Source organism: Cheilinus undulatus, linkage group 14, assembly GCF_018320785.1.
Source record: "Cheilinus undulatus linkage group 14, ASM1832078v1, whole genome shotgun sequence".
Taxonomy (NCBI): domain Eukaryota; kingdom Metazoa; phylum Chordata; class Actinopteri; order Labriformes; family Labridae; genus Cheilinus; species Cheilinus undulatus.
This window is the reverse complement of record NC_054878.1, coordinates 25,128,453-25,272,631: the sequence shown is the minus strand read 5'-3', so window position 1 is coordinate 25,272,631 and position 144,179 is coordinate 25,128,453. Positions and strand designations below refer to the sequence as shown.

At 38.5% G+C, this 144,179-nt stretch overlaps 2 protein-coding genes and 1 long non-coding RNA gene across 6 annotated transcripts; 2 read left to right on the top strand and 1 right to left on the bottom strand.

Moving 5' to 3' along the window:
• The first annotated feature begins 24,928 nt into the window (after positions 1–24,928).
• ptk2bb (protein tyrosine kinase 2 beta, b) lies at positions 24,929–56,031 on the top strand. Of its 4 annotated transcripts, XM_041805658.1 has the most exons (31): positions 24,932–25,168; positions 34,883–35,118; positions 35,428–35,606; positions 35,716–35,803; positions 36,787–36,866; positions 37,147–37,209; positions 37,385–37,439; positions 37,544–37,684; positions 37,781–37,855; positions 40,542–40,643; positions 40,801–40,918; positions 41,061–41,100; positions 41,318–41,349; positions 42,301–42,345; positions 42,425–42,522; positions 42,864–42,945; positions 43,034–43,134; positions 43,266–43,381; positions 45,864–45,964; positions 46,047–46,136; positions 47,380–47,584; positions 50,637–50,745; positions 50,833–50,892; positions 50,994–51,116; positions 51,206–51,358; positions 51,599–51,634; positions 53,796–53,820; positions 53,928–53,962; positions 54,214–54,348; positions 54,496–54,576; positions 55,119–56,031. In XM_041805658.1, the coding sequence occupies exons 2-31, from the start codon at positions 34,921–34,923 to the stop codon at positions 55,332–55,334; spliced, it is 2,982 nt and encodes a 993-aa protein (XP_041661592.1). In that variant the 5' UTR covers positions 24,932–25,168; positions 34,883–34,920; the 3' UTR covers positions 55,335–56,031. The 4 variants fall into 4 exon arrangements, with proteins under 4 accessions (XP_041661590.1, XP_041661592.1, XP_041661591.1 ...); XM_041805656.1 differs by having other exon boundaries at positions 24,929–25,168; positions 51,206–51,634; XM_041805657.1 differs by lacking the exon at positions 24,932–25,168 and adding an exon at positions 31,872–32,011 and having other exon boundaries at positions 51,206–51,634.
• Positions 56,032–59,692: 3,661 nt separating this feature from the next.
• On the bottom strand, positions 59,693–72,152 carry chrna2b (cholinergic receptor, nicotinic, alpha 2b (neuronal)). The gene is made up of 6 exons (XM_041805437.1): positions 71,915–72,152; positions 66,870–67,021; positions 64,289–64,333; positions 64,001–64,110; positions 60,814–61,975; positions 59,693–59,995 (listed from the first exon to the last, which is right to left on the bottom strand). Exons 1-6 carry the CDS (start codon positions 71,979–71,981, stop codon positions 59,870–59,872), a joined length of 1,662 nt encoding a protein of 553 aa, XP_041661371.1. The 5' UTR covers positions 71,982–72,152; the 3' UTR covers positions 59,693–59,869.
• On the top strand, positions 71,662–78,456 carry LOC121521440. The gene is made up of 3 exons (XR_005992852.1): positions 71,662–71,697; positions 75,386–75,519; positions 78,328–78,456. It is a non-coding gene; the product is annotated as an uncharacterized LOC121521440 (long non-coding RNA).
• Positions 78,457–144,179: the final 65,723 nt, after the last annotated feature.

The window sequence follows — 144,179 nt, the reverse complement described above, 5'->3', positions numbered from 1 at the left end:
GGTTTTAGAGCAACATATGCTTGCATCCAGACATCATCTCTTTCAGGGAAGGCCTTGCATTTTTCAGCAAGACAATATTAAACCAAATACCACATCCATCACAACAGCATGGCGTCACAGTAGATGAGTCCAGGTGCTGAACTGGCAGTCACCAATAAACAAAAAATCCAGCAAAGAAAACCTAGAACTGTTGAGCAGCTAAACCCTACATCAGACAAAAATGGGACAACATTCCTCTCCCTAAACTTGTGCAACTGGTCTCCTCCCTCCCCAGATATTAACATACTGTTGTTAAAAGAAGGGATGCTAGACATTGGTAAACATGACCCTGTCCTAACTTTCTAAAGATGTGTTTCTGCCTTCAATTTTAAAATGAGCAAATATTTTTCATGGAATAGTAAAATATCTTAGTTTCAAACATCGCCCCAGTTTTTGGAATTGGGCTTTTATCACCTGGTACTTTTGAGTAAAGCTGTAACTCTCCTGGAGCCTTAAAGAAAATACTGACTCCCTTCTGGGTATGACAGCTGGCTTCACTGATGTTACGCAGCAGGTCCTGTCAGTATGATCACCACACTGAGATTGATTGATACATGTACTCAAAATCAGTAATGAGCTTTGATGTCAACTGCATTAGTGATGTTCTTCTATTGGTTAAATCGCAACAGCTTTGACAACGTCATTGATTGACATACATGCAGACTAATATAAACAACGTGTTGCAGACATGGTGCATTGTTTTGCTGTATCAATTGGCTTAAACTGGGACAGGAGTTGTTCAAAATTGGAAAATATTAGTGTGTTATAGATTGTTGTGAGGACACAGAGCATGAAAGCAGGACTGTTCTGGTCAAACCGGGGTGTATGATGCCCTAGTTTGATTATACCATACTTATTTTAATTAATCACTTATCGTTAAGTCTATATAGAAACAGAGTTTTGGTCCTGTTTTCTAGTTTGCACACAACTTTATCGACATTGATGACCTTCTTAAATCAAACAGACACTGCAGGGGAGACAAGCGTAACCAAACCCACAATGATGTCATGTAATCGGTAGTAGGTGAAGTAGTGAAGGGCTTCAGCGGAGGAGGTGACCTCATTTCCTGTGTGGTCACCATTGAAACAACTGAGTTTTAGGGACTTTCTCCTTGGCTTCAAAGATGTCATTAAGTAAAAATTTACACACGATGCATGTTGACATCACTGAGAAATTGTGTATAAGATACAGAAATCACAATTTTCCTTTTGCTTATATTTAAACTGTTGAATAGGGATTCTATTCATGCTATAGAGTGCTGCGTGTTCCTGTAAGGCATACAAAGATAAGTCTATGCAAAATGGCATTCATGCACATGTCAGAGCTGTAGCCTACAGAGCAGAACATCAATACATGAAGTGTCATGAACACATTTTATGCACGTCGTGAATAATAACCGCCATGAGACGTCTTGCAAGCTATGGTTGTTTTTAAGTCATTATCCACATCTAACCATTTATGCCACACATGGTCATGACTTCATGGCTCATTTTGCATGCTGTCCCTTGAATGATTTCATTCATTGTTTGTCTGCTGAGCGTCTCTGAAAAAGGATGAGCCCCGCCCCTCCCTACAAGCTGCACTGCCACGTCTGGAAGCACAACTGGTGTGGGATCAAAAGAAGTCTTGTAAACAAGCCATGAAAAGGGTTATGTTACGGATGACACCATCACTTAATTACAGTGTCTTTTACACAAAGATGAGCCCTGCTGTGGATGGGTATACGGCCTTGGATGCAGATGATGCATGCTGTTAGTGGGCTGTGTTATTTCCATGGTTTGGGTGGTTAATCAAGACAATGACTGCAGCAGGAAGCTCATCAGACAACTTCTGATAATAGGAGCCCGTCTACTGTTTAGCCGCTTTGATGCTCATAAGCCCATAAGTCACAAGTTTGGTTTAAATAATGGAGGAGGATTAGGAGCCCTGAGGTCGTATGTATAATGCCACCTTTGACCTTGTTTATTTGACTGTGACTCAGTGGCACAACATGACATCAGAGGGTTTGAAAAAGCAGACAAATTAAATTCCGTCCTACAAAGCTGTGGGTATTCAGATATGTCATTTCTGTTTAGCAGACTGCTGTGATGATGAATGGAAAGGATGCAGCTCTGACTCAAGGTCACAAGACTACATCTTTTAAGACATTTTCAAACGTGGGCTGATCAGAATTTCAAGAAATTTCTGATGGCTTGACGATGACTTTTTTCTCACATATTTTCCTCAAAGTGTGACTTTTCCCTGCATGACCAGGAAGGGGGCCTTGAGTGGCAAGCGTGATGTTAAAAGGACGTGCAAAAATTAACCAAACAAAAGGATAGAAAAGGATTCAACAAAAACCACTCTGCATAAGTTGAATTTACTAAACGGTAAATCAACGATCTGGTCTCATGTGTAACATTTTCAAATGATAAGGGGAAAAGCTGTTAATAGTGGCCTTCCTCGTTAATGCAACCTGAGCTACTTGCAAAGCATTTTATGGATCAATAGCTGAGTGAACCAGAAAGGGCAATTAACCTACTGCTGTGCAGCGGATCTGGTCTCTACCTAGCCTGGAATTGCCTAGTGGAGCCACAAAGTTATAGAGGGATGGGGGGGATGGAGTTCTACATTACAGTGGTGAGCTTGGGCAACTGAGCTCTCAACAGATGGCAGAATTATCATGGTCCATCACAAGTCAGCAGCACAGAACATGAAAGAGATACAGAACAGAACGGCTGTCAGTACAAGTCCCCTCTTCATTATGAAGCAGACTTCAACACAACATCCAGTGTTTCCACAGCAATCCTAACCAAGTCATGTCTGTCACGTTGGCTCAGTCATGACAGCTACTGCAATAAGACATTAAAACTGGAACTGAAACCAAGGAGGGGGGATACAGGGGGGAGCTTTCTGGGGCCCAGCCTCAAATTGGGGGCCCATAGGGGTCAGCAAAATCATAATGCATTGTAAAGTGACAAAGACATTTTATTTTTAACCTGAATAATAACCACTCTAATCAAAGCAATAAAAATGTAGTACAATATAGCCTTTTTAGAAATATAGACTTCTTTCTTAAAACAGAATTATCTTTTTATTGGTGATGTTGACAATGTGGACAAGCACACTGAAAAAAATGATCAGGAAAGTCATGCAAGACTTCATAGCAAGGCCATAATGTACTCAAACGCCAGGAAAAAAAACCAAACAGAAAACCTAAAAGACTTAATTGGAAAACAACAGCATAATTGTGAAACATGCAAAAAATAGGTTAAAGTGGCAAAAAGAAGTGGCACGGGCAGAAAGTGGCAAAAATGGTCAGAAAGCTCCAAAAACTGGTTAAAAAGTGGTAATTAGGGGAGCAGGTGGCCTAGTGGTTAAAGGCGCTCCCCATGTGCGCGGGTGGCCCGGGTACGGGTCCGGCCTGGGGCCCTTTGCCACATGTCTCTCCCCCGCTCTTGACCCTGTTTCCGGCTCTGTCCACTGTCCTCCTCTGTCTAATAGAGGCACAAAAATGCCCCAAAATAAATCTTTAAAAAAATAATAATAAGAAGAAGTGGTAATTATGGATGGAGAGTGGCAAAAATGTGAAAAAGAGTGCCAAAAAGAAAGCGGCAAAAATAGGCAAAAAATGACAAAATAGTAGCAAAAATTTGTGAAAAATTTGTGAAAATCGCAAATATGGGCTAAAATTGCCACAAAAAAAAAAAAAAAAGAAATGGGCAAAATTATCGTAGAGTGAAAAAATGTATAAGATGGCCAAAATTAGTTAAAAGTGGCAAAAAGAAGTAACGATAGGTGGAAAAAATGGTGAAAAGGGGTTAAAAAGTAGCACATATAAACAAAATCAGAGCCCAGTAATAGTTTGCTACACTTTTTATGTCCAAAATGATGTAACTGTTAGCCAGGATGCTAGCAGCAATGCTACTGATGAATCACACATACACTGACATCATCAATAAATCACAGCTGGGTGGGGTCCTTTCTCTGGATTTATTGGGGTCCAGGCAATTCTGTGGGCAACCCTGACTGTATCCATAGAAATTAAGAATTTCTATTTTTTTAAACATTTTTGGAAATATTCTATGTAATGTAAGAACTCAACAAATCATATATGTCCAAAACATAGGAGTAGTCCTTTTAGATTAATATAGACGTTTTAGTGCAAAAATTCTACGTATTGTTTCTCTGATACAAACATCATCACCCCAGTTACTCATCAGTTTTCTTGAGTACTGACATCATCTAGTCCTTGACTTCTTGATTTTACCAAGGGCTGACAGCAGAAAGTTAAGTAGAGCTTGAGTCAAAAAGGTCATGGCTTCATCTGTTCATTTTATATTGCTGAAAAAAACAACCAAATTTCTCTTTCTCACAACTGTATTTATTTTAGTTTCTTGTCAACAACTTAGTTTTCTTTTTCCCGATATTACATTTACCACATCATGACATCATATTTACATTTGTTTACACCGGTTAATTACATGGAAAATCAATGTAAAGAAGTGAGTAGGTGCAAATTTGACCTGTGCAACATGGACGCCCTGTATATGTGGCGCAAATCACACAAATTGAACGCTGTGATCAACGCACCCTTATTCCCAAAAGTTGAAAAATCAAACCAACAGTCAAAGGTACATACTGTTGTGAAGACAGAGGAGAGAGATGGGGATGTCTCCTGTCCTGAAAAGTTTTCTTCATGTTCTTTGAATGATAAATGAAACTTAGTAGGAGAAGATTTATCATGATTATCATGACAGTCACCATTTCATCCCTAATAACTAGTCTGGGTGAGAAAAGTCCTTCTGTCTATTTTTATTTGTTAACACCTGCTTGCTTAAGAACTATGCAACAATTCTTATTCATATTGATTTAGTAAAATGAAACCAGAAGGCATCATTTTAAATATTTTTGACAAATTACCATCAACAGACAGCATGAAAGAGAAGTGACTGTCCTTTCATTTACAACACACACTGTTATGAGGCCGAAGAAAAAGTTTAAGCTGCTTTTAACCTTCAGAGGTTATTACAGTCCATGCCAAGAACATTTCATCCAAAGCTGTGTATGACATTAAATATTTTTTCTTAACTTGTAAACCCCACTGTCATTGAAGAATAACACTTCACCATCTCAAAGTAAAAAGCTGTCTCTGTTGGTCTCTGATTAATAATCCTTTGGATTTTCATGCCTTTGGTTTGATTATACAGTGACCTTGTTGGGTTAATTTTAGCATCAGTTCCATGTTTTTGGTCTTGGAGCTCTTACAGGGCAGCTACATTCTCAGAAGTGAGTCTCATCTGACCAGACTGGACATGAAAGGCAGCCACAACATCCAAAATGCTGACTTCTTTTTCCCTGAAAATCCCTCCAGGTCGTCTCACAGGGAAATTTTACAGAAATGTCTTTGAAGTCTTCCCCCAGATTTAGAAGAGGAAGTAAATGTTTGCACAAGAGAAAATCGAGGGAGAGGTATGCGGGTGGACAAAAATAGCAGCAGCAACTTTCACTGCTCTTTCAGGTGGGTGGACCGGACTTTGGGGTCAGAGACGGAGGCAAACAATGACATCAGGATCCCATCCCACGCACATTTCAGCACACTGACCCCACTCCTGTGGAGACTGAGGCGTTTACACATCAAGATTAAATGATGTCATCCCCTAAGCAGCTCTTCTGTGGTCTCCCTCTGGGACCCCCGTGACTCTCGCAGGAGCCACCTGCAGTTCATAAACATGAGCAGTGTGCACGTATCGGGGGGGTTCAAAGGAAAGGCCACAGCCCAGATGGCCGACAAACAGTGTCAAAGGCCCTGAGCAGAGCATCACAGCGTTCCTGTGACATGTTGTCAGAGTGGTCAGGGGAAATCCACCTCAGGAATGTCAGACACTTTGTTGCTGTGGTGCCTAACACCATGTAGGTCACTGAGAGCGAGCCCTTTGATTAAGATTATGGCCTGTTAGCTTTACTGCTTTGCTATTTTATATTCTTCATTTGATTAAAAAATATTTAACACATTTTACTGTTAGTTCAGTTTCAAATGACTACAAACACACTCATTTCTCACTAACCAGAGCACAACATGTACTATAACTGAAGGTGAAAGTTTATTCTCTTAGTTGGTGAAGTGGACAGAAGCTTGAAATTATAGCAGACTTTAAATTGCTAAAGTAAATATGAGCCATGTTACCGGTATTGTATTGCACCACTTTGTACTGCACCATATTGTATCTTAAACCATACTGTATACTCCCAAATCATATAGTACTGTGTTGTTTTACAGTTTGTCATATTTAATCAAATCTAGGGCTGTAATGGACTTTATATTTGTCCCAAAAAGTCATGGTTAGGGTAAGGGTAAGGGTTAGGGTCTGAATGGACAAAAAAGTGAAGCACACATAGCCACACCACACAGTATCCACTCCCTAATCCAGGGGACAGCACTCCCAACAACTACTACACAATAAATGAAGAGGAAGCAGGCACAACTGAGACAAGCAAAGGAGAAATGTTGAATGCAGTAGCAACTAGCAAGAAGGCACGGTAGAGCTACCTGTCAGTTTCTTATCCCTCTTCTCATACTCTTTTGAATTCCCAGGATGCCCCTTGTGCACAATTCTGAGTGGAGCAAATGCTTCACCTTTCATTAAAATAATTGTTTCAATCCACTGTGAATATCCCGATGTCCACATTTAGCATTTCCAGCCTCCATCTGCCTTGTTTTTCAAGAGCACAGTTGTGTGCATACCCAAAGTCCTGGACGATGCTTGCTCCCTAATAACTTGTGTCTGAGAAAGTTTCAGATCTTATCCGTTCCCACCATAGATGTTGATCACATCTCTTAATACACTTGCTCATGTGTGAAAAAAAATTATCTGTCTGTCTGTTCCTGCCTTCTGATGATGACCAGACTACCTGTGAAACTTGAAGTGCGGCCAACCTGCTGTGCGGTCCCACACGCTTGACCATTTGAGCATAAATTATCTTAAAGTAGTATGCCGCCGAGCTCCTGATAAGAACTTTTATGACCGTGGGGCCCTGATAAGACCCTGCTTCTTATTGTGAGTCCAGCAGCTATACTTTTATGTCTAAAACTGCTCTCCCTTTATTTCATGTCATTTTGTTAATATCTTTATTAAACAAGTGCCACAATTAACTTATAGAAATTACATTATGAGGTATTTATCTTGCTCTTGCAGTAGCTTTTTATAAATGCTGGTATATGTAAGCCTGCAGTTTGATAAATGAGCTGAATCTTGACCTCTGTTAAAGCTGCAGTGTATTTTAAACCTATCTATTTAATAACATGTTTTATATTTACGCTGAGAAACTCATAGTCCGTGGTAATGATGCTGTCACTTTCTCAGAAGCCATAAAGTCTGCATTTTATAATATTCATAAGTCACTGAATAAGGTCAGAGCTCTCTCACTTCATAATAAGCTATGAAGAGGAGGAGATGATATACCACTTAAAAGGGTCTCCCTTAACCTCAATCTTTTATGAATCACTGCAGATCTAAAGAACATTATTTATTGAGTTTATGACTTAAAGTCAAAGGTCAGCACTTGAAAAAAATAAACCGTATCAGAGGGGTTTCCAGTAAGCTCAGCAGTTAAAGCTTAAACTCTTTGCCTTTTGCTCTATGCCATGCATACTTTTTCCATTTTCCCCTTTTTTAAAAAACTTTTATTTCAGTCCTTTCTGATAAAAGCGAAGGCAAAAAACAAAACTTTCGAAATTGAAGAGAAAAAAAGCAGTTTTTTTCTGCATTCACTGACTTGAATCGATCAGTTATAAAGCCTGGTTTGGACCTCCACCATAGTGACCTACAATACACTGTCATAAGCAGCATGGACTTATGTGTTGTTATATCAGAGCAGCTCAGCAATTCTCTGCCTAAATTGTAGTCAGTATTGTGATTTCTGTGCTTGAACTCTTCTTCTTTCTGAAGTACACCATGATAACTGAAACCAAGCAAGTTTGAGTTGGAGCAGATAAATATTGAGCCTCATTTTATCATACAGCAGTTATAGCAAAGATGACAGTAACTTTATTTACTTTAAAGAAAGTGCTTGAGAGTGTTATTGAGCACTCACACTAAAGTCAAACAAACTGGACAAAAGGACTCAAGAGCGCTACAGTGTGATACAGGTCTCAGTATGGTGCTCTCATCTCGAGCTGCTCAGGGCTGTGTTACAGAAACGAAAAGTTACAGACAGAGTAGGTGGAATTTCAGATCAGAGACTTGCAGTGTTTCAGTCCTAACCCTTAGATTCACAAATGAGTAGACCCTACACTCTTCCATAAGTGGGTCAAAAATGGCCCGTGTTAGAATCAATGCATTTTTATGCCACTTTTGTCAATTTTGGTGGAGAATAATCATTTGTTTTATTTTGGTCCACACATGAATCATTTCATGTGCGAAATCTTGTTATTTTTCACTTTTTAACATTTTAACATGATAAAAAAAATTGGAAATTAGACAAGAAAATCACACAACAGCAACAGAACAATGTCAACATCCATTTTGTGTGTGTGTGCGTGCGTGCATGTGTGTTTGAGAGACTATAGGCTTTTGCACACTGAGCCCATTTTTTTTTGTCAGAATTATTTTATGCACATTTTGGCATCAGTCCAAGCCATGTGATGAGTGATTCAGATCAGCGCCTGATATTTCCTTCTCACTTGCTCTCTCCCTCTCCCTCTTTCACACCAAAACCTCACTTTAAACACTGTAGTTTGCCTGTCTATAATGTGGAGAAGAACCATGGAAATATGACAGATAAAGGCATAAGTTTGTTCCTACAGCCACCTAACAGAGACTGAATTAAGTTGCTCTGCATCTCTCCAACTTGGCTCAGCTGTGACGTAAGAGCTGGTGCCATATGAAGCTCTGTTGGATGGATGGATCTAGTGTGTTTTTTTTTTAAAGGAATAACAGAGCCATAGACTCATCCTCTCTGCTTATTTTCATCATAGTACAAAACAATTTGCCACATTTCACTAATTTCCACAGGGGGAACAAATAAAATGCAACGGACTGTTGCGTAAAAGAGTTTGTGTATCTTATCATTTATCATCAAATTTGTCTATTTTGAAGTTTGCAAAACTAGCTAGCTTACATTAGGGTCAGTGTTTCCCAACCAGTTTTCCTTAGAGCCCGCCCAACATGTACCTAAGAAAAGCTGAGCCCCCCCAGGACCCGAGAGAGAAGAAAAAATGACACACTGCCATTAAAAATCAAAATAGATTTTAATTGTTACATTGATAAAACCTTAAAAAATGCCTATGCTTGTATAGACTATTCAACACCTGCTGTATCGTGGTTTTAGTCAATATTTACAAATCTTATTCTGGCAACCTCAGAGCAGACAAAGCCCCACCGCCGCCCTAAGATCTTTGGGGCCCCACGCGGGGTCCTGGAGCCCAGGTTGGGAACCAATACATTAGATAGATAGATGTACTCTACTGTATGTATTGTGCATGTGTTTGTGTCCATGAGCACACACACATGCACAAAGTCACACAGCACATCCAGTAAACTAGTGTTTATTTGTTAATACATGATAATAAGACGTACTCTTTTACTCACTAGTCATGCTGCACACACATTTCTCAGGAAGAAAATGAAGATAACAGTTACATGTATCAGATCTTGCTGTGTAAAATAATCTTCTTAAGGAGTGACATTTATGATATAGCCTGTGTGGTCCACAAAATATATATTCCTGACTGTCACATTTGATAAGAATCAAAGGTTTTCATGTAATTCCACAGGAATTGACCCACTTATGAAAGAGTGGGGTAGTAATATAAAAACTAGAATTTCATAAACTCTATAAAAGGTAAATTAAAACTCTAAATGGTATGATATCAATAACATGTTTTTTGAGGAATAGCTGAAATATGAAATGATAACTTTTCATTATTGCAAGAAAACAACCCCCCAGGTCATTTTAGACCCACTTCTGCATCTAAGGGTTAATGAGGACCTGAGCACAGGAATGTAAGCATTTAGTGTTTAGGTAGCAGAGCAACACCTCAGATAGCAGAATATCTCTACATCTTAATTAGTGTTTCTTTAATGCATCCAGTGTCAAAAACAGCCCAGGGGTGATAGAAACAGGCCGTCTCCTGCACTGACACTAATGCGTGTCTAATGAGTCCATCAGCTTGACAGCATGGCGTCCTGCGGGAGCCTCCATCATGATTACCAGTGTATCACAGACAAATGTTCCTGGATTGAGAATGCCATCTGTCACTACATCTGATTGTGCGTTAACTTAACAAGTGTGCAAGGTAAATCATGTGCACCTGTTTGTTGTTTCTGCAAATTATAACAGCTTCCCATTACACGACACGTCGCTCTCATTTCCTCCATGCTCTCAATAAGTCAGATGACTGTAACAGTTAAGGTCAGAGCCCATGAAATTGAAGTCTCTATACATCAAAAGCCACCGAGATATGAATGATTTACCGCAGCCATACCTCGAGAGCACATTTCAATAATTGATGCCACATCCCGTTTGCCACCAACACAATTTTCTTACATCAGGTGAAGCAATCAAACTGAAAATGATGTATATCAACTTAACTTTGCATCTCAGGACTGAAAAAGGCTCCCCAGGGAGGCGCAATGAAGTGGAATCACTCTCATAACATAAAAAGGCTGCTGCACGCCACCAATCTCCAACCTCTCCAGCTCTCATAGCACTTCACGCTGAATGGTTTTAACTCTCAGATTCTGTCAACACTTTGCAAGAAAAAGCTATTTCCTTTCACTCTGGTACAGTAAATATTTTGCCTGAGACTGTTTTCCTTTGTGTTATGAATCCTCAGCATGAAGACGGGAGGCTTTTTCATCAGTCTAGCATGTAAACATCCCATTACATGTCATCATTCAGAGATTTACTTTGATCTTGCTCAATGTACAGGTGCAGTGATCTCTACAGGGGTGAAAAAAATTCTAAAAACCAGGTCAAATTAGATGAAAACAACAGTGGATGTGTGGGAGTGGGGGTGTTTGAGTTGCCAGAAATTATTTAAGCCTTCAACCCAAACACAAAGGCATAAAAAGCAAAGAAAGCTTTTTCATAGTTTGCTATTTCACATCTTAAAACTCAATTACACTGTATTTTGTTAATATCACATTGAACTTTGTATTACAAGTGTTATTTTAAAAGTAGTTCTGCAGCTGTTAACCTCCTGAGACCTGAGCTTTTGGTTGGAAAATATTTTTAGTTTCTCCCACTTTTGCAATAAATAAGGTTTGATCAGTCAAAACATCAGTATTGTCTTGCTAGAAATGTTCTTTTCCAAAATCCAAACAAATTCCTCAATTTCAAATAAATGACCTAAAATTTCTGTGAAAACAGAAATTAAACATCTTACAACTATAATTGGCGGCCTGTCTGTCTGTCTGGATTGGTTTCAATTGTCCTTGATACCTCTCAGAAGATTTTGGTGCCATAACAGAATCATAAATATGTACAGATTTTCACTAAAATCCAAACTTGTTTTGCCTTTTGCTTCAGTTTTCCCCCAAAATCCAGTCAAATACCTGATAATTTTCAAGCAGATCCCCCCTAAAATTTCTCAGCAAATTCTGAATATTTTTTTGCAAATATTCTCCAAAATTCCATGAAAACGACATAATTTTCCAAATAAATTCTGTAAAAAATGCCCATGAAAATAACTGCAAATTTTAAAGGACAACCCCTACCACCAAGATTCCCAATCCAGTTCCCAACAAATTACAAATAAATCTCCCAAACTTCCATGAAGACACCCCCCCCAATAAAAGTCAAAGCAATTTACCCCTATTTTCCAATAAAACTCTCCAAAATATATAAATATATCCCCTAAATTTCAATGAAAGAATTCACCAAAATACTAACACCATTTCAGGTGAATTATTTCAAACTTTGATGGCCATTTTGGACAATTATCTAAAAAAATCTTATTGTGGAAATTATTACTATGTTGTAGGAAAGCCAACAGGTAACATCCTCGTAATGTTTTTCGGTAGCACTGCACTGTTGTGACCAGGACTCATGTGCCGCCACTGCTTCTTTCTATCCTCTCATTTACCGATATTTTATTTGTTTAATTTTCCTTTATTTTTTTATTTTTCCTCATGGTGACTTATATTATTGCTTTTTAAAAATATTTAAATCCTATCTTGTGCAACATGGGTATGTGCAATATAAGTGGGCTGGGCTATGCGTTCTTACTTAACGTATCTAACTGTATCGTAATCGTATCATATCATATCGTATCGTATCATATTGCACCATGTCATGTGGTATCCCACCGTATAGTTTCATATTGTTTCGTATCATATCGTATTGTATCATACTGGATTGTACCCTATCGTTTCCTATCATATCGTTTCATACCGTCATATCATATCATATCCCATTGTATCGTATGCACATGCAGGGACTTAGGAGGTTAATTCATGCTTACATTCATGTATACACAGATATTTTAATGAAAATCCAATGTTTACCTTACTATAACAGGCAATGGCAGACAACATGAAGTTGCTGATGTCATTTTCCATTTAAAACGGCCCAAACCACGATTTATGACTGCAGCATTAACATTCAAACATTATATATTCAGCATTTTCACAGCTGCAGTGTGTGAAATTTAAGAAATGAATAATCTTCCTCTGCTGTGTTACACTTCCACTGCTGCCATGCTGCCTTGTTTTTGCTCATGTTCTTATCCCTGCACACATTGGTGGACAGTTGTTCTTTCTTCAGCTGCAACATGTGCTCTGGTTTCTGCTCGACTTCCTCTAGGTGTGAAGGGAAGCCTTCTGTGCTTGAACCCGTGATTCAAGTGTGTGACACACTAGAGGAAAAAAAAAAAGTAATCATATGATAAGGCAGATGCTTATGGTTTACGAAAGCTCTTTTTGCCCAGATACAGCCTGAGTGAGGTTGTGTGTGTGGTGGTGTGGGTGGGGGGTGGGAACTTGTTTACAGCTCACACATGCTGCTTTGAGTCCTCTCGACAGGGGAAGAAAGACAGCGTATAGCAGAACTTGGCAGAGTGAAAGTGCAGCGGTGAGTTTTAAGGGATAAAAATACTGCCGGTGAGCAGCCTGGAGCTCAGCGGAGAGACTAGAGGTACAACAGCCTTTAAGCTTTGAAGCACACACTATCTGTGGCAATCAGCCCAGTGTGCTCAAGTAGGTTAAACCAAATCTCCATAATATGCAAATGCTTAGGATTAAACTTTCTGGAAAGTCAAGTTGCAGGTTAAAACCATACATTAGTGTTTAGGTGCTTTTCTTTGCACATGTTTTTGTCTTTGATTGAGCAATTTTACTACCAGAATAAAGCTGTAGAAATGGGGAAAAAAGTACTGCTTAAGACTTCACACATTATATAATAAATTTCTGGAAAGAATCAAGGTTTGTGTGAAGTCAGGAAAACCTTAAATGAGCAGATCCTTAGGGCAAGGAGCTCAGCAAGGGACTCAGTGCCAAGCAGCCCTGCAGCCTGCAGCTCTATGCTTGATTGGTCTCAGTGGGAAACCAGGACGCGGGGCAGAAATCCCATCTACACATGCACACAGCAAAGATATGCATGACATACACATGCTGGTACATGAGCTCGTATATTGTGGCGTAAACAAATGCTTTAACAACACAAAACACAAGCTGACAACCTTAAATAATGCCAGTTAAAATGCACATACTCCCACATATTACAGCACATTACACCCACATTCAAACACATGACACCCACACACATTAAGAGTCTCACACAGCACAGGAGGGGGAGGACGGGGGGGCTCGGTTCACACTGCAAGCTATTCTAAAGCTAATTCTTCTGCACAGATCCTGGCCAGCCACCTGCACTGATGATGAAGAGGGGAGGGGGGAAAGAAAGGGAGGAGGTAGCAGTGGAAGAATGACATCACCTTCCCTGAAATGTCACCATTATCTCAAGCCTCAGCTTAGCCGTCTACAGAGGTGACATCATCCTCTCTTTGCCCCTCCCCCCTCTGTTTTCTGTGAGAGGCTGTGTGCATTCAGAGGGAGGATGTTTGTTTGAGCGCGTGTGCATGCAGGCGTGTATGTGTTAGTGTTTGTGTGTGTGCAGGAGAGCGTTTTCAAAGGAAGCATGAGTGGATGTTTGTCTGCGCTGCCTCTTCAACGCCTTTAAACTGACAGGATAGCAGTGTTGCTGAATGACACTTAAATGCTATTTGGCTCATTTAGCACCGACACCACTACGATCAGAGTTTACCGCAGACAAAAATGTGATTCAGGATTAAGAACATGTTGCTTTGCATGCTAGTTTGCACACATTTCATTTATCTCCACTGTGAAAAGCATGTAAATAATATATGAAGTCACACTATGAAGTAATTTAACCAAATTTTTAAGTCACTTCATTCAAATTATGGAAAACATCTTTCCATCATACCTCAAGTTGTTTGTTTCCTTCTGGAAAATACTTCCAAATAACCCCAAACATTTTGAACACATCAAGGTTTTTCAGTTTTGCAGTTGAATTGAACCTGTTGACTAAATGCAACTAAAAACTGCCAAAAAGATGTAAGAACATGCCAAAAAAGTAGGGCTCATATTAAGGGGAAAAAAATCCAATCAAACAAATATCAAACAGGTTGAACAAAGTGGAGTGAATAAGAGTGGATATGAGGTTATCAATAGCGACCTTTCTCAAACCTCAGTATGTTGCAGACCAGTTTGAGACCTTAAAATCTTCTGGGGCCCACCAAAAACATTGTAAAACCATCACACGAGACTCACATATTTACTTTCATGTTTTTATCTAATAAAAAGAGAATTTCAATGTGAATGCTAGACTATCAGAGACATTATCATTACTCAGAATGTTTGTGGTTTCATATACAGTAGAACGATTAAAGTCCCCGTCAAGTGATTTTAAAAAATCTGTGTTTTACGTTTGTTGTATGTCAGGCCACCGTGTTATGAACCACCACACCAAATTTGAGAAATAAAAAACATCTCTAAGTTTATAAAATCAAGCTTTAAAACCATGAAAAAAAGAGGCAGGAATATCGGCTCTAGGATGGTGTGGGTATGTCCACTGAATGAGCTGAAGCCGCACCCACTCATGAGAAATACAATCCTCTCAGATTTTGAAAATACTTCAGATCAAAGTACAGCTACCTGGCTCTGTGCCAGGGCAGAGAGACAAAGGTTGATGATTAAATTTACTGTTTTCTGGTACAAATCTCTCCATTATGATACTTTTAATGATCCGTAGGCCACCATGGCTGATAGATTTGGGAAATTTCCTTCACAATGAAGAAAAACACAGCATGTAACTGGCTGTTAATTTCCAACAAAGGTAGCGACATGGCTAACAACAGACAACAGTATTGAGATGAACTGCTCTGTGATTTTACTGTATATTGTTGTAGTGTTAGGGGGACGGGGTAATTCTCTAATGCTCTGATGTCAGAGCTAATTGCCCTGCTAAAATAAAACCAAACCATGAAATGAAACCTTTCTAATGGTCCAAATAAAAAAAATAGACACAGGTAGATCTCAGTGTTTTCACATGTTTACAGCAACCTTATTCCAGCATATCTAGTGTTAAGACACAAGTTTGTATTTTACTTTACAGGGACTTTAATGGGCCACTGCAACTCATTTTGTTTGCTCAGGCACCTGCAAAGCCACTTCTAATCTCTTTTGTGATATTTGTCCCAATAAATATACTTTGTGGCCCTGAAAACTCTAACAGTAGCATTGATGTCGCTAAAGACACTTACAAATTCTTAAAATTGGCAAGTTAGTGACAGGGTAGAATGTTTAATGGAGTGTCACCAGTTCATTCAACACCAGTTAAATCGTAATACTTGTTACAGTCATCAGACAAAATAAATAATAAAAAGGTTACATGAGTTAAAAACTGTTGCTTTGTTTTGTTACTTCTGAGAATTAAAATAATAACATGTAATTAACTTTGCACTGACACTGGGTAAAAACTACCCACATATGTGCGAAATGTATCCCTGCAAAAGTCTTCACAGACTCTGGTCACTGCCCTACCTGCCATGGCTGAAATCCACCTGCGTTAATGGCAAGCCCTAGTATACAATCAGACAGGACCAGACAAGACATTCTGCACATGCTCCACAGTCTCTGTGCTGAGCTTTGACCCAGTCTAGGTACCAGATATGCTTATGTGTAAGATCTCCTCTGGGTCCTAGCGATTTAAGATCTTAAAATACATAAACTGTACTGTTTAACTGTTAGTAGGGGCAAAATCTAATGGCCAATTACCATCTACATAATGAACTAAATAAACTGTATGACCACAGCGCAAACCACACTAATACACTACAAGAGCCCTGCATTGGACCCTTTCCTTAATTTTACTCCTGGTGGATTTCTGACCATTACTGCCTGCTCCCACTGCCCGTGCACACAGTCCACCTTCTGTGTGATGCTGGATACGCAGAGACAGACCCATATGTAAACATTTTTTTATGCAGCGCCAGCAGCTACAGCTGACAAGATGGTAATGAAACCATGACACCTCAGTGAATGATTCTAACAGCAATGTGTGTCACATCTCTTGTGTTATCTTGTTTAATATTTTTATTGAGAAGTGCTTTAAAGGGGACATACTTTGCAAAAATAAACTTTTTCAGGCTTTTATAACAAAAATATGTGCCACTGGCCTGTCCACAATCCCCTTAAATAACCAGAAAAATCCATTCCCTTCCACCCTCTCTTTCTCCACCTTTCAGAAAATGAGTGCTGAAACAAGCCGTTGTCAGATTTTACCCTCATGATGTCACATGGAGAGTAGGCACCCACCCCCAGGTCTGATTGGCCCTCCCTGCTTGGAAGAAAGTTCCACACTTCTCTCCTGATCTTTCCCTCAATAGCCAGCTGAGATGCTGGATAGTTCAGTGGGTTACCCTGCTGACTTTTGTCTGTAAAATTGATGGTTTGAATCCCAGTCAGGTCCTTAACTTTGGATAAAGTTTCTGTAACACTGTAACATCGGGAGTGCCACATCCATTTCCTGAGAGGGGTGTGGTCAGGGGCAGAGTCAAACAGCTAATTACCATTTAAAGTCAGACATAGAAACGGGTTATTCTGAGAAGAGCTGAAACAGAGGGGTTTTTAGACATGCACAAATATAATACTGGAGTGTTTTTTCAGCAACAAACTTCATAGGCAGGTTTTGGGGACCTCTAAGACCAATATAAACTTGTCTTAAAAGGGTAAAATATGTCCCTTTTGATCTGGGATCACAGAACAGGTGTATTATCTCATCCAAATAAGTTTCTTTGTGGGTGTATTTCAACAAAGTCCAGTTGTTTTCTGGCTCGGTAACTTTCTCTTACAAGCTCGTAGCAAATGGAATGCATTCAACTCAGACATCCGACTTCTGATGTTAATAGAACACACCTGAAGTCCTTGAATGAAGATCTGTACATGTTCGTTTTTTCATGGCACCAGTTTTGAACCAATACACCCAAGAAGTCTTCTGAGAGGTATCAAGGACAATTGGAGTAACAGTGTGGCGTGTAAATTGATACAGAGATGCCGCCAAAAATTCTATTAAGAGGTTTTGCAAACTGCTTTTGTAAATTTTCCAACCAACAACCAATCACAGAGTGCCAGGTCATCACACCAACATACAGCCAATCTTACTGTGTAACATCACTAGTAGATGCTGGACCTTGTGCAGATCTGATACTCAGGCACTGCTGTTACTGACACAGAAAATTAAACAACACAAATGCTAAGAGTAGAAGGAGTTGCCTTGTTGTCTGCCTTTTGAATATCACCATAGGTACAACGTTCAGGCACCAATTTTCATGAGTTGATCAATGGTCAATCTTGGACTGGACCAGTAACAATCTAGCCCCCAGCAAAAGTCCATCGTTCCTCTCCTTGTTATCTGAAATTTACTTACTGCTGGCCAGATCACATTTTCCCCAAAGTTCATTTTACTTTAACAAGTAAACACTGTTGTACATACCTACAGTATAATAACATTATTTTTAATTCTTGTACACAGATGCACATAAACCAGTGATCAAATTAACCCATTCATCCTTCCCATGTTTCTGTCCTCATCTTATGTCTCAGCAGAGCACAGTGAGGACTGACCTCTGTCATGTCATTACACTATCTGATGTCCTGAGCAGCTGACATCCAGTGAAGCATGCCAGGCGTGCCATCACTGCCATCTGAACGTGTCCCAACACTCCCCTGAATACACCCACACTGATGACAGCCCTCGAATGCCTCGTTAAGATCCAGTCAGAGGACAGTGACAGGGAAATGTGTCATCCCTGCTTAACACATTGTGTCTAATTGGAAATAAAAAAGGTTATGAGTTTATTTTGCAGAACATGCTTTCTAATATCACAATGAATGGATGCCCAGTGTTCTGGTTTAGTTATTTCACAGCTCATAAACCTGCATCGCTTTAAATAAATCTTGAAGAAACCTAAGCGCTTGACGCATGGGGGTGGCTAATTTGTTTAACCATAGATTTCAAACTTACTACACCAAAGATATCTTCATATATATGTGTTTATAACAGGTATGTGGCCTGAAATTTAAACCTCATTACAGTGCGAGTCAGCCCACAAATATTACACAGGTCAAAAAATTAAAAAAACTATTTGGGTCATGGGAATTTAGTAATGGTTTACACCCTGTATCTCACTGTTATTTAAACTAATACTTCTACTCACCACTGTTCAACACTGTGCATTTTATATCCGTATTTGTATATTGCTTATATCGTCCATTCCCTGTGCTGTCTTTATAGCTTATACACTCTATGCTTTGGTGCTTATCTCTACTCTGTTTATATTTCTACTTAACTAAATAGTCTATATATATATATATATATATATATATATATATATATATATATATACATATATATATATATATTTCTATATACTGTGTACAACTGTAACAAGTAAATTTCTCCCAGGACTACTAAAGCCTTTCTGATTCTGACTCTGATACAGACTAGATTTCTGGTAAAACCACTTTTAAAATGTAGATAAAAAAAAAAAAAAAAACTCCATGAGAACATTTTTTGTACAGAAGTAAAATAGTTCAGTGATAAGGGGGTTTTAGCTTCAATCTAGTTACCTTTTTAAACCGTTTTGTCCTGCAACATACTTGCGTTTAAGTGACTTGTCCAGCCTGATCCAGCTTGTGGCAGAGACTATAGCTCATATGGAGCATTTTTGCTTTTGAGAGCCCTTGGTAACACAGCTGATTTGTGTTTACATGTGTTAATGATAAATGTAACATTTTATACTTCATGCACAGAGGTGGACTTTACCATCAGGCAATGGTAGGTAACCATTTATTATTAGAATTTATGATTATATTGCAGTTATTCACAAATAATGTTTGAGTAGTCAGAATAATCGCAAAGCCTCTTTCAGCAGCTAGAAAACCTAAGAGTCTAAGTGTTAATCATAGTTGAAGATTTTTTTTCCTCCTAAGAAATAACCTGTACTTCTCTTCTTTTTTTGTGTGAAACCTGCAACAGTAAGACACCATTTCCAATACAATTAGCCAATTAAAGTCATTAGGTTTACCTGTTAACCTACAATTTCCACAGCATTTGCGAGTCAGTGTGAACATTTAAGAATCTCTTTGTGATGGTATCTAAGCTGTGCTGTTTACAGGTCAAACCTGTCTTTAATGACCTGCTGTTTAATGACCACCACCGTGACCTTTCTACTCCTTCCTGCAGGAGGTTTAATTGTATATCATTTCAAACAGCAGGTCTCTATTCTCAGCCCCTCTTTATGGACACACATGGGATACTTTGTGCAGTTTGTCTTGTTTGCTGAGCTCTAATGCCGGCCCCCTTGCTGCTTCACACCTCTATTGTAATGCAGACCAGGTTTATAATCCTCTCCTGGCCCGGGCCACTTCACACCTCAGTGAGCACTGTGGCCCCCCGCTGAGTCTGGATCCACTGACCACCATTTTTTATGGGACACACTCCCACGCACCCTCACAAATAAACACAAGAGATGTACACACCTGCTGCCCTGACCAAATAAGTCCTCCGTTTCTCCTCCGGCGCTCTCTTCTCCCTTCCCTTTGTCTTGCAGGTGTCCATTCTGCGAGTCAAAAGGTGAACAAATAGAGAAACCATTACTCACAGGAGTGATGTCAACAGCGTTTTAACCTCAGAGGTCACTCCTGCAAGAATGTGGACTTAATGACCATCAAGGGAAAGATAAATATTCCTGAGTCTATTAAACAGGCAGAAGGTGGGGCACAGATTTCTATAAACAGTTAGAAGGCAGGTGGGGGTGCAGACCTTTAAGTTCAAAGCATACCATGTGGACTATTTGCACAGCAAGCATTCAGGGTGGGGTCTGTGGTCCTTAGGGTGGGATACTTGGACAGGAGTAGGAGACACAAGAGGTTTTATCCCTCATAAAAGAGAAGAATCTAAAATTAGGTATAGAGTCAAGAAGGTTAAACCAAAAAATGTATGGGCGGTTAAAAAGCAATATTTGCCAATGAGGAGGTCAACGCTTTTCCATGTTTGGAGAAAAGGTGTCATTTTGTTAAAACAAGACAATCAGTAATGTTTAAACATTAAAACCATGCTTTATGAGTAACTGGTCATCTGTGTTATACATCCCCTTGTGGATAGGGAAAGAAACATCACTGCATAACACAAGGTCACATAAGTTCTTTATATTTAAGATGTGACAACAAGTTTTGATAGATTAACACTTTAGGAGATGTGAACATGCTTGGATACCCAGTTCTTTAGCTAATTCAAGTGTTTGATCAAAAAACATTGTCTCAAAGATGAAGGTATCACATTAAAGTTACAATAAGGAGTGATTATACAAATGAACGAAATTGCCTCTGTATGACCAACTAAAGCAGTCATTTCTGAACAATTTTCAACCAATCCCAGCTCCAACATCTGAATTCAGAGAGAAATGGAACGCAGCGGAAGACCCTAATGATGACTCCACGCAACATCTTGGGATTTTATAGGAAATCTGTACATATTTATAATTATTTCATGGTTCCAGATTCAAACCAGTACACCCAAGAAGTCTTCTGAGAGGTGTCAAAGACAACTGGGGCCTTTGTCACCATCTTTCATAGCAAAATGCCGAGCAAAACTATGAGCTGTTATAGAAGGTAATTGTATGCTGAAAGACAGGATGAAGTCATAATGAACAATGAAATAAGAGATTTTCTTTGTCCACAGGGGGGCACCAAAACTGTCACAAAGTTCACCACAGGAGCTTTAATCAGATGGCTAAAGTGAGTGGTTGCTTTATAGATTAAACTTTCAATTACAAGTTTTATATTTTCTTATTGAATAGGATGTTTTGTGCAGTCCACGACTGAACCGTTTCAATAAGTTCCATCTAAGTTAGTAATGACACTGAAAAGCTGCTTTGATATTTATAAATCAGTGATATGCATTGGACTCAAATCTAGTCAACCAAATCCCTTTAAGCCCCCTGATCTATAGGAACTATTAAAACATAGCATTAATTTGATTTTCGACCACACAAAAGCTGCTGATACTGCAGCAGTAATTGGATAAAATCAGAGACTAGCAGTAATTTACGTCTGTAGACTAACATCCCTCTGAACCGTTTAATAGTGAGTTCACTGTATTATTTATTCTTAAATAATCTCTCTCTGAGTCAGGCTGTGGCATTTCTGTTTGGCTCTGGTATTTGAAATATGTGAATTTTTGATTTATACCAAATTAAAACTGAATGTGATTTAATATCAATTTGATCTTTTACTCACATTTCTTTGATTTTGGTGATTTTACCTTTGTACTCTCAACTAGTCAAGTTTTAATTGCCTTTTAACATTCAATCAAATATATATCTTTTTCATCTACTAAAGGAAATGATACGAACAATACTACGACATAATTTGGTTCAGTAACCCAAATAGTGCTGTGAGTTTTATAATTTGTTGTCATTTCTTACTTTAACTCCATTAGATTTCAGAATTAATTAGTTTCATTTTAACCCTGGAAATTATTTATCTGCTAGAAATACAAGTTTATTTAAAACTATTTTTTTTGTACTGAGAAATGATCCATTTCAGAGAATATGATTTATTCTTGTAGAGTAATTTGTATTTTATATTCAGCATCTGACTATCCCTCTGGCAAGGACTGGTGTGCGATGGCAGCAGGTTAAGCAAGGGATGTATAATTCCTCCAGTGAGTTCTGGGTCTACTTTGGGGTCTCTTCACAGTTGGACATGCCCAGAAGACCTCCAAAAGGAGGTGAAGTATTCTTAATAGACCCTTATCAGATAGAGCTCCAGAGCAACCTCTGCAGCATCTAAGTGGTACCTATGTTATCACAACAAAAGCACTCTGACTAAACTTTTTCCAACAATTTAAGTTGTAAAATTCTTATCTTATCATCTTTTATATAACTTCTACATTAGCGTGTTATAAATCAATTATATAATATCAGTCACTTCTAACTATGCAGTCTGATAATGTTTGAACATCCCTGGTCCTAATGACCAGCAATGCTGGAAAGACAACACTCAGACTAAATCATGTCATTAGCACCAAGCTGCCATAACAGATTTTATACACATCCTTCAACACCTCAGACTCCGTGAAGAAGAAAAGACAGATTCTGCATGAGCATGCCACTCAGCCACCTGTGTGCATAGAGTTTCTCTTTCTCTTTCCAGGGAGGGGGCACCCGTGGGCTCAGATGAAGGAGGTGGGGGATGTAATGGAGATGATTCAGTATTTTCAAGGCAGGAGGGGTCTTAAAAGTCTGTGTTAATGGTCACATAAAACCGGGTGAACAGTAAACCATTGTAACTTCTTAAACTCACCATCTGCAAAGTCCGTTTCTGCTACCGTCTGAATGCTTACGAACCCGAGCTGGACGGCACCTGTTGTGGATTCTTGCCCTTGACACCGTTCTGGTCTGCTGGGTGTGGTTTGGTCTAGTTCTGACCCAGACTTGAACTCCCTCACAGCTGTCACTGCTCCACACTGCTAGCTATGCCAAACCCTCTGGCACAGACAGCAGACCTGAATGATACAAGAGGAAGAGAGGAGCGAATGAATAAAATACATAATTTACACAAATAGTTGTTTTTGAAGAGATTTTCCTCTGAAGAGTTTTTCCTCCTTTATGCTGTCTAAGGCACAAAAGAGCTGCATAGTTATCAACAATGGGCTGTGTTACAGATACAAATAACATGTTTATCTTGTTATATCAGCCTTTTCAAGCTGAATATCTTTTATTGAGAACTTGTTTGTTAGTTCTTTTTTCTCTTTAAGGACAGTTAAGTATTGACAAATTTATCTGTACGGAAATATCGAACTTCTACTGTTCTAAAAAGTAGGCAGATTAAATATTAAGTCAGAAAACACATTATCAGTCATTATACTATAATGCATTGCTAAATTCAATCTCCAAGCACAAATCAAATAAGTGAAATATGCTTCACCTCAATCAGTTACATTAAATTGCTGTTTATAGATTGCATACACATGTATTAAAATTTCATAGTGTTAAAAACAACATGCCATTGTGCTATAGTAATATAATAAATGTACATTATGTTGATGTTTTTGTTGCAAGGGTGCAAAGAAAGATGGGCAAAAAGAGGAAAGAACCGTTGCAGAATAGAAGTATTTGAGAGTCCCTGTGTGATTGAAGTTTCCATCATGCCAATGGGCAGACTGTTTAGATGTGTTTAGATGCGTTTACCGGTAGTTGTGTTTAAATGCTGTTCATTGATCCCTGCTGGGGTTCTGTAGGTCACGTTTTTGGTGGATTGTTGTTGAACACATTTGCAACATGAGCAAAGTTATCCACTGAGCTGGTGTTCCTGTTGCTGGTTTAGGTGATCCTAATGGACACAGAGTGTATTAATATGCATTGCCTTACTATGAGATTGACTCTCTGCTTTGTTCTTGCCAGAGGAGACCTACCTTGCCAGATTTTAAGTGTTACTGCAGCTCTGTCATATTGTGAAATTTTTAACACTTTCAAATGTGTAGTTTAACTATGTAAACACTTTTAAAGTGTTAATTCGAACTCTCTGTCAGTTTGATTTACTGTCAATTTTGCTGTGTGTTTTACTTTATCATAGAGGTGACTTTACCTGAACAATCTGGTTGGAGCTCTATTCTGTTTGTTCTTGTCAGTAAGGAAAGAGCAGATTTTACAGTACTCGGTAGTTAAAGTAAACTTTAAATTAAATACCTTTTACTTCCACTTGATAGGGTTAATAGACCAGTAGTTTTACTTCAGTACATTTTAACCATAGTAACTTTCCTTTTACTTGAGTAGAAAAGGTGTGAACTTTTTCCATCTTTGTCAGACTCAGGAGATAACATTGAAAATGCTCTGGCAGAAAGACTGCCAATGAGAGGAAAAATTAGGCCAAAACATTTCACTGTTTTGCTTTTTGTGCCAACTGTTATTTTTGAATATGATAAAATACTCGTCAGTTATTATGATTATTTCTCTTCCATTACTGCAGTTACTCCGAAACAAAACTACACTTTACAAGTAAAACGCAATTTTGCATTTCCAGTCACTTTACCAGCACTGCTTCTCTTTATCTTGTTGCGCCATCTGCTGGTGCAACGACGTAATTACAGCCTTAAAATGTCACTGACAAGATAAAAGTGAAGACGAAGGACAACCGAGGTTACAAAGTACAGCAACAATTTGTCAAGCACTCCTATAAAGCTCCATAAATCTCTGTGTTTCGTATATGCTGAGGAAAATAGCATATACGAGTCCCGTTAACATAATCAACCTGCTCATCTTAACCAAAGGTACAGCTTACATCACGTTATGCTAATAGCAACGTTTCCACACTTCTTAATGCGTCAGCGTCTAAAAGACACTGAAAGCGAGATATTTGCACAGAAAAAGTAATAGACAACACCCGCCATGTTCCTTGAAGATAGGAAGAGGTGTGCTCACCTTAGCTTACGGCAGGGTTGCTCACAGGTGAGGGAGTGGTCTCCTGCCACCTCTTGCTCCTCTTAACAGTCTGTCAGGCCTGAAATCTCCGTCAGGACTAACGCTCTTTGCCTGTTTTTCTCCGAGGAATTCAAACAGAATCAGGTAAGACACAAGATTTAAATGTTATTGTGTTAACTTTAGCTTAAACGTATCCGTAATTCTTTAAATAATTCACAAAGTTCCTGAAATGAGTCAGCAATTATAGAGATTAACGCAATTTACACCCAGACCCATAGTTGAACTATTTCATAAGTGGTCATTCTTTCTGCTCTAATCGTTGTAAACACGATCTGGCTCTCCTTTATATGTGATCTTTTTTTGAGCGAGAACATGCATAATATAAAACTAAATTTAACAACTGCATTTCACAGTACAAACCTTATTATAGTGTCTTAATGGGGAGTGTAGGTGCCGTTTTCTCTGACAGACAGAGAGAGAGAGGGGGGGAACTTTGTTCATTATCAGAGCATGTCTGTGCAGGTGGAGGATCAGCCTCCACATTCCAGTGCCTGGGGTCATGACGGTGCAGTGAGCAGACCCTCAACAGCACAACACTTTCACAGAGCAGGCATGTGTGTGTGTGTGTGTGTGATGCCTGCCTGTATTGACAAGTAACTACCCTACCTAGCAGCCATAAATTTTGAACTTTGATAGTTTGCTCAAACAGTTTAATTTGCAGACATGTCAACCCTGATGTTAATCCTAGATCATAAAGAAGCTGCTCAGATATTTAGTTTTATAAAACACCTGTCCTTTTCTTAAATTACCTCTAAAAAAGGAAATGTAATCTGATAAAAGAAAGCTTTTATAGTTGGCCAGATCTCTCTTAATTAAGGTTATGTAATTTTTTCTTCTTAAAGAGAACAATCTGATGACACTTCTACATGTCATAAACGGCTGCAGTCAGGAGTGCATGTTATGACAGATTCTGACAAAGGCAGCCTGTCCTTCATTGCACCACAATGCAGTTATTTTCTACAGACAGCACAGAAAAGGTGCAGAAGCCTGAGAAGAATCCTATACATCTATACTCAAATTTGAGAGTTCAGTGACTATATTTAAGCATGCCACTCTTTTATTTTTAGGAGTCACAAATAACATAAACAAGAACCTTAACCTTTAGGGTCATACAGATTTTTCATTTTGAAATAGTCTTAATTGGATTCATTCAAAGCATAGCACATTTAAAATAATGAGCTCATAACTGTTTTATCTACCTTAACACTGCTTGCTGTCACTACAACTGCAGACATGTTCTGACCTTCACTTAAAACTGCATTTAATCTAATAACAATTACCACATATGAATTGTTTATTTTAAAGATGTTCATTATTAAACCATTCTTTTGTATGGCAAACATCCCAAAAACTGTTATAAAATAATACAGATGAGAAAATGCAGTAAATCCTCACATAACTGGGGGAATGGAGGTGTGCCACACATCTGACTCAGGATACAATACTATACATATCCCAGTATAATAAAAAAGGGTTAATTTTCCAGTTTTTATCAAGATGTGCAGTTAGGTCAGTTCATGAATAAATACTATTCTGTCATTTAAATATGATGACAGTAAAAATGCAAAATCTCTTACTTGATTTTCTTCTCAAATAGAAGTAAAAAGAAATATAAGTATTACTGAATTTGAGCTTGTTTGTTAAAACAGCAAGAAAAAGGATATATTTTCTCTTGTAAACAGCACTGATAAAGCATGGCTTATTATGGTTGTCAGTTCCTTGCTTGATCTACATTGTTGAATTGTGGGGTCCGATATTAAGGGATTACTGATGATCTCTACATTCAGCATTTATCCTTTCAGTAGGATACAGGTATCTTGTGTATCTTGTGCAGTACTGTAGGTTTGTGTAGCCCTGAGTCTATGTGGAGGCTAACGCCTGTTATGCATCTCCTCAAGAGTGTTAACACTGAACAGAAGCAGACCAGCCCTGGGATTGGTCCCCTGGGTAGTATAGAGTGGTTTACAAAGTTGTTTGACAACAAGCAAGGCATGAATAGAACAAATCAAAGAACACAACAAGACATACAAAACCCCACTGCTAAAAAGAACCCATGATAAATTCATCCATTATTAACCCAAACATTGTGAGAACCGAGGAGGAACAATATAAGACCCCAAAAAAGTATCATGTGAATTAAGAAACACATCATAAAAACCCAGAACCCAGAGGCATATGTCTCCTTGATGTCTGATAGATAGTTGAGAAACCAATTTCTTCAAACATTTCAGAAATGTATTCCCCCTTTTTTAATCTCTCAGTGGCAAAAAAGGCATCGAAAATCCCCCCGTCTTCCATGTCAGCATCCACACAGTCCATCTTCTCTGATGTCTTCCGTCTTTTCTCTTTTGCAATAACTACAGTTTAATCAACTGCTCTGCTTGATATTTAACAGCTTAAAAAGAAGCATAAGGGCCTGTGTTGACAGCTGACAGGGCTTATTTTTAATTCAGAATCATTGTAGTCCAGCGTTCTGAGCGCTCAGCACCCTAGACAAAAACAACCCACCCTGTTTATGTCACCACGTTTAAACCGTGAAAACTATTCCACTTTTGGAACAGTGCTGCGCTCGTCATTGTCACTTCCTCCTCACTCGCCAATCAGGATCAAGAATGAGTGGGACTTCTGCACTAGTGAAAAATCAATCAATCTGACTTATTTTTCAAGGATAAAGTTTTCAGGTTTTCAGCTGCTGCTCATGTCAGGACAGGATTCCTTTTCATTATCTTCATGTTTTCTGTGTGACATTTCTTTGAATTACACAAATATGAAGCTGTTGGCTATTTTCAAACATTACAGATTCTACAAGAGAAAGTGGACACATTTTTTTTGTAAAAGTGCTCTGAAAATTAGGTTATAGGCACTGCCAGTGCTTAAAAAACCCCAGCTGTGGACACAGGCCTTAATACGCTTGGTTTCATTTGCAATGGTTTCCTGTAGACAAACAAGCAGAGGATATGACAGGAGCAGAAACTAGCATTACAACTAGCATAGAAACCACACTACAGACTACTGTTTAGGCTGAGTGTTGCAGACGCAGACATACCAACACACAAGTATGTAGTACTCATGATGGCGAAGGCCACTATGGCGTATATACAGCTAGACTTAACGTGGTAGTATAAACCAGGCTTAAGTACTGCTGCCTCAGCTTCATCAAACAAGAGAAGCAGATAGCATGCTTTGCTTGTCAATTAAGGGTATTGCACTACATTTTCAATATTTTACAGTTGATTTTTAGTTGTACTTTGAGGTTCTCTACTCGAAAATATATGTAAAAGTCCTGCTTGGATCTACCTGAACTATTGGTCACTTATGAATAAGAATATTTCATTAAATTACTGTTAAAGATTAGCAGCATAGCCATTTAGCTAGATAGCCTGAAATAAAGCACATGAATATCTTTATAATTATCCTTTCTTTGCATTTTTTTGTTACAGATACAAATCATACTGTAGCATGATTATTAACAGTATAAAACATATAATTGCACACCTTTAAAGGCTTAAAGCCCTGGTCTTCTCCTTCTCTCAGTGTAGCTCTTCTAAAATTTGCTGCTGCTGCTGTGGATTTTTATTCTCATCCGTCACAATCTGTCCCCATAAATCAGCCCCTGCCAGTCACTTCCTGACATCTCACCAGGAGAAACTGAAGGATATTAACAAAGCATGACAGTTCAGAAACGGAAGAAATGCAGCAGCGATGAGGAGAGGTAACTGCTAATGTGGACAAATGTTTGGTTGCTGAATATTCAGACATTGTCCTGCAGTGTTTGTTGTGGCTGAGCATTGAAGGAGCGAGAGGCCTCCTTTTTTGGATAAAAATCCTACTTTGGAACGGTTGTGACTGTTCGCCATAACAACTCAAGTAAAAGCATAACAGTGAGAATGAAGCAACGCCAGTGGGAGCTCAGAAACTAGTTTCACTTTTGTTCACTGTGACAGAAACATAGAAAGAGGCATTTTGCAGCTGTAAATGCTTTCTAGATTTTTCGCAGTTACATTGATAGTATTTCTGTTAAATATTTACATGGACATGCCTCACTGATAATGTCTTTTTTGTAAGCCATTGGTCTACCACAGCCCTATAAAGTAGAAATAAAATACAATATACACATCAGATCTGTATGTTTGATTTTAACTAAGTATGAGTTCATTGAAACAATGATCATCTAAAGCACAGTAGAGTCAGTGCAATTTTGTATATAAGCAGTTGCATTTATACTTTTATTAAAACTCTTGTGAATTTTAAAAAAAAATCTGGTAATTAAAGAGGCTGTGAAGGTGCAAAGGGGGGAAGTGCTCCATATTGCATGTGTGCATGTCTGACTGTTGTATGTGGAAGTCTTGCTATCCCATAATGTCAGACCATCATGGTGTCAGTATGAATGGCTCAAGACACTAGAGCTCAGTCTTGCTTTTGCAGAAGTGCAATGTGGAAACACCTATTATCTGTTTCTCTGTTGATCTAAAGTTAGTTTGATACAGCAATTTTGATAGGATAACTGCCATGTATCGTTTAAGAAGCCCCTTACATTAACAAATGGCAGACGACACTCAGGCTTTGTCCAATATTTTCTACAGTCTATGGTTCTTGCATAACTATATACAATATTAGAGAGGTTAAGTATAATTTACAATTTTATTTTACAAAATAATTTTAACTGATATGGATATTAATACCAATTCTGATCTAAAGCATATGTCTTTAAATCACACTTTATAATTTGAGGATGGACATAGAAACAAACTTCAGCTGATGTACATTAGGTTTTAGGTCCTGCCTGAAGCTCATCAAAATTATTTTGAAGCCAAGACAGGCCAATGTTTAAAGCAGATAACTGTTATTTACGACTGATACTGGCTGATATTAACAGTGGATACAGGATGATATTTACAGCGGATAATGGCGGATATTTAAAACAGATACTGGCTGATATTTCCAGTGGAAAATGGCGGAAATTAAAAGCAGTAAAGACAGATATTTACATCCCATAAAGGACCATATTTTCAGACTGTTATTTACAGTCAATACAAGCCAATATTCGAAGCATACACAGACCTATATTTGCAACAGATACAGGCTGATATTTACAACAGATACAGGTCTATATTTACAGCATATACACGCCTATATTTGCAGCTGATACAGGCTGATGAATTAAGCTGATACAGGCCTATATTTGCAGCTCATAAAGTCCAATATTTACAGCCGGTATACGCTGATATTCACAGCCCATACAGGTCGATATTAACAGCTGGTATTGGCTGATATTTACTGCTGGTATTAGCCAATATTTACAGCTTGGCTGATATTTGCAGCCTATACAGGTGGATGTGTATAGCAAATACTGGCCAATATTTCCAGCCAATGTGGCTGATTTTTGTAGCAAATAAACTGATATTTTCAGTCGACACGAGTCAGTTATGACAGATAATACAGGCCGATGATACTGAGTATCCCTTTGACTTTATATATCAGTTTTGATGTACTTCTATGTGCATCTAAATACACATAGAAGAAAAAAAAAAGCTTTTTAGCAGGTCTCCACCTTTGATTAAATTGTTACCGTATTAATTTCTAAGTAAGTGATGCCAAGCAATTTGTTTGAGAACATTTAAAAATGTTCATAAACATTTATGAGATCTTAACATGATCAGCTAAGATTGCTTGTTTGGTAAATCATCAGTTCATAAAACACAGATACTCCGTTCTAGGAATTATGGCAGATAGAAAAACACTTTATCTAGTAGACTCTTTATCTGACAAAATCCCGGGTGTAAAAACTGAAATCAGTAATGGCTGGGTTCCTTTAAATTGGGGGAGTTAAATGGTTTGATAATGAGCTTGCCAAACTTTAAAGGTGAGCTGGGATGCCAGTTTAGCGCAGTTGGTAGAGCAGGTGTCTGTCTACAGAGGCAAAGTCCTATGCACTGGTCGCAGGATAGATTCCTGGTCTCAGCATTTCCTGTCTCTGTTCCGCTGTCATATAAAAATGAACGTAAAAGCCCAAGAAGTAACAGTGAAAAAAAAAGATGTGTTAAATGGAATGTTTGCACTTTTGTGTGTCTCTTCTCATCTGCCTTTCCCTTAAGTCAACATATATTTGCCATTTTAAAGCTTTTTTGCCATTTGTTTCTAAGCTGGACTAGAAGAAGTCCAGATCCTCTGTATCTTTGCTACATTGTGCTAGTTTTAGTGTTTAAGTGTGAAAGACCTAAACTACACGACACAAGTCTCTCACTGCTGTTAAAACCTAAACTACAGAAGTCAAAGAGGGAATGAACTGTGACAAAAAGACTTTTATTTTTCCACCTGATTTTTTCTTTTATCAAGATAATTTAGCTAAAATCATGAAATATTTATCTGTACATTTACATTTTTCTTGACAACTCCGTCTGTCGTCCATGATTTTTCATAGACTCAAACAAGCAACATATTTTGGCAGTAAAGATTTCACAACTCTGTCTGAGCATGTGTAGCAATCTGTAATGTATATATGTCACCAGGTTGCCTTATTATGTCTTACACATAAATGCTGGAATGTATTTGTGTATCTACAGCCCATCATCGTGTAATTCATGGAAATTATCTGACACCCCCTCCTCTTCCTTCTTCTTTCTCTCTCTGTCCGGCCTCCCACACCCAGGTGATGGTGCAACATGCAGGCCACGCTACACACTCATCCTCTCTCTCTTTTCCCTTTCTCTCTCTCTCTCACTACACACTCACATACTTAAACACAAACACACCCACACAGCCCTGCTGGGGAATTCATGGCCTCAGGCTAACAAAACACAACCTCGTCCAACAGCAGAAACTAGCCCGGCTCCCGCACAGCAGACTAACAGCATGGACGTTCATTTATGAGAAAAAAAAAAAAGTAGCGAAGGCCAGAGGGCACTTTTCTGACGGCACTGTTGCGAGGTGGGTAATCTCTGATCACAGCTAGGTGTGTTGTCAAGGTTGGTTACAGGTATTTAGCTCAATCTTCCTGTGTTTGCTGAGTCAACATGCCCTCAGATTTTTGATTGACAGGACTTTAATGTTAATGTAAGGAGTGGAGTAAATGTATTTTTAAGATTTTGATCAATCTATTCAATGCAAAAGAAGTTTGCTGCCCTTTAGAGAGTTAAATCTTACCTGAAAGTTTAATCAAAGTGCATGCAGTCTTTTAATCCAGTGGAAAGCTTTCATTTCTCTGTTTTCTTGTGCGTAGCTGTGGTTGTGGCTGTGGCGCTGTGCTGAAGTTTTTACTATCTTCAGTAAATGTCTCTATGTTTGTTCAAAGCTAAGTGGTTGGAGAAGAATCTCCTGTGGCTCGGATGTATTCCTTTTGAGGTATTCTTGTCATAAAGGAATAGTTTGACATTTTAGGAAATACTTGAATTTCCTTTCCACAAAGATTTTTTCCTGTGTGGTAAATATAAAGCCATATCATCCATATTTACTCAGTCTCATGTTCCCTACCTTTAAAGAGATTAGTAAGACTTTTCTTTGCAGTTTGCATTATAAAAAATTAAAGGAAAATAGATATTTAAAATGCATCTTGAATTATGAATCTGTCCAGCAACTTCTGAAAAAGTCATGTTAAAAACCAAGAAACACCTTTATTTTCAAATGTAAGGAGTATAACAAAATTGTTATAACTTTAAGAAAAAAAGATGAAGTCTTAATCATTTTCAAGAAGCAGATACATTAAAACAAAGGGAAAATAGAAATGTCATTCTCAAAAGGCTCCAGCTACGCTCATGAGCAGCGCTGTGCTTTATTAGAAAATCTGTGAGAAATTAAAGTCTATAGGAGCTGAATTTGTCTGTGGAAAATGAATTATTCTCAGCGGATATTTACGTTATAACAAGACTGATCTTGCAATGTTTTTTTTGTTTGGTGATAGCCGCTGGAGTAGGATGGTGATGACAGTCATTATGATGATGATCGATAAAAAAGGTAAAATGTCATTTTTCCTGTTTGCACGGAGACGGGGGCATTTTGAAAAACGTTCACTCTAAAGCCCGTTTCCAAACTGTTCAGTGTTCAGGCACTTTCAGGGAAGTATAAGTCAGGGCATGGATACAAAAAAGATTTCCAAGGCACTGAACATCCCTCAGACTTCAGTTAAATCCGTCATCCAGAAATGGAAGGAATATGGCACAAGTACAAATTTGCCTAGATCACACTGTTCTCAAACTGAGTGACTGTGCAAGAAGGAGACTGGTGAGAGAGGTTACACAAGACTCTTCTATCTTCACCAGTCGAAGCTTTATGGGAGAGTGTCAAAGAAAACTCATTAAGTCAAGAAGAGGGAGATACAGAAAGAGAGAAGAGGGAGATACAGGAAGAGAAGAGGATGAAGCAGAAAGAAGAGGGAGATGCAAAACAGAAGAGGAGGAAGAAGAGAAAGAGAAGGGCTAGATACAGGAGGAGATAAGAGGGGCTGGCAGATAGAAAGAAAACATGTATAGAAACAACAGTAAATAAGATAAATGTATTTATGTTCTGGCCATAAATCCATCTTAAGCTTATAATGACAGCAGTATGTGAAGAATTGGCCTAAACCCCTATATATGGGTGCATGTTTTAATTGAAACAAAGGTTATAAAGTGATAAACTTTAGAGATACTGCGAGTTGTCTAGCCCTTTATTGTAATTTTAAACAAACTGGTAAGAAGAGATAATATTTTGTTTATATAAATGAAGGCAAAAAAAGATGTCAGCATTTTGCCTCTTGAAGCACAGAGGAGTTGCCTGCTTGTAAGTTTTCACCTTGGATCTTTCAGGCATGATTAATGAGCACAGGTTGCATAATGACTCAGAGTAAAGAAGCTTCTCCATGTTAGTCATCTCTCTGTTACTCAATGCGCGGTTTCAGATAGACCATTGAATTGTTTCACTTTACAACATTTTGTTGTTTCTGACAGCCTGTTGACAGACTACATTACCAACAGGAAAGAAAACTAATTAAAATGTGGTTTGATTAACTTTTAAGGAAAAGAAATTTTCAAGAATCTTCCTATGTTATTTTAGCCAGTACATGTCTCTACACTGTCACAGTTCTGCTTGATGAATCACACAGGCCCTCACTTGAAATCCTGGTCAGAGAGGAATGTAATCAGCGGATCTCAGAGTGAATTGTTGTGAGTCATAGACCTGCATGGCACAACATCACAACGTCGAGGTGAAGTCGTGTAACTGTAGCACTATGACGAAGGAGATGCAGAGCAGGGCGTAGCATTGTGTTACATGTCAATGACTTTCCCTCAATAGATGAAGTTAAACTTGTGAAAAATGTGGAGACTAGCATTTCATCTTCTGATATAACTGTCTAATATGATGAGTCTGATACTCACCTGTCACAGATAGATTGGTTTGTATTCGTATCAGCATTTATAAACTTTGTCTAGAGAGCATTTTATGCTGAAAACAAGTCGTGAGGTGATTCAGAAGGAGTATTATCATCAGCACATGCCTGGTCTCTGTTATTTTTGTGCCACAGTGCTGGTGATAGTCAAGGTTGAGAGCATTATGTTTTTAAGATGTCTGTCAGCTTGTTCTGTTCTTTTGCACATAATATCTCAAGAAAGCTTTGAGGGATTTTCTTCAAATCTTGCACAGATGTCCATTCTGACAGAAGAATGAGCTGATAAAATTTTGAAGGTCATAGGCCAAAGACCAAGGTCATTAATTCATTGACAATTATAATTTAAAGATTGAAAAACATTAAAGATCATGGCTCCTTCACCTGATATTTGATGATTTGTCTTACGGGTAAAGTTTGATTTCCTTGTCTTTCTACAGGATGTTTCTGGTATGATGGTGCCCATCCAGCCGTGACCATGTATGAGGTGATGTCAGGTGACACCCTGGCCTGGAAGGTGCCCAGTCCAAGAGAGAGCACCACAGCGTCCAGCCTTGAATCACACTTTTCAGGAGATGGAGGGCCAACAAAAATCCTCAAAGTGTGCTTCTGCACCAACAATAACCTTGGAAAGAACTTTAAGCTGGTGAAATGTGACAGTTCCTGGCAAATCAGAGTGAGTGTAATCTAGAAAATGGAGTAAAAGGAGATAATGTGTCAGGTTAAGATTCTGTTTTCTCCTCCTTAACACTGGGGTGATATCAAATCTCATTATCATTAATCTCAATTATCAGTCCAATAACAATGATTATTTCTTCTTTGACCGTTGCAACCATAATAAATAAAAGTTTATCATCTTCTTTCATTTTTCCCTCCCACCTATTCTTAGACCTGATTAATCAGCCACTACATAACTTCAGTGGTGAAGAAGTCCTTTTGAGGACAAAGAAATCCTTGAACTTTATTTGTTTTCTGTTTCTTTCAGGCCATCATTCGTTCGATTTTGATCAGCGGCCGATTGGGGCCTAACATAGAACTTGCAGGATGCTACGGTCTCCTGCTCAAACACTTGAAGTCAGAGGAACTTCACTGGCTGCATCCAGATCTGACAGTCGGGGAGGTGGAACAACGCTACGAGAGCCATCATGTAGAAGCTGAGTGGAGGTAGAGAACCCTCAGTAACTTGAATATTTGAATCAATTTTAATCTTGTAGAGGGAATGGTTAAAACATATTTAATCCACTTAAATGTGCATTTTTTCTTTTGAATGCAGGTATGACCTTCGAATCAGATACATTCCTGTCAATTTCTTGGAAAAATTCAAAGATGACAGATCCACGTTTCTATATTTTTATCAACAGGTAATAAGCTACATTTTTTCCGAGTGATATCATTTTAGCTTTCAAAGTCACTGTTAGTCATGTTTGGAGGAGAACGTCTGTTTTCAAACAGATATCAACTATCTGTAATGCAAAATTCAAAAATTAATCAAAAAATCAAAAAGAAATAAACCACTGGATTTTGCTGAGGGGTTCAAGATTCCAAGATACCCATAAAATGTCTTAGATTTTTGAAAAATCTTATCTGTACTTGTAGGAAGTCTTAATTTAAGATATAAATGCATCTTAGTACTTCTTTGTATTTGCTTCTTCATGTGACAAATTATTGCATTTGCTGCAAATTTTCGGCAGCAAATTCTTCTTGTTTTCACAAACCACAAATATCAGTGAAAGAGAGAAAATAAAGGAAATTTAAGGTGAAAAATAAAACAATTACTACGCTTAAAGGTGTATTGTGTAAAAATTGGAAATAGCAGCAACATCTAATGGTCAATTCTGGATTTTGATGCTCATTTCTGTGGTGGAAACTGTGACAAACAGAAAGAAAAATGTTTATCTGTTCCTTGGTTCCATCTATGGTGCTGTAGAAACATGCAAAATGCAAAAATCAAAGTTGGCGGTCTTGAAGGGGTGGAATTCATTGAGTCCTGCTTGAAAACTGGAAAAGCACCAAAGCCACAGGATACCAAAATGTTAATTTTTATTTATCTGGGCCTAAAGAGGTCTTTAAGGTCTTAAATTTTATTTTTAAAAAGTGAGCAGCAACCCTGAAAACTGCACGATGAAAGTGAACCAATCATGTTGTGCTCTGTCCTTTTTTGCAGACTTTACCTGTTACTGTTTTAGTCTTTCCTTTGTACATTTCTCCTCATGGATCCCTGTCATGCTACCAATGAAAAATACAGATTTGTTTTAAGTATATAAATATGTACTCCATACCTTTCAGAGATGTGGTAGTATTTATACAACACACATTATAAGATCTTACTGTTATTCTACCTCAGGTTCGTAGTGACTACATGCAGTATCATGCCAGTAAGGTCAGTGATGGGATGGCCCTGCAGCTTGGCTGTTTGGAGATTAGGTAAGTCCCTGCATTCCTGTCATTCTTCTGTTCTCTTTGTTCAAACTTTAACCATCATTTGTTTTTCTGAAAGCAGTAAAGAAGGTGACATAATAAACTGGTGAGAGTTACAGTGGCATATGTTGCACAGCATGTACAGCCATCATTTTCATAACACTGCTATAATAGATGATATTCAAATTTTTCATACCTGCTGTGAGTAGGTGATAAATTGATGAAAGGTTGATAGGAGGGAATTCATTTGTTAATTAACTGTTGTATTTTTCCTCTGTTTTCACAGGAGGTTCTATAAAGACATGAATGCAAAAGGTCTAGAAAAGAAGTCCAACTTTGAGCTGCTAGAGTAAGTTTTTATTTATAGTGAGCCCTCTTTTAGTAATGTCATAAATGCTTTGTAGTGGATAAACCCTGTTCCTATTGGAATTTTCCGAGGGAACTTAAAACATATGAAGTTTAACTTTAAATATCAAATAAGACCAACACCCTCTCTTTTTCTGAATGTTGCTGTTTAAATGAAGAAAAGAAGTGGGCCTGGACCTTTTCTTTCCTCCAGAGCTGATTAACAGCATGAAGGTAAACAAACAAGTTTCAATTGCACAGATTTAATAAATGTCCCTATGTGCTAGTGAACCAAAGTAGATGCAATAAAAAACTGATTTGTGTTTGTTTGGATCCAGTCAAGGCAGCTTCGTAAGTTGATCCAGCAAACATTTCAACAGTTCGCGACTCTCAAAGAGGACGACTGTATGGTCAAGTTCTTTGAGACCCTCAGAGAGTTCACCAATTATGATGAAGAGGTTTTCCAGTGTGAACTAGTGGTGAGTGGAAACATTTTTTGTGTTCATCTCAATAACAAAAATCTTCTGGATTTCATGGTTTAAAATCCAAAATGTGGTCTGCTCTCTTGTTCACAGCAAGGTTGGAGTCTGTCGGTGGAGCTGGTCATCGGTGGGAGGGGAATCCGCCAACGCACACAGAAGGATTCAGCGGTAAGTATTATGAATGAATAAGTCTAACTGCTTAGATTTAAGTGACCTAAGTATTAACAGGCATTCATATTTTAATATAAATTAAACTGTGTTGTATTATGTATAATAATGTCAATCTATAAATCAATCTGATTAGTTGCAGGGTTTGTGATGAATTCATCACAGCTACTCACATGTATTGATCATATGAGAATGATTGCATCACTGGAAGATTTAATAACAATAGTTGAAAATGCGTCATAAAGACCGCACTTTTGAAATGCATTGGAAGTTTTTACAAGCTTTTGAAACACCAACATTTATGTATGTAAATGTATAAGTTTGGTTTATATGTGTGAGTCCACTTGTGAATAACACTAGGGGCAGACAGGCACAGGAGGAGAAGAGGCCACATTGTCCACTCATTCATTTAGCTAAAAGCCGCCTCAGATTTAAATTTAGCCATTTTTGCCCGATTGCAATGTCACAGCACATCATCAAATGTTAAGCTCGATTATGTCGGAAACGTCAAACTGTTTTGCAGTGTGACATAATTAACGCCGCATCCAAGACTCCCCACCACCATGATTAAGCAAGGCTAACATGTCTAGTTCAGTGGTTCTCAACTGGTTGAGCCTAAGCACCCACCATCAACTCCTCAAGGAGACACAGTGACCCAAATTTATGGATATTTTTGCAGACAACCAATCATTTAATGAAAAATAGCACAGCCTGAACCTTAGACAGTATGAAAAATGTGACGAAACAAAGAAACAGTGCAAAACAAAAATATTTCTAGAGCATTTCATGGGACATTTGCAATGCACTGAAAAGGGCTTTGCAAATCACTTTTGAGTCCCGACCCCACCAGTTGAAAACCACTGGTTTAGTTTGACACCTTTACTCCAGCAAAGTGAGTCCTGATGCCTACCAATAGGAGAGCATTTGTTCCTTATCTTTGTATCATCATTTAACAGAGGGACATCATACAAGTCCCCACTTTTTCTGCCTCCGGGGATTTATGAGTACACACAGTGATTTCCTTGCTATGTTATCACATTCATACCTCAAGTTCTATTTGGAGGAGAGCCAGTCCATATTGTGTTCCTCTTGATTCATCCTGGAGAGTCACTAATTGCTTCTTGTTTTGTTTGTTTCTTCCTGTCAGAGCAAAAGACCACTTGCATCAAATTGCACCTCTGTAGTAGCTAAGAATCTTTCTCTTTGGTCCACCCTCCTGATGACCTGTAAACTTACAGATTGTTGCAGACACAGTGGTGACGTAAGCGTATGATAACCGTTGGGATCACACTTGTAGTGTGACCAGGCTGTCGGCCAAGATGGGAAAATAGTCTTGCCATGTCGTCTGACATGGTGCAATTGTAAACAACCAACAAAAATTGTGTAGTCTGAACTGGTCTTTACAGGTTGACCTCTTGGATGGATGAAATAATAGAAAAATACTTGGCTTTTGTTTTCATAATATTTACAAAGCTAGCAGACAGTTGTGTTATGGCATTTAAATGTGATTTATCTATCTTTTAAAAGCTTATGTGAATAATTAATGAAAATAAACAACATTGTTGACAGTGCCAGTTAGTTAGCACTGTAGTTAGTTTCAGGATTTTGATTAAGGAAAGTTTGCAGTTTTGGGAAGTGTGAGGCTATGATGAAGAGATGCAACACTTCCTAAGTTTTTTTACCCTACAGTCTATCATCAGCAGCTTAGTTTAACTTGGCATAAAGACTGGACTTATAACATGTAGAAACAAATAGCCTGGCTTTACCCAAATAAATCAAAATCAGCAGAAAAAAACTTCCAAAGCCTTTTTACAAAAAGTGGATTTCCCTCTGTTGATTTTGTCATCTGCCTCTAGCCAAGAGTGAAGCCTATAGTATGTAGTTGCTATGAACCCCAGTACACTATTGCTGCTAGGTGGATTTTATCACATATGAATGAAGCTAGGCTACGTACTTTTCAGTGTTTATGCTCAGCAGCTAAGCTAATGTCTTCCTACTTACCACACTAAAATAAGACTTTTCATGTTACTCCCAAAGAAGATTGTTGAAGCTTATTTCCAAGATGTCATCAAAACACAGGAACAGCATCTTCCCCTGAGCTGACACTTTATCAAATGGTTAACAGTCGCAGAGTGTTAGAAAAATGTAACCATCATCTCACAGGCACCTTAGACCTGGTTTAATGTAAAAATATCCTGCATTGGTTCTTAACTTTACAGTCACATAAATACTGTTGGAAAACTTGCTGTGGTACAACGCGTCACCTCATATGTGTTATCTACCTTATGGTAATCTGCCACATTATTGCACATTTGATACTTTTTGATCATCTCTATTCAGCATCCTTGTACCCTTTGTGCTTCTTGCACCCACACCATTAATCCACATGGGCTTGTATATATTAGTTGAAATGTCTAATCTGAAGAATTATTAAAATGTAACACAACAATTTCTCCAAAGTAATTTCATATCATATGACAAAAACTCTTGTTCTGGCAGTTTTATTATGAAATTTAAGTGTTTGTTGAAATTTTTACCCTGAATACTTAGCATCTTCATATCTCTAAACCACGTGCTAAGTTAACAGCACCATGATGCTGCACCTTTATCTGTCCACAACAGTTTTACAAAGTAATTATTCCCTTCATAATTTCCTGTTTTGTGTTCTTCTTTTTTTGTGCTTCAGGCTGTTTTTCTGGCCGACTTCAAACAGATCAAGAGAATACAATGCTTACCTCAGAGTGATGGCAAAGCTCTTATAAACCTCAACGTAGAGGGGGCCAGACAAGTAAGTAACACCATGAAACAACCCTTCTGTTACCCAGTACCACTTTATAGATTGCTAAGAATCTGAATAACTAAAATTAGCACATACATATATAACAGACGATGTCTGCACAGGAAATTTGACCTGGTACATGGGCCCTTTTATTTCTGTCTGATAGCATCTGTCAATCAATGTGGCCACGGTCCCCATGGCAGAGAACATGATGGACCTTATTGATGGCTACTGCCGCTTGGAACATGACACAGATGATAGTGTTATCTACAGACCAAATAAAGGTGTGTATGACAGCCACTTTCCCAGCTGCTCTCAGCATTATTGTAATTAAATCATTCTGTTTTGTCAAGGATGGGGCATAATGTGTGTGTTGTGTAGGTTTAAGGTGTACTTTTAGCCAGTTATGGTTCATTTTTTCTATAGATGCAAATGCAAGAACTAGCCTACCTGAGCTCCCTACAAGGTGAGTGGACTCTTTTACACCTCTGAGTGATTTGTGACCTCTCTCAGCCTCAGTATAGCTGCACTCATTCCCTCTTTGGTTGTAATACAAGATGAAAAGTTAGAGTTATTGATGAAAGGGGATATTTTATTGAATCATTCTGTCAGAGCTCTGAGGAGCCATAACTTGAGAATTTATGACCGGGCCTTTCTCTCATTTTGTCTTTTCTCCGGAGCAGCCGAGACACCAGCTCCATCAGGCACAGTATGGGTGAGCAGACTGTTCTCATTGTTTAAAGAGTAACTAAATCTCAGAGTTTCAGCTGAAGCGCATCTAATGTAGAAATCTAATAATGGCTTTTAAGACACACCCTCTAACTCCTTAATAATTGCCATGACATTATACAGTCCATGCTGCTTCTGTGGATTTGATTCTTAGCCTTAATGTCATAACCATTCAGTTCGATCACAGGAGGTGTTGGATCCTCAAAACACTTAGTAAATGGGCCCTAAACAGATACTATATCATAATGATAGATTTTATATGCTGATGTTTGACCTGTAGCCTCTTAGGTAATATTCAAGTCCTCAGCCTCACTCCAGTCAGCTTTAAGAGCTTCCTGAAAATAAGCTTGTTGCAGGTCCAGGCATGGCTACACTGCAAATACTGGCCCTATAGTTCAACAGGCCCACCTGTTTCAATTGCCTCGATAGGTTATGATGAGCTGTGAAATAAAACATGGTTATTCTGCTTGGTTTAAGGAAGGACCCTGTCTTTGGTAACCTCCAAGGGCCCCACCACAGCCCTAGAGTGTCACAATGAAGCCTCTGATTAATAGAGCCCTGAAGTTAATCGCGTTTTACAGAGGATTTTTATGGGGAAATTTTCCTATGGAAGTATAGCCTCTGAAAAAGTGGCCGCTCACTGATGAGCTCTGTGGTGACAAAAGCTGGCTTCACTTATACCACTTGTCTGAAAAATTCATTTTAGTCATTTTAACACAGTATGTAGAGTTTTAATATTTTGCACTCTAATGGCAAGATTTGAGCCTGAGGTGATCAGAAGTGGTCTGAGGGTTTAGTTACTCATTAAATAACCTTCATGTAATGCATTACAAAGAGGTCTCGAGACATTATCTTGCAAAACTAAAACAAGGTTGACCGATGAAGCACCGAGGTCATGAAAGATGAAATAAACGTTATCTCTTTCTTATTTTTCCAGGGTCGGATATCTATTGTGAGATTCTCGATGAAAGGCCAAGATCAGGTTTGTTGATTTATTTTTTTCAGAGAGATTTTGAAACGTTGTGTTATGGACCGTCATAAAAACAAATCTTCATCTGTAGTTGTTAAATATGGGATCGACCGAAACGACATTGTTCTTGGACGAATCCTTGGCGAGGGGTTCTTTGGGGAAGTCTACGATGGGGTTTACAAAAAAGCTGTAAGTCTGTCCTCTTATTACAAGTATGCTTAAACAAATTTCTTTTTATTTCCACCTTTTCTTTACTTTCTCTCTTTTTTCTGTGTTGCAGGGAAGGCTTTGTGATACAAGTAGACAATATTTTATGTTACCTGTAGACAAAATACAAAGTCATAAAATTGCCTTTTTTTATCAATAGGCAGTTTAAGAAGTGACCTAAACATTTGCAAGTTAAAATAGCTGCAGTTGATCATTTATTTTGTCATTGATTGATTGATTTAGCTCAAAAGTATGATGTTAACTGCATGCAAAGTTACAGTGTTTACTTAAAAATGTTCTTTTTCCACTTCTTGATTTCACAGGATGGCGATAGAGTCAATGTAGCGGTGAAAACCTGCAAAGACTGCTCACCTGACGTGATGGAGAAGTTCATGAGTGAAGCAGGTAACCAGAAAATGTGTAATAGACTATATCAGGATAACTAACACTGTGACAATGACATAAATAATGCCCAGTGTTGTTTGCTTGGTAGTTATTATGAAGAACCTGGATCATCAGCACATCGTCAAACTGATTGGGATCATAGAGGAGGATCCTGTGTGGATTGTCATGGAGCTTTATCAGTATGGAGAGGTTTGTGTCAATCAAAATATCAGGATGTCTTTATGTTAAAATGTGATCATACTGAACATGGTCTGATTTTTCTTAATTCATGCACCTCAGTATGAGACAGGGACTGTCTAAATTGTTTTATAATCTTGCAGCTCGGTAACTACCTGACTCAGAACCAGCACAAACTGACGAACACAACTCTGGTGCTGTTCAGCCTGCAGATCTGCAAAGCTCTTGTCTACCTGGAAGGGGTCAACATGGTGCACAGGTTAGACTTTGCTTTAATTGGGATTTTGTGATTTTATTTTGTTAATCCTGGTATGATTATAGAAAGAACTGCCAAAGCCTGGAACACATTACGTTTTTTAAAATTAAGATGAATTCACCTACAATTCAGAGTCTCTACTCTCAAATCTCAAAATAACACAGTCAAAATCATATTTAGTGGAAACAAGCTCACTTCACACCACAGGAAAATCTGGCAAGATAATCTTTGGGCAAAATTGGCCTGGTTTTCTTGTGGGCCTTTTCCACTATGACTTTCTGTTGCGCTGATCCAAACCAAGCCATGTCGATTTACATTTCCATCACCAGTTTGGCCATGTCTGGCTACAACATGCACGCCCAGAATGGTCCTGCTGTGGAGCAGGTCCGAAGGTCACCTGGCCTGCCTCCAAGCACCCGCTGTGATGTCACAGCAGTACACACTCAGTCAAGGACGCCTTGCAGACGTGTTTAAGAAGCAACCACTGCACCAAAATTTGAAATACTTGCTACGTTGCTAGTAGTAGAAGAAGAGGCAGAAACTTCGAAGTAGAAACCAAAAAAGTGCTTCTTCTTCTTCTGGCAGAACAAAACAAGGCTTACTGAAGCACAGTAAGCATTGTCAGCGACTCAAAGTGCTGTGTCATGAATTCTATACGCACCCTCAAATGGGTTGCTCAGTTGTGGTGGAAAAGCAAATGTCAGCCATGCTGGGCTGCCATGCTGAGTCAAACCAAGTTGAGCCAAGCCGCTCAATGAAATGGAAAAGCCCCTCTGCAGCGTGTACCTTGCCTATCGTACACCACATTTACTAATAATCTTTAATAGAAATAATGGTTTACTTTCAACGTGTCCCACAAACTGACAGATCTTTTGGCATAATGACAATAACACAATGCAGATCATATGTGAACGTCATTTATTTGATTAAAATATTCGTTTAAAGATCCTTTAATGGAGAGTGTTGTGGAAATTTTTCTCTGCTGCTGGTGAATAATGAAATAGAGACTTCTGCTGGCCGACAAGGTTTTTATTTCTTTGCAACGAATGGTCAGTCTGTACACGAGCGGTGATTGTTAAGAAAGACCCCGAGCTTCTGGCAAGATCTACCTTTGTAGGGTGGATACCATCTCTCAGGTGACACCTACAGGGGTCTTCAAAAGGCCTTTTGATTCAGTGGTGGGCCCCGGGTTTTACACCTAGTCAGGTACTGGCACGGTCACCTTTTTTGCTTCGTATTTACATGTGCAGTAAGGTCAACACCTTTCTAGTCCTATCATTTTCCCATGTCTGTGCATTTCCATACATGTCCTGTGAGAGGGTAGACACCCTGGTAGGTTCCATAGAAATGCAACGGGGGGCAGGAGATGAGACAAAGAAGGTAAAATTCCATTACAATCGTCAGTTCAATTCATATAAACCTTAATATAAACATCAAGCACCACATAGGTTTCTCTTTTTTGTAATAAATCAATAAAAAATATACAGAAAACAGGATTATTAAAGTGAACATTACCTGTGGAGATATTTTTTTACACAGAGGAGAAGTGGCTTCAAATCATCAGATTTTTTTTTGTTGTTTTTCTGTATGCGTGTCTGTACCCTTTGGTTTCTTATTTGTCTCCAAGAAACAAGTGTAATCATGATATTTTTACAAGTATAGCCATAAAACTACTGTTAACATAAATGCCATTGATTAAGCTTGTAAAAAACCTATGCACCATGGACTTTTATGTACATTAACAGTTTTCTCTTTGACAGCACATTAATATCTCTATTACTAACTAACCCTTGATGAGTGTCAGTGTTGTTAGAAGAAAAGGACTTTTCATGAATTAATTCCTTTGTTGCATTAATTCTGCAAGGGTCATAACATTCTGGGTTACAGCATCACAATTTGCTCTCGAATTATTTGACAAGTCTAAGCTCTAATCAGATTTCTTCTGCCACCCTCTCCTGTGTTAATCTTTCTTGTGATGTTTCCTGTGGAATTACAAACCCATGGACACCTAAAAATGAAAAACACACCAATACACCATCTGAATTTAAAGTAGATTGATAATGGGCAGTGACAATAGAAAACTTTTTAATTCAAACTTGAGCTGTTTATACTAGGACTAAATTACAGAAAGTTAAAGTGAGATAAAACAAACAAAAAAACATGTTTCACTCAGTTTCTCTAGCAGAATTTTATCAACAAGTTTCAGACTGCCAAGCTGCCACTCAAGGATTCAATCTCCTGTGAAGGAAAAACACAGACAAAGGAAATGAGTTTCTGCCTGTGTGGAAAATGCAAACATTCCTTTCGTATTGTTTTATGCTGCATTTTAGGAGCACTGCAGCGTTTGAGGAGTAATTCAAAGGTCATTATGAACGCTAAGCTTTGTCAGTACCTGCATTGTCCACATTTTCTGCTTTGATGATCAGCTTTCTATATATCCATATACATAAAAGGGCATTTATTTTATTCTTTTGCTTTTTAACAGAGACATTGCAGTACGTAACGTGTTAGTTGCCAGTCCAGACTGTGTGAAGCTTGGAGACTTTGGTTTGTCCAGATATATCGAGGATGAAGAGTACTACAAAGGTTTGAAAAATAAAAGCTGGCTTAATGCTTTTCACCCATTATAATAGTGTTTTCAAAATACTGATCTCCTGTTGCCTTGCAGCATCCGTCACTCGTTTGCCGATCAAGTGGATGGCTCCAGAATCCATCAACTTCAGACGTTTCACCTCAGCCAGTGATGTGTGGATGTTTGGTGAGTTTGTGATACACTAACACACCACACTGCAGCTCAGTACAAACACATCAGTGGCATTTAGGGCACCTGGCACCCTCTCACCCAGACGCAATAAAGGAAAGGTGGCTGGTTAATATTTAACCTAAGCCGTTACTGCATGATTCTATGATGTGGTAAAAATGATTTAAAGTTACATAGAAACTTGCATTTTACTATACCTGTATTATGTTTCCTTAAGGAGCAAAAATCAATTTAAGTATCATCTTTATTTTCAGTGGTGCTTCTTTTATTTATGACTTGGTATTTCATGGGTATTGAGTCTACTTAAGTTTTCAGCCATCAAAAACTGAAAAACTGGAATAATAATTAAACAAAGTATAAGAAACTCAGATCTACATCCTAATCACATGCCTATTGCCTAAATATACAGACATATAAGCAAGAAATATAAGGTAACAACTAAACACAGTACATTTGGAACATAAACTATCTACAGTGTCTATAAACATAGTCCACTCTCTTGGATGTTTTACACTTTTATCATATATATAAATCAAAGCTTTATGGGAGAGAGGTATAGAGAACGCCACTGGTGAAGAAAAGTCATATTAAATCTCAGCAGAAGTTTTCCAGAAGGAATGTGGGAAACTCCGTGGTCAGGTGTCGGAAGGTTCTTTTGTCTTATGAGACTAAAACTGTGCTTTCTGACCAGTCAGACAAAACACATCATCACATACACACCATTCCCATTGTGAAGCACGGTGGTGGCAGCATCATGCTGTGGGGATGCTTCACAGCAGTCAGCCCTGAAGGCTTGTAAAGGTATAGGGTAAAATGTATGCAGCAAAATATAGGAAAATCCTGAAGGACAATCTTATTCAGTCTTCAAGAGAACTATAGCTTGGGAGGAGATTTATCCTTCAGCAAGAAAATGACCTGAAGCATACAGTGAAAGCTACACTGAAATGGTTTAAAGACAAAAAGATGAATGTCCTGGATTTGCCAAGACCAAGCCCAGACCTCAATCCTATAGAGAGTTTTTAGCTGGACTTGGAAAGAGGCTGTTCATGCCCGATCCCCATGTAACCTGAAAGAGCTTGAGCAGCTTTACAAAGATGAATAAAGTAAAATTGCAGTGTCTGCAAACAAGGATCTATCATTGTTCTTAAACACTCAGTTTATATCCTTATAGTCTTCATGGTCGAGAATTATTAATACAAAGCATGAATTCAAGTGTCTGTTGTTTCTCATTCCTTGATAGCCGTGTGTGTATGGGAGATAATGAGTAGTGGACAGCAGCCGTTCTTCTGGCTGGAGAACAGAGACGTCATAAACCAGCTGGAGCAAGGAATCAGACTGCCCAAACCAGACAACTGCCCTCCTGCCCTGTACTCACTCATGACCCGCTGCTGGTCCTATGACCCCCGAGAAAGACCTAACTTCACTGAGCTGGTGGTCAAGATCAGGTAATGCATTTTGGCTGGAAATCATCAAGTTAATTTTTTTGAAAATGTAGCATGATAATAAACAATTAACTGATGCCCTGATTGTACATACAGTCTAACCCAGCAGGGGGATAGCTCTTGTTTAAACAGGCTTCACATCCTGACTCTGCATTCTCTGTCCTTTTTCTCACATCTTTCTACAAACTCTTTGTTTTTTGTCTTTTCTGTTCTATGGGTGAGCATTATATGTGGTGAGAGTTAGCATGGAAGCTAATCATTGAGTGTTCCTGAGGTGCTATAGGCCCAACTTGACAAAACACTGGTGATGTAATGTTCTGGCTCATGCTGCCCGTGTAGTTTCACGGTTGAGTTGTGGGGTTCATTAGGGGCCATGTGGCCGGGGAGATAACGTCAGCATTGTGAAACCTGGAGCTTGCATGTACAGCCGGAGTCTGTTGAAGTTGGCAAAGCTGTTCGGTTTGTGTTGGCAGCTAAGGACCATGTAATAGGATAGATAGGTATCAGCAGGCCAAAGTATTGGGATGAGGTGGCATTGTGCTCGTGGTGAAAGAGGGTTTCTCACTGAGTGTTCAACCTTCTTATCAAGCCGCAAGTTTTTTGTATTTATTTTAAGCTGTGATGAGCTGGAAGCAAACAAAGGCCCAGGCATTTGTAACTAACACTAACCAAACTGCTGATGTAAACAGTTGGAGCAACTTTTATTTTAGATGCTTACATTATTTTACTTTGCAACAACTAATTTCACAAAAAACAAAGACTACCAGGGTCAAAATTATTAGCCCCCCTGATGCTAATAAACAACTGTGTGTCCTTTTTGCTGGATAATAGCCTGCAGTCATTTGTTGTAGTTTTCAAAAAGTCTCAGACTAGTCTCCTAAAGAATCCCAGCCCATTTTCTGTGGTCAATCTCTTAAGCTTCTCCAGATTTGATGGTCTTCAGTTCACCCTATAGATTTTCAATCGGATTCAAGTCAGTGCTTTGTGCAGTTCAGACAGTAATGTCACTTTGGTCTCCTGAAGGCAGTTCTTCACCAGGAACCACATATGTTTTTGGTCGTTGTAGTGTTAGAAGACAGATGACGATGACCCAGACCCAGTTTTGCTGCTGACTGATTTAGTTATCTTTCAACATCTTTATATATTCTTCTTTCCTCACGATTCCTTCCACCTTTGTGAGATTCCCAGTTCCAGACGCACTGAAGCATCCCCACAGCATAATACTCCCACCACCATGTTTCTCTGTGGGAAAAGTTTTCTTTGGGTTATACGCCTCTCCTTTCTTTCTCCAAATATAAGCAACATCTCTCTGACCAAAGAGTTCTAGTTTATTTTCATCTGACTAAAGGACATACTTGAAGTATGCATAATCTTTGTACAGGTTGTCCTTAGCATACTTCTGTCTAGCTTGAAGGTGTCTCTTCTGTAGAAATTGAGTTTTTCTTGGTCTGCAACCTCTCAGTTCATTCCTGTGCAGGACTCTAGTGATTGTCTTCTTTAAGACTACAACTCCTGACTTGTTCTGGGGTCTTTAGACACACCTCTCACTAGTTTTCTTTCCGGAGACTTTGAAATCTTTCCTTACTTCTGCCAAGCTTGTTCTGGACTGTGTGGCTCTCTCTGAATTTCTTGATGATACTTCTCACTCTAGTTCTTGACACTTGGAAATGCTGTGATAACTTTGTGAATCCTTCTCCTCCTTTGTGAGCATCAAAGTGATTTCTTTCATTTTTACCATGATGCTGTCTCAAGTGGCACAAGCTAACCCTTATTGAAGTTTTTGTGAGGTGTGTAAATGTGGAGATAACCCTCAGTTTTCACTTGATTTTACAAGTTTTGAGCATTACAAAGTTCAAGCACATCTTTGCCCAACAGTGGTTTGTGCTATAGCGCAACAAAAAGGTCAGTTCAAAAAGGGGCTAATATTTTAGACCCTGGTAGGTTTTGCTTTTTGTGGAATAATTTTGTGTCAGTGTGCAAAGTAAATTAATATTAGCATCCAAAATAAAGACAGGATGTTTGGAAAAGCTTTTAAAAACTCTTACTCTGTTTAACAGAACTTGGGAGATACTTTCAACAGAATGAATTTTTCATGGGGGCACTTATAATTTTGTCCTCATCTGTAAACAACTTAGAATACAATCACTACAGAGGCTGATGTATGCTGACAGTGATTTATCACAGTCCAAGAGCTCTTGGAGCTACAGCATGATAGGCACCATTAGACAAAACTAACACAGGGATTGGACAGTAGGTTTTCACACAAAAAATCCATTATTTTTGGGCCAATTAATGATAATACAGCCATTTCATGAAAACATATGAAAAGCATGGCACAGCCACAGTCGTGCAAACAGCCGGTCACTGGGATGTGAAAAGTACTGCTGAAGCACAGTACTAAAGAAGTGTTTTTGCAAAATGCCAGACAGAGCAAAAACAAAGAATGATTCACAGCACAATAGCTCACCTGTTGACGTTGTGATCCATCTTTGTGGCATAACAACTTTAAACCAGTCCCTCTATAGTAGCTACCCTGGCGGCCACAATAGTGGTATGTTTTGTAAGATAAATCCATTATGTTTGCAGATTTCTTACCCTCAGAAAACAGCATTCTTTGTTTTTTCATTTTATTTCACTCTGCCTCTTCCTTTTGCCCTTTAGGTCCTCAATTCATCTTCTCTGTGTCTAGTATTGCTGTTGTAAGATGAGATTTCAGCCCTGCTTTTAAACTACTTTCTTTTCACTCACCATGGTGGTATGATGGGAGAACATTTTTTATGAAAACATAAAGGAACGCCGATGTAAAATGTTTTTGGCTTCACAGATAACATTTGCCAGGTAAAAATATTTATGAAGTACTAGTATTATGAGCATTTTTCTGTATTGTAATGCTTTTTTTAGAGGAATTGTTAACCATTCTGAGTGGCCCTGATTGACCATTGTCAGGCGGCCTCCCTGGTATTAACGTTAACTCCACATGGTCAGTCCATCACTGATTATAAATGAACTACCTTTCTTACTAAAAAATGATTTCATCTTGTCTAAAATCTTTCAGTGATGTCCACAGGATGGAGAAGGAGCAGGAAGCGGAGAGAGAGCGGGACAGGGCGCGCTCTACAAAGTTTTTCGACCCCAAGTTCAACTTCAACGAGCCTCCCCCAAAAGTATGAATTCCTGTCAAGTAATGCATTTATTCTTGTAACATAATAACTTCTACTTGTCTTGATACAACTTTTCAACATGCACTGTAGCCTTCAAGAATGAAACCTGGACGGTTTGGAAACACGCTCAGCATCGGCCTTCACATTCAGGTACAGCAGTAAATTAAAAGAACCTCTCAAGGTGATTATCTCCTCCATAATGGCAAGGTTTACTACAAAAATGTTAAGTTCTTTTTTATGTGTGTGTGCAGCTGAATGAGGCTTTGTGTGCCAGCTCTCCTGACCTAGCCAGCCCATGTGAATATCAGTCACCTGTTGACTCCATGAACACACTTACCCTGCCGGTCAGGTCCCCGAGACGTCGAAGCATGGGGGTAGGAAACACTCTGCTGTGTTTTTCTTAACTTTGTAGTTGTATACACAAATTGATATTTTTAAGTTCTGTTTAACTTCCTGATTTTAGGAGAGCGAGTTTCCTCGGTTAGAAGCAAACAGTCGAGAGGATGCCCAGCGTCTTTGGCAGCGGGAGAAGCAACACATGCAGGACACGCTCCGGCGGCAGAAAGAGCAGATGATGGCGGATGAAAAGTGGCTGGAGAATAAAGAGAGACTCCTGGTGGGAAAGAGAGCATCATTAACTTTTGTGAAACCCCTCTCTGTGTCTCTGTGTCCTCCTGCTCCAAAATTCAATGTGGCCCTGGAGGCAACGCTGAACGAGGCGTCATTAAACACTGTAAAGCCACTGGCTCGCTATCGACGCCCCGCTAGTTTAAATCTGAATGTTCCTCTGATAACAGTTCCAAAGAGGGGGTCCATGTCCATAATCTATAAAATGAACCTGCCTGTTCTTTTGCAGGACCCTATGGGACCAGAGGACACCACCAGCCCGGCGGTAGGTTTCTGCCTGTGCAAACGTTGAATGTTAGATATAAGGAAAAATAAGTTTTGTTTTGTGCAGTATTCAATTCTTACTCCCATTGGACAAGAGCCTCAGGTAGTCAGCATGTTATACTATATGAAACAGAGTAATGGTTGGTTTTTTATGAGAGTAGAAGCAGTGGAAACACTTAGCTAAAGTGCATATGAAAATTATTTACCCCCTTGGATGTTTTATCCTTTTATTGGTTTTATAAATCAATCACGGTCAATATAATTTGGATTTTTGACAAAAAACAAAAGAGTTTCCTTATGTCAAAGTGAAACAGATTTCTACAAAGTAATGTCAATTAAATAAAAAATGTAATGTAAAATAGGTGACTGCATTAATATCCGTCTATCCAACCATTTTCTACACTGCAGGTCAAGTCACAGAAAAGGTTATAGAAAAGTGTAAGTCAGGGGATGGATACAAAAAAAAGGGAGAGATGGGAGCAACTTTGCGTACAACAACTGTTGCCCAGGTTCTTCACCAGTCAAAGCTTTATGGGAGAGTGGCAAAGAGAAAACCACTGTTGAAGAAAACTCAGATTAAATCTCCACTAAAGTTCACCAAAAGGCATGAGGGAGACTCCAGAATCAAATGGAACAAGGTTCTTTGGTCTGATGAGACCAAAATGTTGCTTTTTGGCCATCAGATAGGACGGTATGTTATGTGAACACCAAACACCACCCATCACCACAAACACACCATCCCCACTGTGAGGCACTATGGTGGCAGCATCATGCTGTCGGGATGCTTCTTAGCAGCAAGCCCTGGAAGGCTTGTAAAGGTAGAGGGTAAAATGAATGCGACAAAATATAGGAAAATCCGGGAAGACAATATTATTAAATCTGCAAGAGAACTCTGACTTAAGAGATTATTTATCCTCCAGCAAGACAATGACCTGAAGCATACAGAGAAAGCTACACAGAGATGGTTTAAAGACAACAAGATTAATATTCTGGAGTGGCTTAGTCAAAGTACACAGCTCAACACGATAGAGAATTTGTGGCCGGACTTGAAAAGGGCCATTTATATCTGATCCCCACGCAACCCAACAGAGCTTAAACAGTTTTACAAGGAAGAATGGAGTAAAATTGCAGTATCCAGATGAGCCTGATTGAGATCTATCCACACAGACTGTGCTGTGATTACAGCCAAGGGTGGATCTACTAAATACTGACTTGAAGGGGTATTTATGCCTTCACTTATTTTATATTACATGTTTTTATCTAACTGGCATTACTTTATAGTAATCTTTTTTCACTTTGACATTAAATATGTTATTTTTTTGTTTTAAAAGCCAAATTATATTGACCATGATTAATTTATGAAATAAATAAAATAGCAAAACATACAGGGGAGGTTGAAAACTTTATACAGACACTGTACTTACAGTTTTGCTGCAACAGTAATGTGTCATTTTGACAACAGAAAGGTGGAATTGTAAGTTTAAAATGAAAAAGTTTAAAAGCTGGGGAAAGGGGGGAAACATTCGGAGGATTTCTTAGAGGAAAGCAGTGAATTATGAGAAAATAATTCTTACTAGGTGACATAATAAAGTCATACACTTGAAGACTTTTGAGAAAGTGCCTACACTATCATAAAAGCTTTAGAAGTCAGTAAAAGTGCAACAAGCACATTTGTAATAACTGTTTACAAAAAAGCTATGGATCTGACAAAATATTGCTGTTTTGTATTCCAGGTAGATTATAAAGATATACTTGATAAATACATTCTTAAGATTCATTGTAATTGCTGTATCCAAATAAACCAAAGCATATTAGTATGGTATAGCATTTAATATTGATGTGATTATATTAATTCATTGCAATCACAGCTGTAGTTTAATGCCACTGCTGTCTTGTTATCTTTTTCTTTCTATTAATGGACATATTATGAAATAATGAGGCACAACCAATCAAAATGAAGAGGGTACATGTAGAAAGCTTGAATATTTGGAGACTTGAAATACTGAACAGTTCCCAAATAAGGTGAACTGCCCCTTTGAGCTTTGTTTTCTTGTAGCTCAATCTGAACTAAGAACTGCTGCTTTGTGCTAGGACAGCCTTTAATTGTCTTTGCGTGATCTTTCTGTGTTAACTAACTCAAGAGATTTCTTTTCTTTTTTCAGTCTGCGGAAGCCGACACAGAAAATGGTAGGTGCTAAAAAGAAAGTGACAAATTCACATTCTCACCACTATTATTCCCTTCTGTCTGTCCTTTTGCTTGTCTTTCTTACATTTTTCATCTTTGTGCCTTGCAGCACCCCCAGAGAAGCCCCCACGGGTCTCAGCACAGGTAATTATGTCAATTTATTTTACAATTCTAATATCTTTTCAACCCACTGAAAAGACAATTTAATTGCATCAGCTTTGATTTTAGGATGAAAAAGAATTCATAATGGACTCAGTGATCTAGAAACAAGAAGTACAATTATCTTTCAGTTGAAAGGGCGTTGGTACAACCATGCATTTTAAATTGTGTCTTGTTATTTATGTGTAAAGTATAATGTCTTTAATTATTTAATCATATTATACCTTTACATTTAGCCGGCGCCTACAGCTGAGCTGGACCGCACTGATGACAAAGTGTACCAGTCTGTTATGAACCTCGTCAAGGTCGTTGTCCAACTCAAGAATGACATCACCACGCTACAGCCAGAGCAATACATCACCATCATCCAGGTACACTGAGACTTATCTGTTTTTCACTTTACTCTGATACTTTGTGGCTGCTTTACAGGCAAATTTAAGACGTTTCAATTGTAATTGAAAGACAAAAGCCTTGAGTCTCACAGCTGATAAATTCTCAACATCGATCTCTGCCCCCAGTCTGTGGGGATGACTTTACGAGACCTGATTCTCAACGTGGATGACATACTGCCCACCTTACATGAGTCTGTCAGGACTGAGGTACTGTTTATTGTCTGCAGCTTGTTTGCTGTGTTTTCTCATCTTCTTACCCCCTCTCGTTATCGATTTTTGTGCTCACAAACCGTACTGCTGCTTGTCACTGAAACAAAAAGTGACAGAACTCCCCTTTAAACACAAATAAGTAAAGGGAATGTTAACATTTTATGTCCCCTGTTCTGACTTTGGACACAAAAATCTATAGTTGGAATGTCATAGCAGTTTCTACAAGCCATGTTTGCCCATATATCAAATAGGGTGCAAATAAATGTTCCATTTAACACAGTTCTGAGTTTAAACACGATCAGCCGAGGTCAATAAAGTGCTTTTTGTTCAAAGTAACATTACCTTCTCACAGTGTTATAAAGATAAGTTTAATGTATCCATTCCAGAAACTGTTTTAATATCTCTACTTCACAATATTTCTAAGTTTAAGCTGCCTTTTTATAGCATATGATTTTGACTTTGCATGTGCTTTTCCTTCTACAATGTTCAAAGTGTCTTCAGTTAAATTCACCCCCTGTATTTGCTTGCTCTCCCCTCAGATTGAGGGTACACAGAAGCTGCTGAACAATGACATGGCAGAACTGATCAGCAAAATGCGTCTGGCCCAGCAGAATGCCATCACCTCTCTAAAGGAGGAGTGTAAGAAGCAGATGTTGGCAGCTGCTCACACTTTGGCCATGGACAGTAAGAACATGTTGGACGCTGTAGACCAGGCCAGAGTCAGGGCCAACCTCGCCAAGCCAGCAACCCTCTGAACTGTATACAAGTTTTCTTTCAGGTTACATGTCAAGTGTTTATCAGAGTTTGCCTTGTCTTGTCTTATCTTTCCTTGTGTGTTGGTCAGAAATGACACCTCTGCATGGTTGAGCATTTGTGTTTAAGTGGGCCTGTAGCTGTGTGCTAAAACTCAGTGGATAAAAGCTGATTTATATCTTTACAAAGGTAGAATGTATACTGAATTTATAACTGCCTATCAGTGTAATGGTTAAGAGGACAGACCAACACTTATTTTGACTTTTGAGTAATATTGGTTTAATTATCTGCCCAAGAATTGAACTGTTCTTGTAAATATATAATGATAAATTAAAATAGCTATTACATATTACTATGGAAAAAAAAACAGTTTAACACTTAACTCTTTTAGCAGTAGCTCATGTGAAATGTACAGGTGATAAACAAAAAACATTATCAAACACAACCATTCAAGTTTTTATGTACAAACAGTACTGATCTAAAATTTAAAGTTTCAAATTAGGAGTTTAAAATAAAATGAAATGGCTTGTGGATGATCAGTGTGCGTGAAGTACTTGAAAAAGCAAAGTTTTTTTCATTATGCCTGTCATCATTTAAAATGGTAAAACTAGCATGCAAGTGATGTAACATGAAAATAATGTTCATGATGTACATGACCATACCCTGTATTTTCATTGACCAAATCTCTTGTATTAAAAATGTTTTCTCTCACTGTTTTAAAAGGGGAAATAATTTTGTGTGTTAATTTAAACATATTTGATTTTTTTTAGAGATAATAAACAACCTATTAGGAACACCAGTACAATATTGTAACCTAATGGCAGAGGACAGCACTTTTTGCCCTCAAAATGACATTATTTGTAAGTACTTACTGATAGCTAAGTGAAATTATCCATTCTTTTCCTACAACTGACTGCGTCTTCAGTACAATAGACCATTACTGACTGTAACAGTGACACTGGCCACCAGTGTCAAATTAAAATTTCCATTAGTCAAATTAATCATTTTGTAAGTGCTGACTGAACATACAGAGACGTCTTTTCTTAAGGGAATTTATTACATAGTTTGATCATTCAAAAATAAATGCAATTATGGCAGCATGGCCACAGAAATAAATTTATAAAAACGGAAAGTCCTTCCAAACCAGCAGAAATGGCCTCAGAGTGTGCATTCAATACAGTTATAAAAGATCCAGAGTACAGCATGCCATTGACAAATAACAAACATAATAATGGGATGGAATGGAAATTTGGTAGATCATTGCCCCTGCAAAATTACTTCCTTTGACTGGTGATATTAATATTGAGCCTACAGGCATCATCCACAACATGCTCGCCTTCTACCAGTGTTGGGTAAGTCACTAAAAAAATAAAAGCATAAGCAGCCACATTAAGCTACATTTCTTGAAATTTAAGGTTAAATTTGACAGTACTAGCCGTAGTAAAGCTATCTATACTCAGACAAATGAGTTCAGTGAAAGTCCCAAGAAATAAAAAATTTGCCTGCTTCAAATTGAAAATAATAACAAAACGAGATGTAAACCTGCAGTCATGTGGAGCAGGTTAATTACCTCCGCCAAGGAGGTTATGTGATCGGGTGGGTTTGTTCATTTGTTTGTTCGTTTGTCAAAAAGTTATGGATGGATTTTCATGAAATTTTCATGAAATGGCAGAAATGGCATAAGGAAGAACTGATTAGATTTTGGGACTGATCTGGATCACCGTCTGGATCCAGGAATTTTTTCAAGGATTCTTTACTATTGGGAGGTAGGGCTAATGGTAGAGGTCTGCACTGTTACCATTTTACACCAGGAGATGACGGACATGAGTAACTTCAATCCCAGCAGCATGTTTTTGGTGTGTTTCTATTCAAAGTTTTGGAGTTTATAGAGTTTGAAAGATGCACGCCCAGTCGAGGAGACAAGTCGGAGCTCAACAGAGAGAAAGACAGCGAATTGTAGCGAGAATACTCACAATGCTGGGAGGAATAGAAAAATATTCACTCTGCCATGACTTTTAGTTGTCCGATGAGACCATGGGTGCTTCCGCCATGACAGTCCACACGTAGCAAAGCCAGTGCTTTGCCTCACTAAGTCTCCACCCCACCGGGAAGGGAGTAATCGGCGAATTAGATTTTGGGAGTGATACGGATCACTGTCTGGATCCAGGAATGTTTTTAAAGGATTCTTCGCTATTGGGAGATAGGGCTAATGGCGGGGGTCTGCGCTCTCTGAGGGCTTTTCTAGTTGGAAATTGGATTATGCGACTGAAGAAAGACCATAATGGCTCAATAGGAAAATAACTGAGGTAGACAAAACTGGTTTATTATTTGAATTTTTATTTAATAATACTTTCTTAATTAATTCACATACCATATCTCTCACTTCTCTCTTTTGCTAATCCTCTACACTTGTGGTTACTTGAAAAAGACTAGCCTTATTTGATTTAGAAAGATTAAAAAATAACGTATTCTACCGTTTCTACATTAAACAACCTTCAAAACGTAAAACTCCGAACAACTGAGATGCATGTGAATGCAGCGTAAAACAAATGCGTCACTGGTAGGCACCTGTTCTTACTGTTAACATGCGTTAACACCAAGCGCGGGTAAATTTATTCGCGCGGGTGAATTACATGTAAAACAATGTAAAGATGCAAGTTGACTCCTGTTTGCCTCGGGCGGTGCGAATCAAGCGAATACGCGGCGTGTGACGCATGAGTGAATCGTGCGAATTAAGCAATCGTTCGCTGTTGGTGTGAACGCACGGTTACAGTCTCAAACAACAACATACCAGTGTTTCACATTAGTGCGGGCTGGACCTTAAATACGATTAACTGATATTATTCACCACTGAAGGTAATGCAACAGCATATGCCTCCACACTGCCATTACTGCTTTAAATGCTACAACAGATGCAACTTAATTTAAGCCCTTTACCCAACACTGATACTGACGTAGCGCTTTTTAATCCCAAGTGTGCCTGAGAGAAACTGAAAAGTAGCATGCTAGCATACTTAGACTAGTATGCCAGCATGCTAGTAGTTTAACATTAGTATAACATGCCACATCTTGCACAAGTTAGCATGCTAACAAACAAAAATTGGTTAGCCCAGACATAATTTACACAAAACGCCTCATTAACTGTTCGTCTGCTGCTCCTATACGTCAACGTATCCGCCATATTGCCACAGGCAAGACGGCCTCATAAGCATATAGAAGTATATGAGGGAACTTTGGGTTCACTGAATAAAAGAAACACTAGCGTTTATATAAAGTGGATTTTAATGAGTCGTTTTTGTACTCAGTCGTCCATATTTATTTAACGAGGTCTGTAAAAACACTGCAACAAACAGTAAGCAGTGAATAAATACATTCACCAGCCACTTTGTTAGGTACACCTGGTCAATTGCTTGTTAACACAAATAGCTAATCAGCTAATCATAAGGCAACCACTCAGTGTATTTAGGCATGGAGACACTGTCAAGATGACTTGCTGAAGTTTAAACAGCAACAGAAACCCTAAATGTGACATGGTTGATGGTGCCAGACTGGCTGTTTTTAGTATTTCAGAAACTGCTGATCTACTGGTATTTTCATGTACAACCCTTTCTAGGGCTTAAAGAGATTTGTCCGAAAAAGGGAAAATATCCAGTGAGTGGCAGTTGTGTGGACGACAATGCCTTGTTGATGTCAGAGGAAAATGGGCAGACTGCTTCAAGACAATAGTAAGGTAACTCAAATAAGAAGTCTCTGAATGCACATGTCGAACCTTGAGGCAGATGGGCTACAGCAGCAGACAACGACACCTGGTGCCACTCCTGTCAGCTAAGAACAGGAACCTGAGGCTATAATTTGCACACCAAAATTGGACAATGTAAGATTAGAAAAACGCTGCCTGGTCTGATGAGTCTTGATTTCAGGCCCGTATGTCTTTCGTCTAAGTGGTTTTCATTATAGGTACTGACATGAATATGGATCATCAAGCCTAAAACAATTCTTTAAAATCAATTTAAGGTGATTGTTTATGCTTTTTTATTTTCAAACTCCAATGCTGTCTACTTGTAACATTGCAGACCTGCATCTAGTAATATGGCGGCAATGTTGACATATGGCCAGATAGGCAGTGTGGCATCCACCCATACTATGTCTATGTTAACAAGTATCAACCCCCAGCATATTGATGGGCTAATGTTAGCTGTCTTTTACAGTCTATAGGTCAAACACTACAAGTTACCTTAGAGGGCAGACTGAGAAAGCACACCTGGGACAGACACGGTGTAGCTTAGCACAAACATGACCCAATATGTTCAGACAGTTAAGAGTAAATTATCACAAACTGGCTGCTCTACAGAAAATCAACCTTGTGAATTTCATTTTACAGATGTGGAAAAAAGATTGAGTGATGTATAGATGACTTTATGAAGCATTACACAAACAATCACACATTCCCAGTCTGGAAGTACAGTTTAGCTACATTTTGAATGTCAAAATTCACTAACTAGAGGTGATAATGTCTTTTTTTTTCTCCTAACGATAGCTAGATCATGCCAGCTAGCCAAGGTGGTAGGAAGAGACCAATGGTCCCAAGCAGGCACACTATAATAAACATCCACAGGAAGATGCGGTCAATCACCATGGCGACATACTTCCAGTCCTCTTTCACCTGTGTGGAAGAAGGAGCAACAAAAGAGAGTTAAAGTCCACCTGGAAAATGTAAGATCAAGATTTCATTGTATTCTGTCCTCAAGCAACTCCTAAGGGAAATATTTAGCTTTTAAGCCCTTCACTGGCTATTTTCTAGTCTGCTTTTTGGTGCTGAACAGGTGATGTACACTGTGGTATTAGAACTTTTTAAACAGCAATGACAACTGCTGAAAAAGTTAAACAGCTGAACAGTGAACTAAATCATGTTGTAGAAAGTTTAAAAACAAGGCACTCTTAATGAGGCATATTTTATAATACACTAATTTAATATGTTGGTCGGACAAAACATTGAATTTAGAAGACATAATTTTGATCATTTTTAAGCTATTTCATGAAAATAACTGGAAAAACACAGTGGAGGAGCAGGTTAATGTATGAGGAAATGTAAGAAACTTATTGACAAGTAAAGTAAAGGTTTCTATTTCAGTTAAGGTGAGGCCCTTAGCTCATTAAACCATAAATCCTCCCGTGTTCCTTTAAATTTACAAGCTTGTGTAATGTAGAGGAGCACAGCCACTGGTGAGTCATTACACTGGCATTAAGAGACCAATTAAATCTTGTAATCGACCTAGCAGGAGTGATTGCTATGACTTCATATTTTAGCCAGTGCTGTAAAAAGATGTATTTTTGACACACATCACATTTACATGGTCACATAGATTTAAAGTTAACTAGGTACAATAAATCATTAGCCTTTGATATGTTACACTGATTTAATGAAATGCATCCCCTAACTGATACTGTGATAACAGTATTTAAAGGTGTTGAAATACTCACGCTGAAGTCTGCATCCTCAGCCCTCAGATGGTCTGCTATGTAGTGCACTCCCTCCAGAGCTCGTATCACGCTTGGTGAAAGCATGAAAGTTGAGTCTGATACAGCATTCTCTACTTTAGCTGGCCTCTGAGTAGGGTTGACCCTGGCCCCTGTTATCTGTCTGTTTGCCCCCTCCTGTCGGCTTAGGCTGTTCTGAGGGTTTTTCTGTTGAGGTGGAGGAGTTGACCCCGGAGGCCTGGGCGAAGGAGGTCTGAAGGAGAAATATGACGTCAGTGTTCCCAGCTCTAAATCCTCATAACTGCTTCTCTCAGTGTCCTCTGACATTGTCCCATCTCTTAACCAGTTCGCTGAGGTGCTGAGGCAGTTGCCTGATTTGTACCCAGCTATCCGACTTTGAAGCCGCCTCTCAGCCGCTGCTTCCTGCTGGAGCAGCAACAACCTGCGACGGCGGCCATCTGGCGCGGGCCGCCTCATGAATAGCCAGCGCGGGATCAGGTCCAGGAACACAGAGTGGACCCAGCGGGGCATCTTATGAGTGCTTGGAGAGCGATGGTGCACGTTGAGGACAAAAACAGTGATGACAATGGACAGAGTGACAAAAATCATAGTAAAGAGGAGATACTCGCCAATAAGCGGGATGACGAGGGATGTGGATGGGATGATTTCTGTGATGAGGAGGAGGAAGACAGTGAGGGACAGCAGCACAGAGATGCACAGAGTGATCTTCTCACCGCAGTCGGAGGGGAGATAAAAGACTAAAACAGTAAGGCAGGAGATCAATAAACATGGGATAATGAGGTTGATGGTGTAAAACAAGGGAAGCCTTCTGATGATGAAGAAGTAGGTGATATCTGGGTAGATCTCATGGCAGCAGTCATATTTCTTTGTATTGTACGTTCCCACAGCGTTGATGATAGCCCATTCACCGCTCTCCCAGTAGTTGTTCAGGTCCACAGTGTTCTCAATCCGCTCGAGGTCGATCTTAGCCTTGTCATACGTCCAGGAACCAAATTTCATTTTACAGTTCTGCTGATCGAAGGGGAAGAAGGTGACATCGATGCTGCAGGAGCTCTTGTAGATGGCAGGAGGGACCCAGCGAACTTTTCCAGTGTGGAAAAGATGAGCTTTGGTCATGTGGGTCACAGCAAACTCCCCATCAGCACTGGAAAACAAGCATGGACATCTAAGTGATGTCAAATAAACAATCAAATGCAAACACCTCTGCTTCTTAGTGAAATATTTTTTAACTAACTACACAGTTAGGAGGTATTATGATTTTCCAATAATCTTCTCCAGCCATCTCTCCTCCCTTCATCTCTTTAATGGTGATAATAGCTTCTGCTGAAAACCTAATCATGAATCTTTATCATTTCATCAGTCATCCTTTTTTTTAATCTCACAGATTGTGATAAAACTGGCTCGATGGAGCAGAACTGCATCAACTCCCTCAACCCAACCCTCTCTTGCTTAAGATTAATCTCCATGAGGTAAATTAAGAAGAGGGGAGAGGTGTCATAAAATTCATTACACAATATCTTTTGCCCATAATTAGGCTCAGTCCCATTTCCAAATTTTACCCTTACCCCTGTTTTTGAATGCCCTCTTGCCCTTTGAAACAGACTTCTGAGGGGTAGTGGTGAATCTTCCTCTAGGAAATGGGATGATCCTTCAAGTCCCTGCTTTGTTACCAGCTGTCAGTGACAGCATTTATGTAAACAGGGGTACATTTCTTGTACAAGCGTTGTTTTTGCTTAAAATCAAAAGGACCATAATATGTAGAAAAAAACTTAACATTGTGATATTGGATTGTTGCTGTCTTTTTTAAATTCGGTCAATAATTTGCTTGCTTGTGGGAAATTTCTAGGAGTGCACCTCTGAAAAATATTCTTTTGGGCCATGCAAGTTCAAGGTTCACTTTATTATCCCTGTGAAGGGCAATTGGTTTAACAGCCAGCAGTTAAACATACATCCAGACCAATCATAAGTATAGCATAAAAAACAATAAATAGAAGCTCAAGAGACATATTGCAATGCAACAATAAACATACATTGTAAGAAATAACAGAGCCATGCAAATTATCATCTAAAAAGCCAATGGCAGCATGGACAAATGAGTTTTTTTGCCTTCTTTTGTGCATGCTGAATCTGTGACTGGATGGTAGCAGCTTAAACTCTGAAATTAAAGGATGGCTGTGATCAGCCAGGATCAACTTGGCCTCTTTGAGGGTCCTAACCTTGTACAACTGAGTTAGGTCATAAAGGGTCAAACCTGAAATGTCACCATAGATTCTTAAACTGTTGCAATGCAGCTATAGCACTTCAACCTGCACCTAGAATCAGGACAGCCTACTCCTAGATGTGAATTTTAAAGGGATAGGAGCATTAATAAGGTATGGGGAAGGGGTGTAGTGGGATGGACCATTTGAGTCGCATATAATCAGTATGGGTATTAAGGTTGTCTAAATTCTCAAAAAAGGAACTTTTACAAACATACAGAGATCCACAGATATTGACTAAGCTTTAATTTTAGTTTGATCAAAGTCCAAGCAGCAGCTTTCCTCTGATGTAAAGTGTAGATTTAAATTGGAGCAGAAGTTGCGACCATGTCCACTAGATGGCATCATCTTCATATTGTAAGCCAATCTGTGATAAGCTGTGAGTTATAACCTACTTGTCATAGTCAGAGAGCAGCTGTAGCACTAAGTATTTGTCAAAGTTTGTGAAAAGCATCAATTTCAAACTGTCAATAAAATTTAAAGTAGTGTCAACAAGCTCCTGCAACCTTATAACTGCAGGACAGGTAAACAGTACACTGGACTTAATCATAGCTTCAAAGTGGATGCTCTGTGAGGTATAGCTGATTAGGTTTAAGAATCTGTTTTTTAATAGTACCTATATTCTACACAAGTTCTTCAGATGCCATTTTAACCATTTTCAATGTGAGTCTGCAACAAAAATTGATGTCAATTTTGGGATGAACAGACAGTTTTCCTTACCTGAATGGATAGTTAATAGTTGATAGTTTTGATCAGTTATTTTTTTATGACATTAAAGCATTTAAAGCACAAGGAATCAAATAATCAAAACAAATGTTGAATAAATTGACTTTGATAACACATATCAAAGCAGGCCTAATTTTTATGTTCCTCTGGTAGCTGTATAAATGATAAGTCTAATTTATACTCACTTGTTGTAAAGGACGATGTCTGGTACCCATATGAGCTCTGACGGCACTCTTATAGATGTTACATTGTCATAGTCAGACGGTCTCCAGCTTAGTTTGTAGTCATACCACTCCTTGGAAAAAATCGAAACAGAGAGACTGTCAAGTTTAGATTTATACCTTCACTTACTTGCCACATAAATAATGTAATTATTCATTAGTTTTAGTATTATAAAGGCAGGTTATCACACTACATCAGCAACAGATAGAATATATGAATAATAAATCTTTACCAAAGCAAAAGTGTCTGACCTGTTTAAGCCACACATTGGTTGTCATCATCTGGTTCTTCTCATCCTAGCAGACAGGAAGAGACGGACAGACAGACACTGAGTTCAAGATGTCAACTTTTTCTTCAGAGTGAGGGGGATAAATGCGAGCAGTTTTTGGAGTTTTGTCAAAGCAAACCCAAATATAGGTAGGAGCAACTTTACTCCAGTGCTATGATGAATGTGAAGTGTTCTGGTACTGTGACAGGGCGGAAGGTGCATCATTTCATTTTCCTGAGTTTGTTTTGCTACAGTACAGAAATGCCAAAACATACTTAAGAAAAATAAATTATGGATTTGAATATCAGGTGAGGAAGGTTTACATTGCACTACCTTTTTGGTAGAAGAGTAAAGAGGAAACTAGGATATTTATCTTGCTTGGTAAAGCTATGTGATGTTATTGTTCAAAGAAAAAAAACATATCTTTATGATGCATTCTTACTCGGGTTTTGTTCATTTTGGATGCATCAGCTTTGACACAGCTTATTTCTTAAATGCAGGGAAAAATGGAGATTAAATATATATAGTACAGTGCAGAACTTTAAGGCATCTTTGGGGCAAAAATCTAGGCTGAAGTAACATGTAGTTATGGCAAATAAGCCAGCCCGAGGGCATCATCTGGCAGGAAGGATGATTGACACAACCCAGGTGGTGCTCTGGATGTCCTTGCATTTTACCAGGGGTATGGGAGGATAATCTGTTGAAAAAATAATAGAGGTGGAGTAAAGGATGGATGTGGCAAGTAACATGGCCTAGGGCCCCCTGTCTCTGGACATATTACCAGGGGTGAAAAGGCCCGAACAGGAGAGATGCCATCAGACTTGACCTTGGCTGCCATGTGTGTTGACATGAGTCGAGCTTGACTTCCTGCCTCAGGTTGTGGCACATCGGGCCCTGTGATGCATCCTTAGCACCTTAAACATGTGCACATACTGTATATATATTTGTATATATATTTTTTCCAATAATAGTCCTTACAGCTGCACTTGAATAAAAGCCACTGAATGTCCATTATTGTTCTCTAAAAGCCTTAAATGTTGTTATCATTACTTTCATGCTATATGGCCTTGCTTTTTTGGCCTGATAAAACATGCACAGCTTAAAAATGCATACAGCAAATGTCATGTAACCTTGCAAAGCAGATGGATACGTCTGCTGCCGTGTTTCTCACCGGCAAATCCATCTTGCAAAGCTCCCGTCTGAACCGTTTGGGCCCGGTTAAAAAAGTGACATGACCAATCAGCATCAAGGGGCAGTACTTTCAGGCACGGCAGAGTCATGAAATAAGCAGGCAGCAACAAGAGGTACAGAATATGGCGGAAGACATTAGCGTGGATGCTGCTAAAGCATAAGTTTTATCAGAAATTTACGACATTTCTTCATTAAAATAAGAACAAAGAACAGCATTGAGTTGTTTGCTTTTTAAAAACAACAAAAATCGAGAGCTGGCATGTCTACAGTTGCCATGGCTTGTGTTTTGCAGTTCTCTATGGAGTTTAGTCCTTGGTAGCGGCTATGTCATGTTTTGTTGCTCTGACTGGCCCATAAAGATGTGACAGACAGAACGTTCATCCAATTACCCTCCAAGTTTTGTTTTTTTCAAAGTCTCTGCCCTTTCACAAACGATGTGTATGGGTGGTTTACCAGATGGATGTGTAAAGCAAATCCATCTGGTGTGCCAGGTTAAATGTCATGAATCTTTTCAGTATAATCTACTTTTCTTACGTTACATCCTTCTAACACCATGCTTTTATTGCTTATCGTTGTATGTTAGACTTAGGATATCTTTGATTTTGATATCCTAAGTCAGATCATTTTTACCGTTCAGGCCACTGTTTTAGAGTGAAAAGAAGAACTGATTTTAGAGAAAAACAGTTATTTTTCAGGACTTGTACACGAAAGCTCCAGATGGGACTATTGGACCTACATATAAGGTTGTCAAAATATTTAAACATTGACATTGTGTGTTTTATAGAGTATAATAACTATTATTTAATGATCTATAATATCCAAATGTACCAAAGGTTTAAAAAGGTTACTCATCTTCAGTCAGATTTTCAACCAGAAGTATTGTGCTTCAAAGTGAGAGCACTGTCTAAACTGCAAAAGTACCAATTCGTTATTCGTTCCCAAGTATTTGCAATTTACTGTGCAAGAGTTTGTATGCATTTATGATCATCAAAAAACTTAAGTTACCCAGATTTTGATGCCAAGGATGTGTGTTTTTCTTGCCATGGTATCAAAAAAAGGTGTCAGTGTCATGTATCAGTTGCTTTTATTAGAATAATATCAGGGTTTAAAGATAAAGTAAATAGGTAACCCTACTTGCAGGTTACTGATACATTTATCAAAAATGCCATCATCATCATTATTATGATCAATCTTTACGCTTTACAAAGAGGGAAGGCTTATGTAAAGATCACTCTTTATAAAGATGGAACATCATTTCAACATCAGCACATCATTAAACAAATATATGCCTGTAGATCCACAAGTATTTAAGCCTTTTTGCAGTACAGGAATTGAACAAGTATGCTGTAAACAGCTGATGCAGAATGACTCACCACATCAATAAGCTGTGCTATGGACAGTCCAAACTTGACGATGACCACATCTGAGATGTTTGGCACAGGTCTGGACCATTTATTGTAACCAGCAAACAGGTTCTTGAAGAGGTCATCCTCAGCGTGTGAGTGGGTCTTATCCTGACAAAGACCTGTAAAGATAATATTTCTTCTTATTGAAAGACAACCTGCTCTCTATTAACTTTTAAAACATTTACAGAGGAAACATACAATGAGGGAAATGGAATTTCTAACGTGGTCACATTTATTCAGTATTGAACAAATTAAACTCCAGATTCTATTAAATCCAATTCCTGTCTTTTTCTTAATTTGAATATGCAGTCAAAAGATCCATTAAATTATTGCTCTGAACGATCCTTTGTAGAGCTTATACAGTTTTTACATTAAAAATAAGTCAATCCATTTGTCATTAAACTAAAGAAAGTCTTTTTTTTTTTACTTTTTATGTTCCCACCTCAAGGACAGTTGGACAGTTTCACCTGTTTAAGAGTTCTCAGAAGCTAATAAAGGAAATTTAAGAGTTACATCAAAAGGGAGCATTAAGTTAGTATTATGAAGGAGAAGAGGAGTATATTGCACCCTCGCACTGTTTTCACATCCCTGTTCCCTACAAAGTCTCCTCTAATCCACACTTAAACTGTTGTAAATCATCCTGGCATGATGTTGTGCAGCTTTCAGCAGTGAGAGTTACTGTTTTATCACGTTTCAGCACACAAGCCCTCTCTACACATCTAAGACTTGTCTGTGTTAAGTCTTATTGACTTTTCCATGTCTTTGCAACTCTTCTGATCTCTTGATGTGAGCTCCCAGAGTGGGTCGTCTGTTAAAATCTCCCAAGGTGAGCAGGGTGAGGCAGACCAAGGAGGCATGTCTCCTCTTTCCACAGCAACATTTCACCATGTAACTCTGAAGTCTTATTTTACAAGAATACTTGGTTTCACATTAATTCTTGTTTGATCTAATCTATTTTGATTACGCAGTCTAGACAGATTTGCATACATGCTAAGGCTCTCACTGTGTTATTATTCAGCTGAATGAAAAGCAAGGAAATTGACAGGGATCCTGTCCCTTAAGGATTACCGCTTCTACCTTCATCAATGTAGTCAGAGTCAATTACACACATCATTACTTGCTTGTGTTAAGTAGAGGTGAGTTAATTTCTCACCAGTGAAGGGTGTTCATTGTCGAGCTGTCTATCACTCTGTTACAACTGAAGCATAAAACAATTAAACTGTTTTTATATGAGCAGAGTGTGAACATAGGTTGTTTTCTGCACAGCATATGAATGAAATCTAGTTTTTTAAAAGCTACTCTAACTTTCAGGGTTTAAAGATGAGACAACCATATACCACCAATATTTTACTTTCATAATTTTGATATGGTTCCTTTACATTTCTAAACAAAACATTTAAGACCTAGATCTGCTCTGAGACGAACACCTAAACTTTAACAAAAAAGTGTCTATTGGTTAACAAGTTACATACTTATGTATTGGTTTGATGGTCATCTGTGAGAGACAAAGACAGTCTTTACAGTATTGTTAAGGTCTGCTCTAAAATAATTGGGGGAGAGACAGATGGTCCAAAAAAAGCTACAAGAATACTTTCCAAACATGACCTCACCCTATCATCTAGTTTTACTTTAATGCCCTGCAAAAATTGAATTGCACTTTGGTTAAAAATAAGATGTTTGAATCTGAGAGGTTGTACAGCTGATTTGACGTTTGAGTTAGCAACTAACTAGCTTTGCATCATTTAGCTTAGCTTAGCATAGAGATAGGATACTGAAGAAAACTGTGTGCCTGGATTTCAAAATGCAACATTTTACCCCCCAAAAATCAGAAGCTGATCATTTTTTCCCTCTGTTTGTTCTTTTTTAAAAATGTGTTTGACAGCTGGTCCACACTGAAACTAGGGGTGGGAATCATGAGTGGCCCCAAGATATGTTATTATCACGATACTTAGGTCATGATTCGATATTATTGCGATTTTAAACATTTTGCAATACAGTGAATATTGTGATACCATATATTGCGATCTATACCATTTTTCAACTGTTTAATTTATCACTAAAAGTGCAGTGCATGCACACAATTGAGTTCTGATTATGTTTTTGCTTTTGTGAGAGGAACAGATGACAGTATAGTCACTACATGGACATGAAAAACCTTTTTTAATTGTGTTGTTGAGCTGTGTTAGAATTGCAATTTGTCTAGGAGTAGAGATGTGCAGGTCACAGTAATGCAATAGAAATCAACAGTAGTCACTGTAGGAATTATGTGTGCTTCAGCTGTCGTAATGATATTGAGTATTTTATGTAATTTAAAGTAAAAAGACAGCATTAAATACTGCTGAGATATATATATATATCCTGACAGTTTTTGGATTTGAAACTAGCAGCTGTATCAGGCAACACTGGTAGTAGTGGTACATGCCATTATCATCCACTCCCCTTGTTGTTTGATGGTGTAAGGGTGTGATGCAACTCAATGAACCATGTTTGCAACAAGGATCTGAAAACGAGACCTCGGACCATCTGCACCTGGCAGCCGTAATGGTCTCTTACCCAAGGCCACATCAATACCCTTCCTTGGGTGAATTGCAGTTCTGACACCCGCATTGACAAGTATTTACAACCTGTAGCTGAAGTGGAGGATAACCAGGCAGGGAACTAATTGTTTCATGGAGCTAACCTGAGGGACACAGTCCATGCAAATCTGTTTAAATGATTTATTGCAAATGCTAATTAGTTGGCTTGAGGGTCCTTCAACAAAGAGGATGGACTTACTTTGATGTTACATGTCTATGTTACACAGCTATCTTAAAAATGTAGTCTCTTGATATGTCATTATGCAAGTTATTTTAGAATCAATAAGGAGGCATTCAGAGTGGTTAATTGTATGAATTCAGAGCTAATTTACCCAAGGCACACTTGGGCTCATCCCCTGCCATCATGCACTAATTTCATTCTGGCAAACAAGCAGGCACCAGAGACGTCTTATCCGTTCTCCTGACAGCCAGGGTGGTGCATGTTCATCTGGCCATGCACCTGGGAAGTACCAGATGTGGAGCTTGAAAAAAAAGGCTCTTGGGTGCCATAGATCAAAGCTTCCTGCCAGCAGAGACTCAAAATGAGATGACACCTCCAACAGCCAGCACGCTGGGCCGTGGATGTTGGACTGTGGCCAAGCCCCTTGGCGAGGTGTATGAAACACTGACCAGTTTGGATGATCGAGTCAGCAGCTTCTCGGGCCAGAGGCCCTTTTGTGAAATTGGGCTGTCGAATACTGAAGAGTTAAAAGTTCACTTAGAAGAATCAACATGCGACAATTTTGCACGAGTGGACTAAAATTGCAGTGAAGTTAGCAATCTGGACCTTGTCAGTGTTATAATGAGAAGCAGGTTGGCAACAGATCAAGCACTTTAACAGCTGATTGCTGAAGCGTGTCAAGATAGAGGAAGGGGACACACGAGCTTCTTTGATATCATAGCACACGTATGTCACAGGAAGACATTTCACCAAGTCTGTGCACACAATCCTTGTTGTATTTTAAAGAAGCAAAAACTCATATAGAAACCTGCTCACATAGTAGCTTCAAACTAATACCACAGTTAAACCTAAACTAAAATATTATCTTAGATATTGCTTCCTCTAATGTCTTCAGTATGGACTTACCCCCTTGAATAAGTGCCTGATACATTATGTGTAGTTGATATTTCCAGGGATAAAAAGCAAAAAATAAATAAATAAATAAATAAATGTACATGGTGCAGACATACTATGATACAAATTTTAAACAAACATAATAAGGGACATCAAAAGACTAAATTAATCACACTCAATCTCAGGATTTCAGTTACTTGCAATTAATCACGCCCTTCATATTGCATTTTAAAATTCCACTATTTCACATTTAAACTTGCTCTCATGTCATTTGGGGTTTTTCTATTATTTTAAACTATGACTAATTGACTTCCTGTTTGTTTACAGACCTGATTTTATAGGTAGATCTAGATTATGACATGAACTTAACCACAGCAAAAATAACTTTCTATAGATTGAAAAGGAAATAAGGAAGCAGAAAAAAATGTAAATGTTTAATAACACAAGGTTCAGATGACTTTTTAATTTGTCTGCTGAGCTGCCTGTGAATTTTTAAAGTGAAATGATACAGTGGCTGCAGGGAGAAGCTGTAGTGGCTTAACCAAAGTGTGTTGAAATGGACAATAAATCATGCGATTAATCAGGATTAAAAACAATTAGTGCACTTATCGTTGATCGTTGTTAATCATGACTTATTTTGACAGCCCTAATCACAAAATATAATTTTTGTTAATTGTTTATTTAAAGAAGATAAAACAGTGTCCATAAGTATTCAGTCAAAGGAACTGAGTATTTTGGTGTCTTTTTTATTTTTATTTATTTATTTATTTATTTATTTTACAGTGATATGGAAAAATCCCTTTTTTGTGTGCACTGTGAATTGCACTGTTTCTTTATGAAAATTTCTGTGCCTTTATAGTTGAATTTCATTTTTTTGTCATTTTATTCATATACTGGAGAACTTTAAAATTGGTGGTCTCTAAGCTTGTGTCAGTGAAATATTATAGCACCAGAGTTTGTTTAGCCGTTTTTGTTTCCAAAGTGAGAAATTAGTAAAAAACAAAAAACAAAAAAAAAAAAAAAAAGAAAGGAAGTTACGTATCTTATTTGTTAGCTTTTAGCAAATAATGAAGGCGACGATTTAGCAATTATCTGAGAAATGCATTGTGGGAGGTGTTTTCTGCACGTGCTGAGAGATTGAAAGGTAAGCTCACCTTTTTCCAGTTTAAAACCACATAACCTTATAATAATGCAAATATAATCACTTTAACAGCTTAGAAGCTCTATTAATGTCAGGGTTTGTGTGTTTTGTGACAAATTGTAGGCATAAACATGAAGTTTTCCTTCACGTGTTGTCGTGTAGCTTTCAGCCCGTTGTCAGTAGCGTCTCAGCCACCGGTAAATTAAAAGTGAACTCTTACCTGAACGACACAAGAGCAGAAAACAGAGAGCAGCCGTCCTCACAGAGAACAGGTGGTTTTGTTCCATTTTTCCCTCTGCTTGTACAGACTCCAACTTTACCGGAGAGCACGGAGGCGTTTCCGCACGCTGCCAAATCGTTACCTCGAAACCGTGATGTGCGAGCAAAGTCTGTCATCTTCGCAGCTGGGAGGCATATCAGGAAAACTTCAGCACCACTGTTACTACAGCTCGGTTTATGTGAGTGGGCGGGGAGTAAGTATGACGATATTCTGGCTCGGTAACTTTACTGTCTTTCCCCTCCAGCTCAGCATCAGTAGATGAGCCTCTCCGCGCGCTCAGCCGGTGAGCTGTCCATCACCCGGTGCTGAATCAGAGAGCAGTTTGAAACAGTACCATACTAATGAAAATGAGCCGTTTTGGAAGAAAAAAAATTAACTACTGAACTAAAGAAGTCTGAGTAGGAGGGTTATCCAAAAATACCCCGTTTTACGCACGATGCAATAAATTTACGCACAACTGGTTACTTAATACACGACTTTCATATCCATATTGGCTTTAAAGTAATTCCCTTTTCCAAGATTAAGACCATTGTTAGTGGCCATTCTAGTCTGTTTGATCCGCAAAGCAGCATCATCTACTTTGAGCAGCCAGTATACGTCTGAATACCTCGCATCTTTCATCTGCTACCTTTTACAGTACCTCCTCCTTTCTGTCTCCTGCTCCCTCTTTCACAGAGAGAGAGAGAGAGAGAGAGAGAGAGAGTCACATACACAGCCAGCATTCTCAGCAAAAATGCATGCATATAGTTCTTGAGAAGTAACTGATTAGATCACATTTGATCCAAAATTTTAAGAGCTGACCTGACTTTTTTGTTTTTTCCCTTCTGAAATATAGGATGTGTTAAAAGTGGCATCTTCTTCTGAGCAAATGACCATGGCATATTTCAAGTGGGAACAGCTAGAGGGCAGACGAGGTGAATTATTTTGCTCAGAGAAGTTTAACTAACATTTAGATAGCCTATTTGTATCAGTAGAGATTATTAAGGTATGGTGATATAGTGAAGGGGCAAAAAACAACATTAAAAAACTTCATTAATGTAAAATGATACATGTCAGAACACTTAATTGCCTTTTGCTGCTTTTTTACATGATAAAAATACTTATCATACATTGCACAGTTTAATATCATTACGTGTTATATGATTTCCATTAGAGCAGCATTTACCCAAATTTGGCCCAATTTGAGACCTGATAAGGCCCCTTGTGCAACCATGACATGAGGCTCAGATATTTACCTCGTATTTATCATATAATTGTTTCATAAGGAAGGGATTTCAGTGCAAATGCTTAGCTTCCAAATACATAATGATTATTTGGGAAGTGTTGTGGGGTTTTGTTTCAATCAGTTATCTGCAACGACCCTTAAATTTTATTTTTTAATGTTCATCTCTGGAAACATACATTGTGGCACAGCAAACTCTTCCCAAGTAGTATTAATGTCTCCAAAGACACTGATCAGAAGTAATCGGCGTAGTAGAATATTCAAGTGTCACCAGTTAATCCAACACCACTTAAACCGTCACACTGGCTCCATGCATCAGGCAAAATAAATGATCAAAAGGTGACATGAGTTAAAAGTTCTTGCTGTTTTTTTGTTACTTCTGAGACTTCTAACAGTCACATGTAACCAGGTATTTTATGATTATTTCAGATGCTATTTATTATTTTTTCTAAGCCTGCCACACACAAAGATTTTTTTAAATCTTAACCATTTTTTTCAATGTGAGAGACCCCACACATGGAGACAAATAATCGCTGATTTAACTGTTTTGTTCGTTTAGGGTATAGAACGAGAACCAACTCAGCACACCACACAGTAACATATTCTGTTCACTGACTACCAGAATCTCAGCCTGGTCTCATCTAAATGCCAAATCTCGCATGGTCAAACGTGACTTTAGAGTGAAGAAGCTACTGTGGATAGCTGTTAGCTTCGTGCTAAGTCCATTGTGGTTAAGTCTGGCTCCTCTCCTTTGTCAGTTTGTCTCTTGTATGTTTTACAGTTCATGCTATTTAACACTTGGGTTGCAACAAATCATCAAGTTGCTCCTCCATTTTTGACGCTCATCCAACTTTATGCTTCCTGTTTACTGTTGTTGCCATGGCTGTGTTTTTGTTGTACTTCCTCCTTAAGCCAGCTTGCTTGCTGTTTGGCTATTGATCTGTTTGATGCTCTTGTCTGCTGGGCTGTCCTCAGTGCTCATCTCACAAAACGGGATTTCTGGTCATAAATATTTAATTGTTTAATATGTACATTCTAGGGTCAGAGCGCCTCTGATCAGGTTGGAGAGGGAAAATTTTGATTATAACACACCACACACCATGGCATAGTCTGGCAAGATAATCTTTAGAGCCATCCGATAATCAGGCCTTTGCTGACTTTGGTCAGAAGGAGGGATTCAACCTGACAACTGGAGAGATTATCATGTAGTGTGGGGCCTGTTTACATTTGTAGGATTTTAGTTAATGAAAATGACGTCTTGCAGCCCACCTACAGTACTTCTGGGGCCCACCAGTGAGCCACAGCCAACACTTTGGGAAGCACTGCATTAGAGTATCAAAGAAATGCTAAATATTTTGATATGAATTTGTTATGTTCATGAGTTTTCTGGCACAATAAGCTTTTAGACCACTGAATGTAAAAAGTTTGCACTTTATGGCCTTTTTGGGAGTAAATTGAAATAACAGTGATTGAAAAGTAATAACCTAAGGATTGAGAAGGCTGTAGTGAGCAGTTTTCACAACTTTCTTATATTTCTAGGTCACGAAACTTTGGGGGAAAAAAAACAGCAAACTGATCAACAAAAACATTTTTCACAGCAGTCCACATTCTTATAGTGTGTTTATTTCTTCCTAGTCACAGGAATTGTTCTGTAGTTTACACATTGTCTCTTCCCCTACAGTCATTTTATTGTTTTTAATAAAAGTTTGCTCCTTTAAAACTTAAAACAGTCCTGTTGAAGTTCTTTTTATTCTGTACAAAAGAAAGTCTTCAGTGAAAACAGCATTTATCCACAGCCTATCCTGGCCTCCATCCTCACCTCAGAACCAGATGGTCGATACAGGGCTCTTCTGGAGAGGACTAGCAGAGTCATTATGTTTGCTCTCTAAAGGCCCATCCAGTTGATCTATAAACTCTCCGCTTGGCTTAGATCTGCACCACAAACTTTTTCCATGTTTGACCTCACCATTCCTGAAATAATGCCTGGAAAAATGATGTTTTGTGGGTTACTGGGTCATTACTGCGTCGGAAGGAACCTACTCTTTTCATAGCAATACTATTTATTGGTGTATTAATCATCTTTCACATCTTGGACAGCCCTGTAACTGAGCTAACTCCATCAAGTTTGGCAAAGATTTGTGAACTGTGTGCAAAGTCTCTTAGCGTTGTATTTTTGCAATGTCTTTTAGCTGCTTTTTGAACGCTGCATGCAGAACCTGCGATGAGACCTCTAGCCTGTTGGCGATGTCTGCTGCAGCACGGAGCATGTCTTCAAAGGCCAAGGACTCTTCTCGGATTCTGCTCCAGATAATGAACAATCCAGGTCAGTCCAGGTGGAGTGAGGGGCAGAAGGGAACCAAGGCACATGTGGAAAGAAACATAAGCCAGTGAAAGAGGAGATGACAGCCTTAATCTCATTGTAAGGATGTGGGAGTTAGGAAGGGGGTTGGGACATATGGTTTCCATTAAAGCTGCTTATATAATGGAAAAGATTGTGTCAAGTAGAGGGAAGAATTGCACAACATGCAAAAAAATATAAACATTAAATCATAATGGACAAAACAAAAGGGACATTTTACAAATATATTTGTTTAGGGGATTTTGTTGCTGATTGCTCCAAGTGATTACTACACATTTGTTTGTACAATGAGAGCTAAATGTAAACCTTGAAACCAACCCAGACTTCTAATGAGAGACACAGTACAGTAGGCTTATATATTTGCTCAACATCTTTTGATTGACATGTGTATTGTGAAACAGCTGTCTTTGCCCAAGCTACAAATCTTCCCATGTCTGTTTATATTTGAGCAATGACTTCACTCATAATTGTACTTAAAAGATTTTTCTTTCTTTCTTTCTTGCTTTCTTTCTTTAACAGACATAAAAAAAACATTTAAAACAACTTAAAAAAAACAACGTTTGGGTTCAGCAGGCTTACTTTGGGTCTAACCCGGTTTTTAGTACTATCAAAGCTGATTTTCCATCATGCTGGCCATCTTACCAAGTTATGTTCCAGTTAAGACTTCAACCCATGCTAAAGCAACAGCCAATCAGTCTTCTTAAGATCTTTGCCTTTTTCTGATGATTTGATAGCTGAAAGGTATCTTATGTCCTTTTTACTGATACTGCCCTATAAAAGGAAGTGGTTGAAGCATTATAGCCATTTTAACCTTTTATGTATAATAGATAGATAGAATGGTTTGTTTTGGCTTGTTTTCCTTTGTTCCAAATATGTTTGGCACAGTTTGGTTGCAGTTAAAAGTCATCCTTTTCACTAACACATTAGTGTAATGGGACACAAGGATATACTCATGCCGTAATGAAGGAGCAGAAATATTAAATGATGCAGTGTCTACATCACACTGAGACTTTAAGAGGGCTGTCCTTCCTACATTCATCAGCTGCAGCCATTGGGTGATACTACGCTGAACTTACACCTCAGTCTAAGTCTCTTTAAGATCAGCTACATCAGACTTTTTCCATATGCAATCGATTATATGATGCAACATCACTATTTTTTGTAAATAGGCTCATGGCTGGATCTTGCTTCACATATCAAGGTTACAGCCACAGAAGTGTCACTTTTAAGTGCCAGCAGGTTGTAAAACACTGGTGTTTAGTAAGGCCGGGTAACTCTAGATGGGGAGTGATGCAGGCTGCAGGCATCTTTGAGCTGCTATTCAATGTTACGATGTCATTTAGCAGACACTTTTATCCAAAGTGACTTACATCTGGGACATCCTGGCATTAAGGATCTTGCCCAAGGGCCCACACTGGACAGTTGTGGTCTGACTGGGAGTTGAACCACCAATCTCCCATACCACAGTCAATAATCTAAACCACTGAGCTATCCAGCCGCATATTCCGCTATTCTTGATCAGAAATGTCCTGAAGAAGTGTTCCACTCAAGACAGCAGTTGCTCTCATGGGCATGGGCTCACAGTTTGTACACCTGCACCATCAGTTAGGTGTATTTGATGGGTCCTGATGGATCTCTCCTGCTGACCCTACTTGAGTATCTCTCCTCTCTTTCTGCTGAGGTTCCATCGGTAGAAGTTCTTCTCTGTTCTCTGGCTCATATAAGTACCCCCTCATATCCACAGTAAATGGTACATCATCATCACTCGGTTCAAAATTGATGATTTTAATGTGGTTTTAGCGCTGTTAATTGTTGTTTCCTCTGACCCAAACAGCTGTTCAGACACGCTGAGGCAGAAGAGAATTTACCTGGTAGCTGAAGCTTGCATTAAAAAGTAGTGGCAAACACAGAGTCTTTTTGGACGACTAGTGAAATTCTTAGAAAAATTTGATATAGCATACAACTAAGCCAGCATTGTTTTAGGCCATTTTTACCTTAAACTTGCTAAATTATGCGGAGCTGCTGTACCTGTATGCTATGCTGTATAGCTCAGCAAACACTGAAGTGGGCAAGTCTGTCACCAATTTCCAATGTGTATGGAGGATGAAGAAAGTTTCAAGCAAGCCTGTCATATTTAAGAGGCAACACTTACTGAAATCACTGGAAGCTTATGGTACTACAGTCACCAAGTACATTATACAACCCAACTTAAAAAAATACCAAAATCTCCCTTAAGGCTCAGTGAAGCCAGATAAAAAAGGATTTCCTTGTTTCCTTAGTTGACTGATAGACACAATTAAGTCCATTTTTACCCATTTGAAACTGGGCCCATTTACCCATTTGAATCATCAAATGTTTGTGAAAAAAGAATTTGTTTGACTCACTTTTGCATCCCATTGAGAGCTTTGGACTCTTCTCCCTCCAACTGCTTTTCTAGATCTTCTTCAGCCTTCTCAACCACCTCATGGCAGCTTTTCTGGTCTTCCTGTATGCCGATGATATTTTCCTTTATCACATCTTCATAGCTCTGCTCTCCCAGCTCTGCCCCAACAAATTGCACCAGGTTCTCCATCACTGCCTTGTTCCCATGCTGGATGGCCTGCAGATATTCCAGCTCCTCTTTTTGGGCCTTCAGCCTTCGAACTACAGCAGGATCAGTATTAAAGAACACAGAGCATTTGTCTGGTTGAGGCTCAAAGTGCAGCATAGGTGAGGGTGAAGGTGAGAAAGCGGCTGATGTGATCCAGTCTGGGTTGTTTGTCATTCTCACAGGCTCATCTCCAGCTACATGTGACGTGTGGTTGATGGTTGTTAGTTCAGAGACGTCGAAGCCCGAACCCCACTCTCCACTTTGGCAGAGCATGGGGGTTGCCATAGAAACCCAGGCCAGGATGAAGGGCATCCAATAACGTCCCATGGTAACCTGGAGGAAGTGGAGGTGAGTAATTGTGAAAAACTTCAGATAATATAATCAACAGGTGAGTAAAGGCCTGGTCAGACCAAAGATTTGCGACAAGATGAGTTGAAACTTGCAGCTGCTTGCAACATTCCACTCTGCAACGCTCTGAACACCTCCCAGTTCACACTGCTGTGATTGAAGGAGACGACGCATAAACCTGTCCCTTCAAGAGGGACGGCACTGCATATTCACTGTGTTTGTGTTTTTGGCTTCACGATCACGCCTTTATATCATATAAAACTGTATAAAACGTATAAAACCATCTCGAATCTTTGGTCTGAACTGGGCTTAAGACTAGCCTGACATTCTGGCGGTATTTTACAGAGAGTTTGATCAAAAGATGTAGACAACGCTTGTGACTTTACAGTAAAAATAATGCCACAAAAGCAAGGGGTGCAAAAAGCTTGGCATACAGATTGGAAACAGGGAAAGTTTTAGCCTGGCTCCCTTCAAAAGTAAAAGCTGCCTTCCAGCTCCTCTGCAACGCAGCAACATTAAACAGTTCTCAAACAAGAGAAAGTCTGACACAAAAGTCAGTAAGTAAGATTTATTGGTATGCAGAATTTGTGGCAAATGTAACTGTAGCTTGATATTCAAAAGACAGATATGACTCTTAGTCATCTTACTCAACTTAAACAAAAAGAAAACTCTGTTGACCAGTGCTTTTAGCTAACTATTAAGGCACTGGTTTTGCTCATCTGTGGGTCATATTTTCATTTCTGCTCAGACTACACACTGATCTTATAAACTATTTTTAAAAAATGTGACATCTTTACCTAACAGAACTATTCAGTGTTACTCAGAGAATGATACTGGACTTGAGGGGTAGGGTTAGCTATCTCGTCCTGCCTCATTCTGTATGTTCTCTTTTGACAATATTCATCAACAGTATGTTGTAAAAAGACCCATGAATAATCTTTAAAAAAAGAAAAAACTAATAGAAAGTATGGACATCGCAGCCTTCAAAAATGTATTCACTTAATATCAGTAGAGGCACCTTGTGCATAAGTCACAATAATGAGATTGAAAAAAAAAAAAATTTTAAAAACATCTTTCCACAAGTTTAATATCTCTGCAGAAATTTGCCTCCCAGAGTGAAAAATAAGTCAAAACTTTCATTAGTCCACCATCACCTTTAAAATCAAAGCACTCTCAGTCATCATCAAGGATGAACACTTTAATTTAAACACGATTCAGCTGTGACAACCACAGGCTGATTGTAATGCATATAAGCACAGCTAAAAGCCTCATCTGAAGGCATCCTGTGGCGTCTCTCTCTGCTTTATTTGAATCAAACAGACCATTTAAAGAGTATTTTTGATCAAAGAAAGCTGCTCTGGTGCCCTTAAAGGCTAAATCACATAATGGGAGCCTATACCTGTCTCATGACCTTTAGACATTTATTGTACACCTCTCTCCGCCGTCATTGTCTGCGTCAGCTTTACCTTTTAGCTAAAATAAATGGATTCCATTTAATCTTTAATATTGTTGTAAATCAAACTGTGACACTCTGAATGTCACGCTGCATATTTTAGCATTGATCAGTTTATATCAACACGTCTTATCAGCTAACATTTACCTTTTTGTTGAACTTGTCCAACATGTCACTGACACATTATATCGTGTTAGAAAATGCTGTAAATATTACATTTAAAATGATGCACAATGTGATAATTACAGGCTTCAAAAGCATATAATACCTATAAAATTAGAAATACAATGACTTTATGTTGAATACTGTAATGCATAGAATGACTGGAAATACCCCTGAGCTTACAGCATTGACTTCTCCTGTCAAGTCTTTATTCTGAATAAATGTTATTTGGATACCCTGCCTTGACATTTAGAAAGTCTGGTGTTGTTTCAAGTTTAAAAAAACTTTGTCTCAGGTTTATTTTGTGTTTTTCAAACAGATTTCTAGTAGACAATGCTCAAAATGGAAAAATCAAACTTGAACTTTCAGGCTTGAAAAAACAATCAAGACCTCAGTTGTGCCAGGGTACATTCAATAAAAAGTAACCTGTCTTGATTAGATTTTACTCTGGTGAATATATGTGTTGAATTTTTCTGTTTTGTTTTAACAAATCAGAGATAGACACCTCAACATTTCAGATCCTTTCTCTTAAAGTTTTTAATGATTTTGTTGATCTTATCAACAGAAAACAGCATTATTTTAAATTTACATTTAGTGTTCACGAATGCTGAGCAAAAACATCAGTTTGTAGCAATAGCTTGCTTCTACTTCACAGAGATGGAAAAAAGGTGGTAAGTATAAGAAAGTGTAAGAATAGAGTAGTAAAGTAAAAGGACAGCTAGGTGAGTTAAAGTTTTCTTAATAGAAGCAAAAGTTCTAGTCTAAAAATCTACTGAAGTAAAAGTAAAAAGTTTACTCAGCACTCTACTGAGTACTGAGTAGTTATTGATACCTGAAGGGCTGGTACAGTGAAATATGATTTTTCCTTAATGTGTAATTACGACAGGTTTATTATTGTATGGTTTGACTTTACCTAACGTGAACTGCAACATCATTTTTGGGATGAAATGTGGACTCATTCTCTCTCTATGTGCCACTGAATGTCATGTGTTGTTAAAGCCAAACAACCAGCCAGTTTTGTGTTGTTGCCAGAAAGCTTAGACCTCCTTGTTTTGCTGTTTGTTTTATGTACAATACTTCCCCTAAGCTATACTTAAGTAAAAATGCTGTTTTAAAAAAGCACTTAGAAAAGACATAAAGTCATGTTTTATGGAGATCAGCAATGGAGTACCTTAGGGATCTATCCTTGGGCCTCTTTTATTTACTTGTGTATAACTGATATCCCATATAAAACAAAATAGTCTAAAACCTATCAGTACTAGGCCTGGGCGATATGGCCTAGAAATCACATCACAGTATTTTTCTTGCCTTTAATGGGAATGGTATTGTATCGTGGTATTACATAATTAAAAAGAGATAATGCTTTTCAATCCAAGTTCAAGTGTTATAAACCCCCTTCTCCCCTTAAATCAAGCCTTTGATGGCATACTCAATTTATGTCTAAGCATAGGAGCAAAGAAAAAAGTTTTTATTTTAATGTCTCTCTATGTTTACTTCTTTTTAACTACGCTCCATGTTTTACGTTTCATCTTTCCTGCTGAGGTGTGTTAAGCTGCTAATGACTTGAGCACATTTCCTGCTGAGGGCGTTGATAATAAAAGCGTTTCAGAAGAATAACAGCCAGAGACTTTTAATGTGAAGAGCTTGATGGAAGTAGTGTGTTTAGCATAGCTTTGGCTGCTGTACCAGCGGGTTTATGCAGCTAGTTTACAGGTTCTTCTCTTGCCTTATTTAGCATCACAGCCTGGATCTTTGATTCATCGTGGACTTAGAAAATAAAGTCCTAAGTTAAAACACACCTATAAGCAGTTGTTTGAGCCGTTGTAAGATGAAGAGCTGCAGCGCTGGGCTCAAGACAAACCGAGACTAGCCAAAGCTGTGCGCAGCTTGTGTTAAAGCCCCAGGCAGGCTGACAGAGACGGCACACTGACATTGTTGCGGTACAGCCAGACACCCAAATGTGGAGAGGAAAGAACACACGTTTCCTGCTAACCGTGCTTAGTTACAGCAGCAACAGTGGGTAACGTTCGGTTAGTTAGCTACACGTAATATAAGAGCTAAACGTGCTACTGACCGGACCCAGCCTGAGCTGTGTGTCACAAATGTATCATACTGTATTGCCACCTCTAATGGTCAAGCTCTGTCACAGCTACAACCTGATTTTTACTCTTTCCAAAAATCTCTTCTCCACCTTAAGCTCATGCTGAACCCCCCAAAACAACATATGTTTATCACTTGATAGAACATTAAAGCCTTTGGATGCTTTATATCACAGTGCTCTTCGTTTCGTCACTAGTCGTAGATTTCAAACTCATTGTTGTGACTTGTATCAATCTGTAGGCTGGTCATCGAGTTAATGTGAAAGGCAGCACAGTGTTATTTTTATTTACAGAGTACTTATTAGTAAACTCTCTCCTTACCTGACTTCATTCCTGTCTATAAACATTTCGACCCGTGCAACATTTCAAAACCAAATTGCTTTAAAAACACCAAGGTTCAGGACTGAATGGGGCAGAACTGCTTTTAGTGTTGCTGCACCTCTTAACTTCCAATTGACAGCTATGCTGCCCTCTCATGTTTCAAGAGCTAGTGTCTGAACTACTCAAGAAAAGCAACTGTGACTGTTTTCAAATGGTAGAACAGCCAAATTGGCAAGTTTTGTATGCATAAATGTGTTTTTTTCTGATTGTATATGTAATATTGTTATTTCTGTTTATTGTTTTCATTTGTTCTGTTTCTGTTTAGCTGCAGGGCAACCCTGGAAAAGTGACCTCAATCTCAGTGGGTCTTCCCTGCTAAAGTAAAGGATAAATAATAAAAACATAAAGTACAAGTACACAAAAAGCTACTCAATAATAGTAACATAAGTTAATGTAAATAGCTGCTTTCCACCTCTGACTCTTCGTGTCAAAATATGTCATGATATTTTGTATTTGGATCATTTTCTATCTGTTTCTGTTAAAAACAATCCAGAGTTGTGTGCCTCTTGCTTTAGGTTTATAAGTTGGAGAGGGCCTCACATCTGTGTTTGGGCCGGGACTCGGCAGTGGTTTGAATTGTGTCACTTGCTGTTAAAGTGACGTAGCTCTTTTGCATCAGTGTTTGTGTTGTTTTTGGTAGTCAGCAGTCCCCTGGAGATCATTCTCAACATCTACTCACCTTGTAAATCCTTACAACACCTGAAAGTGCAAGAAAGGAGCTACTTCTGGTAAATCTGTAAGCTGACTTTGTTCCTGCAAAGTGGATTAGCTGGATGATGTGCTTGTGAGTCCCCTTTGTGAGTATCACAGTTTTTAGTTCAACAGCCAGAAGTGTCATTTTTTGATTCTGCAGACTTTTGCCATGTTTGCCCTTTTTTCTGCATCTGGATATGTGTTTAGAAATCAGTTAGTGGAGTCATTGCACAGCTCTTTCTGCTGTCAGGGCACATTTGGTTTTAGCTTTTACAGCAGCTGTTTTTCTTGTTTCAACTTCTCATAGCTGAAGTGAACATTTGAGTTTGTTGACTTGTACCCATTGCCATGTTTTGTGGAGAGGCCCAGACTGAATGCCCAGTCACGCTTGCTAGAGCGGACACCGTAAAATTGTCTATTTATTTTAAGATGGGTTGCGGTCTGGCCCAAACCCATAAAATAACCAACTGCTCTCTCTCTCCATCACTCTTGCTCTTGCTGTCTCCGTCTCTGTTTCTGACTAGTCTAAACAATGACCTCACATATGTTGCAGCAGCTGATAAAAGAGATGTAAACTTTCAAACCACCCCAGACTGAAGGCAGAGACTGAACACGTTTTCTCATTTTTCATATGATTCTCATGCATTCAAACTGACAGACTGAAAGTAGATTTATGAGTTTCATCAGAGGTAATATATTTTATTGGTAACAAGTTATGTTTGTTTTTTACAACTAAAAGTATGATTCACAGGTGAGCATTCAACCTCTTTGCACCAGAATCAACATCTAAAATGAATGCATCTTTGACCTTTAAACAAATCACTCATGTAATACTAACTGCACAAAAAGATCAATGTTTTTTGTGATTTTGACACAGAGTGAGATTAAGAACACTCTTTAGGTGAATGGACTGTTTGACTGGATGTAAAGTGACAGTAGAAAAAACTTCAAAGAAATTTGGCACTGCTTTAAAGCTGCAGAACTGCATATCCACAACTTTTTATGACTCTGAACTTGTTTGGACTTTTATAAATCAAAATCTTATGGCATAGAGTGACAACTATTTCAGTTTAATGACAACAGAAAGCCAAATGGAGATGTAATTCATTTTAAAATATAGCCTTATAGTCTCTGTGTTCAATCCCCACTGCAGCAGTAAAAGGCAGGAGTCAAAGGACATTTAGTGACATTAATTTAGTCTCTAACTGGAGCCACACTTGCTCTTCTCTGTGCTACAGACTGGCAGGAGCAGTAGCCTTTATATTTGGAGAATGTCTGCGTAATCTCAACAGTGACGTCTTCTGCTTTAGCTGAAACAGCTTTAGTGTTCTTTGTAGCTCATAGTAGCCTTTTTTGGCCTAACTGTGAAGATTCTGTCATGTGTAGAAGCTTTTATAGGTTGGCTTTACTTTGGGCTAGAAATACAAGAGGCTTTCCAGCAGAAATGAGATAGTTTATGGTCAAAAGCGCAGAGTAACATTTGGTAGATCAGTCCTGGTTTGTGATCTTTAATGGAAGCACAAATGCTGTAAAACATGTAACGCCTCTTCTGATCAGAGGTGGAAAAAGTACAGTTACTGTGGTTAAAAATGTACTTTAGTGGAAAAAAATGTACTTTTTAAAAAATCTACTGAAGTAAAAGTGAAACGTATTTTATTTGAAGTTTACTTTAAGTACTGAGTAGATACTGAGGAGTTGTTGGAGTATAGATCTTCAACCAGGTTGTTCATGTAAAGTCACACCTCTGTAATAAAGTGAAACATAATGTAAAATGGACAGTGTTAATTAAAGTCATTGTTAAATCCCATACTTAAATTGTTTTTTTATTGTTCCACACTACATATTGTTAACTTTAAAAGTATTAACTATTTTACATATGACAGAGCTGCAGTAACTCCTAAAATCTGTGGCAAGGTGGGTCTCCTTTGGTTTGTACAAACAGATTGCAAGGCAATGCATACTAGTGGAGAATATGCACCATGTGACCTGTAGGAAATCCTGAGTCACAGGCAAGAATTCTAACTCAGTGGATAACTTCACTCATGGTGCAAATGTGTCTCACAACAAAAATAGCAACAATCCACAAGAAATATAACCCAGCAGGTGTCAACGTACAACAGGCAACATTCACTATGAAACACATCTAAACACTCTGGCCGAGGGCATGATGGGGAACCCTGCCCACACAACTTCCCAAAATTTAAAATCGCAGTGGGTGGGGCTTAGTTAACTTGACTCATTACAGAGTTGAACTAACACTGTCAAATAACTCCAACACTGAAGATCAGCTCACTCAAAATGGAGTTTAAAATGACATGTTAGGAGTTAAAATGAACTCAGAAATGTTTAATCATGAGATATCAACACTTCGGTTATTGCAGTTTTGGGATGTGATGTGGAATTATATTCTCACTATGTGCTACTGTGTAGTCAACAGAATTGGAAAAAGTACGAGAGCATTGTTCTCAGGTAACAGTGCAGTTACTCTGGTTTAAACTTACTAAAGTAGAAGTAAAAGTAAAAAGTAGTTTTTTGGGGTACTCAAAAAGTGCAAGTACCCCCCGAAAACTACTTCATTACAGTAAATTTGCCCCTGCTTCTGAATATCACAGATGGAATGATTTCATGCAGGACTTTATCACAAATCAAGATTGTATTCTTTAATAAATGCTTTAAACACGCATCTAAAACAACTTTGTACCTTTTGCAATGACAAATTAGAGGATAATGTTCCTGCGGAGTGTTTTAATATTGCAGAAATGAGAAGCATTGTTATACACTTTATTGAGTAAATGAATAAATTAATCATTAACAATTTGGAGATTAGTTCCATACCCTGGCTATACAATTACTTGATTGGCAGAAAAAAAATGCAGAAAAATATATTTCTTTAATTATTAATTATTTACTTCCTGTTACTTCTTTGGGTAATCAGCCACTAGATAATTGATTTTTGCTCAGAAAAAAAGAAATGTTATTATTTACAAGATTAATTTGAGGGATGTTTGCCAAAATAACAAAAAAAAAGACAATTGAAAATGATTGAGTAACAAAATAGTTTCCAAATAATGTTGTGCATTCATGTATTTAAATTTCAGGTCAGAATTATTGGTTCTGAAATGTTAACCTGTTAAATCTATGTCTATAGCCTTTCAGTTGTTAAAGCACTTCATGAATTTGATCCCTGATCCTTGGCTATAGGTCAGAGCTAATCTGAGTGTTTGCGTTGTTTCTGTGCCTCAGCCCTCTGGCCGCTCTTGTCAAAGCTTGAACAGGTGTGTTGCACAGGTGTCACAACACTCAACTGCTTCTAGGTTTCTATGACAACAAGGTCCTTGGCAGTAAGTCACTAGAGAAATGTGAGGCCTTGCAGATTCTCAAAGGCAATCTTGTAAGGTGGAAGCATACTTGGCAGCATATAATTAAAGAGAGAAGTGGAGAAATGTTTGCACACATACGACATCCACAGGTTCAACATGAATTTCCTCTGACATAGATGAAAAGTCCTATATGAACTTGTGTTAAACACAAATGCAACAAACCAAATTGTTTCCTGCCTTTTTAAATCAAACAACATTGAAATATCTCAAAAATGTTAAAAATAGGCTGTTGAAATATCATTTTTTCCACTTAGGTACCATGTGAAAAAAAACCTTCCCATCATACACTATAACTTAAAATGTATAAATCCAGAATCCAAACTTACCAAACTCCAGAAATTTTTCACAGCTACTGTAACTTCACCTCCACTTCCACTTTTCAGTCAAGCAAAACGACTCAAACTTCTCAGCACTGCCATTCACAAGCTCAGAGAACGAATACTCACTCGCTTTCAGTCTTCATGTCAGGAGAAAAAATGCAGACACACGCACACACAATTAGGGTTTGGCTGCAGAGTGTGTCTGTCTGCGTGCCCCCGTTTTCTGTGGGGAGGAGAGGGGGGTGTTTGTAGAAAAAAAAGGCCTGAAACTGAATGATTTCTTTCTTTGCAGTGGAAAGAGGGGCTGGCTGAAGGAGGGGTAAAGAAGGGGTGTAATCTACTTCACATCTGTGGGCTCTGGTGAGGGGCAGAGGAAGCATGAGAGTTTCTTTAGTATAGGGGGAAACATCTTTACGACTGTGCTGGATGAACATGTCCTATTTATTTAAGGAACTGTCCCATGAAAATGTGTCTGAAGTGTGTGCTTAGGTAAAAGCACACAAGTGAAATGGGAAAAGCAACACCAAGCTGCTTTTTCCAACATATGTTGTGAGCTAGGGCAGCATACGCACGATGAACGTAATGACAGATTAGTAGGACACTGAAAAGTTGAGTGCTTTGGTTGGCAGTGTTGAAATGTTTTCTTAGAAACAATTTGAACTTTATGTGGTGTGTTTTTTACGCCAATATAGAATAGTAAAACTTTACGTACATTTCCTCTTAAATCACTGTGAAAATAACAAGGAAGCCGTTTTTTTTTTATTGGTTAGTTTCTTGGCCACGCTGGCCTTGTGGTTGTGTTTTTCTGACCCATATACAGAAGCTGCTATCCTTGGATTATGTGGCAAAAATAGTCTGTCTATTATGAGTGAAAAACCATCTAGTTTATTTTGAATAGCAGAATCATTGATTTGCAGTTTTAAGAGCATTACTTCAAAAGGAACTTGTAGCGCCACTGTATTGCATACTAAACAGAGTTACCATTAGAGCACTTTTGCGTTACCAAAAAATAAAAATATTTCAGCCAGGAATACATTTTACCATTTTATTGCAAAATAAGTAAACAGTTTTACTTGGCAGGGAAGGCTTTGCTCAAAAGATGCTCTCTGGGTTGGTCAAGCAGTATGCTTCGATGTTCCAGGGAGTGCATGGCTAGAAACCCCCCTATGGATAGATACATTTATTACAGTGCACACTGAGTACAATAAGATCAGTTCACAAGCAATTAATACATAGTAGCATGAGTCTCAGTATGAGGGTGCGACAAGCTTTATGCTATAAAGGAGGAGGCAGGGGTGGAGGAGGTTCTGCTTTGCCAGCAGCAGCGTGGTGCATCAATATTAATGTAAGCAAGAATTAGTGAGAAGTACGTCATATTTAAATACACCACTGTGTTGAGAGAAGGAGCTGTGATTGGCTGTGGGAGCTTGGAGGTGATAATTGGGATCAGCTGGTCATCAGCTGATCACAGTTGGGTGTATGACTACTGTGTCCTGCATGAACAAATATCAAGAATAACAGATGTGGTAACTTTTATTACCCTTCAAGATCCTTAAGCTATTTTTCAGCCATGTTGTCTCCCTGGACTTATAGTCTTAAAAAGGTTGTAAAACATTAACCTTGTGGTGCGCCGTCAAGAACTAAACATGCTTTTATTCAAGGTAAGGATTTTAACAGTATGCATGCTGCAATAATTTCACTTGAATTTAAAAACATTTTTTTTGATAAAATACTTTTTTGCACAAACTTGTTCTCCCATTTCTTGAGGACAAAAAAGTGAAAAAATAAAATCATTTTCTGACAAAAATTCTTTAAAAAAGTCAATTTTTTACTAGACAGTCCTTGCGTTTTTTTGTATTGGTTGATTATTTGCCATTATTCTAAGCATGTCCTGTCTGCAGTGGCACAGAGGGCCACATTGTCTCTTTTTCTCTCCATTATGAGCCACTCAAGCCCTCTTTTCCAGTTTCTAAGTGTATACACATGCTGTTTGGCAATCCCTGACGTGACAACGGAACAGTAAAAATAAACAATAAAAATACAAACTTTCGCACTCACAATTCATTGTTATGTTCCTGGCCTTTTCCAGGGATTATTACACGCTGTAATGCTGTCCTCTGCCATCTTGGTCAGCTAGCTACATGCCCACTGAAAGCTTTGTTTAGCTTTCGCTGGCAAACCGCTATGCGCCAACCAGCAGAGGAAACAATAACAGTGCAGATGTTTCTGGGATTAATTTGTTTGTTTTTGTGTTGACAAAATGTAGAGGGAAATAGGGTAGTTTTTTTCAGTAAAGAATCATTTCAATGAAAAATTAATTAAAAATTGATTAATCAGAAAACTATTGTGTTATGTTTTTCATTATAACAACAACAACACAAATGTAATCTGAGAACTCTTGACAGATTACTTTATAATGCAGTACCCCCAACACTGATCATCACTGTCTTTAAGTAAGACGAAGGTGCTTGCATCACATTTACATCTATTTTATAAAAGCTGTTAAGTATATAAATACAAGGTTTCTATCTGTAATTCAAGCCAATGCTATTTAAAGGTGTTCTTTTAGCTTTAGGTACTAGATGGTTTGAAAAGTGAATCCAGGCAGCCAGTCTCTTAGATTTACTCGGTTGAAAAAGAGTGCTTTTGGGATTAATTATCCCCCTGTTAGTGTGTACTTCAGTGCAGTGTTCTCTGCCAAATTAGAGTTGTATTTAGAGCTTTACAGTGAAAAACTGTACTTGGTTCAATTTAAAGCAAAATTAATCTGCAGCAAAAATAAGACAACAAAAATAGATTCAAATATTTATAGTCATTTCCCATAAAAAGCCACAAAGGCATAGTCTTATTCCAGTATTGCAAGAAAATATGCCCTGATTTGAGATTCTGCATCATACTATTTTAAAAAAGTTCTGATTATGAATTAGAAGTTGAGAGTTGAAAGTAAGGTACCACTATAACGTGTTTCACTTTTATGTAGAACAGAATTTGTGTGCTGTTTCCAGACAGTTATTGATACATTTTTTTTTTAGCAATTTCAAACATTAGATCCATAACTATGTGTTGAATACTTACTACAACTTTTTACAAGAGATTTGGATGTGTAAGACTGTAGATCTTGTGTTTATAAAATTCATGTATTGTTTCTCTGACATTTTGTACCTTTTAAATCACAGTCAACATTCATAGCAGCTGCTCAGCACAGATGGAAAACATGACTGCTGCCTCCTGCACAGAGGGATAAAAGACAATGATTGCCATTGACTATAAAATAGACATGAGACAGATTTTTTCATTTACTGACAAAGCCATGTTTGTTTTGTTACCCCCACAGAGTGCATTTTAACACCGGGTGGAAATGGGATCTTTTTTATTTTCTCTTAGTCTCCTTTGACAGATGTTTTTGTCGATTAATGCAGAATACTAGAAAGCAAAATGTTAGGAAAGAGCGGTGCACACATCTCTGGAGTAGTGCCACAGGCAGGCAGCTTCACTGGGGAGGAAAAAAAATAAATTCAACTCTTAATCTTAGAGGTACATAGCAATGACAGCTGCTGATAGCAACCAGTAATCCAGATCAGCTTTGATTTGAATGATTCATGGTACCTGCTGCACAACGTTTCACCTGAGGCTGAATTTTAAAGGGGCATGGAAGAGATCCATGACTTTTTATCGACCTCCAATCAGCAGCATTGGCAGGTATCAGGCACAGTTTAATTTATCTGGGGAGAGGATTAAACACATTTCAGGTCATGGATAATCAGACATCTGATAGAGTCATGTATCACCACAGGGTCACGGTTGTTATGTGAGAAAGAAATATTTCCTTTCCGGTTGCCTTTGACCTTTAGGGAAATCGTCATCACAAAACAGAAATTGAGTTGTGACTTCTGATTCTGACTGAACCTTATTAGCAGATTCTTTAGTTTGTTCAGTCGAACCAGATACAATTTTCTTAAATGTTACTGGTGTTTTAGTAATTTACATACTAGCAAACATTAGTGGTAATCATGGACCCACATGGGAAAACATTTAGATGACTGACATGCACCACTGCTCATTATGATTACTAGAGATGCATCAAATCTCAGTATGACATTGAACTGTTCGACACAGCATCCACAGGTTAATATGTGCTTGTGAATTAATTTTGGCTATTTATTTTGGTGATATAACTAGCTTCCATAAATTTAATATTCTCTGAATTGGGTCTAAATATTCAATCTAGATTCTAAAATCAAAACCCACTAAGTACTTCATGCAGGTAGATTTTCCATCTTCCATCCCTTTGCAGATTTTCAGCCAAATTAAAGCGGTAATTATTGTGAATAGGAGCCCCAGATCCACAAAAACAGCCCGATGGACATTAAAGAATAGACTCTGGATGTTTCTATCAAATGGTTGATTTGACTTTCTCTGTCCTCTCTTTCCACATCTGCATTTTTAAGCAACAAACAGCAACTTAGTGTTTTTAACATTATCCGTCAACCACATATACAGTGCCTAAAAAAATATTAAAATATTCACAAGTGAAAACATATTTTTTACAAAGTAATGTCAATTAAACAAAAATATAAGTGACTGCATAAATATTTACCTTCTTCAAAGTGACTGATCTAATTCAACAGAGGTACAGCCAATTGGTGCTAGTAGTCTCACAACTGGCAAAATGGGGATCACCTGAGTGCAGGGAATGTGTCTTAAGCAACTGTAGTATAAAGAGACCTGTCTCTGAAAGGTACAGTTATTGGTTAATCAGTACTCTTGGCTACCATTACACCATGAAGACGAAGGAACACTCTAAGCAACCCAGAGAAAATGTTACTGAAAAGTATAAGTCAGGGGATTAATACAAAAACAAATCAACAACTGTTGCCTGGGTTCTTCATCAGTCAAAGCTTGATGGGAGAGTGACAGAGAGAAAGCCACTGTTGAAGAAAACACATTGAATCTTGACTAGAGTTCGCTAGAAAAGCAAATGGAAGAAAGTTTTTTGGTCTGATGAGGCCAAATGGTGCTTTCTGGCCCTCAGACAAGACACTATGTTTGGTGAACACCAGACATTGCACATCACCACAAACACAGCGTCCCAACTTTGGTAGTGGCAGCATCATGCTGTGGGGATGCTTCTCAGCAGCCAGCCCTGAGAGCTTGTAACAGCCACAGCTTCCACACCTGGGACTTAACCACTAGACCATCTGCACCTTGTCATTATTTTTTGAATCAAGATTTTTTTTTAAGATATACGTTGATCCACAGCTGTAGCTTACCATAAAATGAATGTACAGAAATTCATGTCACTTACTTACTTACTCACATCATTTTAAGACCACTTTTGGTATTCTAACTGTGGTAATTAAAAAAGAGGTTAAAAGAAGTATTGGTTATATTGCACCTAAAAAATTATTGTTGCTGCCAAAACATTTAACATCATCCATGGATTTTTGGGCCTTTTATGCATTTGTTATTATTCTTGAAAAAGACTTGAGGATAACACCTTTCAGCCACACGTTCTCCTCAAACTGCTGTGGGCCAGATGGTCTTTGTCAAACACTGCAGTGTTAAAAGCCTTTAGCTATGTTTGGACATGCATGTAGCATGTCGAAGGCGCTTCAATCTGCCTAAAGGCTCCATATGGGAGCTGTTTTTCATCCTCAGTATAAACCTTGTCACATAACTGACCGCAAAATCCTTGACATGTGCCATGAATGTTACATGAAATGCAGCAGCCTCCATTACAAGGAAAATATGTGGGGTTTTTTTTGTTTTTTTTTGTGAGAACTGTTTGAATTCTAAAACAGGTAGAAACTCGGGTCATGCATTAATGGAGTATGTTTTTTAAAGAAGGAACTCAATACCATTTAAAACATTCATACAGATTGTAGGAGAGCATTCTGAATGTTTAAGACACAGACACTTTATTTCTACAAGGCACATGATGCCTGATGTTCAGTAACATTTTATATACAGGTCTAATGAATTTACAACACTGTAATATCTCATTAGATGTGTCAAATAGACTCAAATAGTATCTGTTTTAAAGCTGAAAAAGAATAAAAATGCTTTTATAGAATTACTCAGCCAGTATAAAACATGCAGCAGAGGGGTGTGTTTAATTTTTCAAGGACTGATCAATGGGAAAATCCTATCACGTGAACAGTTTAACCTGATTATCAACCTGCACATGCCCTTCTTAACATAAATGCCTGGGGATATAGTTTGCAAACCAGCTTATGGTACATAATGGTTACTTAATAGGCATTTAATGTATGTTTCCATGAATATCAATGTTAAAGGATATTGAAGTACTTTGTTGAAAAATATGATGTTTATGGAATAGTATGCAAATATGCACTTGTAGTTATGGTAAAAATCATGAAAAATAATCACCTAAAGAGAAAAAATAAACCATAAAATAAGAAAAAAAAAATCATGAATCTCCCTTAAATTGCATTACACATTAATACTAAAAACAAAAAATTGTAAATGTAGCCAAATTTAAAAAGAGGTGGTTTTATTTCAAAACCAAAATATGAATTCACCCTGCGATCCCAGTGAGTGTTTACAAAATACATACCAGATCGGGCTGTGACCGTGAATATATTGACTGAGAAACTGTTTCAGCATTTTCTAATTGACCATCGCCTTGTGTACCCTGAGGGCTGTTATTGACCAAAGCCAAGGACTCTGCTCTCTCTGCAGACACTTATGCACGGCAGTGCACGAGCAAAGAGTGCCACAGTGTGCCGACGCTGATAAACTCTCTTAATCCACTCAGGGACATGCTCAGTGCAGACTACTGTCAGTGCTCAGCAGCAGTGCGCTCTGCCATTTTATCCATATTCCCTTTTACCACGCAGATTGAGACTCTTTGGGAGTAACAGGCAGGGATTTGTGATAACGCTCATTTTGTAAAATCTATAACATGCCAAATTTTGTATGACTATTAATAAATCAGTCACTTTAGGGCCATTACCAGAGGATATTCTGTACCAGTGACAAAGTAATTTTCCTTCAGGTGTCGACACACCAGATTGACCTCAAATAACGAGCACACAAAAAGGCCCAGTTATACTTGAACACTTCAGGAGGCAGCTGACAGCCAGCAGACATACAATACATATATACACTTAGACGTGCCTATACACTGCAGAGGAAATACAGTATATGTCTTAAAGTGGAGGCTTTTTGTAGTGTAACAGTCAGCAGCTGGTTTGTGACTTAAAAATCAGTTCAGGGTCACCTGCTCAGTGTGTAAGCCATGTATAAGGTCAGAAAGTGAATCACAGAAAAGCCATAACAAGCTGACGGCTTGAAAGACCACAGTATGTAGACTGTGAGATTAGCTGGATTTGCTTTCAGGTTGCACCGTAGTTGCTTCCCCTCCTTGTTTGACATCCGTGCATCAAGATTTTGTTGAACAGATCTGGGATTTCGATTACCTCCCTCTTGGCCTGTTATGAATGTCTCAAACCATCACAGTTTGATGCATGTAAATATGTGACGAAAAGGTCTAAATGGAGAAAACCGACTGTCAAATATGCCAGAATCCACACTCCAGTCAAGGTGGTGGTGATACTCATAACTGTTTACTAACAAGTAACAAAGAGGAAGAAGAAGCAGGCACAACAAAAGACATAAAGAAGGAGAATTAAGTAGCAGGATAACAATGAAACTAGAAGATTCAACAGCATCTTTGAATCAGCTCTGTAGGGAAACCTCGTCTTCAGGAATGGTGTCAAACACTGAAATGATATCAATCACTGGAGAGGCAAAATTAAATGGATGAAAAGCATCTGGATGTGAAAGCAGAGCAGGTCAAAGACATTGCAGAAGATGATGCATTTTGAAGTCTATACATGTACATGTAGAAGTGGAGGATTGGTGTGTATTAAAAGTGTTTAAGCCTCTTTAAAAGCCTGTTTGTAATCCAGTCTGTGGTCATTTACATGACTACTGCTGTAACAACTAACCTATGTGACCACAAACTTCATAAATCATGCATATTGCTCTTAAAGGAACACTAGTGTCAGAAGAAAATGAAACAGGGAAGCCAAGAATCAGTCATCCTGTTGCACTAAATATGAACTCAACAGTGACCCCAAAACCGAGTAAAAAAAAAAAAAGACACCATGACCTATGGAGTGTCATTTGGTGATCACTGATCTGGACTTTGCTGATGATGCTCTGATCCTTGCAAAGACTGTAGATATCCTTGTGGAGGCTCTTAACTCGCTGAGTGAGGAGGCTAAAACATTGGGACTGCACATCACCTGGACCAAAACAAAGATCCAGGCATTCCAGTCTGTGTCTGTAAATGGTGAGAGCATTGAAGTTGTGAAGCAGTTCTCCTACCTTGGCAGCATAATCCACTGATCTGCTGACTGTGATGCTAAGATCAACCGCATACTTAAACAACGTGGGGTGGCGTTCACATTATCTGACCAGATACCGCGAGGCTGGACTCCTTTGTGACTACTTCTCTTTGCTGCATTTTTGAGTATCACTGGCAAGATCATGTGTCTAGTACTGACATGCTTCTGGGTCAGCTTCTGGGTACAGGACGGTGCCAGTTTCACTTTTACAGACACCTGGTGTGCTTTCCTGGGCCTGATCCAGCTCACAGCATACTGGGTGCCTGGGACCTGGGGAGCTGGGGGCCCCCATGTACTTTGTGGAAGTCAACTGGGAGGATACTTGGAGATATGGGTCATGGGCCTGGTGCAGGTCTTGACAATGGCCATCAGGGGGCCAGAGCAGTACAGGACCAGGGTAAAGTGCCTAGCTGGCATATGCTCCCATACCTGACCTGAAAACTTGTGCAGTCTGTCATGCACATTTTTGTATCTACCTCAGAATAAGAGAATTTGACTTAGAAAAAAAGCACAACAGCTTAAATTGTCATTCATATCTCAACCAAAGATGTGTAAAATTAAGCCAAAGAAAAGCTTTAGGCATTTCAAAACAAAAGGGTGTAAAGAACAAAAATGGAAAAAATCACTTTGAATTTAGATAAGATGAAGTCAATTCAGTTTCAATACGAGCCTCTTCTACATGGAAAATAAAAGCAGAGTAGAAAGAGAATGAATCAAAGGCAGAGAAAAACTACTGAGCTCCTAGCTTGGATTAAAATTTTGTTTGGTTTAGGAACATTTGATATCACCAGGAATCTGCTTCCATCTGTTTGCACACATTAGCTAAGTAGCTACTGGCTTAATGACACATGTCATCGTTTTTACTGCTTTAAACTCCTATTAACCGCTGCTGAATAATTGCATTACACATCTGGAAATTTGTTTTCTTTTTTGAAAAGTTCAATAGGACTAAGTTTGCTCTGCTTTTCCTCATAGATGGTGTGTTTGTTTTTTGTTTTTTTGATGGAAAGGTTTTTATAGGACAAGAATGGCCCGTGCTTAGCGATGATTGATGTACTGTAAACTCCTCACACATCCACCGCTGCTGTGATACCAGTTGTTACTGAGCCAATATCAAGGAGGGCCACAGGTCACAGACATACTAAAAGTGCCACTACAGCCTCTACAAACTGCACACTTGACCACACTAAATGTCGGACATCTTTTTTTTTCACAAATAGGACCCTAAAGCCACAATGGCGTTTAAGTGGAAACTGAGAGGCTGTAAGTTGTGTCCCCGCCAGTGGGCACTCAGATCTGCACAAGCTGCGTGGGCTACATTATGTGTGTCACAGCAGATGCCATCCTAGAAAAAGAAAACACAGACCTCCATCCAGACCTCATTATATAAGTCAAGCAGCAGGAAATGAGTCAGCCTGAGGATATCGAGAACGCTGATCAATCAGACTGACACTGATTTGGACCAATGAAAATACACACATAAAAAGCAGTTCTGCTTCATCTCAGCTCTCTTAGAGTTGTAATGTAATTAAACATCCCAGGATAAATATGAGATAAATGATTTGAAGGCAAGCCAAAATGTAATAAGGCAAACATAATTAACCAGTTTGGATGCTTCCTGGAGACCATGAGGACAGAGTAGATGATGAGCATCAATGGGTGACTTCATCCTCATAACAGCTACAGTGTGTCACCATCGACAGAAGGCAGCTACTTTTTATGTTTGTTTTACTGTGGAGTAAAAATGTGATGACGATACAAGCTTGAGATAATACAAAATTTACAACATTTTGGATTGGATAAAAATATTCTGATGTAAAGCTGAAATCAACCAAGCAAAAAAAGAAAGAAAGAAAATAAAGCAAATGACATGTAGATGTAATGATGGCTGCAAATACTGAATACAAAGAATCTCAGTGCATTTACTAAATGGCCCCTGTTTCTTTTGGTCATTAAATGTTGGCTTCTGAGGCATATTTTTAATCAATAAATAGGCAATTTTGATCAAAAATTGAAAATTTCTGATTTGAACATCATCACAGATGACCTTGGTTTAGTCATTATCTGAAGGTATTTAAAATGGTTCTTTGTGTCAGATAATTTTATAAAGTTGATCTCTGTGTTCCTGTAGCCCTTGTGTGTATTTTTATTGTAATCTCCCTTACTTTTAATTTTGTCCCGTTTTTTTTTTTTTCTCTTGCTCCAGTATTACATCTCTTCATTTTGTAAATTTGGATTTCATTCAGTTTGTTTTTGTGTTTCCTGCTTTTTTTCCCTGCTAATGTGTGTCTGTAGCTCTGTGTGTTTCATGTTTTATTTTGTAGTTTTATTATGTCACCCGTGTTACCCTTCTTGTCTTACTTGCTCCCTGTGTTTCTCTATGATTCTCTTAAAGCATCCAGAGAGAATAACACATTGAGTTTCAGTTATTAGCCCCCCTGCACCACCCTGTGCCCCAATGCCCAATGGGCATAATGTGATAAAGTGTCCTCTAGGGCAGTGGTTCTCAACCTTGGGGTTGGGACCCCCTTGGGGGTTGCGAGACACTTAGAGGGGGTTCCCAGATTCCCTGAAAAAAGAGAATATTTTTTAAATTACACTGTTGCCACTTTACACCAATTTTAACCATTTTCATCAATTTTAACACATTTTTTGCCATTTAACTCCTATTTTGTCCATTTTAAATCCTCTCCACCGCTTTTTCTGCCTGGTTTTACCACTTCTAAACCAATTCTTGCCACTTAAGACTAATGTCGCCTCTGTTGACCCATTATTGCCCCTATTAACCCCTTTTTACCACATTTTACACCTGATTTTTCCCACTTTACCCACTTTTCACTATCTGATATGCCCATTTTTGCAAGTTTAACCAATTTCTGCCAATAACTACCTATTCTCTCTTTCTCTGTTAACACTTTTTTGCAGGTTTATATCAACTTTTCATCCCAATTCACCAAATTTCCACACATTTTTGCCAGTTTAATGCCATTTTAGCCACTTTCTAACTCCCTGTTACAGCTAGTTGTGCTCATTTTTTCCACTTCAACCCATTTTTGCCATTTATATTTTTTTTTAAATTTTATGTAATTGTTGCCACTTCTAACCCATTTCTGCTACTTTTAAAATCCAATTTCACCACTTTTTCCACCTTTTTTTTTGCCATTATTAACCCATTTTAGCAATTCTTTAACCCATTATATTTATTGATTTATTTTTCAACAAAAGGAATTTACATTTTTAAGAAGGCTATTTACTACACATATGATTAAAAAAGTCATTTGTTTCTTTGATAAGAGTGGTTATTTTATCAAGTTGCATATAAAATGTGGATATCACAGCTTAACTTTATAATGGATCATGATTTTGCTGACCTCCATGGACCCCCAGTTTGGCTCAGCACCAGAAAGCTCTCCCATTTCTCCCCCCTTATTGGCGGCCTTGTCTGCAGTTGACTGTTCTTGAATGTGCATGGCCGTGTTCAACCACTTTCAGGTACAGTGGGGGTCTCCAGTCTCAGGCACCTTTATTTTTGGAGTCCCGGGCTGAAAAGTTTGAAAACCACTGCTCTAGGGTGTCAAAATTGCACTCTTTCATGCCCTCTATGAGGATCAAATTTGACAAAGTGCCCTCCTTGGTGCCCTTTAATTGAGACAAGAGGATAAAATGTGATAAATTTGTCTCCAGTGTGCCCTTCTTGTAAACTTTATATAATAAGGTCATTTTCACACCTGATGGTGCAGGGGACTCAGTTTGGTTCACTGCTCCAGTTGTAACATGGTTGCACTTTCATGTAGTCACGTTTCCGGTAGTGGAAAATGCTTTAAGGAGCCATTAGCTCCTCAGTATAAAGTTCTTTTTCACTGGCATTCCTGCTTGTGTATCATTGTGTACTAAATAGTAAATAGTTCAGAATTCATTCTTTGTTTTATTACAGAGGAGGTAGGTAGTAGGTATCATTGCATAAACACTATTCATCTCAACCAGGGTTTGTAACTATTTCACTTTAAGTGTATGACAACTTTCTGCCATAGATGACCTCATAATTGTTTTGCACCCCTGCCCCTCAAACATCCTTAATCCACCACTGAGTGAGAACTATTCTGCTGCAAAAGAAAGGGATTTGGATCTGATTTAGGTCTTCCTGGAAACTTTCACAAGATCAAATTTAAGATGAATCTTCAGAAGATATTGGTGACTGAGACCTCTTAAATGTTTTGATGTTCAGATAAAGCATTGGCAGGACTATTGCCTGGGGCAAGATGCATAAACCAAGAAAAACAGGAGATATAATAAGACTGTATTCATAGGAGGAGGACAACCTACATATAAAGCAGTCAAATATGGCCTGAAATATCATCTTATAGCTGTACAAACAACATTCAACACAAGTTTTATCTAAAGTCTTACAAAGGATGCACTGGGTAGCATCTCATTATTACATGCATGCCCAACTTGCACACAGTATGTGAGAGCATTATGTGAATTTAAATGATTTATGCTTTTGGATTCATTGTTCATGTTGTTGAGTAAGCCAGTAGCTGAGGATATAAATATAAACCTTACATGTTTTGCCAATCTAAATTAGTCAAAGCTGCAATCATCAGAGGAATGGAAATAAAAGGGATATCTCTGGTGGAATAATTATTTTTGTCTAAAATAAAAGCATACAAAGTTGGCATCATGGGATTTTAGTCCCTAGTAGTAAATTTGTTTTTGGTGTAGCAGCCATTTATTTTGTTGTGAAGTAATGCCTGATTTAGTCTTTATTTATGAGCACAACATACTTATCAAAAGGCTCTGTAAATGTGCCATACATAGCAGTGCAGCCCACTGATTTACAACAGCAGTCTTTCAACACGATGCTCTTGTGCCAATCCAGTAACAGGTCAAGAGCTGTCAACATATGACGGTGAGATGTTAAAATGTTAGAAGGGGGAGCCAAATCAGTAACACTGCACAAGTCATGATGAGAAAAAAGAAACGAAATATTTATGCATCTATACAAAGAAAAAACATTGCAGATACATTAAATATAAAAAGAAAGATAAACTGAAAAAAAAGCATTTGAAAGATTAAGATTGAATATCCACCAGTTTAACAGTAAAGGATTAGCTGTTTGTACTGTAACCCTGGATTGTCTTTATTATGGTCCACCCACTGGGAGAGTTGTAATGTCCTGTCTTTCTGTCTGGCCTCCTGAATGCCTCATTTTGTGTAACTGCATCAGAAATTCAGCAACTGGCCACTTACCTTGCTTTAACCCTTGAAGAGTTCATGAGATGTTAAAAGGGCAATTGGGAAAAATCAAAAGAAAACATTATTTTTGAACCTTTTGTGTCCTTTCATTCATATTTTCCTCAGACAAGCCCAGCACATATTGAGCAGCAACATAAACCTCTTCAGCAGGCAGCACTCCTTAGGGATTTTCTAGTTTCTTCTGCTTCCTGCTTTTTATGTCTCCTGCAGTCCCCTACACACTAATCCCCTTTTTTTCTAATATCCTTTATTCCCCCTGTTTCTGACGTTCATTGAAATATCCATGACGTTTAAAATTGTTAGAAAAGAGATAAAGCACCTGGAGGCAGAAATTCACTCAGTATAGGAGGAAAAGTCTAGGCCTGTTATACCATGGAAGTCACAGTTGGAGATATAATCGTGAATAAAGATCAATATGTCCAACCCTAATCAAACAACTACAGCTTCTATAAGTTGTTTGATCTTTTTACTATAGCTACTGTACATGAATAAAAAGTGAGACCCGTACTGTATCAGTGAGGAGAGCTGGAATGTGAGGGAAATAGTAAGCTTTAGTTACAGAGAAAGTTTTTTATTTGTGCTTGAAAGAGTCTAGGCATTTTTGTGCAATAAAACTGCAGGTCATAAAGTATTTGTTTACAGTGTCTGAGAACAAACTGGTTCAAGAGCAGTGGCTGCTCCCATTTTTCTTTTATTTGTGTCCATTTATTAGTACTTTAATTCCCAAGCAACTTGCTCTTTTCTCAGTAACTTTGGAGATATCCTGATATAATCTTTGAATGATCGGTTACACGATACCTAGTCTTGAGTGTTTGCCTTTGATTAGTATCTTTCCAATACAAGTGCACTGAAGAAATATACTTCAAGTAGTGGAAAAAATGTCTCACTTATATTATCAGTTATCTTCCTGAGTGGTGCAAGGATAGAGGAACTGATTTTAATGTGAGGACCTCTCACGCTGAAATCTCTCCATTAGTGCATATCCATAGGATCCTGTTTGTGCATGTGTGTTTGTGAATTCCTGACCTACGTGTTTGTAGCATGCCCAAGTATTTCCTCTTCATCCTCTTCTTCTTCAGCAGGAAAGTGGGGAAAGAGCAGGGAATGGCATGCAGTCTGCTTGCTTCGAGGACCATCGCCTCTGTGCCTCTGTACATAGAGCATGAGGTATAACCCCTTAGCTTGCCAGTGCACCTACTTGAGCTATTTTTTCCTGTATAGACTGGTGTATTGACTCTAATACTCAATTGCCAGCACTGCAATTTTAAGCTCTACAACGCTGATACACAAAACAATTTTAAGCCTGATTATAGGCCCACATTCCCCCTGACCTGATTTCAGTCTTGTCCCAATCGATTATTTGCTTAAATAATTTTTAAGTGTGTGGTGTCAGTATGGTTATTTTACTGCTCCTGATCCAGTCAGATAACTTTGCCAGACTGTCTGTCATAAGGCAGATCCACCTTGTAAAGCTCCAGTCTGGTACGACTGTGCCTGGTTTTTAAACTGACATGACCAATCAGTGTCAGTTAGTCATGCTGAAAGCCAGTTGCAATGGCTGCCGCCTAGGTAACAATTATCATGGATGTACCTTTAATATGGAAGCAGTTTTATCAGAGATCAGCCACATTTCTTTAGATAAAGGAGAGCAAGAACAGCATTGAAAGCTTTTATGACAGAGAGGATGTTTTTGCTCTTCTTCCAACCTGAGCGTCAGTTTTTGTCAGATCTGGAGCAAAGAACCACTCTGAAAGCCTCTCCTGGTAGAGTCCTGACTGACAATAGATGTGTCATCTCTGTGGTGCAGCTTGCCACATCACACCCCATTATCGCTTTGATCATCATTCTTATAAGTCAGATTTGTTTTCAAACAACTATTATTAATAAAACTTAATTTCTCAAAATGTTTACAAAATGATTTTTAAGAAATAGTTCAAACAAATCAGCCACACTGAAAAATCTCAGTAATCAGTAAACAGGAAGGCTAAGAGGAGATGTTGCTAACAGGATGGTTGAGACAGTTCCCACCTGTATCTTCTGCTCCTCTGAGCCTCCCTGGTCTGTAATGGAGGGAGGTCAGCAGCAGGAAAGTGACAATCAAGACCCCAGCTGCACCCTCAGCCAGGCAGAGACTCTTAATCAATACCAGGCAGCCGAAAGTGGCATGTCGAGGATTGTGAGGGTCAGGGTCACAAATATCAAGCCAGTCCTGTGTGCCAAATTGAACCCTGAGAATACAGGCCTGAATGAAGAAGAGTAGAAAGAATCAATTTTATTTCTCCACTGTAGCTCAGTAAGATTTGGTTTCAAGCTTCAGACAAAAGCAAGTAATTTAAGTTTTAGATTTGTATTCTTTCACTGCGCCAGTATTGGCTTGTCCCCTGAAAAGTTGAATTTGACAGGGCAGGTCAGGCGTGGGTGAAGGTAAATAATCAAACTCTTCTTATCCTGGCTTGATTTTTGGTTTTCAGACAGACACAGTCCTCTGCCAGCAACATTGGCATTCACATCACACAGCTGCCAAGTGCACTCCAGATAGCTCTGAGGGAATCAGGATGTCCTTCGGGCTCTCGTCAGTCTCCCTTAATAATGGGATTTCCACACATTACATCCAAACTCAGTGGGCGCTAATGTGGGGGAATAATATTTCCAGGAAAAGGGTGCACTCGAGTCCCAAATTGAATTTAAAACGTTACATTGACTTTAAAAAGAGGCTGTGGCATGTGTAATGCCCAGGAAATAACCGTTTGCTCTGCTGAGCAGCAAAGCACCAAACGGAGGATTAAAGGGTGCTGCTGCTCTGGATTTTACACCCACTGGTGAAGTAAAGTTCAAACACTAACACTGGTATTAGCAGCTCTTTTAACTGTAAACATGTTGTAGCCAAACACTTTCGTGTGTTAAAATACAGATTTTTACTAGCTGGGAGTCTTGGTTTTGCCTTCATGCTAATTATTGAATTCCCTTTTTTCACACTTTTGCACATAAAAAATAACATCTTCAATCATTATTGACATATTATTTAATGAAATTGACTCAATTTGTTAACGCATTAGCACAGAGATTGCAGCCATCTACAAATATCTGTCTGATAAAATCACAGAAATGTGTTGTATAGAATTTATGTTCAGTTTAATGGATTGTTTGATCTCTTAAGATGGAGGCAACTATTTCCTGAATGTCTGAAACAAATCAGCATCGCTATTGCTGATTCAGACTGCTGATAAAGCACCCCAACCCACACCTCTTGTCTAACTGTGTTCTCTTCTGCCTCATAAAATGCCTATAAAAAGTGTTTACTCCCTTGGATGGTTCACCCTTTTGCCGATTTTATAAATCAGTCGTGGTCAACATATTTGGCTTTTTTTGACCAAAATAAATTACAAACCAAAAAGTGACTGGCCTAATTACACAGAAGTCTATTCAATTGGTGCTAGTAGTCTCACAAGTGAAATGGGGGACACCTGAGTGCAGCGAATGTGTCTCAAGTGACTGAAGTATAAAGACACCTGTGTCTGGGTGGTGTAGTTACTGTTTAATCAGTATTCCTGGCTACCATTACACCATGATTATCCCCCAGAGTTCAGGTAAATCCATCATCCTGAAATGGAAGCAATATGTCACATGTGGAAATCTGCATAGATCAGGCCATCCTCACACACTGAGTGGCCATGCAAGAAGGAGACTAGTGAGAGAGGCCACCAAGACACCCATGACTACTCTGAAGGAGTTATAAGCTTCAGCAGGTGAGCTGGGAGAGACTCTGCATACAACAACTGTTGTTCAGGTTCTTTACCAGTCAAAGCTTTAAGGGAGAGTGGCAAAGAGAAAGCCACTGTTGAAGAAATCTCATTAAATCTTGACTAGAGTTGACCAAAAGGCATTTGGAATAGTCCATGGTCAAGTGGAAGAAAGGTCTTGGTCTTATGAGACCAAAATGGTGCTATTTGACCGTCAGACAAGACTATAACTGTGGCAGACACCAAACACTGCACATGAACACATCACACCATCTTCACTGTGAAGCACAGTGGCGGCAGCATCATGCTGTGGGGATGCTTCTTGGCAGCCGGCCTTGGAGGCTTGTAAAGGTAGAGAGTAAAATGAAGGACAACATATAGGAAAATCCTGGAGGACAGTCTTACTCAGTCTGCAAGAGAAGATTTATTTTCCAGCAAGACAATGACCTGAAGCATACAGCAAAAACTACACAGAAATGGTTTAAAGACAACAAGGTGAATGTTCTGTAGTGGCCGAGTTAAAGCCCAGACCTCAATCCAATAGAGAATTTGTGTCTGGACTTTGAAAAGGGCTGTTCATGCCTGATCACTGTGCAACCTGACAGAGCTTGAGCAGTTTTACATGGAAGTATGGAGTAAAATTGCAATGTCCAGATGTCAAGCCTGATTGAGACCTATCTACACAGACTCACTGCTGTGACTGCAGCCAAAGGTGCTTCTACTAAATACTGACTTGAGGGTGATTCACTTTTGTCTAAAAGAGCAAAATTATATTGACCATGGTTGATTTATAGAATCAACTAGAAAAGCACTTGGAGAGTGCAGACCTTTGCCATTAGCCCTATCTCACAATAGTAAAGAATCCTTTAAAAAATTCCTGGATCCAGACAGTGATCCGGATCACTCCCAAAATCTAATCAGTTCTTCCTTATGCCATTTCTGACATTTCCTGAAAATTTCATCAAAATCCTTCCATAACTTTTTGAGTTATGTTGCTAACAAACAAACAAACCCTGCTGATCACATAAACTCCTTGGAGGAGGTAATAAACATCCAAAGGGATTGAATGTTTTCATAAGCACTGTTTATGCATGCCATGATTATATGTCACTCCTGCTACTTGTCATGCCTCACTTGTGGATTTCAGTGCAGTTTTTCTGCTGCAGTTCTAAATAATGTTGTGCACACATGAGCAGATGGGCTGGTGGTGCTGTGTCCAGACACCTCCACCTGCTCTTTGTATCGGGAGAAAACCCTGCTGAGATGATTTAGTCATTCTTTGTGTGGTTAACTTCCAAAATTAAAAGATGGAGGAGGCAGCAGGTGGTAACAGGAGACAAAGTGACATCCTGTTAGTGAACTGAAATGGTTTTCTTACTTTTACCAAATTTGAAGAATGAGAACTGTATTGATGATGTCAGTACATTTCTTTGTGTGTGTGCTGATGATGATGTGTGTGTGTATCTTGAACTGCTGAGTGATCAGTCTGCAGGCCATTACTGGATGGTGAGACACCCTCGCTGCTGGTTATAGTTTAGACTCTGCTAAAAGTAACTGTACATGCTTTAATGCATCAATATATTTTAATAGTCACTTTGTAAATAGCCACTTAGCACATTAGCAGTGAAATGAAATGTCATTTTAAGAGCCTGTTATAAAGCTGGTGATTAACACAAAAATCATTCATTGATTTTTGGTAGCAGTAGAGTCAGTAGCAGTTGATGGATGCAACCAGGAACTCATCTAGCATCAGCACCATTGTCAGTTTGTTTTTCACAGGATGTGGTTTTAGTTTTAAACATGACAAATTCGGTTAAAGATCAACAGTTTAAACCATTTTGCATAAAATGTTCTGTTCAAAAGGATCTTTAAAGCTGTGCTGACTCCTTAATTATCCATTAAGCTCGTCTAAGTTTGTCAGGTCAAAACTATCATGTAAACAGTAAAAATAAAGCTTGGACCATTACTCTGAATGCATCCATGCTCACCTAGGAAGTAAGCTGTGATGGATTTTTTTTTAGTTGGTTAAAAATGTTTCTCCAAACCGTGTTGACAGCAGTGCAATGTTCAGGTACCATGTCTGTACTCAAACATAGGCATCTCTGAATGGCATCTACTGAAAAAAATACACTGTCTATTGACCACACTTAAAAAACCTGGACTTTCTCTTTATGCAACTTCAGCACAGATGTTATTAAAGTCATTATGAGTACTGGGTTTCACAAAGAACTTTGCACTTTTGAAAAACAGAAACAAACCTGCAAGCTCAAGGTTGCTTTTGAATTGATGGGGGAAAAAATTAGAAAATCTATATGCCACTTGCACAACTTCAGGGATTTGATGTCTGTCTGAATTCAGCAGCAGTGTAGCTTGTATACTTGCACTTAAACTGTAGATGTGACAAAGAAGCAGACAGCATTAGAAACTGCTACAGTCACAGACAAAAAGGAGAAAAGTACAATGTGTGATAAGATGCCAAAGCACCTTTCAAACACATGTATCAGTCAACAGCAATGTGTTCTTCGCCGAGAAGTAGACAAAAATAGAAGACAAATTTAGAGGTCAGCCTCTTCACATATGGTGTTCTCCTGCTAGTCTTGTTAACATCTGAGATCGAGTGTTGTGTACTACAGGAGAAAAAAAAATCAAGGACTAGCTTTACGAAATGGACTATAGGTGAAAATCCTCAACCTACAAGGATTTCCTTCTTCCTGTCTGGAGATTTTTCCTCTCAGACTTTTTTCTCCACAGAGAAATGTGTCACAAGAAGCTTCTTTCTTTTGTATTCCACACACCGAAGGACTCCCCTTCCCTGCATTATCCTTCATCTATGTGTCTCCTTTATACCCTTGTCCACTGATTGCAGTTATACAATGCATTTCCTAAACACCCTGGTCAACAGCCCGTCTGTCTGTCTGTGTGCGTTGTTCTGGGTCAAGGGCTCAGCTCAGGACAATGCTGTCGTGCTCCTCTCACATTACTGTGCTTCGTTACAAAACACGCTGATGGCACGGCTTTAGTCAGGGTCAAACACTGCCGTCCATCTCTTTATATCAGGTTCCATGTTGTCTGCAGAGAAGTAGGATTTAGCTCACATTATTGCTCTGTAATGGTGGAAAAAACATGTGCAATACAAGATTCAGTGATAAATATTTTGTTGCTTTTTAGAGTTGTTTTTTTGCAACTTTAACACTCTAACATGAAACTGAAAACAACAGAAATTTCTTTTTATGTGATGAGAAAGTGTTAGATGATGCAGAGAAGAGTCTCCCTCATGGTGGATTACAGCCACTAGTGGCTCCTGCTGCTCTCCCTGACTGAGACCCACTCCTCTATTATACTGATTATTGGCACTGAGGCTACTGGCAGGCTTTGGCAGAGCAAATGGATCATCAAATCTGATTTGTCACTTTAGAAATTATTCCCATTTTCTCAAACTGTACAAATTGCTTTGTAGCCTTTGTCTCTGAGGTGTTTTTCCCTGTAACCTCCTTTTCTTACACAACATTTTAACGTCAGTATAAATCTAACATAATAGCTATGATTTGAATTTTAGATTGACCTTTTTATGTTTATACATTTACAATAATGGGTAAAATATACCATTTGAAATCAACATCTTTTCCTGTTTGTTGGAAGTACCCATGACACCTCCTATCAGCATTTTGTGACCCAGGTCTTGACCCCAACTTTGGGAACAGTTGTTTAGAGAGCTACAATGGTCTATCTCTATGAAGTGCAGTCTATTTAAAGTTGGGAAATGTAACAAAATAACCAATCCATACCATCCTACATTTTTGACACCTTTCTGTTGGGATACCAAGCATACCCATAGAGTTTTAAGAAGACTTCCTGAAATCAGTGTTAATTTTGACGGCTGTTTTTGATTTTACTCCTAGTTTTAGGATTAAAATTTTCAATAGTATTAATCACATTCAATTAATTTCTACTATTTATAGTTCTAGTCTAGTTTAGTTGACAAAACGAAAAAACATTTTAGTCCAGTATTAGTATAGAAAAAAGTCCTCACATTTTAGTCTTTACTTTTAGGAAATACATTTATTCTGTTTGCCTGGGTTCGGTGCAAAATCCTGTTAGTGTGTTCTGTGAACTCTGCTTAACCTGGAACCCTGCTTTCCACAGCTGAGAGGAAGAAGAGCAACAGATGTGTTCTGATGGATGTACCCACAGTGTGATATTTAATATGGTCTGGCTGATGGTTCATCTGAGACACCAAATATCTCAGAATGTTAATACCCACTGAAACTTTAGATATAAAATTGATTTAAACTTCTGTTTACAGTTAGGGCAAGGGTTAAGGTAAGATGTCAGATACCAAAACTTACAAGTACAAAATCTAATGAAAAAATGTTAAATAAAGCAGAGTAAACAGTCTGCTTACAGGGAAAAAGCTTGTCCTCCATGAAAACATTCTAACACAGCCAGCGTAGCTTACGTAGCTCTGTTAGCTCTGTTAGCTGCTTAGATAATGTAGCTAACAGAGTTACATAGCTAACAGAGCTTAAGCTTAGTTCACAAAGCAGCAACGTATCTATGTTACCTGTGTAGCTAAGCTAGCTTTAGCAATGTTAGCTACATAGAATATGTTGCTAAAGCTAGCTTAGCTACATTGACATATGTAGGAACTTTAATTACATAGCCAGTATAGCTATGTTAGCTTTGGCTAAAGCTAATGAAGCTGTACAAGCCACGGTCTGTGAGATCGGCTGTCAGAAATAAACAGTGTGCAGCCAGACCTGTCTGGAAATATCATGGATTTTGAATGTCCAACAAACACTGAATTGCATTTTGGTTCCTTTTTAGTCTTCTTTGATGAAAACTAATTAGTTTTAGTCAGAGTTTTAGTGATCAAATATCTATATTAGCTAGTCTTACCCTAGTCTATCTCCTTGAGAGTTAGTTGACGAATATTTTTAGTCATAGTTTTAGTCAAGGACTTTCACTTTAACACGTAAAGGCTAGCATGTTTGATTTTTGCCCTGTCTGCGATTTGTTCTGTGAAGTCAGTGACGAGTACAGAGCACTCTGCATGTACAGCAGTTACAGATGTAAACAAACCAAATGGTAAAAATGTAAGAAAAATGATGACAGTGGTGCTGTGAGATGGAACGAAAAGACAGAAGAAAAAATTTGTTGAGCTCTGACAACAATATCCCTGCCTTTATGACTTGTCATAGAGGGATGACCAGGACAGACTGAAAAAAGAGAAATAGCCCCGCCTCCTTCCAGTGCCATTACATCAGTTGCAATGATCTTTGGGACTAGGTAACAGTACTTATACATTCCAGCTTGTATTGTGTAGATTTTGTGTAATTTTCTGGATTATCCCTAACTTCTCTTTTTTTTATGGATTGTTATTCACTGTTATGACCTCTTGTTGAGGAAAACCCTTATGAAGGTATTGAGTGAAAGAATTCTTGTTCCTGTTAAACAGAAATATACGAGGAGAAGCTAAAAAATTATATAATATTGTTTTTGACCATGGCGCCTGTGCTCAGTAGCAGCACAAATTCAACAGCAGAAGCAAACAGTGTAAATACACCATTGAAAAGAGCCATGGTGAGTTAAAAACTCGGTACAATCTTTTGGCAGGAGCTTTTCAAATTCACGGCTGATTGGTGCTAAACCTGGCAAGGTTACCATGCTTTGTTCAGTGTCATTTCTGTTTACAAACACTTTTTCATTGCTTTCAGCTCGAAGTTAGAGTCACAGGAAACATTCCAATTATGCAAATCGGAGACAAGCTTATTAGTTTTGAAGGGTATGGTCTGGGTTTGTTTGTTGAATAACAAATACACAGACAATGTGCTGGGAAGAGGACTATTAGCTTGTTGGCAATTATCTTTAAAAACAAAAATGGCTTGTTAAATCTGATTTTTTTTTCTCCATTTTTAAAGGCTGATAAAGCCTACAGGGATTTAGCTCTTTTATCAAAGTTGACCTATAGTTGCAAAGCAAAGTTCCTACCTACTGATGTAAAGAAATGTTTATGACATGACAATGATTGGTGCTGCACAACACAGAGGAGAAAATGTATCTGCTAACGGGTTTGCTAGAGGTGGAGATGTGCTTTCTAAACTATTTTGGAATATCTAAAACAAGACCTAAACTCAAAAGCAGTAAAAGTTATCATGTTTGTTTAGTTGCGAGTGTGCCACCTTTGGAACACTGAGGATAAATCTAGATTACCTCCATGACCTCAAATCCAGGTTTGAACAGGAGGCCTTTGCAATATCAAAGAGGAATTTAAAAATGATGTTGGCACTGAATGGAAATTAAACTGTCAATTGCTTCAAAATCATTCACCAGAAAATTACCTGGATGGGGTGCTGATGTCTGCATGCACCATACACAGAGGCAAATTTTCACAACAGTAGAATTTTATGAATAATATTGAAAATTTACTGAGGAGGATGAATTCAAATTTAACACCCTACAAGAAAACCCCTAGGGTCAGGCACCTAAACCCTAAAGGTTAGGTTAGGGTTAGGGAAGGAAGAGTGGGAGGGGAAGGGGTATTAAATGAAAAATACCACCACAAACTAAGGGTTAGTACCCCACAATTAAGGTCGCCCCATTGATAGGTCTGTTATAGTTGAGCCCAAAACATCCCACCATAGAGGTCTTCAGCCAGATGCCTCTCCAATTACATGACATCTAACAGAATAAAACATCCATCCATTTTCTGCCACTTATCCGGGGTCTGGTCGTGGTGGCAGCAGGCTAAACGAGTCGACTCAGACAACTCTATTCTCAGCGACATATTACAGCTCCTGGGGCATTCTGAGGTGTTCCCAGGCCAGATGAGATATACATAATCTTTCCAGGTCTCCCTCCGGGATTCCCTCCAATTGTGTGCGCCTGGAAGACCTCCCCGGGTGGAGTCCACAAGGCCACTTAATCAGGTGCACAAACCACCTCAACTGGCTTCTTTTGACATGAAGGAGCAGTGGCTCTACTTCGATCTCGCCCTATCTCTAAGGCTGACGCCCTCCTGAGGAATCTCATTTTGACTGCTTGAACTCAAAACTCAAGAATAAAATATTTATAGTTTATCTGTTTACCAAAAAGTGAGTTGATAGATTTTTTTTTTCCTAGGTTTCAGTTTTTCACACTGCAGCCTGTTTGTTTTGAAAGAAAACAAATGATGAATTTGTATGTACGGTCTGTTGGGAACCAAAGAGGTTTGCAGGGTCAAGTCCCAGACTAACCAAGTATGAAAATAGTTCTTTCATAGCAAACTTCTGGCAGTTCACTCCATAAGCCCTCCAGCATCTCACCATTAGTGCATGAACAAAGTCTCTTGCTTTGGCATATGCATGCATTTCTGCCAGCATGTTTGTAGCATGTGCATCAACAGAATGTTAAATTGAATTTTCCCCTTTTAATAAAAGCTGTCTTATTCTTCTTTTTTTTAGTCATAAATCCTGTTATGAATTCTAAAACCTCAAACAGAAAAATACTACCATGTATTCAATACTCATTCCTCTTGTTTCATAGAGTATGCTGTTTCTTCTTTTGACAGTCCTCTACTTCTTATTGGCAGCTTTAATCACAAACTTTATAGCCGACTTTAAGGAAGCCCTCTTTAACTCAGAGCAATTTCCTAATTTATTCTCATCACAGTGAGTGAAAGTGAGAGGACATTTAAGTCTCTTAAATGGAAAGTCAATTAAGGCGTCTTGGATGATTTATTGTTTGCTACATACACATTTTCTTTTTCTCATTTGACACCAATTTTACTACTGAATTTAATTAAGTCTCCCCTTTTTATCATGCAGATAATACTGTAGCACTGTACTCTTGTCAGTCTCATAACCCCCGCTTAAAGAAGCTTATGACACTATAAATACAGATTTATGATACCTTTTCAATGCTCAAGTGAAATATAAAACTTCAATCTCATTTATCTTTGGCAAAGAAAACATTTGGATTTAATCAAAATATGTCAAACAACTTGATGAATGAACTGCAGCACAAAGGAACTATGAGACTCATCTAATGTACCAAGTATAATTAGTGCTTTTGCATACAGGAAATGTTCTGCTTGCGCCTCCAAAAAAAAGCTGAGCACTTAGTCAAGTGTTGGTATGAAGACAGCTTGTGTTTTGTCCCAGCAAGGAGACATCCTTTGTTCAAAAGACATTTGCAAGCGGAAACAAAATATCAATGAAAAGTGCTGAAGACTTCATAAAGTCATACCATAGTTTGAGGCTGGCAACAAGAGGAGTTTGATTTCTCATATAGGACAACCCATCTGAGATGCCGTATATCCCAGAATGGAAATACATGCTAAAACTTGTAAAATAAAATCAGATTATACTTCCGTGTAGGGGTAAGTTAAGTGTTAGGATACCAAACGTTCAAAGTCAAAACCTGACCTGCAAAGCAAATTGATTACAAAAAGTTTTGTAAAGCTGAGTAAATAGTCTGCTTACAGGAAAAAGATTGAATCCTCATGAAGATTTTCTAATTCAGCTACAGTGGCTTATGTGGCTCCAATAGCTGCATAAGCTTCATAGATAATGCAGTTAGATAGCTAATATAAACAAAGCTTACATCACAGAGTAGCTGCGTATCTACGGTAACTGGATGGCTAAGTTATCTTTAGCTAGGTTTACTAAAGCTCAAAGGTAATTACTGAAGCTCGCTAACTTAGCTGTAGATAACGAAGTTACTGAGCTAATGTATCTAAAACTAAGCTCACAAAGCAACTTTGTAAGCTACATTGATATGTTATGTACGTCACTACATTAGCTTTATCTACATATGCTAATGCCCACACAGCTAATGCTAACTTGGCTCCATTGGCTTATTTGTAAAGCATAGCTATGTTAGCTTTAACTAACGTAGCTTAAGTAAGCCCCTGTTTGTGTAACTACTTCTAAAACGGGTCCACATATAATTTAATCCCGGATTAGACCTTTGACTTTTTTCTCTTATTTTCTAGTTTTTAATATTTTCAGTGTGGTTATTTTATGTATGTAACTACTAGACTTTATGAATAAATTTGAATAAAAAAATATAAATATCTAAAACTGAAAATATGCTGCACTGGAATATTATTACATTTCCTTTTTAAGATGCACAACTTCTCAAGTGAACTGTCTGTGAAAGTTGGCTGTCAGAAACATAGGTCTGCAGTCAGATCTATCTCATAAAAGTACCACATGTAATGTTTGATCCTGAACAGGGAAATAAAAGAAGACAGTTGAGACAATTTGAGTCTGTACCACATAGTGCCAAAGCACTGTTAGTTTGGAACAAACCAGTGGGATTGGAATTTTTAGTGGTCAAGGTTCTTGCATATGAAGTAAAATCTCCAAGTTACAAGTAAAGTGTAGTTGTTGCTGGAGCTAAATTGTAAAGTGTAACATTTATACATCAACAACCAGGCCTATAAAATCCTTTCACACTTCTATTAAAGTGTATTTCCTGTTAAATGCAGAAGAGTTATGATTTTAGTAACTTTGTAAAGAAGACAGATTTGCCTGTTTTTGTGTTTCTCACTGGCGAATCCGTCTTGCAAAGCTCCCATCTGAATAGTTCGGGGCCCTTTAGAAAGTGACAGGACCAATCAGCGTCAAGGGGCAGTACTTTTGAGCAAGGCAGAGTTGAGATGTAAGCAAGCAGTGACAAGAGGCCGGTGCAATTATGGTGAAAGAGATTAGCATGGATGTTGCTATAGCGCCACTTTTTTTAAAACTTGACTTTTCTTCGTTAAAAGAAGAACAAAGAACAGTACTGAGTTGTTTTCTTTTCAAAATGAAAAAAAAGTCTTCAGTCACCATGGTTTACGTTATGCAGTTCTTTATGGAGTTTTACTCCTCTGTAGTGGCGCACCTCAGTAGGGGCAACATCATGTGTTTTGTTGCTCTGATTGGCCCGTAAAGATGTGAAAGACAGAAGATTCATCCAATCACCCTCAGAGTTTTTTCAAAGGCTCTGCCCTTTCCCAAATACTGTCTATGGAAGGTTTCCCATCTGATGTGTCAGGTTATGATTTTAGGGTTAGAGGACAATTTTTAGTCCCCAGTTTTCCAGAGACCCAGGAATCAAAAACTCCCACTCTCCAAAACAATGCACACTTTATAATCAATATCCAGCAACAAAATAATGACCATAAAATACACAGTCTACATAAATTACAATGTTATTTTTATTAATATACAAGTTTTAGATTGAATATTTGATCTCTTACATCCCAGACTAATGTAGATCACAAAGAACCAACTACTGCTATTTTGAAACCGATTAACATCACTCCATCAAAAGTCTTACTGCTCCTGTAGTGTGACAAATAGACCTATTAGGCACTAATTAGGCCTAGATTAAAGTGATGGAAAGCAGTGACAGAGTGAAAGATGTTCTTCCACTGTGAGAAGAAACAGGGGGCATGACTAATAATGTTTTAGCCCAAAGTCTCACTGGTGACTGACGGGTTTGATAGCCTCCAGTGTTCATCATCGATGGAGATGTTTCCCAACACCCCACAGAGGTAATTTCCCTCAAGGCTGACAAATAGATTAAACTCAGGGAGAGAACCCTTTAACAGTTCTCTGTCTCTGTGTTTGTGTTTCACAAATGTAATAACCAAGCTCGCTTCAGGCTGCTCAGCCATGACTTTATTTGAGGCCTGAGGCAGCTCTCAGACTCAGGCAACAGTTGACTTTATTGTAGTTCTTAGCAGCCTGTGGATAAAACATATTTGAATTTATGTCACACTCCATTTCACATCATCACATCCTGGTGTACATAAGATTTACACAATACGGCAGAAGAGATACGGACCTGCGCTTGAACTAGTGCATCCCAATGAATTAAAAAATTATTTTTAAAAAGTTGGGTTTTAGATTTAAAAAGTGAAACTCACAGAAATTCTACAATCATCAAACACAATGTAAAATATTTCAAGGTTTTTAAAATTTTTATCTTAATGATTAAGGCTTACAGCTCATCAAAAACAAATACAAAAAAAAAACACTTTCTCAAAATATTAGCATACTGTGGTAAAGACCAATTTGCAAAGGATTCCTGAGCTTTTATTCTCTCACTCAGGTTCAGTTCACACAACCTCAATGTCTGAACAACAGACGTCATCAGTCTGATCTGGGATAAGGCATAAAAGAACTGGGCCACAGCTGCTCCCAAATGTAGCCGTCTGGGCTTTCAAAACATTTGGCATAGACATTTATAGTTCCTAAAGCTTGAGTCCTTATATCAATGGTGATCCTCTGACTCACTATTTATCACTATCATGATGTTGATGTCTTGGAATCTTTGTAACATTTTCTGTAAATAGTGGATAGTTTGTCGTAAAATGCAGAGCAGACACTCCTGGTCTACAAAGAATTAATCCTCAAGTGATCCAATTATTTGTCACTAACACAAAAAACAGATGACTGTTGTGGTTTTTGGTCAACAGTCTGAACAGCTGAAGTGTAAATTACCTCAAAATATGGTGTGGATGTTGCAGACCCATTGACTTTGTCACCTTGAGCTATCATCTAGTAAATTTTACATGTGTCCTCTACATCTTATCATAAAAAGATAGCAAATGCTTTCCAAACATGCTAAATCAGGATGGCAAAGATCCATAAAATAAGGGATGTACTGATAGTGCTTAATATAACAGCGAATATTAATCTTGTGAAGTTGATGATTTGGCCAGATTTTATCCAATTCATATATGTTTACATGCAAAAGTAACACTGTAAGCATCACGTAAATTTATATTGTATAGACCAGCTAGACATTAGAGTTTTAGCGTAGCCATTGTTGGCATGTTTACCAGCCAATATCAACATTTAGATCAAACAGCCTTTGTGTAAAAATGTTCTTACTGGCATTTCTGGCATGACTAAAGCAGTTCTGAGGATGTTTTTTATAGCCTGATTTTTGAAACTAGAATGTAATGATCATGAGCACTCTGATTGGTGTTTTACTGCACAGAAAATGAGTGCCAATGCTTTCAATCGAAAAGAAATGATATAATAAGAATAGGTATATGTTTTGATTAATAAATGCAGTTTTCTTCTGGAAGATGCACTTGACCTCTTTACTTCTTATTACTTCTGCTCTTACAAGATGACTCCGAGCCCTTGCAGTGTGGTTAAACGATTTTTTCTGTGACAGAACCTGTGCCAAATGAGCCTATTTAGAAAAATTTCTGCTGCTGAAGTGCTGCAGCTGTGAAGTGTTGTGAAGTGGTGCTTTCTGCGATGACTCAGAAATTCATTATCTTGAAAGCAACCGTGGCAAAGACCATGGGCAGGTGGTGTGGGTGATTTCACATCCCTCCTGTGCCCTGTGAGTAAAGATGCCACTTTGCATTACCTCTCTGTAGTGAAGGAGCACCCGGGGTTGGTCCGTCCAACTGTCGCTACTCCTGAAATTAGCTAGTGATGATAAGCAGGGGATTAGACCAGCATCTCTGACGTCTGAACTCTCTGAATCTGTAGCTCAGATTTGAAGAAAAAACCTTATGATGTTGTCCAAACTATGGCCTGTGGGCTATATGTGGCCTGTGGTCCATCTTTAATTAGCCCACAGCAAAATCTGAAAATAAAATGAAACATGAATAACAGTAAGCATATTTATTTGAGGGATAACACCTACTGATTAATCATCTCGTTTTCAAGGCGATCCCAAAACATAAGTATTTAAAAAAACAAATAATAACAATATCTTGATTACTAAGGCCCTGATGAATAAAGACAAAAGAATAATGGCAGCAAAAAGCAACATCAGTCAGAAATTATTTTCTCCACTAACTGCCCAGTCTCAAGGTCTTATTTACAAACCATATTCATCCTCAATATACAAACAACAACAACCTGTGGTCCCTGAGTAATTATTTGAAAAAGTTTCCACTAAACCAGTGTTTTCTAGCTTATATTTGATATGTTTTGTATTTTAATGCTCTACAAAGCACTGCTTGTTAGGAATGGAAATTTTTAAAGATTTTATTGATATCGACGCCATTATCGATTATTCTTATCGATTTAATTCTTTATCGATTCCCTTATCGATTCCTTCCTGTGAGTTTCATTTTTGGATCACAAAAAATGTTAATCATCAAGCATTTGGGAGGAGAACATGCTAAAAAATACAAAAAAAATGTTTTCGTTGGAATGTCTCAGTTAAAACAAACTGCTCCCTGCATCTTCAGTCTCTGAACTTGAAATCGAGTACAACACTACTACTCATTTTCCTTAAAAAATAAAACCTTGAAATAAATACAAAACTGGTCTCTAGATCCTAGATCTCTGGACGTATCAAAATAAATTGAAATCTTGAACAAAATGAACACTTGTGAAAAAAGATGCATGCATTGCATCAAGATTTTCTGGCTCCATCTGCCTCAGTGTGTCAGTGCTATCTGAAGCTTCATCTCTCCAGGCAAAGTTACCTCACAAACACTGATGCTTGTCAACATCACTGTTGATAGTACAGTCTTATTTGTGTAGTAGAAGACTTTTGATGTGGTTGCACCTGACACAGGTAGTATCAGTATCTCAGAGCTCACATGACATGTCAAACAACAAATTTGCTCAAATTTGTGACAAGCTGCCTCACTGTAAATATGACCCTGTGTTTTGATCTTTCTATATTTGGCTCTGCTCACAAAATAGATCTCTGGATGTCACAGATGTAATCAGAGATTTCCTCACAGCTATCCTTAAAGCTGAGCAGCATGACAACATGTTTGTGTGAACTTCAAGTCCATACAGGAGAGACGCATGTACACAATTTGTCACATTGCAGTCGTTCAACTCTGGGCTTCAATTGCACACACACATATGAAAACCCTCCTGCTGATGCTGTGTTGGCACCATTAAAATCTACTTTGCTTTCCTGGACGCTTCTCTGCCCAGTGTTTATCCTGGAGCAGCAGAGCGATTGAACTAATCAGATATGTATAATACACCCTCAACACCAGCTGTCTCTGCTGCTGACAAGTCAACGTCCCAGCTCTCATAGCTCACCATGAATAGAAATTCAATTTCATTTAGAATAAAATGCATAATTTATATTGTCTCTTTTACACAAACATCAATACAAAGTCAGTACATTGCAGCATAAGCAGTGTTTTCAGCAGGGTTTGCTACAGATTAAAGTCTGTGGAGTGCACTCCTCTTGATTTTGTATGCTATGGCTTGGAGAAGTTTGTGCTTTTGATGCAAAACAGAATATCATAAATGGATTCTTAACTTGGAAATAAGCAATATGGAACATGTGTGAGGAAGAAAAATTAACCCTGGCCAAACATTATGTTTCTTAGCCAAACTACAGAGCCGTGTAAGTCTAGGCTGAAGGTGTAATAATGGGTGGAAAACAATAAAAGTGGAAATAATAGGAAGCTACTGTCTTTATAGTCCTTTTTTCACTCAGCCAATCTAAACCTGGCCTCCAGCAGTAGAGACGCAGAATGGAAAGCAGCTTCTCATTAGCTAGGTGGTCAGTTGATATGTAAATAAGAAACACTGCTGAGGGAAAAAAATGATAAAAATTTTAATGAGCTCCTGGAATTGAAATTTGTTTTTCTCCATATTGTATCTGTGTAAACCAGTACACCATAGTTTAATAACACAGACCATAAATAAATATGTTTAAAATAGGTTCACAACCTCATCAACTGTGTCCTAGTTTAGGATTTCATTATACATCAAACAATGTTCCAGAAAAAAAAAAAACCTGCCAGTTTGAATAAATGACAGTTTGCACAAGGACAAACATCAGCAAATTATTATTTAATTTCTAAAAAAGTCCCCCTCAATAAAGTAAGTTGGGTCAAATTCTTCTTCACAGTACATTTTCAGTGCAGAGACAGACTTCTCAAAGGGATTTTCAAAGACGCTACTTCTTTGAAATATATGAACATGTCCAAACCCAATATAACATGCAGATGAAGACATTTGTAGCCTTTTGAAAACCTGAGACCATGTTTTACTTTGATTAGTAGACCTCATCCGTGCCGGCTACACGTCCTTTGATGATACAAGGTTATTGGTTCGCGCCAGATCAATGAGATCCATCATTGAAGGGGAATAGTAGCAGTAATAACTAACCCCATAAGACAAGCAATGATGTGTAGAATTAAATTTATAGTTATTAGATGTTGAGGCTTTGCAAAGGAGGAAGCAAGTCTTGCAAGATTGATGGTAAGTGTTGATTTGGGATTGGTATTATACATAAAACAAGTATAGAGTATTTTATTCTTGTATTTCTCCAAAGAATATTAAAACGGGGCAAGTAAGTAGAGTCAGTAATGTTTAACCCTGGACTGAGTCAAATTTTGTACAGGTGAGATTTGTGGTGGACTGCAATAAAGGACAATATTTTGTAAATGTCATCAAATTCAAATGGCAGCATACAAGCAGACACAAATATTGAGTGTCTATTGTACAAGAAAGGGATGTGGGCATCCTGAATTAACTGCCTGATTAACTGCTCACTGATCATGATATCTGGAGTGACATTACGTGATAGCAGTGACACTAAGGGAGTGTTTCAGTATTCCAGTGAGCAATGCCCCTTCAAACAGGCCGTGCTGAAGGAAGCTAGCCTAAACAGCATAGCAGATGGCTACATTTTCTCTGCATGATTTAACAAGTTTTAGGTAAAAATGGGACAAAATAATTTTTGCTTATTTGTACTCTACACCGGAAATTTTTGAAGCATGTAATTTTTCACCAAGAAAGCCTTTGTGTTGGGAACTATTTTGCAATGCAAACTAAGATAAAACTAAATTAGTTGTTTCAATTCTGTTTTCCACTTCAACAGCTGAAACATTGTTAGCACAAAAGGAAAGGAAATTTGTGTTTGGCAGATTATTTCTTTCTTGCAGCAATGCCACAATAAATCTTATGCCATTGGAAAGTCTGTTTATTCCCCTTTTAAATGTTGCCACATTTGTAAGGAACATGCATTTGTGAGATGAGCAGCAGAGCTGAATATGTGGGTTGCAACCATGACAAATTTGCCAGATTTTCTCTGCCAATGCCAAACAGCCTATTCTGTCACTGACTCCTGTTTGGTGAAGAAACAACACATATTGGCAATTTAACAATTTATTTAACAAACTGGAGCCTTAGTAGCATGTGGAGGGACCATACACAGCCACAACAGCCTGACCTCTTCATGCTGGTCACCAGCCTGGTCACACACTGCTGTGGGATGGCATCTCATTCTTCAACCAGTGTTTGTCGCAAGTCAGCCAGTGTGGTTGTGTTGCTCACTTTGGCAGAGAACAGCATGCCCAAGCTGATCCCAGAAGTGTTCAATGGGGTTGAGGTCAGGACTGCTGGCAGGCCATTCCATCCTCTGGACTCCCAAATTCTGGAGGTAGTCTCTGATAAACCCCGCTCTGTGGGGGCGAGCATTGTCATCTTGGAGGATAGAGTCCGGTCCCAGACTGTGGAGATGTGGGATTAGCACGGTTGTAGAATCTCATCTTGATAACTCTCTACATTGAAATTGCCTCCAGTGATGATTCTGCCCCACACCATCACACTGCCTCCACTAAAATATATTACTCTATCGCTGCAGCGAAGTAGCATAGTGTTATCCGCATTTTCTCCACACTTTATCCCAGAAACTACAGAAACTCAAAACAAGAGTCAGTAGCAACAGCAGAATAAGCTGTTTGGCATTGGCAGAGAAGATTTTGCAAATTTTTCATGGGTGCAACCCACATACTCAGCTCTGCTGCTCATCCCACAAATGCATGTTCCTTACAAATATGGCTCCATTTAAAAGGGATATAAACAGGCTTTCTAACTGTATAAGATTTATTGCCATGAAGCATTGTTACAACAAAGAAATAAACTACCAAAAAAACATTTCCTCTCTTGTGTGCTACGTTTATCCAAAGAAAGGTTGTCAGTGATCACTTGTGCATGTGCATTGTGAGGTGATTATGAAGGTCAGTGCATGGATTGATAATTTTAGTGAGAACATGTCATCACTATAAGTACAGCTTCTCCATGTTTCTCTCCACCTGCTTACACTGCTTTTCTGACTGTGATGCACTTGACAAGGTTTCAGAGTAATTTTGGTCTTTGCTTTGAGCTCAGGCTCATTGTTGTCTGCAGAGTTTGTTTGTAAAGGGCAGTGGAAGAATAATTATTTACTCCTTCTTTAAAAGAAATCATTGACTATACCATCTTCTTGTTTTACCAGTACTCATTGTGTCCATCTCTAATGGTGCGGACTGTCCTGTCTGTGTCTCAGAGCTCTACCTTAGATCGACTACCTTCTAAATAAACTTTGATTTCTGTCTCTAGATGAGAGTTTAGGCTCACAGGCAGTGCTCAAGGTTGAAAGGACAGTAAATGTTGTCTACCTTTATTTGGCAAGTACAAATGACCTACGGCTAATTTGACTTTATTCAGAAGGAGTTCTTCATGCAAATCTGCTATTAATTATCAAAGTCATTCATCTGAAATAGAAACAGTTCTTCCTTCCCTGTAATATTCAGGGCTATTAAAAAGGCCATATTTTCCACTCATATGGCCAAATGACATTTCCCAATTGATTTTTATGGCTGCAGTCAACACCGAGGAGTTTAGCCATTATTCTGACTGCCATATTTGTCGGGGCTTGAAGGTTGTAATAGCTTTTATCAAATGGACTTCTGGCTTTAAGCAGAGCACAGGATGCTAGCTTGCACACATACATCTTGCACTGTTGATCAATAACTGATTTATTTTGCATCTCAAACAAGGACAGAGTGTCAGCGGATGTTTACTTGCCAAAAACTACTCATCGAATTAAAATAAATGCACTGTTGGGACGCTTTTTATGCTCGTGTTGTAAGCATTGCCAGTGACAGAGAGAAAGAAGTTGAATGACACAGAGGTAGTTTGTTTTATTGAGGCAAGAAGTTTATAATGCATTGGAATCTTGTGAAATTCAAATTAATTAGAAAAATACTCTGGTAATGCTGAGTACCTGTCTTAATCTGGTTTACAGAGTAATACCACATATTTTTTATTCCTTCTTTAGAGCGCAGAACCTTGAGGAAGAGGAAATCTCCTACAAAATAAGTGCATGATGGCAGACCTGTAAATGCCTGTGAATCACAGCGTCATAAATCTCTAAACTTCAAAGGGACGCAGCAGGATGAGGTACTATCTCATGGGTGACATGTCAATTATTCCTCCCTCCTACCTCCACCCATTTTATACGTGGCTACCTGCCATAAACACCACAAAACTACACCTCTCTCAGACATCTTGAATCTAGCACATTTGTCAGCTCCAGACAGACACATGATTGATGTACAGTCCTGCCTTCCTCTTCATCAGGGACAAGGATGACTTGATCTGAATTATTCATTCAACCGGTTTGTAATCTTTGTTTAACTTCCAGGCTCGCTAGTGCTAAATTGATAAACTTCCATTAAAGGCTCCTAGTGTCTGCTTCTCTTTCTTCCCTCTAACATCTGTGATCACAATTAGAGGTAATTAGGCCATTTAAAATGGATGTGGGAGGCTTTAGATATTGACCATCAGGCGTTTCATCAGGACTACATTACAGCCAGACAGTGAGGCAGCTGGTATCCTAGCAACAACCAACATCAAAACTGCCCCCTGTCTAAAGGCTGTTTTAAAAAATTGCTGCAGTTTGCAGTTTGCTGCAGGTATGTGATGTGAGATGCTGGCTGTCAGTTTGTTTGCAATGCTGACAATGGGAATGAGGTTCACCAAGGGGAGATTTAGTGACTTAATACTTCACCTGCTCAACTCTGCCAAACCAAAGTCATGACTTTTGCGATGTCTGTGATGCAATTAGGACTTAAATTAAAGCTGTGCTGCCAAAGCTCTTTAGGAGTAGTGGACTTTTTACACTGTATACTCGGATTTTGTTTCTAATCAAACTTTTTAGCAATCATTAATTATTCTTTTATGTTTTGTCAAAACATTTTGACATTACTAAATCAAATTAGTCGTCTGTATTATTCAGCTGAAAGATGCAATGCAATAATCATGTAAAGCTGAGGTAACTTAGTATGTTTACTCCTTTAAGGGGGGGAGGGGCTATTTCAAAATTTCAAAAACTGGGTGAGACTGTCAGTGCATCTGTTGGCACCAGCAGGCAATGCTTCCACCATGACAGTCCACACGTAGCAAAGCCAATGCTTTGCCGCACCATGTCTCCACCCCACCAGGGAGGGAGTAATCAGCAAATTAGATTTTGGGAGTGATCCGGATCACTGTCTGGATCCAGGAATGTTTTTAAAGGATTCTTCACTATTGGGAGATAGGGCTAATGGTGGAGGTCTGCGCTCTCTGAGTGCTTTTCCAGTTCCATATATTTTTATTTAAGTTAAACTTAGCATTGTTATTTCATACAACTTAGACTTCATTTATGTGAACAAATGATTTTTAGTAAAGACTACTAATGTACACTTAATATGCCTACCGCATAAAATTAAGGTTCTTTGTTAATACAACTTGACCTCTTTAGTATCAGCTTGTGTAAAAACTAAAGTGGGATAAGGCAGCTGGTTTACTCGTGTTTATTAGTAATGTCAACTAATTCGGGCTTAGAGTGTACACAGCTACAGTGGCTCTACATACCTCTGTTTTATGCCCCGTTTTTGTGATGCACAAATAAGGCCAAGATATTTAATTTCAGAGCTTTTTCCACCTTCAGTTTAATTTAAGCTTTTGTTTGGATATATTTTAGTTTCTCCCACATATAAGGAAGTGTGCAAAGTTTGGAGGCAATCTATCAAAACACTATTGAGATATCACTTTCACAAGAACAGTCTGGATAGATGTGCAGAAAACCTGAACACATGTCTCCAGCCCAGGCTTAACCAGAGGCACAAAAGTGCAATGTACAATGGTTAATTGATTTTAGTGAAACAAAATCATTAGTGAAACATCTAGACATCTAACATCTAAAGAATCTTAGTTTAGTGATCGCTATTTCCAATATCTTTCTTTAGAATCATAAATAAACCAAAGAGCTTATTCTTAAATCTTCACTTATACCTACTGTATGGTATTGTTGGACGGTATTGCTATAGTAAATCCTGATGCAGCTGTTTCCTGTTTCTGGCCAATGCTGTGACATTGTATGATGCCTTGTGACTGTGATGTAATTTTCAACCTAGATAGGGGGAGGATCATTTGGGAAGAAGTATAATTAATATGTTGATGATGGCATATTTGAGGCCAGACCCATTTACCTGCTGACAGTAATCAATGACACAATCAGGAGAGTCATTTATTACAGAACAATCAATGAGTTTCCACCCTGATCAGTGTCACTATCTCTGAAATATATTTCATTCCAAACCAAAGTGTTCACATCTCTTTAGTTTTTGTTTTCCTTCTTTTTCTTTGGGAAATTGATTTTTTTGATATGTATGAGAAACTACCATGAGCGTCCTGATAAAAGAAGCCCACCACTGGCCACTTCCTCCTCTGTCATTCACTTAACAGATGAAACAGTTTCCAGACCAATTTCCCCAATACCAGGGAACTGCTAGTCAGAATTAATTACAGGCACAGAATGACAGAAACAGAAGCCATCTGTATTCCCAACAGCCTTTTCAGAAGCATTGCCCAGTAGTATGTAATATAATGCACCGACACTGGTGCACCTATATAACCTTGCCAAAGGGATTGAAATATGTCATCAACTTTGGCAGCAAAGCTCCCGAGGTCTGTCAAATATAATCAGAACTCATACGCTTAGTACAAAGAGATAAAAATCCTATTTGTTTGGACCACTTGCATGGAACAACAATTTTTGGTGACATGTATTCATGAGAGAATAAAAGATTCAGTTATATTTTGTTTTTCATTATTCATGTGGATCAGCTGAAAAACAAAATGCTCACATCAAATAATAACTTTTACATTTCAGAAACAGGTCAACACTTTCCGGGGTGAGAAATGGGTGTCACGACCTGACCGGTCTTCACACATCACACAAGGCGCACAAACACCCAATGACATCAGTAATGCCTGGGAGACATGTACAGAGGAGTGCTGCTTAGCTCCAAGGTCAGACCTCAGCCTTGAGTCACCTCGGCAGCCACCCCAACATGCACTTGTAATTTTTCAGCCAGGAGCTGTGATTTAAGAGCGAACTGTCAGTGCAATTCAGGAGAAGTGCCAGGAGCTACTCTGACAGTGCTAGATGCTGAGCTATTGTTTGTATTGGTAGAAGAAAAGGTGCAAAATCCTCAGAACAAAACTAGTTTAGTAGTTAAAATTGTCAAAATGTCAAATTTTTTGAGCTTGTTTGTTATTATCTGCAATAATAATATCATTGACTTTGTGTAGTGTTCAGTCATGTATGCCTTGTCTTTGTACGACCTGAATGTCTGAGGAAGCAATGTCTAGGAAGATAAATAAGCAACCTTGTAACAATGACAGCAGCCAGTCATCATCCGTCAGTGCCATTCTTGAGGTCATACATGCATCATGTAAAATATTCATTGTCCTTTTGAGCACCAGTCAATTACACAGGGTTGTACTGAGAATAACATCTCACTGAAATAAAACCAGCAGAAATTAAAGCATCCACTCAAAAATCTGGACTGTGACCAAATGATGTTTGTATTTAGCATAAATACTCAATTGCAAAAATTAGATAAATAAATTTGCAGAGCATTTACATAAATTGCAGGCTAGTACAAGAAGAAATAAGTCAAAAGGCATGCCTTCGTGTTGCGTTTCCAGATAATTTAAGGTCACAGTGACGAAAATTACTGCTATTAAAACAAGCTGTTTGCAAATACAGGACAGAGGAACATGGACATCAAAGCAGAGCAGAGGAAATGGCTCTTTAATTTATGCCATCTGCATTTTTAATGTGAATACAAGGCAGAACAACAACAACAAGACATGGGACAAACCTGTCACAGTTCTGGTAAGTGAAATTAAAGAGACATTTTTGTTTGCCACTCAGGACCAATAAAATCAAGGAAAGACAACATTAAAATACTATCACTTATAGAGATGTACCGGTTGTGAATTTAGGGCTGATACTGATGTTTGAAATAATGATTGCCAATACCTGTGTTTTCTTTTTCTTTTGTCGTTAGACTCTCACTGTGCCAAAATTTTCTGTCTTATTTCATCATAAACACTGATCAAAGTTTTCCCAACAGGTCACTTCCTTTGCACAGAAATAAACCTCCTCATTTAACTAGCCATTGGGTAGGTGCCAGCATTATATTGATTGTACACAATATATGAACATTAACTACTTCTATACCATGGTCTTGGTGAATACTCGATTCTGATTGGCTCTGGAAATTCTATTTGTGTCCATTAACTTCTGATATATGGACACTGTTCGAACTTCACAAGTAGTTCTGGTTAAAAAAAATCATTACACTGTTCCAAATTAATGTGCAGCAGTCGTTAGCCGTTACTCGGTTAGGAGTAACTATAGCAACCTGAGACAGTAATATGTTCTGGGCAGGGAGTACAGAGCTTTCACTCTTCTTGGAAGGCTTTCCACAAGATTTAGATTGTTTTGTAGTAATTTGTGCCCATCCATTCTGTAGAGCATTTATGAGTTCAGTCACTGGTGTTAAACAAGAAGGCCTGGCTCGCAGCCTCTGTTCCAGTTCATCCCAAAGGCGATCACACTGAACTCATTAAACCATGTCTTTAAAGTCCTTGCTTTGTGCACTGGGATACAGTTAGGGCCTTCCCCAAACTGTTGCCACAAAGTTGGAAGCATAGCATTGTTTATAATGTCTTGTTACACCGAAGCATTAAGACTGGCCTTCACTGGAGATAAGGGGTCTAGCCCAAACCGTAAAAAAAAATAAATAAATAAAAAAATACTCCATACCATTATCCTCTGCAACCAAACTTCCTAGTTGGCACAATGCAGTCAGGCAGATAATGTTCTCCCAGCATCCACCAAACCCTGACTCAGCCATCTGACTGCCAAACAGAGAAGCCTGATTATTCGTCAAGCCATAAAACATGTTTCCACTGCTCCACAGTCCAGTGTCGGTGTGTTTTATACCGCTCCATCCGACGCTTGGCATTGGATGTTTTTGTGCTTACATTAATGCCAGTGGAAGTTCATAACTCTTCAGCTGTAGAATCAGCAGAGTGGTGGCAACTTTTACTCTCCATGTGCCTTAGCAGTCTTCGACTCCACTGCGTGATTTTACATCTTTCACTTTGTGGATGAGTTGCTGTTGTTCCTAAACGCTTCCACTTTCTAATAACATCACTTACCATTCTCTGTTGAATATCCAGCAGGGATAGAATATCACAAACCATCTTATTACCATGCTTAAAGTCACTGAGCTCTTCAGAACAACCCATTTTGTATCACAAATTTTTGCAGATAGAGGCTGCATGGCTAGATGCTTGATGTTATACACATGTGGAAACAGGTCTCATTGAAACACCTGAATTCAGCTGTTAAAAAGGTGTGGCCAAATACTTTTGTCCATATACTGTATGTTGATGCCATATTATTTGCAGTTGGCTGGTGTTGTCAGCATGTTCAGTAAACCATCAAATGGGTGCACTTTTTTCAGATGAAAATCTTATATGAAGATTTAGTACTACTGTTAATCAGTCAGGGCCCAAATCTTTACATTTGAGCACATAATATTTAAATTCTACATTTTGTATTAAAACATTATTATTGAAATTATTGAAAAAATCCTAATGGGTGATCTCTTGCCATATGTGGTGCCATCTTAAGTGCCACAGCAACATCCCTGACACCTCACTGTGACACAAGGATTGTGTATAATGTAGTGCTGTTACCCAGGAATGTGAATAAATCATGTTTTTCCTCAAATGAAGTGGATGATACACAGACTAGCATCCTAAACATGACCATATATAATGGTTTCAAACTCAGGTAGATTGTGGTCTGCCTTAAATAGTCATGACATTATGGCTAATAAAATCTAAAAAGCAGCATAGACTGAATGATGTTGTGGCTGATAAGGGACAGCGGGAAGGAGAGAGTGGGTGTTATTCTCCCAGTCCTGTCCATGATGATCTAAAGGCATTTTTTTTTAAATTCCAGGTTGTTTTTCTTCAGACAATCAGGTTAAAAATTCATAGTTCATCTGACACTTTAAAGATTTGAAAGTGCAGTGTCACTTTTAAGAGTTTCCTCATTAGAAGTCACTGGTTAGTTTGATGGTGTTTGTTGTGACTATAGGTATTATTTTATGTAGTGGATAATAGGGGAACACTAAAGGACTTCTTAAACTGTGCAGGAGAACTATGAGCAAAACAATAAAACCCTCTATAACCAGGACCAACTTTCCAGCTGGTTACAAATGTGGGCTGGTCAATACAAACCCTCTCACACAAAAACCTGTTAAAGCATTATTTATTTATACCTTTAAGAGAATCAATAACATATTATCTTCCTACTTTGTTTTCAGATGTGTCAACTGCAAATCACACAGTCCCCAGAGAAATTCTGAAAAAAGATGTCGTACATGTAAATGCACTCATGGTGCATCACCTTTTATTAATCAATCACACATATTCTGCTGTGATAGAACCGTGTCAGAACCAAATACGCAGTAAAATAAGATGAAGATCAATTTTTTTAAATGACTAAGTTTCTTTCACAGTCATATTTACCCTCTTTAGAGTTAGATAAAATGTACAAAGCGCTGCATGCACTTATTTAATCCATTGTTGACATTAAAATATTCTCTGTATCAGTACGGACATATTTTAGATAGGAAATCTAGGGCTGTAGAATTACAAAAGAAGAAAAACGACTGGTAGTTCATAGTTCTGAATATATGCTCAGACTGAAAATCTAGGCAGATTTTTTGTCCTTCACAAACATTATTTTGCAATTCCTAAAGAGCAATGTACAATGTTCAGCAAAGACGAGGGTATAAAAAACCCTTAAATATAGATTTTAAATCCATCTCACTAAAGCAACGTTGCATTTGATGTCTCTCTGTGTCGACCTGAATGTATAGACGGGCTCTAATTAGTCATTTCCAATCAGTGATTGCTGAGTGTGATCAGTGTGATCAATGATTGCCTCCAGCTCTGGTAGCAGCCTAGCAGACTGAGTGCAGCTGCATAAAAATGGACAGGTTCACATCAATAGATACTATTGATTTATTGTTTTTCCTCTTTCTATTTGGGGCACTTATTCTCTCCACTTTAATAAACCTCCTTACATTCACACACTCTCTCTCACACACTTACTTAAGCTGGAGCCATCGTGCTGAGTCATTTGACATGGCAATCTTTCCAGAAGTCTATTAGGACAGCCAAGTCCACAATGTCAAATAGGGGAGGACAGAGTTCCTCCAGTGTTGAGCTCATTTAATCATTTTATAAACAGTTTTACAGTTTGCTCTTTTTCACTTGTTGCTGCAGAGGTAGTTTGTTTTCACTTTATTTTACTGGAGGAAGAGATGATACAAATTGTTTTAGATTTTTCTATGAGAAAAAAACATTTAAATTACAGAGTCTGGTGATTGTTTGTAAGAGCCATTAGGGCTGGTATTTCCCACAGCCTTTTAATATGTTACAATGTTACAATGTCATTTTTACAAAATGACGTTGTCAATATGAAAAGAATCACAGTACAGAGGCCAAGATTCAAATCATGATGCACACTGATATGGATAATAAACATGTCTTACTACAGCAGCTGTCCTTTATGAAGAGGAGAACAGCAAAGGTAAAGATTTATGGACGCTATCAGTTAAAACTAGAGCTGTCAAAAGATCAAAAATGTAATCGCGATTAATCTCAGAATTTATGTGGCTAATTAATCCAAATTAATCCATTGCATCCAAAGCTCTTTTTGTTTCTTTTGGGATTTTCTAAAGTCTTCAAGCAAAGGTTTGTTTGTTTAGCTACAGACCTGCTTTTATAAGTAGATTGAACATCATGGCATGAACTTAACTAGGAAAAAAGAGCTTGTTATGGATTGAGAAGGAAATAATGGAATAGATAAAAGGCCGAATGTTTGATATCACAAGGTTCAGATGACTTTTAACTTGTCGACTGAGCTGTCTGTGAGTTTTTTAAACTAAAGTTAGACACTAAGGAGCAGTGGTGGACTTAATTTACATCACTGTGGCTACAGGGAGATGCTGCAGTGACTTAACCAAAGTGTGTTGAAAGGATGATCAAACATGCAGTAAAAAATGCTCTAATTATGGATCTGAGATACTCATGATAAATTCAATTAATCTTGACAGACTTCCTTTAAAAACATAAAATTAGCTTCTCAGTGATCAAATAAGTGAATTAAAATATCCCATTTGTTAGCCCTGAGCTTTTAATAATTGCAAATACAATACAAAATATAACTATTTAGACTAGAAATGCTCCTCTCTGTTGTCATTCTCTTGTTTTTCAGGCAACAGTAAAATTCTGGTTTCACATCACTATAAACATACTTGTTTTTGCTATAATGTCTGCAGAAGGCGACAGGTGAATGAAGGATGTAATCAGGGAGCAAGGTCAGCTTTTCAGTTTGTTGGAGGAGGAGATAAAGCTATAGGAGGCGGTTTTTTAGGTAGGCACCAGTCAGGCTAGCTAAAGGGTGCTAAGGAGATGCAGGTAGATTTGGGAGGGAAACTTGAGCCAGCGGAGATAATTTGCACTAGTTTGTGGCCTGACATAGTATGGTCTGCCAGTCAGTGTGTGGTTTATTTCATAGAGCTGACGGTTCCATGGAAGGATTCTGTGGGGGATGCTTATGAAAGGAAAAAGCTTAGATATGTAGATTTAGCAGCAGAAGCTGAAGAGTGAGGATGGGCAGTTAAGGTTTATCCTGCAGAAGTGGGATGTAGAAGCTTTGTAGCAAGGTCAGCTGTTACTCAGAGAGCTGGGAGTGCAGGGACAGAATTTGCAAGAGACAGTTAAGTAGATGTCAGAGGTGAAGCAGTTCAGGCCAGTCAGTGGATTTGGATGAGGAGGAGTAATGCTAGTTAGGGGGAAAATAAAGGTTGATGAAACCCCTTTACCCTTCTGTTGGTTAGTTTCCCATAATCCGCTCTTTTCTCTCTCCCCTCATGAAATTGAAGGAGTAGGAGGAGGTAGAGTGCCAAGCCATGCCAGGAGGGGTGGTGTGTTAGCCCAAGTTAGGGCACCTCACCCTGAGCTCTGCCTACCCCACTGTACTGATAACCTCTCTTTCTCTTCCAATCTTTCTCATTTTCTTTTTTTGTATTTTTTATTTTTTTTTGTTTTGTGTGTAACGTTTGTACCAGGAATAGTTCTCTTCTATAGTTGCAGGGAGCATCAGCATTGTCATTACCTGGAGCTTGCATGTAGAGCTCGGGTCTGTTGAAGGTGGCATGCTGTCTAGGCTGTGTGGGCCATGAGGTAAGATAGGTAAGGTGATACCTCTGTGTTGGCTTGGTGGCTGTTAAGAGCTGGCGTGGAGGTGGGTGTCTCTGGGATGCTGGAGATCACTGTTCAGCCCTCTGGAAATATTGTGGGACTAACTGGACGAAACACAGATGAAGGAGGGTTCCCACTTGACTACCCTGGCAAAGTGCTGTTGTTTTGCTACCCATCGGTCTGCACAGATGACTTGTGGAGGCATAAGCAGTGAGTAAGGGATTTCTTGACTGAGCGATTTGCTTTATGGCTGCAAAAAATGGCACCAGTTTTTTTTAAGCATAAAATGCCTCTTGTGGTCTTCTGATCCTGTTCAAAAGTTGAGGGGAATTTTGACTTTGTAGCGTCATTCCATTCTGGGAATGGCATAATCCAGCATGGTGTATTAAACCTAGCTGCTAATGCTAAATGCTAATTAGCCTGGTGTCATTTCATGTATAGATGAAGACAGATGTTGCTGCTGTGTTTTACCTTGTTTTGAACAGCTTGCAAATGCTTGACTTGTGTCCAATTGTAGCTTAGCTGTTGTTTGAAAAAAAATAAATAAATAAAAGGTCCTTGCTTGAGTCAGAGCTGCCAACAGAGGGTTGCACAGTGTGACATTTAAAATCTGAAAATAACAGAAAGACCCAATGAAAAAGTAGAATTTTGATGCAATTCATATTGCAGAGAGGAAACCTATCGCAATGTTGGATTTTCAGTCCTAATCTGAGTCAATACATGCAATGGCAAGGAGCATGAAATGATATTTTGCCATATGGATATTTTGAGTACAGGCCACTCACACTTCATCTAAACTACTTATCCTGTTTGGAACCATTGGGGGAGGGAGTTAGTCCCAGATGCCATTGAGCGAGTACAAAGCACACCCTGGACCAGTTGCCGCTCAATCACAGGGCTGACACATGGAAACAGACAAACATCATTGCTCACACCTATGGACTATTTGAAGTCATCATTTAACCTTCCCTAATGAGCATGTCTTTGGACTGTGGGAGGAGGCCTACACAGAAGGGCTCTTCTTACCATGAGCTGACAGCACTAACCATAGCAGCCTCATGTAACAATCCAGTGGTCTTTATGTTATAAACTCCCAATTTTACCCCACTGCTATAGAGATTCATGGCATATGGATGCACATCTGAGAAGAGACTTCACTCAGAATAAAGTGGATGAAATGAGGTCTGAAGTAGCAATTCATAAAGGAAGAAAGGGATTCATTTAATCGCTGAATACATTTTAACTACAATAAGTAAGTTCAACTTCCAGTGCCGTAGCCGTTGTTTGTTTTTCTATTACAGAAGAACTTTTGAGCCATTGTGGACTGAATATATTAAGTCTAAAAAAAAATCTTAATTAAACTATTTGCTATTCTTGTGAAAGGCTAAAAGATATTTCCCACAACATGAATACAAATGATTGTTCAACCTAAGAGTGAAAAACTAGTGTGTGCACATATTTTTCATTAAATAGATTTAGTTATACAAAAAGATATGATGAATATCCTCTCTTATTTGCACTTAGAAGTCCAGTGTGTGTAATGATACTGTGATTCAGATGAGAAACATCCTCTCATTTTTCTGCACTGATGGCTGTTCAATACCAACATCACAGCACTGACAAGATGACAGAGCATCAGTGTTATTAATGGTCAGTGGTATGGCTGTGGCTATGAAAGAGCAGGATTTCAACTGTCAGACAACATTGTGCTCCAACACTGAGAAGCTTATTTCACAAATGGAAAGCCCTCGAGGGAATCCTTCAGCATTACTGCCTCAGACTCAAAGAAATCCCCTCCCCGTTTAAAGTGTAGTAGGGGGTGTCTGATGATATGGATGCAGCAAGTTTAAACATCATGTTATTTCTGTGGCTGCTTATACTGCACCTGCAAAAAACACACAAATGACAGCATTTCTCCACTTTCACTGAACTGCTTGTTCAGTCATTGACTACAAGTGTGTATGAGAAACACTGAAATTGCTAAATATTTCCGGCAGTGGGGCCATTTGTTGTCCGATCCATATAAATTAAATGACTGTAAGACACAAATGCTGTTTTAATTAGTTTAAAGAAATCCTCTCACACCTTGTGTCTGAATTAAGCAGCAAACTTTACTGAGATAAATCGCTTTTTCTGATGTTGTGTCATGTTTGTTGTTTTTCAGATTACACTATCCAGTAATAAATAGACGATAGGTGATAGCCCGTTGTTGATTAATAGAAATCAGCATGTACTTGTAGATAAGAAAAAAATATGTCAGTACAGAATTGCCAAAGATTACCTAGCTGCCTTTTAAGGGGAATAAAAGGGGAAAATTGTTGAAAGCATAAGAGTGAATGTACTTGAAAGGTTTAGCAGTTTAATCCCAAACATTTTTGACAGAGGAATCACAAAAAGTAATTTGTTATAGTGGCTTCTCTCTAATTAAAACATTTTTTGCTAAGAGAATTTCATCAATAAACCACTTGGGGAACAAACTACGGTGAAAAAAATGTTATTTTAGGACTGTCAGCATTAATGAATGAATTGGGGAGGGGTCTGGCGGTGGACCACAACTCTGACACCCCCTCTTTAAGACCACTACTGGGAGCCACCGCCACTGTCAGAACAGAATTGATGTAATTTGCTGGTACAATGTATTTCCAGTGTTTTTTTTATATGCAACTTTTTTCATGAACAAAGGCTGACAGCAACATTCGTGAAATAACCAAATTTCAAACATTATAGACTAAAATCGTTTCTCAAATAAAGTAGAAAAAGGTCAGAGGTCTAATCCAGGCTTAAATTACTTATAGACCTGTTTTAGGAGTAGTTAGAAGAAGTTACATGAATTTCTACTGGAGTAATGTAAGCATGAAAACTGTGAAGCACAAGCTTCATGGAATTGATTTCCATGGACTAACAGCTGGATGCAAGCCTCACATCAGCAAGTCCAATGCCAAGTGTTAGGTGGAGTGGTGCAAAGCACATAGACACCAACTGTGGACCAGTGGCTCGATGAATCACACTGCTCTGTTTGGCAGTCAGATGGGTGAGTCCAGGTTTGGCAGATGCCTGGGAGAACATTACCTGCCTGACTGCATTGTGCCAACTTTGAAGTTTGGTGGAGGATTGATAATTGATGGGGCTGTTTTCAAAGTTTGAGCTAGGTCCCATATCTTCAATGAATGCTTAATGCTTCTAACCTGGCACGCCAGATGGATTTGTTTAACACATCCATCTGGAAAACCATCCATAGACAGCGTTTGGGAAAGGGCAGAGCTTTTGAATAAAAACTTGGAGGGTGGTTGGATGAACTTTCTGTCTGTCACATCTTTACAGGCCAATCAGAGCAACAAAACACATGACGTAGCCGCTAGCTGCGCCCCTACCAGCGGAGTAAACTCCATAGAGAACTGCATATCGCAAACCATGGCGACTGTAGACATGTCAGTACACAACTTCTGTCGTTTTTGAAAAGAAAACAACTCACTGCTAATCTTTGTTCGTCTTTAACGAAGAAATGTCGTCAAGTTCTGATAAAACTGGCACACCAGTCTCTTGTTGCTGATTGCTTACGTCACAACTCCGCCTCGCCCTAAAGTACTGCCCCTCGAGTCTTGACGCTGATTGGTGCTGTCACTTCCTAACCAGGCCCAAACGGTTCAAACGGGAGCTTTGTAAGATGGATTCACCAGTAAGAAACATGGAAATGAGTGTATCCATCTGCTTTGCAAGGTTATAATGCTTCTGCATACCAAGACATTTTGGACAATGCTATGCCTCCAACCTTGTAGCAGCTTGGGGAAGGCCCTTATCTATTCCAACATACCAGCGCCCCAGTGCACAAAGCAAGGACTATAAAGACATGGTTTGATGAGCTCAGTATGGAAAAACTTGACTGGCCTAGAGGCAGCCTTGACCTCATCACCACTGAGCACCTTTTGGCAGAACAGAATTGGAGATTGTGAGCCAGGCCTTCTCGTCATACATCAGTGCCTGACCTCATAAATGCTCTACAGAATGAATGGGAACAAATTTCCACAGAAACACTCCTAAATGTTGTGGAAAGCTTTCCAAGAATAGTGGAGGCTGTTACAGCTGCAAAAGGGGGCCCAACTCTGTATTGAAGTACATTTAATTAGATTCAATGGTCAGGCAGCTGAATGCTTTTGTCCATGTGTATACTAAGTCCATTATTATACTATACTGTTCATTCCAACAGCAATGACAAGTTTATTCTTAAAGATTCTTTGCTCTTATGAACTATGTGAGGACAACCCTTTCAAAAGTTAAACTTTGTAAAAAGCTTCTTTTTTTTACTCAAATATTTCTATCAATAGCAGCTGCAGAATGAACAATAGGGGCAAAAAAACATCCCAAAGTTGCATTATTTTCCTTCCCAGATGTGTTTTATAAGCCGCAGCAGAGAAGGCACAGAGCATGCAGCCTCCACATTCATCCCTGATGCTTCATTCCCATTCTGTCCCCCCAACTTATTTGTAGCAGAGAATCAATTTGAAGCAGCTGTCTTCATGTTCCAGCAGACTTCCTGAAATGAGAATAAATAAACATATTCAAAGTGACAACCTGAGGCTTGCTTGCATCTGAATGCAGCGGCCATGCTTGGATTGAATCGCCGACTGGCAAATGAGACTGGTGCTGCGATGGCACAGGCCCCTGATTGGATGACAGATGGAAACTAAACCTTATTTTTTATTTTCCCTCTACTTGCTCTGGAACTGTTTTTACTTACCCCACCTGGTGCTGTAGCAAGTCACCTTTCTCCCCTCCATTTGTCTTGTTTTGTATTCCTACGTTGAATGGAACCTTCAGCAGTGATTTTCATCATCATTACAAGCTCATATCGTACATGTATGTAGAGATAATCTAACATGTCAGTTAAATCTATGCAGCCTTATCCTGTGTGTCCTCTACAACATACTAGTAAAAATAGCTTGACCTTGGCATGTGTCACTCAGTTTAGTGTTTCTGAAGGTAATCTATGTATTGATCTCAGTGCTACTTGATGAATGTTGTAAGCCTATACATGGCTGTTGAAGGTCAATAATGACATTCAACTAAATGACTCTGTATGTTTCAGACCCAACGATGTTTCATTTATCAGGTGATTAATTTGTGAAGACTGGATCAAGATGGATTTTGTTATTTCTGTTTAAAGCTGCATGATGACAGCTGTGAATCAGCGAATAGCACTTCATTTAATGTGGTTCATCTCAGCGAGGGAAATAAATGACACAAGGAGCTGCATTAGACAGTCTCTTTGAGAATTGCCTGCATGATCATTTTATGCTTCCATGCTGGTAATAGCTGTGGACTGAGGCAGTAGGGTTTTCCCATTATCTTTATTTATATGTCTCTAACATCTTGAATATTTTTTACCAAGTAAGGTACAAGAGTTCAAGTAGACTTGACTAGACTTTGGCCTTAAACATGTATGTGGATTCCACCACAAGGCTCTCAATCAAACCAGAAACAAAAGTAAAGCGACTTGGTGTTTAATCACAGGATACTATGCGTGTAGCTAGCAGTATAACCAGAAAGGCCACTTTTAACAGCTTTTCTCCCTCACTATGGGAAATAACATAGCAAAGCCAATGGATTGGCCAGATTCCACTTCAGGCAGATCCATCATGCAAAGCTCCAATCCAAAACATTTGTGCCCAGTCAGCATCATTTAAGGAGACTGAGGCAGTAGCCGCAGGCATGGTTTAGTTGCACTGCAAGCCTATAAACAACGGCTGCCACCAGTGAAACATTTAGCATGGATGCAGCTATAGCGGCAGTTTTATCAGAGCTGGATGACTTTTTTTTTTACTAAAAGAAGAGCTAAAAATCACATTGAAAGCTTTTCTTAGTGGAAAAAAAGTTTTTGCTCTTCTCTCGACTGGCTCTGGCATGAGTTTGATTCACCAACTGGCTCCACCGACAGTGAACAACAATAGCGGTTTCTTTTTGAGCTGTTTACTTACCCATGGCCAATACATTGGATGTCTTTTCACTCTGATTAACCTCTAATGAATGTGGCAAGCAGAATATTCATCCAGTAATCCTCCAAGATTTTATTTCAAAGGTCCTGTCCTTCCCAAACACCCTGTAAGGACTATTGGTCAGATTGATTTGAAATATATCCCACGCAATGGATATGTAAAGCAGTCTTCTGGCGTGTCAGGTTAGGTAAATTTATCCATGAAACAAAAATACAGTTTACTGTTAAGTAAATACACCTTATGTACACAGCAAATTCCCAGAGTGAAAAAATTGGGAGTTAAACAAAAAAGAATGAAAGAGATAGATTTTCAGAGTACATTCACGCACTTACACTCCAGCTAGTGTTTAGTGATGCTCCTGAGCAGTGTTTGAAAAAGTAGTTCATTCACACGGTGTTGAGAGCAGTGAATCAACTCTGTTCCTGAGTTCATTCCCAACAGCTTTGTTGCCACGCCCCTACTGCCACTTCAAATCTAGGGAGTAGAGTTTTCCCATCATTCATTTTGTGTTTAGATGTATTTTAGATGTTTTTAGATGTATTTATATGTGTTTAGATGTTGCCTGTTGTACAGTTACTATTGCTGTTTTTCATTTGCTCATGTTTCTGGTGAATTGTTGTTGATTTGATGTTAGATACATCTGCACCACGAGTGACACTGTCCACTGAGTTATACACTTCCCACACATGGCAATGGTTTTTCTGTTGATAGGAATCACAAGTTGTCTGTCACTTTGCTCATCCTGATGAGAGCACAGCAGCTCAGCCACAATGACCAATGAAAATTGGTGGGTTTTGGTAGCATGGTAGATTTTCATCTGGTGGTGTACAAAGTTGTCTGAAATATAACCTCCGTACAAGAAAATATATCTATAAAATATTAACCACAAACACTGAGAATAAGTTCATGTAACTCAAGATGGGAGTTAATTTTACTCTTAGTGAGAGTAATATTTTAACTCCCATAAGAGTTTATTTTAACTCCTGATAAGAGTTAAGAATCAACTCCCAGAAAAGAGTTACTTTAACTCGGCTTCGATGGTCTCACATGTACACTCAGATTGAGTTGATTTTAACTCACACAGAGTTTATTCCAGTGACCTGAATTTGCTGTGTAGAACAAAGTCCTCAATTGAAAATGAGAAAAAAGAAGCAGAGCTTGGGGGAGTTGAGCCGCATGTCAGGTCTCTGCTTTACCTTGAAATGTCGAGTGGGACCACAATCTTTTGTTGTTGTATTCAAATTTTATGACAATGATTCTTTAATCTATAGAGTTTCCCAAAATGCTTTTGGGTATTGGATGCTTTGGCACCATGGATGAAGTTACTGACTCAGTTAGACAAGTCCAAGCTTTGGGGAACCATCTTTATATGCAATGTGTTGAACATAATTGAACAAGGTAACCAGTTGCCTCTGAGATTTTGAGCTTAATAACTTATCAGGGACTACGGTGTAGAAGCAGCTCGTACTTCCTTATGTTACAGTTTGTTTTTTTTAGTAGTTGTCATTAACACCTCCTCATTCTTCTATACTTTGTCCTGGATATTCAGTGCAGCTGAAAGTAGGTTGGCTTCCCTTGCCTCTGGAGATTTGCACCCCCACACCCTTAAACTACATCACTCACTAACAACTAGACCAAGATCCTTGTAGGGGTAGTACTCCACTACTTGATGAGGAGGATATTCCTGTGCAACAAGTGTCAGTCAGGTAGGTTGAACGTTGCTGGTGGTGCTGAGGTGTCGCTGATGCATGCAGACATAAGTCTTTCTGTCCTTGTTCCTCCTGGTCTTGCTATACTCTTGTGATGCCTTGATGTTGGCTGAAGGCCAGAGGCATGGGTTAGACTCCTTTGGTCCTACTTCTCTTTGACACATTTTTTTGGGTATCACTTGCAAAACTGTGTGTTTAATGGTGGCGTGCTCAGGAGAGCGGAGATTGGAAAGGTCAGCTGCTTGATAGTGGAGTGGCAGCTGTGCTTTTACGGGCACCTGCTGCACTTTCCTGTGCCTGATCTAGCTCACCACATGCTAGGTGCGTTGGACCTGATGGGTTTGTCCAGATGTCGGGGCAACGACATGCATAGAGGTGTCAGCTGGGAGGATAACTGGAAAGATGGGGCACAGGCCTGGTGCAGGCCATCAGGAGGCCTGAGCAGTAGATCCCAGAGTGAAGTGCTGAACCAGCATAGCTATCCTAAACTGTCAATAAAACTTGGTTTTAGTTTCCTAAAAAATGTAAAGTTAAAGAGGTTTTAGCAGTGAATGAAACAACCAGAACTGAAACGATGCGTTTATACACAAAAACACAGAAAGGGCATGAGTATGGAGCTAGACTATTTCCATATTGTCATTTTAATACCTGCAAATGCTGCCACGATGATGTCAGACAAGGTTATTAACAGCATGCAGTCTCTTTCACAGTGAGTGATGTGTTTCACTCTTCAAAGACGACAGGATGAGACTTTTCATCAAAGAACACTACAGTTTATGCACAGAAAAAATCTCCAACAGAGATTGAAGCGACCACTTTGTCCACTGGGGTTGTTAAAATTGATACAAACCGAGAATTCTTTACATGAGTTTGAGTTTATTTCACTAAATATTCATAAAAGTTTAGACTTAGCAGCACACTCAGCATATTAAGAAGAATATACATATAATGTGTTATTAATATGAATGTTTGACTACTAATATGTTTACTGAATTTCACAAAAATGATTGATTTCTCACAAAAGGTAGCTTCCAGTTTTTGTTTTTATTATTTGTTTTCAGCCTCAGAGAGAAATGTTATTACTCTCACCTAAAGGCTGCAGAGTTGCTTTTGTAAGCAGAGAGCGGATGGCAATTTCCTAAACAAATCATGTCATATCATCCTTCCCCTGAATTAGGTAATGACACCATTTGAATTCAATTACCAGGATTGAATTAAATTTCTACCGAGGGCATGATATGGCTTTTATTGTTCGATGAAAATAGTTCTGCAAGGCAAAAGCAAAGCCAGCTGAGCTGTAAACAATCATGGAAAGCACAGTCATAAAAATGCATGGCTACTGCCGCATTTAACACATTAATTGGAGCAGGCTGCACAGCCAGTATTTCAGTTGTTTAATTATGCAATATATGCAATTTTCTTACATACCTTGAAAGTTACATAAGGAATTATGTTGTGACATTTTTTGAACGTTATCAGTCTGTTTTCCGTATGTATCATTTATTTATGTATTTACTTTTTCAAGAACCACCCTTGTTACCAGATTTGAGAGGCTCCAGTCAGCTGATTTTTTAAAAGGGCTGAATCTTATAACATTTCCTTCATTAATGAAATATCAAGGACATTTTTTCAGCTACAATGGTTACGGCAACAGGAGACTTTGCATTGTAGAACTCGACTTATCCTCTCACCTTCTGATGGATGGTGTGTTTATGAGAGGTGATTGCTTCAGACACTGCTTGATACAAGTACAATGAAAAAGAGATTAACTTAATTCAGCCCTTTTATTACACAGCTGAGCCACCGATCCGCTGTGGTTATCAGAGTGTGCCAAAAGGATTGGCCACAGTCACAATTCATTCTTATTCCTGTTTTGCAGCTATTTTTAGAGAACAAGGTCAGCAGAGCTGTTACTTAATGTAATGTTTCCTTTGTGCCAGCAGTTATCAGGGACTTTTCTCACTCGGGAAAGTTAAAATCCTATAAAATAAGAGCCTTCTTATTTTAATCTTGTGTAAGAAAGCTTGTTAAACATGGTATGATACATCTCCACATATACTTTACAAGCAATTATAGTGAAAAGAAAATATATGAGTTCATTTTTCTCACTATCCAAAATGTCACAGCAACAGTAAGTAAAGAGTCTCAGCAACACAAACAATGCGGTACAGCTGTAGTGTGATGAATTATTACATTAATGAAGACAGCACAGAATCCCTCAGTATGAAATCTCCCAGAGGTCTGTCACTAACTCACAGCACAGAATATAAACAATAATTTACTCATAAACAGAGTAATGACAATGACTGATGACAAGCTAGACCTGAGAAAAACAATTCCATATTTGTCACTTTCTCTGGAAATATAAGACCTATTTCTGCCTTTGAACAGTGAAAGGATGTACAATTTCAAATAATTTGACACATGGGAGATCCTGCTTTTAATTTTACACATTTAGGTTGCGCAGAGTAAGACGCTGATGAAGATTTAAAAGTTCCAGAAAGCTGCTATTGTTTCTTAATGTTTTAATTTCTGCTCTGTTCTGTCTTTATTTTCTGTGTTCCATGTTGAGTGGAGACATGCTGCTTATAGAAATGAAAAGTAAAATGATTAGTTGCAGTTACCTACAATAATTCTGATATAAATTGCAATTTTAGAAGTTAATCAACACTCCTGGTTAATGCTTCAAATTGTCATGGTTGATCTCCAGAGTATTTTTGATTTGTGTTTGGATTGTTTTTTTTTTTGTGTGTGTTGCAGAGGTGGCTCTGTGTTTCTTCTCTCAATGCAAGCTGGTTGGAGAGGGCAGGAGCACTGGGCAGTCAAGGCTGTAGCTCATTAGTCGTCATGGCTACAGCCAATTTTTTGGCAATCAAGATACCCTCTTTATCACCTCTTGTTGAGCCTTCAGATGCCAGAGTATCCCTTTGGCTTCATGAGTGGTAACTTACAAACTTTTTTTACCTTCAACCTTCGCTCGTTGTCTGTTTCTCGGTAATTCCTCAAAACATATGATACCAAAAGGCTATGCTAGCAGCTTTCATCATCACACAAGAAGGATATTTTTTAACAGCTTTTCTTCTTAATTATCTGTAAAATCCATGAAGTTACAAAAGTAAGTAGCTGAGGTGGGTTTTGCTAACTACCATGATTGTACTGGACCTGAAAATGTCTGTTGGGGACACAGCGTTATGGGGTGGGGGTTCCAGGTTACAGGGTGTACTTTGGCGAATGCCTAGTTGATGGTGGAGAATGATGTGTCATAAGAATGCAGCACAAAACACAAGAGAGAAATGGCAACAGAACAGCTTCCTTATTCAGGAAACAAAATACATATTGTGTCTGTGGCAGCTGCTATGACAACAAAACATAGCTAAAACTTGAATATTGAGATTTTCTCTGGTTTTGAAAACTAATGAAAAAAATTTAAATAATACAAATACTCAGTGAAAAAGTTGAAATAACATAGGAGTAGTTGTTTCTATTTCTACATTTCAGTGTAAATCCCATGTGTCATACCTTTTAGGTTGTTTTTTATTTTTATTACTAATATTATTTGTCAAGAGGATGATGTATTTGCTAAAAGTAAGTTGAAACTAGGTGTGACAAATGTCTCCTCTCTTGGATGTTAGGGGTTAAGAGTTGAACAAAACAAAACAGGCAGTTGTTTTCCCCTGATGGTAATTACACTCTTTGCATGATCACTCACACAGAGTTGATGGTCAAACCCTCACAAACATGCACAATAATGGAGGTTGATTGAAGGAGCCATTTCCTCTGGGATCTAATTATTAATTATCGTCAGGCTGTGAAATTTGGAAGGCTTCAGATTTCATGGATTCCTGTGACCTCGCAACCTGATAGGCGGCTGCCTGACAGCCGTTATCGCTGGTGCGTTAAGTGTGGCCGGAGTGTTTCATGCCAGCTGATGTGTTCAGAGTGAGGAGGCACTGACAGAGTCCCTCACCTGTGCTGATTCACTGAGGAATTATTTCTCATCACTGTCTCCTTCACAGCCACATTTACTCTGACAGCGCTCATAACAGCTGAGTTTGGATTGTATGCCAGTCACTGTCACTATTGGTACATGAGTTAATACAACATAACATACAAGCAAGCAACATAACATATTAGCATGGCTGTTTGTTGGTTGTAAGCAAAGGGCTGAAAATAAACAAAGAAGGCATTTTTTTAGCTCAAGATCTTGTGCTAGACGATTATTACAAAAAGAATTAACCAGACATTAGTTTACATTAGAGCAGCTGGTACATATCTCAACTAAACATATATTTAACAAGCATGGATAAGAGTGGTATCAAGTGTACAAAAGCTATACTCGCACAGAAATATGTTTTTAAAAGTAGGCTTTGGAAAGCATTAAGCAAGAACAGCACACGTTCCTGCTCTTCCTGTGCCTACACAGAAAGTCTGAGGCAGGGAAAGAAGCAGCAATAAACCAAGAGCAGAGCAGGCATCGCTGACAACAGAATGACATTGATTAAGTCAGATGCGGAATGAAAGAGGAGGTGGGGAGCAGCAAAGCATAGCCAGGCAAGAGTAGTTTGAATATGGCAGCATGAGAGCAATTAGCCAATAGTGTGCTTAGAGCTAACCAGCTGGCTGTCAGCTGATTAGGGCCTGCATGAAATCAGCTGATCTGGGTTACATGGCAGTACTTGACTCCATGGCCTGTCTGATGTTGTCTGATGTATACTTTTTATCAGTGATCATGAAATACCTCCTGTCCA

Coding starts and splice junctions, on each gene's coding strand:
- ptk2bb (XM_041805656.1), top strand. CDS start 34,921: ATGTATGAGGTGATGTCAGGTGACACCCTGGCCTGGAAGGTGCCCAGT. Junction 35,119..35,427: donor ACAGTTCCTGGCAAATCAGA/GTGAGTGTAATC, acceptor TGTTTCTTTCAG/GCCATCATTCGTTCGATTTT. Junction 50,746..50,832: donor TCAACGAGCCTCCCCCAAAA/GTATGAATTCCT, acceptor CATGCACTGTAG/CCTTCAAGAATGAAACCTGG.
- chrna2b (XM_041805437.1), bottom strand. CDS start 71,981: ATGGAACAAAACCACCTGTTCTCTGTGAGGACGGCTGCTCTCTGTTTT. Junction 64,334..66,869: donor TAGCACAGCTTATTGATGTG/GTGAGTCATTCT, acceptor CCTGTCTGCTAG/GATGAGAAGAACCAGATGAT. Junction 59,996..60,813: donor CTGAGGATGCAGACTTCAGC/GTGAGTATTTCA, acceptor TCTTCCACACAG/GTGAAAGAGGACTGGAAGTA.